Source organism: Ooceraea biroi, chromosome 9 (genome assembly GCF_003672135.1).
Source record: "Ooceraea biroi isolate clonal line C1 chromosome 9, Obir_v5.4, whole genome shotgun sequence".
NCBI classification, from domain to species: domain Eukaryota; kingdom Metazoa; phylum Arthropoda; class Insecta; order Hymenoptera; family Formicidae; genus Ooceraea; species Ooceraea biroi.
The window spans coordinates 3,608,753-3,752,931 of NC_039514.1; the positions used below are offsets into that span (position 1 = coordinate 3,608,753).

A 144,179-nucleotide genomic window follows, 5' to 3' on the forward strand; every position below is an offset into this window, starting at 1 on the left:
TTCCTCTTTCCAACACAATTTTTGTTTTTTCAATAACTGCATACGTTTAAAAATGATAGCTGATTAGTTTCAGCAACTTCCCATGGGACACCCTGTATATGCACTCGCTCTCTCGCCCTCTCGCTCTCTCTCTCTCGCGCCCTCTCTCTCTCGCCCTCTCTCTCTCTCTCGCCCTCTCACTCACTCGCCCTCTCACTCTCTCACTCACTCACTCACTCGTTCTCTCGCAAATATATCTTTTCTCACTCCAACTTCTTGCACTACATCGCGTCGTACACTTGTCGTACACCGACCGGCGGAGATGCTGTTCGTATATCCGTGTGACTTACACATGACGGTCGGGTCGATAAGTTAGAGTTTTCTAATGTAGAGCCTCTACATATGATCGTTATGTGTGAGTCACACGGATATACCAACAGCATCTCCGCCGGTCGGTATAAACGGAGCTGCTGCCATCTCGACGAAAAAGAACGAACTGTACAAACGACGACGACGACGTTTCTTAAATGTAATTTTCCAATTTCAGACTTTGCATCGCCATATCTCCGCTCGTAGGGCACGTACAAGAAAAATAAAAATACTGTTAGTATATAATTCGACCCCAAGCTATCCATTGAGCCTACTTAGAAGTTGATCCGTTCAGCGGTTATTGAGATCTAATAATCTGAGTGTCTGCGAACGCGTCGCTTCGCGTAAAGAGTCACGGTGCGGTCTCGCTGCGCGTATACTTGGCGCGAGACACTACCGTGTCTCTTGATACAATTTGCAGGCGGTGATTGCGAGCAGAGCAGCGCTCTTGCTGTGCCACTGCCAGGTGGACATTCTGCAGATATCTGCGAGGTAAGTACCACCATTTTATGTCATTTTATTGGACGACGGCTTTTTGCGAAGGGGACGGCCCCAGTACGCTTGAATAGGAAGCTCCGCCCCCCGAAAAGAGAAACTCGCTCGGGGAGTACCGTTCCCCTACTCCCTCACGCCCGTAACGTAGCATGAACGCACGAATGTTCTGAAATGTTGCAAATGTCAATACAATTAAAATCGACTTGTTTGATAATATCCTTGTTTGTCCAGTCGAGATTGACGTGTAGATAAGACAAAATGTGCAATCGTTGCCTCTAATTAACTCCTTTTAATTGTCACTAGTACGAGTGGTACGCTAATTTTGTAGATAGACGCGAAACTTTGCAAATCTTATTTCCATGTCTCTGCATTACAAATACGTATGTGTTACGTGTATTTACATGTTCCTTACGTAATGTTACGTACGAAATGCCAATAACAGCACGATTGGACGTGCCCAGTAAGAATAGCGTGAAATAAACGAAATGTGCACTTTTGATATTCTTTATTGTGGCAGAGCAATGCCTCCGTAAGTGATATCTCTCATTTAATTGCATAAATCAGTCGAGAATTACATGTACTCGAAGTGGATTACGCTACAATTGTCGCTACATGCTCCTTTTAATTTGTCACTGGTAAGGGTGCTACGCTACTTTCGTAGACAGACGTTAAAGCTTGAAAATGTCATTTAAATCAGTCTGCATTAATATTACGTATGTGTTACGTGTATTTACATGTTCCTTACGTAATGTTACGTACGAAATCACGTACGAAATCACATTAACATATTTTTTTAATATTTATGTACATGTTCAAAAATTTTTTAAACTCCAATTTGCTCACTTTAAGTCGTTATATCTTTTATATTTTTGATTTTTGACGTTTTTGCCTAAGGAAACTTTTAATCAGCGTCACCTAAACTACAACATATTTCAATTTCAGCCAATGTGACTGGGCCCGATTTTTTCCTATAAAATGTGTGGGGTCTTTTCACTTAAGAAACGTTATCATTATTATTATCGTCGTCATCGTCGTTTGTACAGTTCGTTCTTTTCAACGAGATGGCAGCAGCTAATATCGGTTTTCTCGCGTGCGCCAGATAGCATGTACACTAAGGTGCATTAATTCGCGTGGTAGCGAATATATATATTTATTAATATTAATATATACAGGGTGTCCCAGACTTACCGAATCACCGGTTCAGGGTAGATTCTTGAGGTGATACGTATCTCGCATCTCTAGCGCACGCGAGAAAACCGATATTAGCTGCTGCCATCTCGTTGAAAAGAACGAACTGTACAAACAACGATGATGATAATGACGACGTTTCTTAAGTGAAATTTGCCAATTTCAGACTTTCCATCGCCATATCTCCGCTCGTAGGACACGTAGAAGAAAAATAAAAACACTTTTATTACATAATTCAACCCCAAGCTATCCATTGAGCCTACTCTGAACTTGATCCGTTCAGCGGTTATTGAGATCTAATAATCTGAGTGTCTACGAAAGCGTCGCTTCGCGTAACAGTATACGGTCGGTCTTGCTGCGCATATACTTGGCGCGAGACACTAACGTGTCTCTTGATAGTTCCTTGTGTATCGCGATTTCGGGCAATATGGTAAGCGATCGGTCCGTCTTGTCTCGTTGATTGTACTGCCGATATCGCAGAAAGTCAAACGGTAACGCGCGAAAATCCCGGCGTACACATACGCGGAAGTGCGTTTAATGAGACATACGCGGATAAATGGATCGAACGCGGAGAAGCGTGTGATTTGGTTAGTGAAGTGTTCGGATGTGATCCTGAACAGTGAACAGTGCTTACAGGAACAGGATACATGCTTGTAGGACATTGTGCAGTGAATGGAACAATGAATAAAAACACGCAGTGAACAGTCGCGAAAAATTAAGATCGAATTGATCAGTGCGCGATACGTGGGGCCCCTTCGACCCGCCGTCACTGAACGCGGGAAAATCCAGTACGTGGATTGGAAATCTTTAACCCTTCGTAGCGCCGAAATTACGCCACCCTCGACATTTTGCAAGAGGAACTTTCGTCTTAAAATCACCTCAAGAATCTACCCTGAACCGTTGATTCGGTAAGTCTGGGACACTCTGTATATTAATATTATATATATATATATATATATACAGGGTGTCCCATTTTAAAAGTTGCACTCAAATTTCTCAGAAACACTGCGTTAAATCGAAAAATGTTTCAGACAAAAGTTGTTTGGTTCGAAGGGGGACATAAGACGGCGTCATTGGTTTGACCTTGAGTGAACGTGTCAAGGACATGTGAAGGTCAACTTTGTTCTTTTAAATTGAAACCACAACATTTTATTGCAGATTCTGATTCTCCATCGAAAAGTAAGTAACTTTTGTTTGAAACATTTTTATAAACGCCCTCCTTATCCCGAAAACTCAGGTTCAACCTGCTGGTATTTACAGATACACAAAGCGGAAATTCAAAGTTGCAGCGCTGTGTATCTGCCGAGCTGACAAGGAGATGGCAACAATTGTAAAATGCGATTCGGAATGAGCCATATACCAGTCGAAAGAGGAGGTTATATGTAACAAAAGTGTAGAAGGGTTTGAGTGCATGGGCCTTTGTTTCCGAGATATTTGCAAGTGAATAGGATTGTCCCGATTGCGCACATTAATCATCGGACACGAAGAAATTTTTCGATCGGACACATTTTCGATCGGACACAGTTTCGATCGGACACATTTTCAATCGGACACAGTTTCGATCGGACGCAGTTTTCATCGGACACAGTTCCGATCGGACACATACAGTTTCCATCGGACACAGTTCCGATCGGACACAGTTTTCATCGGACACAGTTCCGATCGGACACATACAGTTTCCATTGGACACAGTTCCGATCGGACACATACAGTTTCCATCGGACACAGATTTTTAGGTACTTTGCCTACGTTTGACTTTATTGTTAATTCCGGTTGCAGTGGTTTAATGAAATGTCCGATGGTTGTTTTCTATATAACAAATATATTTCCAACAATTCTCACTAACAAAAGTATTATCAATTTTCTTTGTACTCGAGGCGTATATATAATCCCAATGACTAGGAACTACTGTGTTGGCCAACGGGGATGGACCCTGGAATGCCTGGTGGCGCCGATGATTCATCCGTCGGTCGTTCGGGTTAGAGGCGCCACAGATTCTGTCGGACACATACAGTTTCCATCGGACACAGTTCCGATCGGACACAAATTCTATCGGACACATACAATTTCTATCGGACACATTTCCGATCGGACACAGTTTCCATCGAACACATTCTCTATCAGACATAGTTTCGATCGGACACATTTATTACCAAAATATGTTTAATGATTAGTAAATGATTCCGCATGTCTTCGACGGGGTCCGTGTCTTGGACATTCCACGCCAATCGGGGTCACCTCGGGCGGGGTAGCCCGCTGAAGTTTATTTATATTTTTTTCGGCGGGGGTGCAGGTGGAGGGTGCTTCACCAAAGGCGAAGCCCCTCCACCTGCATTACCCGCCTCACGCGAACACTGTCGAATCATCGGTATGATTCCACATGGGTTCAAGGAGGTCTATGTTTTTGATTTTTCACGTCGTTGAACCAATACAGAATCGTACCAATTACTCGACAGTGTTAGCGTGGGGCGGGTAATGCAACTGGTAAGTGTGTCCAATAGAATCTGTGTCCGATAGAAACTACATGTGTTCGATAGAATCTGTGTCCGATCGGAACTGTGTCCGATGGAAACTGTATGTGTCCGATAGAAACTGTATGTATCCGATCGGAACTGTGTCCGATTGGAACTGTGTCCGATCAGAACTGTGTCCGATGGAAACTGTATGTGTCCGATCGGAACTGTGTCCGATGAAAACTGTGTCCGATCGAAACTGTGTCCGATCGGAAATGTGTCCGATCGAAAATGTGTCCGATCGAAACTGTGTCCGATCGAAAAATTTCTTCGTGTCCGATGATTAATGTGCGCAATCGGGACTCACTCCAAGTGAATATAGGAACATTCGCAGCGCTAAGGTAAGTTCAATAACCTAGCTCCCAGTCGGTGTGAAGCGCGGTGGCTGAGCAGCTAAGGCGCGAACGTTACGTTTTGTCTTGGCGTCCGAGGAGCGTTCGAGTCCACGTAGTATCACGTTTTTTAAATACTTTTTAATAATTTTACAATTGTTTAGAGTGTTTTATAATGTTTGTATAATAGAAAACCATCATATATTGCAATATAAATCATGTTTATTATTCTTTATATGAAAAAACAAGAAATCGTTTCTATATAATTAAAAATGACACTTTATAATTGTTTAATTAATTATTATAAAAGTCAGTCATTACCGTGCAATGCTATGGATGCAAATTACGATAAAAACATTGGAAATGAGCAATACAATTTTATGTAAAATGAGAGTATTTCTCTTTATGTATTATCTCGAATTTTGTAACATGAGGCAATGCTCTCCGTTAAATCTTCTTTTGATATATCAGATATTGCCAATAGCTGGATATGTTGCATTAATGATGGATCTATACTTGTTTCTTCCATTTTTATAATTATGCACGTTATATGTTGCAAATCACTTTATAAAAGTATTGTAAGTAAATTATACTTTTCACTTTATATGTCAGAAAGAGAATAGAGACTTCCTTACTGCTCACTGGTCGAAAGAATAGTGGTCTAGAAGAACGATCTTTGTGTACCTGAAACCTAAATCACAATAGCCCTACCGGTTTTTGAAGTTGTGCGCATGCGCACCAGGGTTGCGAAAAAATAATTACTTTTCCAATTAATTACTATACGTAATTAACCATTGATTTGAGCAAAAATAATTAAAGCATCTTCAATTAAAAATTGATTTAAGCGAATTTAATCGAAAATATTTTAATTGACAATTGATTCAATTAAAGATCGTTTAATTGACGATTGAATTTAGCAAATTCAATTGACGATCATTTAATTGACGATTAATTCGAGCGTATTTAATTAAAGATCGTTTAATTGAAGATTGATCTTAGCAAATTCAATCGAAGGTCATTTAATTGACGATTGATTCGAGCGTATTTAATTAAAGATCTTTTAATTGAAGATTGATCTTAGCAAATTTAATCGAAGGTCTTTTAATTGACGATTGATTCGAGCGAATTTAATTAAAGAACGTTTAATTAACAATTTATTTTCAATTTATTTCCAAATGAGAAGACTAATTATGAAAAATTATGTCAAACATTAATTATGAAATGGTGACAGCTTTTCTACTATAATACATGGGAGTCCACGGCCGAGGGGGCAATACCGGGCATTCCCTCCCCTGGGATCAGGAAACCATTAAGTATTTGTTCTTCTTTGAAATAAAGACAAAACCTAAAAAAATGTTTTCATAAAAAAATTTTACTCAGTAAAGAAACCCTTTCTCGACAAACATCCTTGTTGCGGTGAGAAAACTTTTACTACCAACAGGTGTATAAATTTTCAATCATAAGTATTTTAATTCTAGAAGTAACATTTTGAATCATGCCCCTGCCCCCCTGGAAATAATCCTGCAGATGCCCTTGCTATAATAGCATAAAGAAAAATACTCATTAATATTACGTAAGCGACGGAATAATGATTTCGTGATTCAGATATGAAAAGAAAGAACATATTTATTATAACAAGTAATAGCACGCACACGCACGCACGCACGCACGCATGCACACACACAATCGCATATATATATATATATATATATAGAAATGTTTTTTTCAAATTTTATTTTGAGTTTTCTTATATATTAGAGTTTAGACACTATCATATAATAACAGTTAAATTATATGACAATATAACAGTATTATTAATGTAAGGTTAGTTGCATAATGAAAGAGAAAGTTAATGAAAGTTAAGTTATAAAGTTAATTTGTTTGTTCGATATAGCTTATTGTGAGTTTCATTTTTTCCGGTAAAAGTTTCAGTTTTATAATACATATAACAGTATTACATTAATATGACTGTGCAATGTGATAGTATTGATAATGTATATTTTGATAATAAAAGTTATTTATATAATTATTACGTACGTTTATGTTTATTTCAAAATTGTTAAAATTGTTTAATAAAATAATTGTAAGATGTTTGGTCTCACATACACGCCATACAGTTTTCGATTGATGATGTCAGAAATAAATCACGAGAAGTGCAACGTATGCCTCAGAAACATATGCCCCCAAAAGTATTACGTACTATTTTCACATAAAAAGATAAATAATTCTCTAAAAAAAACATTTCAGATCGATTGACCATATTTGTAAAATATTCTGAAAACTATTCTTCTCTAATTCGACAATCGATAATCATAATAATCGTACATCAAATAATAGTAAAATTAGCATAATATGTAACATTTTTAATCTATTTTTTCTCACATACTGTTTTATCACATAGCGTTTTGTTATTACCTGAATCATTTCCTGCAAAGCTTCTATTATAGCACCAAACACTTCTGGCACAATCCTTGAGATAAGTTGTTTTGATACTTTGAAGATATACATTAAACTTGTATACGAATCTCCCGTTGCAAGAAAACGGAGCGTAATGGCTAATTTTTCTTGGATAGGAATTGATGGTCGAAATGTTGTATCTTGCTTACAAATTTTAGGTCCAATTTTACCTAATAATAATTCAAAATCATTTGGAGATATTTTGCAAAAATTTTGGAACTGCCCTATACATCCTTTCTTCAGATCAGTTAACAAATCGTGTCCTCTATATCGCGTACGACTATGGTACAGTGGTGTCATCCAACATCGTCTTTGATTTCTTTTTTTCTTTTTCATTAATCCTGCTATTACAATATAACTTGCACTTGCAATTAGTAAAACCTCATTGTTCTCGCCCGACATTTTTTATCGTATGTGACGAACACCGAATCTAGCCAAATGCGAATGTTTGTTACGAATTCCGAAAGAAACGAATTATTACAAACGCGAATGCAAACGTCCGAACATTCGCGTTCGATGTTCGTTCGTTGTTCGTTCGCTCAGTGTATACCCACCTTAAGATGTATGCTGCGAGCATAATCTTAGCGTCTTTTCGTTCAATTATTATCATTAAAATTTTTTTACTAATTTTTACTTTTAATAAGTAAATACTAAATTTTCAATTATTAACTTATTATTAATGTGTAATGTAAATTTATTACTGTGTATGTGTATAATACATTAATAATTGAAAATTTAATACTTCACTTCTCATTGTGAAAGTAAAACCTATTTAGCTAGAAAAATTGTAATGACTGGACGAAAGGGCGCTGGGATAATGCTGTTAGCGTATATCTCATATAGTGGCGCCCCTGAGACACAGCGTTCGGCGGCTCGGCCGTCGCGCGTCGAGCGGTAGTGGGGGAATGATAGGCGTCGCTTCTGAAATCGGCCCGAAAAGGGCAACTAATTCCGAGCACTGAGTTAGGGAGTAAATTTATATACAAATAAAATCGCTATTAATAAAATAAATAAACAACTATAGTATAAAATATATGTGCATAGCATTTTCTAAATGTGTTACTGCAAAAAACTTTGTTTCAACTGCAACTGACTTTTTACAGGACTATAATAATGAAAAATATTCTTTCTTTTGAAAATTATCTTGATAAAACACTAAGAATTGGAAAGTAAGTATTTGCTTAATCATCTTCTATCAATCTTTACATGTTAGTGTTGAAACATCCTTTACAATTATATATTCACTTATAATAGGCTGATCCTTTGACGAAAGTATTTTTCTCTATTGATTATTAATATAAGCAGGCTGACTTAATTTCTGTCAGATAGTCTTGTATTGTTTGTTTCTGCATTATCTATATCTACCTTTTTCCTGTATAATTTTCATTTATGCAGAACACATTTCCAATAAGAATAATACAAAAAGTAAAACATAAATAACAATTTATAGAAACAATTTTTTGGAATAAAGTTTGCCAAAAAATTCATTTTGTTTAATAATTTTCAAATATTTTCCAAAAATACACAACTTACATGGACTGGATGGTGAGGTATAGTCTGACTGTTGGGAATGACTTCCTAAAAACGTAAACAAAAAAACAGATTAATGCAACAATTAATACTTTCTTATACTGATGTAAAGTTTAGAAAATTATTAACCTGAAAAAAGTTGTTTTTTCACTTTATTTACATCGTCATTTTGCTGATGAAAAGGCAAGGCACAGATATTGGAACATGACACAGAGGATATTGGTTCTGTTGTTGTTGCACACGAAACAATATCTGTCAACTTGTAGTTTTCTTGACAAAGTATATGACTTTCTGTGGTATTATTTAAGCCAACAAAACAGTTCTTGTTTGAATCAATTAATTGTTTTAATTACATTCTTAGATGTAACCATAAAAACCTTCTTGTCTTGAGAAACTTGTAATTTTCTATTATGTGTTTTGGATAGTAATGCTGCAACTGCTGTCTTAAATTCTTTTTCTTGCATTTCTTCATTTTCACTGTCGCTAGACAGTAATTGATTCGATTTTCTGCTTTCTTTAACATTGTAATGAAGATTACATTCATCTTCAGATGATGATTCTGTAATATATTTCGGATTTCTCTTTCTTTTTCTGCGTTGGTCTATATCACTAATTTATGTCCCTACTGTCCGATTTTCATCATTTTGAAGATTAGCTGCCTTCCGTACTTTGTTGTACGTGTCTAAAATAAAACGAAAAGTTTTACATTATAAATGATAATAATTACAAGTCTTAAAAAAGATACATGAATGTAATGTGACCATTTACCATAGCTGTGACAAAATTTAACATCGTATATAGACTACATTTTGTCCGGTTCAGCCAGACTTATTATTAATTTTGATCGTTTATCTGTATTTCCACTTTTATAAAAATTGGGCCAGTAAGCCTTTGTATTGTTAGCAAATAACCAACAAATGGGACAACGTCACTTGTTGGTTCAATACCCTCATCATTTGGAAGAAATGTAACAACTGCATACTGAAAGAAACACAAATTTTAAACAGTCAAAATAAGGTGATGGATGAGTTGTTAAATAATAGAAAAGAACACACACTAACCATATTTAAACAAAATAAATAATTTTTCTTCTACGTGCCCTACGAACAGAGATATTGCGATGCAAAGTCTGAAATTGACAAATTTTCGATTAAGAAACGTCATCATTATCAATGTCGTTTGTACAGTTCGATCTTTTCAACGAGATGGCAGCAGCTCGGTTTTCTCGCGTGCGCCAGAGAATCTCAAGCGAGAACCGCGTACGTGTGCGCTCAGCACTTCGCTGATTGGTTCATCGCTTGTGTGTGTCATCCCCTCCTCTACGGTGAGACGTGAGCCGTGGCCGCGATCTGGCTTCAGACCAGGCTCAATAAACTCATATGGAAAACTTTGTTATAGTATTTCAACGCCATCTAATAGTTTACCCTCAAGAAATCGGAACTAGGTAGCCAAATTCAATATGGCGCATCAATCTGCAAGAAGGGAGAACACGTGAGATTTTCGAGTGCGTAGTTCGACGCAAAAATATCACGTAATATCATATTATCGCGCATAAGTTGGTTCACATTCGGAATATCGCCTTCGCTTCTTTGTATCTATCTCAGTACAGTGCAACAGTTCGTAATTGTTATTGTTCTAATTAATGCTTCTTACTGCGTCGAACAGTGTAACGCGGTTGGAATCACATCGACTTCCATCGACTTTTATTTGCTTCCTTGCTTGCTTCCGAAGGAAGGGAGAACACTTCAGATCTACTTTCGACGCAAAATCGCAAGTAATTACATGTTATATATATAAACTTTGTATTACAGACACATGTGCACATTGTAATGTATAATTATCACTCTTGCGGGCTTGCGCATAAGTTGGTTCACATTCAGAATGTCGTCTTCGATTCTTTGTATCTCAGTACAGTACAATACAGTTCTTTATTTTTTATTGTTCTAATTTCAGCTTCTTACTGCATCGAGCAGTGTAACGCTGTTGGAACATTGGCTTCCATCTACCTGTGTCGCTGTTGGAACATTAGCTTCCATCTACCTGTGTCGCTATTGGAACATTGGATTTGAGTGTGTTTGCCAATTTGAAGAATATCGCCACAATTGCAACAGCTCGTACAAATCAATCCATTAGAGAGAAATGCATGTATATGCATCACTAGATCATTGTATTACGTTAACGCAGGTATTCATTCAAAGTTAGTAAGAATTGCTGTTTTGGCTCTAGCGTCTTAAATATTCCATTTATTTATCAACTTTTTTGTCATTTTATTGATAAACGTGTATCTAATGAAATGTTTCACTTTCTATCGAGATATCTAATTTAGAAATGTAAGAGATGATGTCGCGATTTCCATCATTAATTACTTTGCACAGCATGTTGTATGTATTAAGTTACATCATATATTTACATACAGGGCATTTTATAACTAATGTAACTTATATAATTATCTATGAATAGCTATATGTTGGATATGCATACTTTTCTAATGTTTTAAATGTAGAAGAGCAGTATCAAGCGACGCGGTAGCGCGTCGCGACGCCAAGTACGTAAAGAACAAGGTTCCGAGCGTTGAGAGCCACTGCATAGACGTCGCGCGCTACCGTATAGCTTATCCGGAATTTCGCGTCACACAAACTTTCGATTAAAATATCTCAGGATCTAAAGCCGTAATCAAAAATCAAACGGCACTTTTATAACATACTGTGAATGTAAGCTTTCGATTGCGACCACTTAGAATAAGATTGGTGCAGTCTATCCTGAGATATCGTAATCGTATGCTAGAATTGTGACGTTCCGTTTTTCTTAAGATTCTTCAGACTCACGTACGTATGCTCTCACGCACACAAGCAAAGCGAGTTTGTCCGTCAACGTGCGTTTACATAAGCACGTTATGGAGAATTCACACTGCGTCTGATACGTTGAGTATTGAGATATCACGAATCTGCTTGCGCTGACCTTTTGACAATCGTTTGTAGTTTCGTTTTGTGTGTAGTTGAACTGTTCAAAAGGTATTAATTAACATTTGTTTAAATAAAAAATAGCTAACTTTACAATTTGTTAAGATATCGCGAATCCGCTTGCGCTGTCTTTTTCAGAATCGTTTCTAGTTGTTTCGTTTGTAGTTGAACTTTAAAAAGTTATTAACATTAATTTAAATAAAAAATAGCTAACTTTGCCATTTGTTAAGATATCGCGAATCCGCCTGCGCTGTCTTTTTCAGACTCGTTTCTAGTTGTTTCGTTTGTAGTTGAACTTTCAAAAGTTATTAACATTTGTTTAAATAAAAAATAGCTACCTTTGCAATTTGTTAAGATATCGCGAATCCGCTTGCGCTATCATTTTTAGAATCGTTTCTACTTGTTTCGTTTGTAGTTGAACTTTTAAAAGTTATTAATAAAATTTATTGTTCAAAGCGTTCACGTTCGGTATCGTGTGATAAGTCTCAAAATCCATTAGACCGAGCTCGTAATCACCGTCGCTCAAATCTATGGATGGAAAGTAGTTTACCGCGAGAATACTACTTCCGGTCAGCGTGAGTGTCAGCGACATGATGGAGAAACCGCCCAACGAATACTGAATATTCATAGCACCTCGTTAGGCTTTAAATTCATACTGATCGTCGACCGTTTGGAGAAACCTTAGACACAATTGTCCGCAGATGCTCTGATCATAAGTTTGATAGGACGTTCGATTGTACTGAATCTTCACCGCATGTCCGAAATATTGCACCAGTTCCCTCGGCGGTCGGAGATCACCAAAACTGTCAAAATATATCACGTGGCCTCCCCTCTTTGCGTATGCTACCCAATGAGTACTGGGACCCGTTGCATCGTCCAGATTCACGATACCGCTCTCGTTTCGATGTACACCGCTCATCGGTAACGAGTTACGCATGAAAACACCTCTAAAGTATGGTACGCGTATACGTCTTGCCAGTTGATCCAATTCTACATTGGTGGTTACACCCGTAAGCATCTTTATCGCCTTTTTGACGTTTTTTTTTCTTCGTTACTGCGCCCTGTCCTCGTTTGTACGGGGCGAGATACAGTCCCTGTCCATTCTTGTACGAAGCGAAATACAGTCCGCGACCTTCCATTGCGCGATGGTGACGCTGCATTTCTTGCAGTTGACGCTGCACGGCTTTGCTGTCATTCACCGCTTTCGTGACTCCCGCTGCCCCGGCGGCCAACGATCCGAGCGCACCCAGCATCGATAGAATCGGTAATATACCACCGCGTTTCGCTACCGGAAGGATCCGTTTCTTCGTTGTTCTTTTTTTCGTCGTCTTCTTCTTCTTCGTCTTCAGACCCATACCGAGCTTCGTCTTGGCCTTCATCGCTGCCCAGACAGCCGTGGAGGCGGCTCTCTCTCCCAGAGTCGAATCCCTCGCGAAAATGCGTTCTCGTGCTCTCTTGGCGAGTATCCTGTTTGCCGCGTGTCTCTCGGTGAGATCCTTACTCCGAGAATACGCTATGTCGTGCTCGCGGCACGCTGCGTCCAACGGATTTATACCCGGATCACCTCTGGCTAATCGTTTCTCGAGTCGCGCACCCGGACCACAAAACTGATAGTCGGGAATGTGCAGCTCGAAAGGAAGCGCGTTTATCGCGCGATTCAGCAAACTTCCGCCTCTCACTGATTCGTTCGTCACGAGCGCTGACATTCACGGCAATCCCTGATCAACGGTGCCGGACCGTCGATGTACATTTGTTGCCACGGTTGATTGTAATGTTCGCGACAACGGCGGTAAGTCTGCACATCCGAATCCGCCTTTATATGTTCCGGGAGCCTGTTCCACACGTGTTCGATATAGTTCCCGCACACTTGCAACAGAACTACCTTTGGTACAAATTGTAACTGCTCAGCGGTTAAATTGAGTATATCGGAAGGACTCGTCAGCGTGACAAACATTTTGATACTGCGCGATTCGCGGTTTCACGCGCCTATAAATAGGCGACTCCACTCCTTCACCGAGAAGTGACAAAATGAGATTCGTGCGGCAACCATTGACGATACAGGTTACGAACTGCGACGACAGATTACGACTGATGGGGAACAATGAGGAGAAACGCAAACACGGCCCGGTGCTGCCGACCACTATACGCGCGATCATCTGTGGCCCCTCGAACTGCGGTAAAACCAACGTTCTAATAAGCCTGCTGGAGAGTCCGCACGGTGTACGTTTCGAGAACGTGTACGTGTACTCGAAGTCGTTGTAGCAGCCGAAATATCAGTACTTGGAAACTCTGTTATCGTCGATAGATGAAATCGGTTACTTTACGTTCTCCAATAACAGTGACGTCATTCCACCGAACGAGGCGAGTCCAAACTCGATCTTCGTCTTTGATGACGTGGCGTGCGATAAGCAGGATACGGTGAGAGAATACTTTGCGATGGGGCGACACTCGAACGTTGACTGTTTCTATCTCTGTCAGACGTACGCGAGAATACCGAAACATCTTATACGCGACAACGCGAACCTGCTAATCCTGTTGAAACAGGATGGTACCAACCTCAAACACGTGTACAACGATCACGTGAATACCGATATGACGTACGATAATTTCTGTGCGTTGTGTCGCAGTTGTTGGCAACGCAAGTATGGTTTCGTAGTGATAGACAAGGACAGCCCGCTCGCTAACGGTCGATACAGAAACGGATTTAACGTGTTTGCGATACCGCGGAGCGGTTAGTCGTTGATCGACAACATGGCTGGGAGCAATTATATTCGTGAGCGTGAAAAGATCGCGAGGGCGATTGAGAAAACGAGCGAATCAATCCGCAAGAAACATCGTGCTCTGAAGACCGATATGATCGATGACGATATCGCGGTGAGGAGACATTTTGGGCCAATCATTGAACCGCTGCAAAAGATCGTTGACAATTCGAGCACATGCGCGGTGAAGGACGAATCGGACGTAGGGATTGAAGTACCCCCGAAGCGCGAGCCGTACGTAGAGCTCGCAGTACCACGCGCCCCGAAGTGTGAGAAGAAGAATGTAATAAGGAGTAGGGTAAAGAGGAAACGAACGGACGGCTCGCCGGATCGCGAATCATACACATTGAAACGGCGTCGAATCGGAGCCGTACAACCGTCTCTTCCAACCGAGAACGTTTTCGAAACCATGGATGATTCGTTGCGGACTCAATTGGGCCCGTTGGGTCAACGGTACGTCGGGGCTGTTATAAGCCGTGACGATGAGATAGATCGTGTGTTCGGCGTTTATATCGATCAGGATGGGCTGATGTTCGATAATAAACGATTCGCGATAGACCACGAAGATAACATACTTATCGACGATGTGCGACACAAAGGTACACCTGGTCTTTACGAGCTGATTTTCAAGAAACATTCCGACGAGGGCGTGTACACGGCAAATGATATGCAAACGTACAAGAGCATGCTGTTGGTGACGAACGCGTATAGACGCGATCACAGCGCGCGAGGTCGGGTAAAGAGTAACAGGGGATACAAGTACAAATACATAATCGCACCGTTACTACCGGTTGAACCTAAAAAGAAATTCGGAAGAGGATTACCTCGTGTCATGACACTGAACGACAATGCGATCGATTACGTGCACTGGGACGATCCCAACGAGCTGGTGGATCGCCTACGATTGCTCGACGCTTCGCGTCAAGCCGGACACAACTCTCACGACAACGAGATGCTGTCGATCATCGAGGAACTTCGAGAAGCTGGTCTCATTATAAATTGACTCGTGTATCGTCAAAACGAACTAGTCGATCAACGTCACTCGCATCGAACGAATGCCTCTCAACAAGTTTGGACTATTCGAACGGGGAAACGACGTAGTCGGCAACAATTCCCGTCATTGGGACGAATTAGTGAGAAGTTACGTGCGCCGTAACGCTCTGTGTCGCATCGGTACGGACTTTGACACAAAGTCGTGCAAGATTCACCGCGTAGCGGAGCCCGAAGCTGATACTGACGCCGTCAATAAACTGTACGTGGAGCGATACGTTGAAGTGTTGAGGAATCAACAGAAAGAATTTAACGAAAAGCTGATTGCGTTCGAGAGGGACATGAAGAGGTGCCAGGCCGCGTACGACGATCTTCGACGTTTAAAGTTGGAAAGCGAGGGTTACAAACAACTAACCAACAACTATGACGAAGACAACAAACGACTCAAGAACGGCTTTCGAACATTGGTGAACGACTCAGGAACGTTAGCGAACGCCTACTGAAGGGTAACAAATCGGATGATCGCGAACCGCTAATAAAGGATAAATAAACGGCTCAGAAACAGCTAACGCACGTTTTAAGAACGTGTTTGAACGTGTATCGAACGTGGAACGAACGTGTTTGAACGTGGAACGAACGTGAACACACGTTTTAAGAACGTAGAACGAACGAGGCTGGTATCATTATAAATTGATACGCGTATCGTCAAAACGAATCAATCGTTCAACGTCATTCGCATCGAACGAATATCTCTCACCAAATTTGAACATGAAGGATTACCGAGGTGCGCTTAACGATCTTCGAAAGGGGCTCACAGATTTCCAAAGAGTGGTCAACGAATACAACAACCCTCCTCCACTCCCCCCGCGGGGCACGCTAGACGGTTTTCAACAGGCGCTCACGGATCTCCAAAGATTGAACATCAACAACTCCAGCGCTCCCCCACTTCTCCCGCGGAGCTCCAGCTTCAGCGCTCCCCCACTTCCCCCGCGGAGCTCCAGCCTCAGCGCTCCCCCACTTCCCCCGCGGGGCTCCAGCTTCAGCGCTCCCCCACTTCCCCCGCGGAGCTCCAGCCTCAGCGAATCATCCTGGAATAACTACAGAAGGGGTACAAACAAGTAACGGACGACCGCGAACAGGTACGAACGGCTCAGGAACAGTTTTGAGACATAATGTAACTATCTTCACACATATCGTGCCGACCAGTCGATGATTTGCACCCATCAAAACATGAGCTCCGAAGGACGTAAGAAAGGCGCCGTCAGTTCCGAGAAGCGGCGACTCGTCGAGGAACTGCATGCCCCGGCGAGACGAAATTTTCCACAAAGACGAGTCATAGTTCGGGGATACGATGACCTGTGGCAGGCAGACTTAGTCGAGATGCGCCCGTACTCACGTTTCAACAGAGGCTACCACTACATACTCACCGTCATCGATGTGTTGAGCAAGTACGCATGGGCCGTGCCGCTCAAAAGCAAAGGCGGAAGCGAGACGGCTGCGGCTATCGCTCAGATAATTCGAGAGAGTAAGAGATGTCCGAAAAACTTGCAAACCGATATGGGGAAGGAATTTTACAACACCGACGTGCAACGACTTATGAGAAAACACAACATCAATCATTATTCCACGTATTCGGTATTGAAGGCATCGGTCGTCGAGCGATTCAATCGTAAGCTGAAGAACGCCATGTGGCAGATGTTTATCCTCAATGGGACTTACAAGTGGGTCGACGCGCTATCCCAACTCGTCAAGGAGTATAACACCCGAAAGCATCGAACAATCGGCATGCGACCCATTGACGTAACCCCCGCTGTTGCTGAGAGACTCTTGACTACTGTATACAGCGCGATAAAGATAGCAGCTCCAGCAAGATTCAAAGTAGGCGATTCGGTACGCGTTAGCAAATACAAGACGATCTTCGAGAAGGGTTACGTGCCAAACTGGACCACCGAGGTTTTTCGCATAGCTAAAGTGCAGCGTACCAACCCCGTGACCTATCTACTCGATGACTATCGCGACAAACCAGTCGCCGGAGCGTTCTACGAGCACGAGTTGCATCGCGCGAGGTATCCGGACGTATATCTCGTGGAGAAAGTACTGCGCAGGAGAGGTGACGAGGTCTACGTGAAGTGGCTGGGATTCGATGGATCGCACAATTCATGGATACACAAAGACAATGTCGTTTAATACTTTTATTTTTCACAAACATATATAAATGTATAACTATATGACAATATATGAAAATACAATGATATATATGAAATACAACTCTTTATTATTATCCTTATCCTAAATATTTTACAATGGTATCCGCAAATGTCCCCACGGTAGCGTGTTCGTGGAATTGGGTACGACGTAGCGCTTATCGTCGTACGGACTCAGAGCGATTTTCGTCTCGCGAACGGTGTACACTTTGTGTAGCTGCGATGTTATACGGGACTGATCTCGACTCATTTTAATCTTTTCCCTCAAACACTGCACGTAATCATCAAAAGTTATTTTTCATGCGACTACGTTACTCTTAACACCTTTCGCCTTTTTGGTATCCTTTTTACCGTCTACTTTCAAAGCGTACATTTTCGCTCTGAGCCCCACGAATTCCGTCATTATCGCACCGTTGTTCTCATCTTTCATAAGACCTGGTATCTTTTTATTCATGAGCGGTATTCCATAAATATTGTCGGATGCGTAATCGCTGGTGTCAAATCGCACAATGTCGCGTTTCATTTGTTCGTACACGTTCTCGCACTCAATATGATAAATTAAACTATCGGTATCCATGTACATGATCTTGCATTTGTCGTGATATAACGGTAACATGTACTCGTGGTGAAACTCGTGCAAACAGACCTTGGATATGTCGAGGATGCACATACCTACGTAGATCGGTTTGTTGAATTTCACCTCGAGCTTAAGCATCTCGATCGCGACCAGGTTTGATGAAAAGACGCTACGACTATGAAAATTGGGTTTTGCGATCATTGCCTCCGCGCCGAATCGTCCGTTCCATTTCGTTAAAAGTTTAACATCTACGTGATTACGCACGTTCTCCATGGTTTTTCCAAATACCGCGTTGTTCATTAATTTGTATAAATTTTTCTCGAAATCGTTGGTAGCGGCCGTTCTAAATCGTGTATTTAGTTCAATATAATCGCGGAGCCATGGAGATTGCACGAATTCTAATACGCGATGGATTTTTGTGACGCGAAGACCGTGACGCGTACACTGTTGCAAGTTGCGATAATGGATGACGTACCACTTCTTGTCGTATAAAGTTGCGAGCAACTTATCCTGTCGTTTGCCTGGCGGCTTATCGCGCGTTGGACAGAACGGCAGGTCAGCGTGCGTGTCATGGAGATGCCGCGGATACTCGAGATCGACTTCGAGTACGTACCCTTTTGGCGAATCCGGAACGATCACGTTTACGTTGAAATTGGAAATGTCGTTGACCCATCGAAAATCGGCATAGGGCAGTGGTTGACACATTGCCCAGCCGTACAAGTTATTAACATCAAAGTACATTAGGTAAGATGAAGGTTTCGATGGATCATACGACTGCATGTACTTATTGTTGGCTTGCGCGTACCTGTGCGAACACTGACTTAGGCCGCCGAGTATACCGCGTTCTATGAACATGACCATGTCGATATCAGTTAACAATTCAAAATTGATACGCGTATGCTTGAGCATCGCGTCCCAGGTAAAACCAGGCAAAGTGTAATAGTATGCGGGATCAAGACCGTAACTCTTTATGCAGCTATCGCGGAAATTTTCAAACACGTCGGCCAACAACAAGACATCCGTTTTTAGATATAGGTCGCTGTACTCGCCTAACGTTCGAATGGCGAACCGTTGCCACACGTTGACAGCGTGCGCGTAATCGCTCTCGGATACCGTGACACCCGTTAAGGAACTAAAAACCGATTCGCGCGGCGGTAGGCGAGTATCCTCTAATTTATCGGCGCAGTCCACGTACTCGTAAGGGAACACGCCCTTTCGTGTCAATAACTCAAAGTCGTCGGTAGAGAGGTGCGCAAATTCGGATCGTAACGTTTTAAGTTTATCTTTACTGAGAAATGATGATAATTTATCCAGGCTACTGCTTAAAAATTTAAAGGAATCAATAAATCGTAATTTTATATTTCTATCTTTCCAGTTTGCTATTTTTTCACCTATTTCCCCAACATTTTTTGTAAAGGAAATATATTTTTCTTTAGTTATGGGCAATACATCGACATTGCCCACGAACGCGGTGGCTATTTCCGTAATGATAAAATGCGCGTCGTAGCCGGATAAATTATGGAACACTATTGGAATGGTATGCGAATCCTTGTAATTTAAGTTACAATTAGAATGCGCGGGACCTCTGTACTGACCGGTGAGATGGCAATGATCGCGAACCCGCGTGTCATCTGACGTGAACGGTTTCTCGCAGATATGACACTGCGTTGCGTTGTTAAATTTTTCGCGCTCATCTCGCGTTAATTCTATCATGGGGAAATTTCTCGACAAAATCGCTTTCACGCGATACGCTAACTCTTTTAGTTGTTCAACGAACCATGACACGCACTCCTTATCGCGACGGGATCGGTACCCGGATAACGCTTCGTCGTAGGAGCATCACACGTAATACGCTATACTGAATACCTGATGACGCTGGTACAGTTTCGGGTCGTCTTCCTCCGTCTTCTGCAATACACATTCAAAGTCTGCATATACTACAAACGGCATCCGCTCCTTCCTGTTGTAATTGCTGAAACTCAACCACTTATCCTCTTCGTTTGGTAGAACGATTGCGCAGTTGTTCAGCTGTTGGCAATCCACGGTGTGGGCCTCTAACTTCTCCTTAGTGTAGAAGTAGTGCAGGCATCTGCAAGAATAAAAGAAAGAACCTGTTATTTTCTAGTAATGCTAATTTCTAGCGATAAGTATTTATTATAACGCTACTTACCGATCACAAATGTATTTTTGCCCGTTCTGCTTATTTATCTGGGAGCTCACCAAGCGGGATAGATTCTTGATCCATGTGAAATGTCCCACGTTGTTGTTCTGCGCATCTTGCACGTACAGCAGATTCGCGTGCTTAGCCTTCTTCTCATCGGTGAGTCGTAGCGGCAACACATTTATCTTCTTATTCTGTTCCTCGGTACCGAACACGTTTATGGAAATGTCGTTCAGACGTTCAAACTTCGCAATGTTTTTCATTGACATTGGAAACTCTATGCCTTGGAGATTCAGCACCGTTGTGTAGTACGGGTACGAAGATTCGCGTTCCGCGTTTCTTTCTACCGGATAAAGTGCAGCGACCACCGACCACGCGAAACATGCATTGTTCATTGATTGCACGTTAACCACTGCTCTCTTCGTCTTGATCTCCTCCGGTAATGTGATGTAACACCCCGCGTGCAAGGGATTGTGCTTGTTGATGTTGATAACCAAGTTCAATATACGCGACAATGCCCACCCGCTATCGCGCTCCTGGAACTCTTCGAGAGACGCCAGGGTGGGCTCGATCACGTATTGCTCGTACCATTCTTGCAGATCAGACGTAGAGAAGAGGCCACGATTTTTCGTGTTTATACTCTTATTAGCGGTCTTCTCACCCGCCACGAACTCTCCGTTGAACACTGTGTTCACTTTTACGCTGTTGTATCTGTCAATAGCGTTCCGCACATGCTCCAGCACTACATCACGGGCAGCTTCCAGGAATTGTCGCGGGTCGACGTAGTCTTCATTAATCACCGCGCCGGTTAGTACACGGTTTTCAAACGCAGTCTCAATCTCTCGCCAAGAGAGTTTCGCGCTGGAAGGCTGTTCGGCGTAATCACCACCGAAATGTATAAAGCGCCTTTCCAAACGCTTCTTCACTCCTTCGAGCCGCGCGATTCGAGCCACTAACGATTGTCTATTGCCGATAGATAGCCGCGGACGCTTAGCACGACTTTATCCTTCCGATTGTTCAATATACTCGTCACACCGTTGCTCCCACGCGAAATATTCGCCCAAGGTGGTGACATTGTTGGCTTCCTCCAACAGGTCGCGTTCACTTTGCTCCATGTTGTTGCACAGAACTTTTCACACTGAAGATTTTCAGGAAACTCTTTTCTACAGCACTCGCACTCAATTGTAATACTAAACGTTTTTCCGTTTGATTATATGATATCGGTACCATATCTCCGTCTCTTTCCACCCTGCAGCCGAATATCAGCCCTTGAGAAATAAACTTCTCTAATACAAGTGACCGCTTATTTCCAAACGTGACGCCTCTCTTTCCGACCGTATCACCCTTGAGAACTAAACTTCTCTAAACAGTCCCATTCCTAGATCTGTATATCGCCTCTTCTCAATTGCTCATTGACAGCAGCCGGGTATCGGCGCTGGAAAATAAATTTTTATTTATAAAACAATCCCACGGTTCCTAGAAATATGTTTACATAAACATCTCATTGACAGCAGCCGGGTATCGGCGCTAGAAAATATAATAAGATATAAACATACAGCATACCATGGTTCGTTCCTAGATATATGTTTACATAAACACCCTCGACCGCGGAGGACACTTGAAAGGACCCATACCCCCCCCCCCGTAACGCTATACCACGCACTCCGGTGACCCCCCCCGCGTGACGCTATACCCTTGTGCCTCGGAAATACCCCCGCCCCTCACCCCCCCTCGGAGCTCCCGAGTTAGAACCCGCATATTCTTCCTACTACAATGAGAATTGGCTCAATAATTCGATTAAATTGCCCACGTGGAAAACAATTAAAGCGGGTCGACCAGTGAAAGGTTTTGAGAAATCAAACGACCGAAGCAAACGTCGTAAAACTCAAGATCTAAGAAAGGAGATTCCTGTCGAACAGTTGACGTACGCAGTTTGTATGAGTCAAAGAGCAGCAGGCAATAACGATGTGTCTCAGATTATCAAAGATATAACTATCAGTCCTACAAGAGCAAAAAAATTTCGTGCATCTGTCACAAATGCAGAGACTAAAACTGTCAAAAAGCTTACACCATCACAAGCTCTAAGTAGTTTTGTCGATGCGGATCTTTCACAAAAACAATATGAAATTATTCAAGGAGCTAATAAGAATATCTATCCTTGTTATTCTTTATTAAAAAAAGCTAAATCTCAGTGTTATCCAAAAGAGGAATCGATTAGTATCACGGAAACGAGTGCCGAAATCAAATTGCAGGATTTGCTTGACCATACTGTTTCAAGGTTGTGCACATATTTAGAAGAAGTGTTAAAAAATATTACTAAAGAAGAAAGAAGAAATTTAGAACTAATTACTAAGTGGGGTTGTGATGGTTCTCAACAAACCGAATACAAACAAAAATTTCAAAATGATACGGATAACGATGCCTACATTTTTCAAAGTTCACTAGTTCCAATCCGTCTAATAAGTAATACCAATGGGCATAAAAAAATCATTTGGCAAAATCCTCTATCGTCATCTTCTAGATATTGCAGACCGATTAGAATACGATTCGTTCACGAGACGAAAGATATTATAAACGAAGAAGTGGAATATATAGAAAACCAAACACGAAACTTAATAAAACTGAAGTTTCTCAACCCGATGGAGTTTCTCTATATATTAAACATATTTTGCTACCAACAATGGTAGATGGAAAGGTTTGTAATGCTGCCACTAATACTTCTTTTACGATGAGGTGCTACATATGTGGAGAAACTTCGAAAAATTTTAATAATTTAGCGAAGAAGAAAGAAGAAAATCCTGAAAGATTCAAATTCGGATTGTCGATCCTTCATATGCGAATCAGAGTTTTCGAGTTTCTACTGCACTTATCATATAAATTACCTATTAAAAAATGGCAGGCCAGAAATGACAAGGATAAAAAGGCTATATCCGAGAAAAAACGAAGCATTCAAAAATCTTTCAAAGAAGAAATGGGTCTACTAGTGGATATACCAAAAGCAGGATTTGGAAACACAAATGATGGTAATATGTCACAAAGATTTGTTGCAGAACCGGAAGTATCCGCTCGAATAACTGGGTTAGATGTTAATCTAATTCGCAAATTCAAAGTTATGTTGGAAGCAATATCAAGTGGTTTTACGATAGATGTAAAAAAATTTTCATCATACTTGACCGAAACAGCTCATCTTTACGTAAATTTATATGACTGGCATCCAATGTCACCTACAATTCATAAAATTTTAATCCACGGAGCTACGGTTATTTTTCACGCACTAGTACCCATTGGGCAACTATCGGAGGAAGCTGCTGAGGCACGAAACAAACACTTTCGTCAATATCGACAAAATTTTTCGAGAAAATTCTCGAGAAAAGCTTGTAACAGGGACATATTAAATAGACTTTTAATGAATTCGGACCCATTTATAACGAGCTCGCAATCACGATTTAAGAAGAAAAGCAAACCATTCAGTAGCGAAACGTTAGTTCTTTTTTGTCCCGAAGAGTTGGCATGAGTCACTGAAGATGATGCGATGGACGACAAAGAAGAAGAAAACGAATCTGAATTAGAAGATTTCGATTAAATTATTAATATCATATAGTAAATATGTAAATATAGTAAATATGTATTTAAATTAGAATAAATATTAAATACATTGTTATTGAGCATCATTTACTTAGTAAAAGTTTATTTTATGTCGATAAAATTATTAAAATAATTTTGGCCAACTTTTATTATGAAATACTCCACTGTGCGACGTCGACAACTGTACCACGTGTCTCGAAGGAAAGATGGTTAGGAATCCATTCCCTATGAAGTCTGATCGAACTTCGAACATAATAGATCTGGTACACACTGATTTGTGTGGCCCTATGCGAATTGCTTCAATCGGTGTTACGTACGCGAGGTATCACGGGACGGATAGCACAGCCACAAACACACAAAAGAAGAAAGCGTCTGTGTAACGGCACAAAGTTATATATAATTGAAATAAATTATGTACACTATATATAAGTTCAACTCGCCGTTTTAATTCCGCGAGCGACGGAAAGTATCAACGTGGTGATTCCGCAAGCGACGGAATTATCACCGTGACGATTCCGCGAGCGACGGAATTGCACGCACTGAAAGAGACGGACTTTGCGTTTAGTTGATTGCCAGAAACTTTTGATACTTTGCAGACTGACTGTGAAGTGAGTCCGCGGATCGCTTGGAGCTCTATTTGTAGAACCCGTGAATTTTGGCTAGGCCCAATCGATTTCAAAGTTTTGGGGGTGACCCCCGCGTGCCGCACGCGATTGGCACATGGTTGGGCCTCACGCAGCCCGGTGATAAGGAACATGCGCGGAGCGAGCCGCAGGCCGAGCGATTGGCCGTCGCCGTCTGACGTCATCTCCTCGCGCATGTCTCCTGAGAAAAGTCGCGAGTGAACGGTTAAATTGCGGTTGATGTTTGTCTCAATTTTGCGGGACAAACAGCGTGGGAAGAAAATATTTGTCCCAAATTTCCTTCTCGATTTCAATTCTCGAAACTTCTCGAATGACTTTATGAGACAAACATCACCCGCACAGCTATTGAATGATCAATTTCTCAATCGATTCGGTTTCCGAAAATTCCTTTAATGCAATTCCGAACATTCCGCCCGCCTCGTCAAGGTGTGACGATGGATTGCAATGTAAACGCGGATTGGTATTAGAAGTCGCGGTCGTTGACTCGAGCGCTCAGCTGTGAGTGTTGTGACTGGCGCCCCGATCTAGACACGCTACAGCAAAAGGTGTGTATGCCTACCGCGAGTTTCTGTGAAGTGTGTGTTGTCATCACAAGAATACGAGCTCGAAACTGGGTCACGGTCGCGTTTCAATCAGCTGAGCGAATGAAATCAACAAGGCGAATGCTCGGTAAGTGTGTAATTCTTAGTTACACAATATTCGCGATTACAAAGCCGCACGATGCTTGTATAATATTACTACTGCAACGTAATGATCAGTGTGAAAAGAGAATAACAAATAACAAAAAATAAAAAATTAATACAGATTGCGATTTAGTATGTGGCGTGGTTATGCGTGCCGGTCATCTCCTCAGCCATTAGCCTCCTTGGTGACACTCTCTGGCAGCAGGACGAGCTTGCTCACTGGCCTTTTAAAGCAAGACGTGGCAGTGCGCACATCGACTACGCGGACCTGCCCGTCCTCTCCTGGATACAGCCTCTCAATCCGCGCTAGTGGCCATCTATTCGGCGGTGTGGTCTCGCTACGCAGCAGGCACAGACGACCAATGCGGATTTCCTCGCAGGCCTTGGTCCATTTAGGGCGGTGCGCCAACGTATGCAGATATTCCGCTGACCACCGTTCCCAGAATCGATCACGCATCCGCTGCAACAACTGCCACCGAGACCAGCGTGTCATAGGCACCTCTGAGAAAGATGGCTCGGGTACGGCATCTAGTGAAGACCCAATCAGGAAATGCCCTGGAGTGAGCGCCTCAAAATCCTCTGGATCGTCCGAGATGGCCTGGATCGGGCGCGAGTTAAGACACGCCTCAATCTGAGCGAGGAGAGTTGTCATCTCCTCGAAGGTCAGCTTCGCTTCGCCTAATACCCGCCTCAAGTGATGCTTCGCAGACTTCACGACCGCTTCCCAGATCCCACCAAAATTTGGGGCTGCTGGGGGATTGAATCGCCAGCGGATCCTCTCCTCGGCCACTCGTGCAGCGATGCGCTGTCCGTCTTTGCTGCTTGCGGTGAACATGGCCCGTAGCTGGGAGTCAGCACCAACGAAGGTTGTGCCACAGTCGCTGTAGATCGTGTGGCACAACCCACGGCGTGCCACAAAGCGACGCAGCGCAGCCAGAAAGGCGTCGGCGGAATAGTCCGAGACCACATCCAGATGAATGGCTCTAGAACAGAGGCACACAAAGACAACAAAAAAAGCCTTTGATGCATGTTGACCCCGGCCCTTGGACGTCCTCAGCCAGATGGGCCCTGCATAATCAACTCCGACGTTCCAAAATGGTCGAGAGGGAGTCACTCGAGCAGCGGGAAGGTTTCCCATTGGAGGCTGCGCCGATGCCGCCCGCCATCGCACACAAGTGAGGCAGCGGTGAATATGCCCCTTGACCACAGCTCAACCCCGTGGGATCCAGTACTCCCTGCGTAGAGCTCCGAGAGTCATCTGCACTCCTCCATGAAGCGTTCGTCGGTGACCCGCCTCGACCACCAGGGTTGTGAAATGAGATTCACTGGGCAGAATCCTGGGATGCTTCTCGTCGCTGGACAGATTGGCGTGTCTCAGACGTCCGCCTACTCGGAGCACCCCGTGGTCGTCCAGGAAGGGACTCAACCTTTGCAGTCTGCTCCCCGCAGGCAGCGGTTGTCCCTTCATCAAAGCGGCTATCTCTTTCTGAAATGCTGCTGATTGCACAGCCTTGATCCAGCACCTGCACGCCTCCTCGAGCTCGTCCGGTTGCAGCACCAGCGGAGTCTCACGGTCGGCCTTTACACTGCCTCGCTTCTCTGCGCTCCATGATGACCGAAGCCAGCATCGACACCAGGCAGTGATCCGGAGCAGGTGATACAAGTCTGAGTATCGCACCAGCAGCTCGAATTCCTCGCCCTTCGCCTCGGGCACTCCAGCAATATGTGCCCTCATCCGCTGCTCCGGAAGCTCCTCTTGATGACGTCCCTCTCCGAAGACAGGCCATGATCCACTCTCGCCTTGTAACCAGGGTGGTCCACACCACCAGAGAGCATGGTCAACCAGATCCCCTGGAGATATGCCCCTCGATGCGCAGTCAGCCGGATTGTCACGTCCTGGAATGTGGTGCCACAAAGCGTCAGGCAAGGACGTCTGTATCTCGCTCACTCGATTGGCCACGTATGTTTTCCATGAGCTGGGATGACCTCGTATCCAACCCAGCGTCACTGTTGAGTCCGTCCAAAGATGGAGCGGGATGTCCTCCATCTTATGAACTTGCCGACAGTGTGAGACAAGTCGGACAAGTAATGCTGCCGCACACAGCTCCAGTCGAGGTAGCGTAACCTGTTTTATTGGAGCTACCTTCGTCTTGGCCGTCAGCAGTCGAACCTCAACGGAAGTGTCAGGCCTCTCGACGCGCAGGTACACCGCTGCAGCATACGCTCTCTCAGAAGCGTCAGAAAATCCGTGAAGCTCCAGCCTGCACTCAACATCCCCGACGGACAGCCACCGCGGGACGCGGATATTTGATAACCGGGGAAGATCCTCTTGGAAGCCGAGCCAGCGTCGAGCGTCCTCCTCAGGCAGTGGAGCATCCCAGTCTATCCGCAGCAGCCATGCAGACTGAATCATAATTTTCGCCCGCACCGTGGCGGGAGCCAGCCAGCCTAACGGGTCGAATAGTTTGGCGGTTAGAGATAAGGTCGATCTTTTGGTGATCGTACCTGCCCACATCTGTGGTTCTGAAAACGAGAAGCAGTCCTCGTGCGGATGCCACTTCAGTCCGAGCGTAGCATGACTCTCGCCCGGCTGCCACCACAAACGCTCCTGCTGCAGGCGATCCTCACAAGGCAGATCCTTGATGAGATCGGCGTGGTTCGCCGACCACTTTCTCAGCGGGAAGCCGCCCGCCCTGCAGGCCTGCACCAGCTGATTGCGCATCTCAAGAGCTGCCGAGAGCGACTTTGCGCCAGTGACGACGTCGTCCACGTAGACGTCCTCCTCAAGAACGGGAGCAGCCAAAGGAAAACTGGTCCTTTCGTCGACAGCCAGCTGTCGGACAGTCCGGATTGCCAAGCGTGGAGCACAAGTCGTCCCGTAAGTGACCGTGTTCAGACGGTACTCCCTGACCTCCTGGCTGGAATTCTCGCGCCACAGTATGGTTTGCAATCCTCGATCCTCTGGATGCACGATGATCTGGCGATACATTTTCTCAATGTCTGCTACCAGGACAAATTGATGTAGTCGCCACCGCATCACAATGTTGACCAGAACAGGCAACAGATTCGGTCCGACCATGAGATGCTGGTTCAATGTCTCTCCGGTGAGCAGTGGAGAAGACCCGTTAAACACCACGCGTAGCTTCGTGGTGGAACTCGACAGTTTCACGACTCCGTGGTGTGGAAGGTAGGCGACCGGCGAACTCACAGGATCGTTCGTGAGCGATACGGCCGTCATGTGTCCCAGAGCCTCGTACTGCCGCATGAAGTCCACGTAGAGGTCCCGGAATTCAGCTTCTCGACCAAACTTCGCCTCCATGCTTCTCAAGACCCTCTCGGCAGCTCCACGAGTCCCCGTAAGATCCGGCAGCGGTTGACGGAGAGGAAGACGCACCATGTACCGACCGTTAGCGAACCGTGAATAAGTGCGCACAAAATGTTCCTCGCACTCCTGATCCTCTCTTGACAACGTGGTTGCGCAAGGTGGCTCCTCCTGCTCCCAGAATTGGCGCACCAGTTGGTTCAGCTCATCCTCAACCCGACACTGGTAAGTACAAGCATGGCTCGGCGTGGCTGTATCACCGACGGCTCCCGACAGAATCCAGCCTAACGTTGTGTGCTGTGCCACAGGTTCCCGGACACCGCCCGTACGCAGCCCTGGACGGAGGATCATGGCATAGACGTCGGCTCCAAGGAGGACATCCACCGGATCCGCCATGCCGAAGTCCGGGTCTGCAAGCTCCAGATCCTGAATATGCTGCCATGCCGCCGTTCCAGTCTTAACTCCGCCTGCGTAAATAGAGAGTCTCGAGAAAACAAGCGCTGTCACGGACATCGCGGGTCCCCCCGATCGAGGTGCCAGGGACAAACCGACACGACCCTTGGCGACACCGACCTTGACTCCTCCGACTCCGAACACAGTGACGGCGGCAGGTGAGCGAGGCAACTTTAGTAATTGAGCGAGACGTTCCGAGATCATGGATGACTCCGATCCTTGGTCGATTAGCGCGCGCGCGGAGTGCCAGACACCGTAACGGTCGGCTACGCGAATGCGAGCTGTAGCGAGCAACACGGCAATCGGCCTCTCAGGCGGTTTCTGCGCGATATGCGATGATTTAGCGATCTCGACCTCTCGACACGCGTCGTGGAGTGACGAGTGATGGCGCTCGTCGCAAGCTGAGCACGCCTTTTTGGACGCGCAGTCACTCACCGTATGCCGACCAAGACAATTTAGGCACAAGTTGTTGGCGAGGACGTGCTGCTTACGTTCTGCAGCTGTCTTCTTCTTGTACTCCGCGCACAGCATGATAAAGTGATCTCCTTGGCAGAGAGAGCACCGACTGCGCTTAGCGTCTGCTTTGTCCTCCTGCTTGCGGGCCAGATGACTCCGAGTACTCTTGCTCGTTCCGTTTCCGGCCTTGTTGGAGTGTCCGTCGCTCTTGACGGGCAGCATTGACTCCAACGTGTGCAGTCGACGATCCAGGAACTTTTCGAGCTCTTGATACGAAGGCGGTTCCGTTGTTTCGCTAATCGCGTTCTCCCACTCGCGGCGCGACCGGAGATCTAACAGCTCGACGGCTAGGTATACCAGGAGATCCTCGCTGCTGTTGATCGGGCGACCGATGCTCTCCAAAGAATTGACCGTTGCCCTTAGTCCGTGATAGATTTTCCGGAGTTCAACGGCGGATTCGTTGCCCATTTTGCGCAATGAGACGAAGTTCGACAGATACGCGCGGACGAGCAATCTTTTGTTTTCATAATACGCGACCAGAGCATCCCACGCGCGCGTGTAATTCTCGCCTGTAGTAGCTATATTTCTGAGCAGTAACTCCGCCTCACCTTTAAGACAGGTTTTCAGGTAATGAAGCTTTTCTACCTGCGTGGCGGAGACGTCTTTCCCGATAATGGATGAGAAGAGGTCCCGAAACGCCGGCCAATCCTCATACTTTCCGGAGAAACTTGGCAACTGGATCCGTGGCAGGGTGGTCCGAGGCGCAGACGTCGACTCCGACTTCACCGAGGCTGTTGACGCTGGAGGTTCCTTGGCCTTGTGGGCTCGAATCAACTCCACGAACACACACTTCTGCTGGAAGAAAGCTTCTTCGGTCAGCGTGGACATACTTTGCTTTATGTAGTCAGTCTCGTTCACCCCTTCTGGAGGTAATGCGAGTAACCTCTCGTGATTAGACTCGAACCTGGCCCAGTTCGACTCCAGAGCTTGGAGACGAGCCTCCGCCATGCTGAGCGTCATTTTCGCGGCACCAAGTTTTTTAAAGTTCTCTACGGCGCGCGCAATGCGACCATGCAGATCTGTTTGCGAGCGAATGATTCCCTCTGCTTGACTCATGTTTGTTGTAGATGGTCACTCTCCGGAGCACAGAGGAAGCACACCTACGACTTCACAATCGCGCACTGTAGTCACCGACCAGTATCCGGCTCGAAGGACCAAAAATGTTACGTACGCGAGGTATCACGGGACGGATAGCACAGCCACGAACACACAAAAGAAGAAAGCGTCTGTTGTAACGGCATAAAGTTATATATAATTGAAATAAATTATGTACACTATATATAAGTTCAACTCGCCGTTTTAATTCCGCGAGCGACAGAAAGTATCAACGTGGTGATTCCGCAAGCGACGGAATTATCACCGTGACGATTCCGCGAGCGACGGAATTGCACGCACTGAAAGAGACGGACTTTGCGTTTAGTTGATTGCCAGAAACTTTTGATACTTTGCAGACTGACTGTGAAGTGAGTCCGCGGATCGCTTGGAGCTCTATTTGTAGAACCCGTGAATTTTGGCTAGGCCCAATCGATTTCAAAGTTTTGGGGGTGACCCCCGCGTGCCGCACGCGATTGGCACATGGTTGGGCCTCACGCAGCCCGGTGATAAGGAACATGCGCGGAGCGAGCCGCAGGCCGAGCGATTGGCCGTCGCCGTCTGACGTCATCTCCTCGCGCATGTCTCCTGAGAAAAGTCGCGAGTGAACGGTTAAATTGCGGTTGATGTTTGTCTCAATTTTGCGGGACAAACAGCGTGGGAAGAAAATATTTGTCCCAAATTTCCTTCTCGATTTCAATTCTCAAAACTTCTCAAATGACTTTATGAGACAAACATCACCCGCACAGCTATTGAATGATCAATTTCTCAATCGATTCGGTTTCCGAAAATTCCTTTAATGCAATTCCGAACAATCGGCGAGTCCAGATATTTCATACAATTCATAGATGATTGTTCCAGACGGAGTGAGGTTCGTTTTCTGAAGAATAAAAGTAACGTGCTTCAGGTAACCAGAGACTTCGTCAACTTGATGGAAAATCAAACTGGAAAGACAGTTAAATGTATCCAATCTGACAACGGGAAGAAGTATGTGAATGCTTCCTTCGATGAATTTTTGAAGAAGCACGGAATCACTCGCAGGCTTACCGTCCCTGCAACCCGCAACAAAATGGGGTCGCCGAAAGACGCAATCGAACACTAGTGGAGATGGTAAGGTGTTTATTACTCCAATCAGGATTACCGTCACGATTTTGGGCCGAGGCGATCAATACCGCAAATTACATTCGCAATCGGTCGCCGTCGAAGACGTTGAATGGCAAAACCCCTTTCGAAGTCTTTACCGGGAACGTTCCAAATGTGGCACATCTCAGGGAGTTTGGCAATCTGGTTTTCATTTTAAAGAATATTCCAAACGTCAACAAATTCGATTCACACAGCATCCCCTGGATCTTCGTCGGATATTCCGATTCTTCGAAGGGATACAGGATCTGGCTACCAGATGAAAAGAAAGTTGTGATCTCGAGGGACGTAAAATTTGTCAAGTTCGACAAGAAATCACAAAGGACGTACGACGATTTTTACCCCGCAACTCCAAGCGATTCAGCTGAAGATGACCGACATTTCATATCGATACATCCCATCGAGTCAGATCTCGCTCATCCGCTGAACGACAGTGACGATGAGACATTCTCCGATGATGAGAGCGTTGAAGACGTCATCGAACAACCGCCAGAATCAGAAAACGCCGTGGATGAACACGTCGAGGAAACGCCGAATATTTCTACTCCCAGCAGAGGTCCTAAGCAGACCTAAGATCATCCGAACGGGACAGAGAGGAAGACCTAGAAAGGAATACCACGTTCGGCACGAAAGTACAGCATACCTGAGAAATGAGGAAACTTTCTTATGCGAGATGCTTATAAAAGCAGCTCTATCGATCCCGGAAGCGCACGAATGGAAAAGTGCGATGGCCAACGAGATTCGATCTTTAGTTGCGAACGATACGTGGGACTTGGCGGACCGTCCAGATAATTCAACCGTGGTAGGATGTCGCATGGTCTTGCGGAACAAAATAAATCCGGACGGAAGCATTCAGCGGCGAAAGGCTCGCCTAGTGGCTCAAGGATTCAGCCAACAACCTGGCGTACATTTCCACGAGATATTCACTCCCGTAGCACGACTCGAATCCATCCGCTTAATGATGAGCCTGGCTGCTCGTTATGGAATGAGGATCCACCAATTGGACGTCACTGCAGCCTACCTCAACGGTTTCCTCGAAGAAGACGTGTACATGGAGGCACCGAAGGATCTGGCTGAATTTTTAGAGATCGTTATTCGAACGGATCGGGACGAGATCGTCAAGAAAAAGGCTATTAACATGCTAAAACATTTGCGTACTGGAAACAAAGGCTGTTACTTGAAGAAAGCTATCTACGGTCTACATCAGGCCGGAAAAAGTTGGCATCGTAGACTTGATCACGTTCTAAGAAGATGTCATACCCTACCATCATCCGCGGATCTCTGTTTATATCATATTGGCAAGGGGGAGGATATTGTGCTAATAGGCTAATGTGCTACGTAGACGACGTGATTATCGCGTCCAAACATCATGCGACGTCGAAAACCAGTGACGTACGCGACCGCGTGAACTAGCCCACGTTCCGCCGTAACCGTGGGGAGTCACGGGTAATTAATATGTACGATGATCGGATTGTTACTGGGAACAATCCGCGGTAATGATTGGGACTGAAGCACGTTATAAACGACAACAAGAGTATTGGGCGCCAGGTGCGATTATCGCACCACTCAAAATTACACACGAACGAAATTCCGTACCGCAGCCTGACTATTCCGCGACATCAGGGCGAGGATCTGATACTATGAGAGTTCTGGAGCAGAGTCGAGTCACATAGAGAGGAATAGATATCAGACGCAGGTTAACAATAACAATAAGCGTATATTCAATAGATTAACCATTACAATCCCGGAGTATACAGATCGTTTCCGTTATCGCTACCGTATCGGCGGTTAGCAATCAAATCTTCTTTCTCGAAATTTCTCCTTGAACGCCAACAAATCATGGGACCTCACGACGCAATACGCAAAGACGAATCGTTACTGCAACGCTACTACCCAAAACGCAAAGTTATCACCGTCACCGTATACGCAAGGACTCATTACCGCAAAAACACCACGACGCAAAGACGAACTCGTGACCGGACACGTAAAAACGCAAAGACGAACGTTACCGTACACGCAAAGACGCAAAACCGTTACCGTACCCGCAGAGACGCAAAGACGAACGTTACCGGACACGCAAAGACGCCAACTCGCAGCCTCTCGCTCGAACCGACAATTCGATAGCTGATTGTTAGGGGGGGGGCGGGATCCTCGTGACGCAGACGAGATCGCGGCCGGACATATCCCCGGAAACCACGTATTTTCACGCCGTCTTTCTCTATCGCCAGAGACCGATTCACGAAACACGAAATACACGAAAAACCGTAAGCCGTAAATGTAAGCCGCGTAGACGAGATGCTCTGTACATCTGAACGGGAAGTCAGTACTTTCCTAACCGTAGGCTTGGTGATTCTCACGCGCACGATTTGGTTTAAGGAGAAACGATCGCTTAGGCGTCGAAATCTCACGGACCGGTCGCGACGCGGAATCCCGAATTTCCCTTTTAACTAGATTGCCGTATAGGGTGGAGTATTCCTGCAGCGGAGTCGAATCATTCGCCAAACACGTAATACCTCAATCTCGACCATCACGATTTATATTCGACATTACGTAACCGTTACCATTACATTCGATCTTAACTTAGAAATGATTATACAAGTGACTGGAGCCGGCCGAACCCCGAGCAGGACGATCACGGTACTTCGGTAACCGGGGCGGACAGACCGCAGATTAACGCTTCTGGTAGCTTTTATTAAGGAACGATACCAATCATCATGCTTGCCACGATAATCAGCTACCCGAGCTCCGAGGTGCAATCCTATCCGGTACGAACTCTACGGGAGTCGCCGAGTGAAGGTCTTACAAATTTTCCCTCGTCCATGGTCGCTCCCTGGTCGCCGGGGCCTCTTTGTCGGGGTCGCTCCTTCTCCATGTACAGCCGGACTCGCAGTCACGATCCGCGGAACGCGCTGAGAGGGCCTCACCAATTCGCGCATTGATCTGCGCACTCGATCCACGGCGGCAATAGATTGCCGCTCGACTGCTTGATGTATCGAATCCCTCTGGTGCCTTTCTTCGGAAATCCTTCCGGTACCGACTCCGTATGGTGCTGTATGCCGATAACCCCGCTAAGCTGGCCAGGCCCAGACAGGGGTGCCTCCGGCGGCGAGGCGGAAGTTCCTCCACTCGCTCTGGCCAGCGGGCCCGCCTCGGTATAGTTTGCTGATGTCGGTACGATGTGCTGCTTGGCATCCAGAGTGTCCAGTACGCTAGTGCCGCTGCTTCAGCGGCGGTATACGATAGTAACTGCTGTGGTTCGGCTCCTCTCAGGCTCCCGGACTCGCAAGTTCAGTCGAGACGTCTTCCTCTCTCCTGTACCCTCCACTGCCATCACGACCTCATTTTCAGTGCTGACCTCTCACTCGACTAGGCTCCCTCACAAACTGTAACTCGGAGTACGCAAAGCATCGAAAACCGTAAACCGTAAGGATCTCGTCCCGAGAGGGACGAGAACACACGCAAATCGCCGCAGCGGATGGATCGCATCCCTCCTCGGGTTGGAGGTAGAGGTGTGCTTAACGATTATCGATATTTATCGAAAAGTATCGTTAAATAACGATATTATCGATTATCGAAAAATATCGATATTATCGATAATTTTAATAAGTAATGTGTTATTATGATTATCATGTAATATAAAAATGACATCAACATAATCAGTAGATGGCCATACATGTAAAGAAAGAATTAATACCTAATTTGAACAGAAAAGAAATAATTTATTTATTCATTGAAATCACAGTCAACATGTTCACATATTTTGGTTGAAGACGTGATCGTCGCTGTGATAATATTTCCCCTGCTTTGGAAAATATTCGTTCACTCGGAACACTCGTGGCTGGCATAGATAAATATTTTTTGGCAAGTTTCTGAAGTTGCGGAAATACAGTTCCTTCAGACATCCACCAAACAAACGGATCACAACTTCGATTTATGACGCTTAAACGTAAATATCTATAATAAATAGAACCATAATAAATCGAAATATTCGGAATTATTTAAATGAAGTTAACTGGAATGAAAACTAATAAGATTCCTGATGGGAACATGGTCAAGGTAATATGCCCACTTAGCTGCAAAGGACATTGTTCGGAGAAATTAGATGTATTATTCTCATACGCTTTACAGCCTTCCCGCACGCTTCGCTCTTCGCCTCGCTTATAGCGACTCATGTTTTGCACGTGGCTATCGAGTGATTTCGATTCTTATATCGAGACAGGGTCGGTCGCCAAACCGCGATCCAGTTAGTAGTTCGACAGTCCCCTCACGAGTAGGGTCGCGTATTATTGTATTACGCTCCAACAATAAAGTTAAGTTCAATTTGCAACTGTTAGTTACCTCATTTTAACCCGCCAGTCCACCTTACCTAACAAGAACATTTTCTGAGAACATTTGGTCCTTCGAGCCGGATCGCGGGTTATGATCGAACTCGACATTAATCATCTCGTTCATATCGTTCACTGACGAGCCTCTGTTTCGCGATCGCGTGTGATCTTGTCTCAGTTGACAGTGATCTTAATCGGGAGATCAGTTCTCTATCTCTACCACAGTGTGCCTCTCGCCGTTCAGCATGACGACTCTTACTGGAGCCTACGAGAAGCAACGGGATCTCTTCACCCGGATTGCTCGCACGATGGAGAACTGCAAGAAGTCCGGCAAGGACAACATCAATCGGCATGCTGTCGCATCGCGTCTCCAAATGGTAGAGTCTTACTGGTTAAAATTCGCTGCGAATCACGAGAAGATGCTCACTTTTGGCAGCGAAGAGAAGGCAAGCTGTTCATACTTCTCCGCGGATTTGTATGATAAATGTGAGGAGGCCTATTTCTCAGCTAAAACCGAACTTCTCACTCTCAAGGACAATTACCCTGACCCTGCGGAACTCGCTGTCAACACCTCGCTCAACGCCTCGACAACGAACAACACAAGAGCTCTGCCGAAAATCACCCTTCCAAAATTTTCCGGCGAATATCAAGAGTGGAGAACGTTTCATGACCTTTTCACCTCCATGGTCGTCGACAATCCTCATCTCGCTGCAGTCGAGAAACTGCACTATTTGAAGAGTCACATCACCGGGGAAGCAGCTTGACTCCTTTCCAACTTCGCCGTTACGGCCGATAACTTTGTACGCGCCTGGGATGCCCTTGTCGCCCGATACCAAAATAAACGAGTCCTTCTCACGGCGTATTTTGATCGGCTCACGGAGCTCGAGCCGCTTACCTCGAAATCAGCTGACGAATTGAAGCGTTTGCTTGCGGCGGCCTGTGAGGCCATCGGCGGACTCTAGGCGCTCGGCATGTCACCTGAAGATACCTGGAGTTATTTCCTCATGCACTTCATTTCTCGGCGGCTGGATCGTGAAACTCTTGAAGCGTGGGAGATCCACCTTAGAAATGCAACTGATCCCGCATCCTTCGATCAACTTGAGAAGTTTCTCGACGGACGCATTCGTGCACTGGAACTCAGCGGACCTCAACCTGCCACTCGCTCGAAGCAGGCGCAATCGGCGAAATCTTCATCATCGACTTCGAAATCAAAACCAGCGCGTTCTCACGTCGCGTCCGTGAAGGCGACGACCTGTTCGTGCTGCAGTGCTTCGCATTTCATCGCCTCGTGCCCGGACTTCGCTCGCAAATCTCTTTCTGAGCGCCGCGACTTCGTTCGCTCCAAACGGTTGTGTTTCAATTGTCTCGGCGAACATCTTCTAACCGATTGTCGCACAGCGAAGCGCTGCCGCACTTGTAACGAGCGACATCACACGCTTATTCATCCGGACCGCTCGCTATCGTCATCATCAGAGCTGCCTCCTTCTGCGGCACCTCCGCCATCCAACTCAACGCAGTCTAACGCTTCGCTCACTCGCTTCAGTACTCAGAGGCCTCCATCAGCGTTCTCTTCAGCAGCGACTGCACTCTTGCATTGCGCAACCTCGGCCAACGAAGCCAGCAGGCCGATAACTCTTCTCGCCACCGCACTCGTGAATCTCGAAGCTGCCTCCGGTCAGGTCGTCAAGGCTCGGGCTCTCCTTGATCAAGGATCCGAGCTCTCTTTTATCGGCGAATCTCTTGCGCAATCGCTTCGCCTTCCGCGCCGAAACGCTACCGTTTCTGTACTCGGAATCGGGTCGCAACGCGCCGGATCAACTCGCGGTGCCGTGGTTTTCACCTTATATTCGCGCACGGATCCGTCCTTCAAGTGCCCTGTGACCGCGTACATTTTACCGAGATTAACCAGGCTCATACCCGTCTCGCCAGTGAACACAACCTCGTGGTCGCATCTCCACGGCATCGATCTCGCTGATCCGGATTACGCAACGCCCGGTCGTGTGGACATTATTCTCGGTGCTGACACCTACGGGATATTCGTCCGCGATTCGGTGCGTCGAGGATCACCGGACGTTCCCGTGGCTCAATCAACCTCGCTTGGCTGGATCGTATCCGGACCAGCTCCAGACTCTCGCGCAATCATTTCGAGCTCGTTTAGCTCCGTTACTGCTGCCGTGGATCATGAACTTCACGAGTTGCTAGCACGATTTTGGCATCAAGAAGAAATCAAACCATCCATCGAATCTCGTCGCACGCCTGCAGAAGAAGAGTGCGAAGCTCATTTCGCATCAACGCATTCGCGAACCCCGTGCGGTCGGTACGTGGTCCGACTGCCTTTCCATTCATCGCCGAATACACTCGGTGACTCTCGTGCTGCCGCCGTCAGAATGCTGCAAAAGGTTCAACGCCGTATCGCCTCCGACGCGACCTTCGGCAAGCTCTATGCCGACTTCCTCAGGGAGTACGAGTCGCTAGGACACATGGTTCGCGCGCCTCCAGCTACAAAATCTGCGGCTTATCTGCCGCACCACGGCGTTCTCCGCGAAAGCAGCACCACGACGAAACTCCGCGTCGTCTTCAACGGCTCGCTGCCGACAACGACAGGCAAGTCGCTCAACGATTGTCTACACATCGGGCCGAAATTGCAGCGCGATCTCTCTGATGTGCTCATGCGGTGGCGTCGCCACGCATACGTCTTCCTCGCCGATGTTGAGAAGATGTTTCGGCAAATTCTCGTGCACCCGGACGACCGGGATCATCAGCGCATCTTGTGGAGCGAAAGTGGAGATCCTAGTGAATTTCTTTTGTGCACCGTCGCTTTCGGCCTTGCGTGCTCCCCATTCATAGCGCTCAAGGTGTTCCTCCAGCTCGCTTCTGACGAGGGAGATCGCTTCCCACTGGCTGCCGACGTCGTGAGATCTGATATGTACGTCGACGACGTACTCTCCGGCGGAGATACGATCCCGCTAGCAAAGGCCAAAGCTCGCGAGTTAACTCAGCTCTGCATGGCGGGCGGATTCCCGCTGCAAAAATGGATGGCGAACGATAGTGCCATCTTATCAGAGGTTCCAGCATCAAAACTCGGCTTCACTCAGTCTCGTACTTTCGAGGAAGACAATCTCGCTTGCGCCCTCGGACTCGCCTGGAATCCGTCGTCAGACGCCTTCGAGTTCCAGATCCAGCTCTCACAGCTACCGCACCCGTTATCAAAGAGGACAGTTCTCTCTCTAATTGCAAGGATGTTCGATCCCCTCGGCTGGATCACGCCGATTACTATCACCGGGAAAATTATTCTCCAGCAGCTCTGGAAATGCAAGCTTGACTGGGACGATCCGCTTCCACCGGCGCTCACCCGTATCTGCTCCAACTTTCAACAGTCTCTCTCCTCCGTCGCTCGCTTGTCAGTGCCGAGATGGATTGGTCTTTCGGCCAGTGCGCTCGCTGTGGAAGTCCACGGATTCTCGGACGCTTCTCAGGATGCGCTCGGTGCAGTGGTCTACATCCGCGTATTCAGCGAGTTAGATGACGTGCGCGTGACATTGCTCATGGCAAAAAGCAAGGTTGCACCTCTCGCGAAGCAGACTATTCCGCGGCTTGAACTCACAGCGGCCGTTCTTCTTACCCGGTTAGTGGTGCGCGCTCGCTCGACTCTCAACATCGACGATGCACCGGTGCATCTTTGGACGGATTCAAGCGTGGTGCTCGCTTGGATCCGTGGGCATCCGTCTCAATGGAAGGAGTACGTCGCAAACCGCGTCGCTCTCATCCAGGAATTGCTGCCGCACGCCCGTTGGCATCATGTTCCCGGAACGGAGAACCCAGCTGATTGCGCATCGCGAGGACTTCCGCCGCAGCTCCTAGCCACTCACGATACGTGGTGGCACGGCCCTGCTTGGCTCGCCCGGCCATCCACGTCGTGGCCCACGAAGTCACCACCAGTCGAGCAGACCATCGACCTCGAGATCCGACCAGCCCGAGCACACGCATCAACCGCATCGGTTGAGCCGACATGGGAGCTCCTCGCCAAATACTCGTCGCTTCGCCGCCTCGTTCGGATCACCACGTGGATACGGCTCTCGGTCGAGAGATTTCGACAACAGCGCCTCCACTGTGCCGCACCCACGCCTCTCGATCTCTCCTCCGCCGAGACTTTTTGGATTAAAGTCACTCAACAAGCTCACTTTCACTCGGAGCTCGAAGCTCTATCTCGCAATGCTGAGCTTCCTCGATCGCATCCTTTCCTGCGCCTTGCTCCGTTCCTTGACAACTGCGGCATCCTTCGAGTCGGCGGACGCCTCCGGAACTCGCTTCTCGAACCCGAAGCGAAGCATCCAGTACTGCTTCCTCGCAACAGCAGACTCTCGACGCTCATCTTGGATGACATCCATCAACGCACTCTCCACGGCGGGGTTCAAGTTATGCTCGCCACCCTCAGGCAGCGATTTTGGATTCTCGGAGGACGTACTCCCGTCGCTGCCTTCGCCCGACGCTGTGCCCGATGTGCTCGCTATCGAGCCTCAACCGTTCGGCAACTCATGGGGCAACTACCGGCTTGTCGTGTCACACAGGCACGACCCTTTCTCCACACCGGCGTCGACTACGCCGGTCCGTTCACTGTTAAAACGTGGCGCGGTCGCGCCGCCCGATCGTATAAAGGATTTCTCGTCGTTTTCGTTTGTCTCTCCGCTTCCGCCGTCCACTTGGAGCTCGCGACTGATTATTCCACGCAAGGATTCCTCGCTGCCTACCGCCGCTTCACCAGTCGCCGTGGAATCTGCGCCGTTTTGAGGAGCGATCGCGGCACGAATCTAGTCGGGGCCGACGCTGAGCTAAGACGACTCTTCAACTCAGCGTCCAACGAAGCTATGGATCTCGCGCATACTCTCGCCTCCAGCGACACCGAATGGCGCTTCAATCCGCCCGGCGCACCGCATTTCGGCGGTAAATAGGAAGCTGCCGTAAAATCGGTTAAGCATCACCTTCGACGTCTCATCGGCGATACGCTCCTCACTTATGAGGAATACTGCACTCTTCTAGCTCAAATCGAGGCCGTCTTAAATTCTAGACCTCTCTCCCCGCTCTCCGACGATCCGTCGGATATCGAAGCGCTCACACCGGCGCACTTTCTTATCGGTGAGCCACTCTCGTCACTCCCGGAACCGTCGACGGACGATATTCCGCAAGCTCGTCTCTCCCGCTGGCAACTGCTGCAAAAGGTGCGAGACCAATTCTGGCGCCGCTGGTCATCGGAGTATCTCCAACGCCTTCAGGACCTCTCAAAGTGGCAACGCCCGGTTAAATCACTCGGGGTTGGTTCGCTGGTGTTACTCGCTGACGAGCGATATCCACCCTCGCGATGGCCCCTTGCGCGAGTGACGGAAGTGCATCCGGGTCAAGATGGTCTAGTGCGCGTCGCGACAGTGAAAACACAGTCCTCGACGTTGAAACGGCCAATCGTCAAGCTGTGCCCGCTGCCGATAGACACTGATGACTCGAATTAAACGGAGACCAGATGGTTCAATTCGGCGCCGAAATCTCGACACCGAGGCGGGCGGAATGTTCGGAGAAATTAGATGTATTATTCTCATACGCTTTACAGCCTTCCCGCACGCTTCGCTCTTCGCCTCGCTTATAGCGACTCATGTTTTGCACGTGGCTATCGAGTGATTTCGACTCTTATACCAAGACAGGGTCGGTCGCCAAACCGCGATCCAGTTAGTAGTTCGACAGTCCCCTCACGAGTAGGGTCGCGTATTATTGTATTACGCTCCAACAATAAAGTTAAGTTCAATTTGCAACTGTTAGTTACCTCATTTTAACCCGCCAGTCCACCTACCTAACAAGAACATTTTGTGAGAACAGACATAGTTCGCACGGAAAAAATTAGATAGTGCTAGTATGTTTTCTTTTACATGTTTTTAGATTTTTCCAAATCTTAGCATGGCCATCCTACCATCAGAAACCTACATAAAGCATATAATTACTTTTTCAATTCATATTCACATGACATTGATGTTGGATTGGATATTTTATTCATTTTCTTCATTTTGTTTTCAAAATGTTTCCATAATTCATTGTCATGTTTTACAAGTTGATTAATTGTTTCCATTTCCGTATTTGAAGTTCTGCTTTCATTACGATCTTTACATTCGGCCACAATCTTTTCTTTAGTACTTTTAATTGATTGAGAAGACTGAAATGGTACTTTTTTGAATCGTGGATCTAACATTGTAGCAATGGCGTAAATAACATTTTCTTCCATCTCTCCGAAGCGAAAGAGAGGTACTAATTACTATATGGAAGGCCTTTTGCTAGCATCTCATTGATGATTTTATTTCCTTTTTTACAAAATCTTATCGATAATATCGATAATTTGTCTTATCGATAAATTCCTTGTTTATCGATAATTATCGATAATGTTATCGTTAAGCACACCTCTAGTTGGAGGGAACGATCCCGACAAACCTCCCGTTTGGTCGGGCATACGCCCTTGTGACGGACGCCCCTGGCGTCACGTCACAATCAAAAGAAAATTGATGACCTTATTAAGCATTTCTCTCAACACTTCGACACAAGAGACCTGGGAGAAATTAATTTTTGCCTCGGAATTCAGTTCGCTCGCGAAGGAAATACCGTGACGATGCGACAAAGCAGCTACATCGACGAAGTTTTGAAGAGATTCAATATGGAAGAGTGCAATCCAGTCAGCACTCCCATGGACTTAGGCTCAAAATTGGATCGAGAAGAACAATCTTATGAAGAGAAAGATTTACCCTACCGAGAATTGGTGGGATGTCTCACATATATTGCAACGGCAACGAGGCCCGATATTGCTTTCGTAGCCAGTTATCTCGGACAATTCAACTCCTGTTACAGAGAGGTTCATTGGAAAGCCGCCAAAAGAGTCCTACGATATCTCAAGGGAACCAGAGATATAGGCTTGGTTTTCCGGACGGATTCAGAACCCCTGCGAAGATACATGGACTCGGATTGAGGTAATTCCCACATAGATCGTCGATCTTTTTCCGGATTCTTATTCATGCTGAGCGGGTGCGCCGTAACCTGGGACTCGAGAAAACAGAAGACTGTGGCGTTATCAACCTGCGAAGCGGAGTATATGGCGCTTGTCGAAGGTACTAAGGAAGTCATCTTTCTGGATAAACAATCAAGATGCTTGGAAATGGCCGGCTTGAGTTCAACCGCCCTTGTGAGCAAGCAAGACACGATTCGAGGGGGAGTGTCGGAGAATCTTTTATTTGAAGACCGATAGAGTGCGACTCGTGCGTGCTTCTATGTGAGGGCGCTACTGTCCGTACCATTGTATCTTTCTTTATTTTATGTATTCACAGTTCTTCTTCAATGTTCACAACGTTTGTATACATGACATTTGAGTAAAAGTATTTATTCTCGTACAATTGCGTAGTGCGTGTTATTACCATAAGATCCCGTGGCCTCTAACAGATTAGATGAAATATGAATTTTTTCATTGATTTTATTAGAATGTAATCACAAATTATCAATTAATAATAAACAAATATCTTACTTTAATATGACAAATAAAAGCATCTACTGACTCTGCTATAGTAGGTCGCCATATCCTGTTTCCTCCTGATATTCCTAATCGCACATTAGATGGACATAATACAGGTATTAAAGAAAGCAATGCAGCATCTCTACATTCTGTACAATATAGTCAAATAACAATCTTTATATCCATTAAAGTTAATTTTTTATGTTTAATACAAAATAATATTTTATTACCATCTCCTTTCTCGTATAGCTGAATTTCTTCCAGTTGCTTAGCAAAAGTTTTATCTTTTACAATTCGATTTTCTAGTAATGTTTCTAATTTCTTAGACAGTTCGAGCCACAGTAGGTTAGAGGGGCTGATTCTAACCCAGGGATCTGAGGGAGGGCTGAGTCAGCGGGGGGAGGGGGGTACGACGTCACACGGCGAGGGGGTCGCGGGGAGGGAGGGGCTGACCTAACCCACACGCGACAGTATTTGCTGGCCCAACCCGCGGGAAGGGGTTTTCGCGGACCCAACCCGCAGGGATCGTGGCAGTGTTTTGCTGACCTAACCCACGGGAGGGGGTAAGCGGGGAGAATGCACGGCACGTGCGCGATGTGAGAGAAACCTACACAACATGTTTCGCGGGTGACGTGATGTCGCGGACCTAACTCGCGGGAGGGGAGGGAGGGCCGCAAGGACTGCGACATTTTCGCGGACTATTCGCGAACCCAACCCCATTGTACACAACATGTGTCGGGGTGGTGTGATGGAATGTGCATGATAGCATTCGTTACTAAGGAACCAATATCCAGCATTTCGGCACTTCCGCTGACCCGGCCCGCGGGCGGGGAGGGGCATCCACGTGCGCGACGTAACCGATACCCTCTTCGCTGTACACGTCGCGACGTGTTCGCGGTGATAAGACGCGAGCGCCGACGTCCGGCTGCTATAAAATCAGATGAGTGGATGTTAAAGTACATCGCGTCCACGTGCGTGATGTACCCAATGCACCCTTCGACGGGGTGGCGTGATGGAATGTGCATGATAGCATTCGTTACTAAGGAACCAATATCCAGCATCTCGGCACTTCCGCTGACCCGGCCCGCGGGCGGGGAGGGGCATCCACGTGCGCGACGTAACCGATACCCTCTTCGCTGTATACGTCGCGACGTGTTTCGCGGTGATAAAGTAACGTACACAATGGTGGCAACCCTGCATGTTGCTACCATATTTCCTCTTCCCCTAATGGCTCCTCATTAAACAAGCGCCGTAAATGAAAAATATCTTGGCCCCGCGATGTTACGTCCAATAAACGGTATAAACTAAATTTAGTGTAAAACAAGAACCTGTGTGTGGTTCAAGTGATTGAGCGAGTAATCATATGGCAGGCCCGACCCAGGTTCGATCCCAGGCATAGGTAAATCATTTTTTTATATTATATCATATTAATATCTTATATTATAATATGAATTTTTTAAAATAAAAATTTAAATAATTAATTATCACATTTGATAAAACATAATGTTCTCACACATGTGAAAAACAATTTCGAAATACATTTTCGTTATAATCAGAAAGGTAAAAATTAATTTATTAATTTTTCTCTTGTGACAGGTTCTGAGAGGAAAAATAAGATTAAGGTATCCATCGGATACGTTATCCGCACGCCAGTGGCAAAACAACTCAAGTAGTGCCTCCACGTCCTAGGCCGCTGGTCGCGAGACATCGTTATACAAGACCTGCACTGACTACACCAGAACCTCGACGAATTCAAACTGTACTGAATGAAACTAACATTAAGTGGACGCGATGGAGGCCCATAAAGGGACTTGGATAGGGTTATCAGCATGATGAAAATCATAGTCAGCAAAGATAAAGCACGTTCCCCGCGATTAAATTGATATTCTCATATATCAATATCCGCAACGAAAACCGTGACGTGTGCGATGATGGCATGGAGAGTTCCGTAAGAAGGGGAAAACAGAATAGAATAAAAACGCAGACACAAGTTGTAATAATGAATGCAGTTTATTTCAGGCGGTTCGACCACCAATTGTAGAGTTTGAATACATTTTGTAAGGCGCAATGTTTCACATGGTAACCACATCGAAATGTATTTACTATATCTAATTTATATAAAGGAGCGATATCTTCGTAGTCCACATCCAAAGTCTCGATGAATACGTCATCTCGCGCATCGTCTTGAAGCAAATCGTGCAGCCATTCACGCTTCTCGTATCCCTTGACGTACACGAGGGGTACTATTTCATCATCCTCTTGTTTCGCCGCGCCCACCACCGCCTTCGTGATCAGACGCCTAGCCCATCGGTACGGAATCGTTCCAACGTCCCATGATAGTCCGTGATGGTTCGCCGTTAACCAGGAAACTTGCGATCTCTCAGATTTTAAGAGATCGTACCACGATTCGTAGGGTCCAAAGATATAGTGCGAGAGAACACATCCCTCTCTGAGAGCGGCAAACTCCTTCACGACGAAGTGTCTGCCGACGATGAAGCCCTGCAGGTCCACGAACGTCAGTACGGACATGACGAGTTTCCCTGGACTAATCACTCACATTCGCTACGGTCCGTAGTTATAAAGAGAGATATCTGCTGACGATGCAATTTTACATGTCGTAAAGGATGGCGTATTTGTTTTTCTCAAAATCCAAATTCTTTTCACGCGTTGGAACAGCGGGGTCAACGGTCACGCGTCGACGTCTGCGTGCCCTTGTCACACGTCGCTCCGCGCGACGCTCGCGCCTCGATCGCTTGACACGTGGGACATTCTATGATCCGCGGCGGCGGTCCGTCTATGTGCGTACGCTGCCCGGGCTGGTGTAGTGCGCGTAGCACTTGCGGTACCGTCGCACCTCGGGATCGAGTCTCAGGTATTCAGGTAACCTGTTCCACAACCCTTCCACGTAGTCGCCGTATCGTTCTAGAAGAATGATCTTCGGAACGTACTGCAACTGCTCGCTCGTCAAACCGAAAATCCCTCTATGCTCCGGCAACAACAGGAACATCGTCGCATTTGCCCGATCGGTCGCGCTCCCCATCTTATATACGCATCACTCGGGTAGCACACTCGCAACGGTTCGTAGTTATAAAGAGATATCTGCTGACGATGCAATTTTACACAATTCTGTGCACAACGTTGGTCAATGGACCGTATTCGACCACGCGATCGTGCATTATGAGGCAGTAGACGGTAGTATTCGCAGGTATATTCTCTTTGCAGTCAAACTCCAATCGTACATCTACGGTAGCGCTCTTGATCGACTCGTTCTGTCGCGAACAATCGATAACCACGAAAGGACCGCGAAGAAGAAAGTTGGTAGTGGTCAAATATGCCTCGGCGCAGTCGCATCCATAATACGCCCTACGAAAACGTGAATACATGTCGTAAAGGATGGCGTATTTGTTCCTCTCAAAATCCAAATTCAGGTCGTCGTATGGATAACATTCCGAGTTTAGATACAATTTCACGTTGGTTAATTTGCAGTCGTCGAATATAGCAACATCCTGGGACATTACATTTTTTCGCCCAGTCTGCAATGCAAAGATCACGTATCGCGGTTTCTCCAGCTGACTCGCGGCCTTGACAGTCCACGAGTACTTGGTGGTGCTCTGTAGTAAAGGAAACTCGTACAGATCCCACGATCGGAATGTCATGCTCAGATATCGTCCGCTCTCCAAGGCTCGTAGCATCGATAGCTTATTGACTTCATTCAGTAACACATGCGGCATTCGCCACTGTATCTCGAGCAGCTCAATCTTTGGCTCCAGCGCGGGATCGTCCAGTAGACTATTGTTGTCGTTGCGCGATCGTATTAGAATCAGCTCATGACGAGCGTTGATCACCACGCGTTTGTAATCCTCGCAAAATCCCAGTAATATAGAGAGCGGTACACAAAAATTAAAATTTCCGTTCACATTGTCAATATATGTATCCCAACCGGCATTACCCAAGGTCACGCCTCTGTCGAGTGTTAACAATGTATAGTTTTTGAATGTCGAAGTCATTCCAACATTTTTGTTGCGATCAATTTCCACTCCGTCAAGTTCGTAGCGTATCTCATCGAACATGAACGCCACGCAATTATTCCCCAATACCACATTAGAGTCCTCAATGGCTCTGTTTGTCGTTAGTTTGCCCTCGACGTACAGAAAGCTCTGACACGGTAAGATATACAAATCTTGCTGCTGTATGGGTATTCGTATCTCATCGCTGTGTCCAAACAGCGTGTTGGCGTACGGATTATACGTATGAGTCTCAATCTTGACGATGCGATCGTCGAAGACTGGCTCACCTCCAATATTCAAAATGTCAATCATTTTTTCCCCGCGATTAGGTACTTTGTACTCTGAAGCCCAAAGATTTCAAACATTCAACGTTTGATGCACTGAGCTTCTTCGTATTAGATTTGAAAACGTCAATGTTCGGCAGCTTTTGTTTATCGAATGTCACCGCAGTTCTTACAACAGTATCACGCACGTGCTCCGTTTCGTTCAGAACGAGCATCTCATCTTACACTACACACACTATCGTTGTCGTCGTCGTACGTGTAATCTGACGGTAATCTCCTCACCGCGAAAATCAAGTAATCGCCCGTCTTGATCCACAACACGTAACGTCAGATCCGTAATGCACCGTGCGATGATCGGCAGGTAAATGATCTGCGCAGGTGTTTCCGATATCTTATATCCTGGTGGCACGCGCAGCGAAAATTCATGTATCGTGTGCACATGCGTACTGTTGCTATACGCACCGGCGGTCACATTACATTCTATGCGAATAATGTTCACGTTCATAATATTGACTAGTACGTCCGATTCGTGCCATTTTCGCGGTTGCAATATCCGATTCGACGAGAATCCCAGCAGCAATCCAATGTTGTTCGGTTTCTTAAAATTTATTCGATAGACACACTTGATTTCGCTCCGCATCGTATTGTGATTAGCACGAAGCACTATTGGATACTCCTAATCATCGACGTTTTTGGCATTATCGCCTGAACCAGCTACGTGTCGTTCAATCGCACGCTTCAGATACTCATCTATGGCGTGTAGTTCGTACGATCCCTCGGGTATAGTAATTTCCTTGTCGTCTTTACCAAAGTAAAATTTATTATTCGAGGAATTCACGTTCGGTATCGTGTAATACGTTTCAAAATCCATAAGTCCAAGCTCGTACCCATCATCGCTCAAATCAATCGCGGGAAAGTAGTTTACCGCGAGGGTGCTACTCTTCCCAGTTAGCGTAAGCGTCAGCGACATGTTCGAGCGAATACTGAACGCCGATCGCGGAATGTTATGGTTTAAAATGATTTGCCAACCGTCTGGAGAAATATCAGGCACAATTGTCCGCAAATGCTCTGATCGTACGTTTGATACGCGGTACGATTGTACTCAATTTTCACCGCGTTATGTCCGAGATAGCGCACCAAGTCCCTCGGTGGTCGAAGATTCCCAAAACTGTCAAAATATATAACGCGATCTCCTCGCTTCGCATACGCTACCCAATGCGTCCCTGGGCCTTCCGCGTCATCCAAATTCACAATACCGCTCTCGTTTCGACCAACTCCGTTCATCGGTAAGGCATTACGCATAAATACACCTCTGAAGAACGGTATGCGCATACGATTAGCCAAGTGTTCCAATTGTATATTGGTGGTTATACCCGTAGGCATTTTTATCGTCTTTTTGACGTTTTTTTTCCACCATTCTTCTTTTTCGAGATACCCTTTCCATGCTTGTACGGAGCGAGATAAAGTCCCTGACCTTCTATAGCGCGATTGTGACGGCGCATTTCATCGAGCTGACGCGGTGCGGCCTTGTTGTCATTCACCGCTTTCGCGACTCCCGCTGCCCCCGCAGCCAACGATTCGATTACTCCCAGCAACATCAGCAGTGGCAGGACACCGCCGCGTCTCGCTATTGGAAGCACTCGTTTCTTCGGTACTCTTCTGATAGTCATCTTTTTCTTCGTCTTCATACCCATGCCCAATTTGGTCTTGGCTTTCATAGCTGCCCAAACTGTTGTAGCGGCAGCTCTCTCTCTCTCAGAGTCGAATCCCTCGCGAAAATGCGTTCTCGCGCCCTTTCAGCGAGTATCTTATCCGCCGCGTGTCTGTTGTCAAGATCGTTGCTACGTAGGTACGCTATATCGTGCTCGTGACACGCCGCGTCCAAGGGATTGATACCTCGATCACCTCTAGCTAGACGTTCTTCCACACGAGTTCCAGGACCACAAAACTGATAGCCCGGAATATGCAATTCGAAGGGAAGCGCGTTTATCGCACGATTCAGCAAACCTCCACCTTTCACTACCGTTTTTGGCATACGTAACAATCCCTGATCAACGGTGCCGGACCGTCGATGTGCGTTTGCTGCCACGGTTGATTGTAATGTTCGTAACAGCGGCGATAAGTCTGCACCTCCGAATCCGCCTTTATATGGTCCGGAAGCTTGTTCTACACGCAGTCGATATAGTTCCCACACGCTCGCAACAGAACGATCTTCGGCACAAATTGTAACTGTTCAGCGGTTAAGTCGCGAATATCGGAAGGACATGACAGTGTGAAAAACATTGTGGTACTGATGGCTTTTGCGATTTCGCCAACCTATAAATAGTCGTTCGACTCCCCTCTTCCTAGCAAGTGCAAATATGCGATTCGTGCGACAACCGTTGACGATACGCGTCACAAATTTGGACGACAGAACGCGGGTGCTATCGGAGAAGGAGGTACGCAGAAATGGAAAACTGTTCCCACACACGATACGCGCGATTGTTTGTGGGCCCTCGAATTGTGGCAAGACCAACGTGCTGATAAGTCTGTTGGAAAGTCCGCACGGTGTACGTTTCGAGAACGTGTACGTGTACTCGAAATCGTTGCAACAGCCCAAATATCGGTACTTGAAAAATGTATTGTCGCCGATTGAAGAAATTGGCTATTTCACGTTTTCTAATAACAGTGACGTCATTCCACCGAGCGAGGCGCGTCCAAACTCGATCTTCGTCTTTGATGACGTGGCGTGCGATAAGCAGGATACGGTGAGAGAATACTTTGCGATGGGGCGACACTCGAACGTCGACTGTTTCTATCTCTGTCAGACGTATGCAAAGATACCCAAGCATCTTATACGCGACAACGCGAACCTGCTGATCTTGTTTAAACAGGATGGTACCAACTTGAAACACGTGTACAACGATCACGTGAATACCGACATGTCGTACGATGATTTTTGCGCATTGTGCCGCAGTTGTTGGCAACGCAAATACGGTTTCGTAGTGATAGACAAGGACAGCGCAATCACTAATGGGCGGTATAGAAACGGATTTAATGAGTTTGCGATACCATAAAGTGGTTAATCACCGTTAATACGTGTTCGGTGAACCGTCCGAACCCCGTTACGACATGGCGACGTTCACTGCCGATACAGATATTCAAGCGCGCGAGAGGATGGTGAAGGAAATTGCAAAAACCAGTGATTCGATCCGCAAGAAGCATCTCGCTCTAAAGACTGGCAAGAGGGTGGGAAGATGCCGCGTTGGAGAGACACTTTAGACCGATCATCGAACCTCTGCAGAAGCTTGTCGATAATACCACGGACGATACATCCAGCCCGCTCATACAGAAAGACGAACCGATGAGCAATACCGAAGACACAGAGAGTGAAACATTATTCCCGCAGAGTGAGATTAATGTGGTACATAATAATAAGAGGAAACTCTCGTTGGACGCATCACCGAGAACGTCACCGCCCAAGCGAAAATGAGTTCCATTCAACATGACAACCTTTACCCCGATGAAAGTAGCGCCGCAACCGTTTGAACGGTCCGCGATCGAAATCTCTTCCGATGAAGATTTCGAAACCACGAACGAATCGCTACGAACTTCCGTTCATCACACGCTGCAAACACCGGAGGGTCGAGAGATGCTGCACAGGCAGCTAGGTCCGCTAGGACAACAATACGTAAGCCCTGTCCTGAGCAGTAATCGAGAGAACGGCATAGATAACGTGTACGGCGTTTATCTCGGTCAGGATGGAATGATGTTCGGTAATAAACATTTCGACGTGGACACCCGTGATAACATATTTGTCGACGGCATGCGATACATCGGTACACCCGGTCTTTACGAACTGATTTTCATGAAATGTCCTAACAAAGTCGTGTACACAGTTAATGATTTGCATGCATACAAGAGCATGCTGCTGACGACGAATACGCATAGACGCAAACACATCGCGCATGATCAAGTAAAGAGCAACAAGGGTTACAAGTACAACGCGTAATCGCACCGTTACTGCCAATCGTACCTAAGAAGCGATCTGGAAGAAGATTAACTCGCGCTGTGACATTAAACGACAATGTGACACTGAACGACAATGTGATCGATTACGTGCACTGGAACGATCCCAACGAACTGGTGGATCGTCTGCAATTGCTCGAAGCTTCGCGCCAAGCGGGAAATAACCACGATAATGAGATTCTGTCGATTATCGAAGAACTTCGTGAGGCAGGCCTCATTATAAATTAAATGGTACATCAATGAAACGAATCAGTCGATCCTGTGCACCAACATGCCAATCAACAAGTTTGGTGTATTATTTGAACGAAGGGAGGCACCGATGAACAATCCGTATTATCAGTTCAGTGGAGTAGTGAGAAACTATGTACGTGCAAACGTATTGTGTCGCCACGCTGCTGATTTTGACGCACAGTCGCGCAAAATTCGTCGTGTAGCGCAGCCCGAGGCTGATACCGACGCTGTCAACAAACTATACGTGGAACAGTACGTTAAAATGTCGTGGAATCAACATGCAGAATTTGAGAGGAAGCTGAGTATTGCGTTCGAGAAGGACACGCAAGCGTTATGGGCTGCGATAAAGGAGCTTCGACTACTGCTATCGACTATTGCTGCATCAGAAACGACTAATAGAACGGCAACGAAGGCCAACGAACAGTGTCGAACGGCTCACGAACAACTTAAGAACGGGTCTAGAACGGCGACGAACGGGACTGGAACAGCGACGAACGTGGCAAGAACGACTTAAGAACGGGTCTAGAACGGCGACGAACGTGGCAGGAACGGCTCAAGAAAGGATCTGAAACAGCGACGAACGGGGCAAGAACGGCTCTGGAAAGGCGTCGAACGTTTACAAACAGTTTGAGACATATAACTACACGCCTAACAGTCGTTGATTGTATCGCCAAAACATGCGATCGCGAAAATCCAATGGACGTAAAAAGATTGTCAGTTCCGAGAAACGGCGACTCGTCGAGGAACTGCATGCTCCGGCGAGAAGAACTTTTCCACGAAGACGCGTCATAGTCCGCGGATACGATGACCTGTGGCAAGCTGACATAGTGGAGATGCGCCCGTACTCACGTTTCAACAAAGGCTACAATTATATACTCACAATTATAGACGTGTTGAGCAAGTATGCATGGGCCGTACCGCTTAAGAGTAAATGCGGGAGCGAGACAGCCGATGCGTTTGCAAAGCTATTTCGAAAGGATGGAAGGTGTCCAAACAATTTGCATACTGACAGAGGAAAGGAATTCTACAATGCTGACGTGCAGCAGCTCCTGATGAAACATGATATCAATCACTATTCTACGTATTCACCCATGAAAGCCTCGGTCGTGGAACGGTTCAATCGTACGCTAAAGAACGACATGTGGAAAATGTTTACGCTCAATGGAAACTATAGATGGATCGATGAACTACAGCAGCTCGTCGCAAAGTACAACGCGCGAAAACATCGGACGATCGGTATGCGACCCATCGATGTAACGGCCAAGATCGCGGATAAACTCTTGGCCACGGTGTACAGCAACGTAAAGATTGCAGCCCCGGCGCGATTCACAGTAGATAACCCGGTACGCGTCAGCAAGTACAAGACGGTCTTCGACAAGGGCTACACGCCAAACTGGACGACCGAGGTATTCAGAATCATCAAGGTGCAGACGACTAATCCCGTGACCTATCTTATCGAGGATTCGCGCGGCGAGCCAATCGCCGGAGGATTCTACGAACACGAATTGCATCGCGTTGCTAATCCGGACATATATTTCGTGGAAAAGGTGTTACGCAGGAAAGGTGCCGAGGTTTACGTGAAATGGCTGGGATTCGATGATTCGCACAATTCATGGATACACAAGGATAATGTAGTTTAGAAATATATTTCGTATTGTAGTGGAATATCTACGACAAAAAATATATACAATATCATATGAACATTACAAAACCTGTATTTCCTATTTACAATGGTATCCGATAATGTCCCCATGGTAACGTGTCGTTAGAACCGGCTATACCATAACGCTTATCGTCGTACGGACTTGGAGCGATTTTTGGCTCTGACACAGTGTACACCTCATGCAATTTTGATCTTATGCATGATTGGCGTCGCGTCACTTCCGTATGATCTTTCAGACACCGCGTGTAGTCTTCAAATGTTATCGCTTTCGATACGACATTACTCTTGACACTTTTCACTTTTTTGGTGTCTTTCCTACCGGCCACTCTCACAGCGTACATCTTCGCTCTAAGCCCGACGAACTCTGTCATTATCGCGCCGTTGTTTTCGTCCTTCATCAAACTGGGTACCTTTTTATTTGCGAGTGGCATTCCATACGCATTATCGACCTCGTAATCGCTCGTATCGAATCTCGCAACATCATGTTTCATTTGCTTGTACACGTCGTCGCACTCGATATGGTAAATTAAACTATCCGTATCCGTGTACATGATCTTGCATTTTTCGCGATAAAGAGGCACCATATACTCGTGATGAAATTCGTACAAACACGTCTTGGATATGTCGAGTATGCACATACCCACGTAGATTGGTTTGTTGAATTTCACCTGGAGTTTGCGCAGTTCAATCGCGACCAGGTTTTCCGAAAAGACGCTCTGGCTATGGAAATTTGGTTTAGCGATCAGTGCCTCCGCACCGTACCTTCCGTTCCATTTCGTTACAAGCTTTACATCCATATGATTGCGTACATTTTCCATAGTTTTTCCAAATACCGCGTTGTTCATCAATTTGTACAAATTTTTTTCGAAATCGTTGGTCGCGCGCATTCGAAATTGTGTATTGAGTTCAATGTACCTACGAAGCCATGCGGATTGCGCGATTGTAATACGCGATGAATTTTTATTATCCACAGACCGTGACGCGTACACTGCTGCAGGTTGCGATAGTGTATCACGTAACGTTCCTTATCATATAACGTTGCGAGCAACTTGTTTTGGCGCCTGCCCGGTGGCTTATCGCGCGTCGGACAGAATGGTAGGTCAGTGTGCGCATCGTGCAGATGCTGTGGATATTCGAGATCGACCTCGAGAATGTAACCGGTGGACGAATCAGGAGCGATAGCGTTCACGTCGAAGTCCGAGACGTCGTTGACCCATTGAAAATCTGCATAGGGCAGAGGTTGAGACATTGCCCAACCGTATAAATTATTAACGTCAAAGTACGTCAAGTACGACGATGGTTTCGATGGATCGTACGACTCCATGTATTTATTGTTGGCACGGGCGTACCTGTTTGAACACTGACTTAGGCCGCCGCGTATGCCGCGTTCTATGAACATAACCATATCGATATCGGTGAGCAGTTCGAAATTTATACGCGTATGCTTGAGCATCGCGTCCCACGTGAAGCCCGGTAGCGTACAGTAATATGCCGCATCGAGACCATAACTCGTGATACAACTGTCGCGAAAATTTTCAAAAATGTCAGCCAATAATAACACGTCGGTTTTCAAATACAAGTCGCTGTATTCGCCTAACGTTTGAATGGCGAACCGCTGCCAGATGTTCTCGGCGTGCGCATAATCGCTCTCGGATATCGTGTCACCCGTTAAGGAACTGTAGAATGATTCTCGCGGTGGTAAGCGGGTATATTGCAACTTTTCGGCGCAATCCACGTACTCGTACGGGAAGACGCCTTTTCGTGTCAATAGGTCGAAATCCTCGATTGATAAATTAGAGCAGTGTTCGGAATTAGTTGCCTTTTTCGGGCCGATTTCAGAAGCGACGCCTATCATTCCCCCACTACCGCTCGACGCGCGACGGCCGAGCCGCCGAACGCTGTGTCTCAGGGGCGCCACTATATGAGATATACGCTGACAGCATTATCCCAGCGCCCTTTCGTCCAGTCATTAAAATTTTTCTAGCTAAATAGGTTTTACTTTCACAATGAAAAGTGAAGTACTAAATTTTCAATTATTAATGTATTATACACACACACAGTAATAATTGTACATTACACATTAATAATAAGTTACTAATTGAAAATTTAGTATTTACTTACTTATTAAAAGTAAAAAGTAATTAGTAAGAAAAATTTTAATGATAATAATTGAACGAAAAGACGCTAAGATTATGCTCGCAGCATACATCTTATACATATATTACAAATATATTATACACATATGCATATATTATATAATATATGATTATTATATATAGTTACGAATATATTATATATGTGCGTGTGTGTATGCATATGTGTATAATATTGTTGCGTCTCGGTGTTGTTCACACGCACTCAAGCACTCTCGCGGAACACGCACACACGGAAATGAAATCACAGAGTTACAAAATGGGAACTTTATTATAAACGGAACAATTATCAGAGCTTTCGGGGTACACGTCTGATCTTATCAACGTCAAGATCTAATCTGTCTTCTTCCTCGCTATTTATTATTTTCCTAGCAACCCGTCGCTAAGGCTCGCGCTTCTCTCTAAACGGCCGACCCGACGGCGCTCAGCTGACAGCAGCCGGCACGTATACCGGGTACTCGGACACAACAATATATTTGTAATACATGTATAAGATGTATGCTGCGAGCATAATCTTAGCGTCTTTTCGTTCAATTATTATCATTAAAATTTTTCTTACTAATTACTTTTTACTTTTAATAAGTAAGTAAATACTAAATTTTCAATTATTAACTTATTATTAATGTGTAATGTAAATTTATTACTGTGTGTGTGTGTATAATACATTAATAATTGAAAATTTAGTACTTCACTTTTCATTGTGAAAGTAAAACCTATTTAGCTAGAAAAATTTTAATGACTGGACGAAAGGGCGCTGGGATAATGCTGTCAGCGTATATCTCATATAGTGGCGCCCCTAAGACAGCGTTCGGCGGCTCGGCCGTCGCGCGTCGAGCGGTAGTGGGGGAATGATAGGCGTCGCTTCTGAAATCGGCCCGAAAAGGGCAACTAATTCTGAGCACTGAATTAGAGAATTCTGATCGTAAAATTTTGAGTTTGTCTTTGCTGAGAAACAATGCCAATTTATCCAGACTACTACTCAGAAATCGTAACGAATCAATAAAGCGCAATTTTACGTGGTTCCGAAACACTGCATCTGCCTCGTTAACATTTTTGGTAAACGAAATGTACTTTTCTTTTGTAATCGGTAGTAGCGCAATTGTGCCCTTGAAATTACTAGCCAATTCTTTGATTATAAAATGTGAATCGTAGCCGGATAAATTGTAAAATACTATCGGAATAGTATAGGACTCTTTATAATTTAGATTACAATTTGAATGCTCAGGACCTCTGTACCGACCGGTCAGATGGCAATGATCGCGTACTCGTGTCTCGTCTTGCGCGAATGGCTCTTCGCAAATATGACAGTGCGTCGCGCTATGGTATGCTACTTCCTGTTCTCTCGTTAGATTTTCCATGGGCACATTAGCGGTTAGAATTGCTTTTACGCGAAATGCTAAAGCTTTCATTTCTTCGACAAACCACGAAATGCAGTCGATGCCGCGACGATATCGATACGCGAATAATGAGTTGTCGTATGAACACCGCACGTAGTACGCAGCACTATATGCCTTGTGATGGTGATATGGGTATGTGCCGGATTTTTCCGCTCCTCTCTTCTCCAATGCACACTCCAAGTCGGCGTGTACGACGAACGGCATCCGCTCTTTCCTGCTGTGGTTGCCGAAACGCAGCCACTTGTCGTCCTCGTTCGGTAAAACAATGGCACAATCGTTTAGTTTTGTGCAATCTACGGAGTGGGCCTTCAATCTCCCGTTGTAGGAGAAGTAGTGCAGACACCTGCATGAATGAAGAGATCTATTACTTCTGGTCAAAGACAGCGTATTTTATTATAATACAACGTACTTACCGATCGCAAATATATTTTTTTCGTTTATTGCTGCTAAGTTGGATGCCAACTAGCCAAGACAGGTTCTTGATCCACGTGAAGTGACCCAAGCCATTATCTTGTGGCACGTACAGTAGATTGATGTGCCGGGCCTTCTTATCATCGGTGAGACGCAGTGGAACGATACTTAATGATCCTTCTTTTTCATTTTTTTGTTTCCGACATTCATTCATATAGTATATGTTGATTGAGACATTGTTGAGCTCTTCAAACTTGTTGACTTGCTTCAATGTCATGAGAAATTCTATGCCTTGGAGATTGAGTACTGTGGTATAATAGGGGTACGATGATTGCCGCTCTACGTGTCTTTTTGCCGGGTACAGAGCGGCAACTACTGACCATGCAAAACATGCGACATCGTTACTTTGCACGTTTACCACTGCTTTCTTCGCCATAATTTTCTTCGGCAATTTGACGTGACATCCCGCGTGCATAGGATTATATTTGTTAACGTTAACCGTTAAGTCCAGTATACGCGACAACGCCCATCCACTGTCGCGTTCCTGGAATTCTTCAAGAGACGCCAAGGTGGGCTAGATAACGTATCGTACAAACCACTCTTTCAGATTAGACGTATGAAAGAGTGCTCGGTTTCGCATATTGATACTTTTATTGGCGGTCTTCTCACCCGCCACAAACTCGCCATTGAACACGGTATTCAATTTCACACTGTCATGTTCATTTATTACCTTTTGCACATGATCGAGCACTATTATGCTAGCGTCTTCCAGAAATCGCCGTGGTTCGATATAGCCGGAATTTATCACAGCACCGGTTAAAATGCGGCTCTCGAACGCGGTCTCTATCTCTCGCCAAGAGAGTGTCTTCGACACCGTTATTCCACCCTGCATATTCGCCACCAATATGGATAAAGCATCTTTCTAATCGCTTCTTCAGTCCCTCGAGCCGCGCGATAACTGCTACTAAGGACTGTTTGTTTCCGATAGAGAGTCGCGGCTGCTTGGCGTCGCGACTGCGTTCTTCCAATTGCTCGATAAGGTCATCACACTGTTTTGTCCATGCGAAATATTCACCTAAGTTTGATACATGCGATGATTGTGCCACAATGTTCTATTCAGGTTGAGTGAGGTTCTCCATTTTTTTCGCCTTTCCACTCCTTCAACGTGACCGATGTAACATGCGGCACTTCTGACACGTATACTGATATGCTATTGCATATCGTTCCCTATCATATGATCTACCACCCTATATCTTTTGTCTCACTCTAATGCACACGTGTTGAAAAATTTGCCTTACCGCATCTAAAATATCTTGCGAGGCTATATCAAATGTGCTCGCATATTTTGCAGCTTAAGTTGCACGTGTCTCAATGTGATGATATACCTACTATTTCGTGAGGCTTCACAAAAATGTGATCGCGTCATTTGATACCTTCTATGATACTTATCTAACCTATGCGAATAACTGAGGACTGTAGAAAAGTGCACTACAACGTTTAGGAGTAAATGTTTTTTTATTGCATATATTTGTTACATATTAACAACGTATTTCAAAAGGCTAATGCCAATAACTCACAATCGATAAGTTCCTTGTCATCGAAATATTCGCTGTTTTGTGTGGCAACGGTTATGTCATTAGGATTATCTACGCAACGTGCGATCTTACAGAACTGTTCGTACTTGTCATCTACATGGTCGGTGCAGCTCACTAACCAATTGTACATGTAATCGATACATTTATCGAGATTAAACAGAGTTGTTAGTGTCGATGCCATCATTATTGATCGCACGTTTGTTGCTTCGAACCGAACACACTTCGTATCGTTAAGCGTAATAAATTCTACAGTTAGCGGCCCGATATATGGGATCTACGGGTCGTTTATCAGTTTTGGAAAAATACTCCTGGATTAAATGCTGATGTTCCACGAGGCCTTTCCAGGTTTCCATTCCGAGGATCAATTCATTCCCACGTTTGTCTCCCACAGCAATCTCCATGTGACTCGGACCATACCCCACGTTTATGCCAACTTCCAAATACTTGTGTTCCGTCGTTGTCAGCGCGTACCTTCTTCCTAGGATACGAACGCATCGTCGTCGGCGTTGTGATTGCGATGCTGCAGTATCACGCACTTCGAAAGTGACGGCCGGTGTGGAATTAGCACTGCGGAGAAATATTATAGGTATATTAGACATCACACCGTTGCTTATTATATCAATTGCTAAATATACTTACTAGCTTCGCTTCCTCCGTGCTGTATCGCAATTCTGCTCCATGTGTCTCTTGCTCCACATTGTTCCTTCTAGCTTCTTCTCTTCAGATCTAATCGTGCTCGTTCCACTGAACAACTAATGTTTGTAACATTCGCTCTTCTCTTTAAATATACGTTTAACCCCCACCCCTCCCTTCCCTCCTCTTCGCACACACTTACGAGCCTAACCCATAGCAGTCCACTTGGACCTGAGACGTCGAATTGCGCAATCAGCGCATTTTTTGTAGCAGCCGGACGTCGGCGCTCGCGTTGTGAAATATTCTCCGCATGCATTTTTTTCGCCGCGAACGTGTCATCTTTAATCATACTTTAACATCCACTCATCCGATTTCATAGCAGCCGGATGTCGGCGCTCGCGTCTTATCACCGCGAAACACGTGTACAGCAAAGAGGGTATCGGTTACGTCGCGCATGTGCGAACCGCGACATCGGTTCGTTGACAAAATGCTAACTGTTACATCGCACGTTGCGCACAATGGGGGTTTCTCTTACATTGCGCACGTGCCGTGCATCCTCCCCCTCGCTCCTCCCGCGGGTTGGGTCAGCAAAAAACTGTCACGATCCCTGCGGGTTGGGTCCGCGAAAACTCCCTTGGTTAGGTTAGATGGTTACGATCCTCCCTCCCTCCCCCGCGGGTTAGGTCCGCGAAAACCCCCTCTGTCGCGTGTGCGTTACGTCAGCAGTCTTCCTCCCTCCCCGCGACCCCCTCGCCCTGTGACGTCGTACCCCTCTCCCCCCGCTGACTCAGCCCCCCTCAGATCCCTGGGTTAGAATCAGCCTTCCTAACCTACTGGCCACTCATTGTAAATGTTTGATTTTTCATTGATTAGAACATCGTAATCAAAATCCAACTGAAATAAAAAACAATATAATACAAATTTAAAAATAATTTTTTAAAAAAGAAAAAATATTTACGCCAAATACATAAAACGTACCGAACTTTCTAAAAACAGTGTAATTAGAAAAAAACAACATTTCTAAAAAAGTGTATTATGAAAATGTATTTCTTCAAAAATATACATGAAATCAATGCAATTAGCCAAGTATATCATTATTTATTGAAAAGTGAATTGTTCACAAATGGATAGGAAATCAATGCACTTTATCTAGTATTTGTTTAAAAATGGATGTTGTCAGTGCAATATCCAAAAATTATATACAAGATGCATTCACAATTAATCCAAAAATTATATGAAACAAGTTGTATTAAAAAATCTTATAAAGGTGAAAAAAGTACGCCAAGTACATAAAAAATCTCACCTTGTACGCAACAAAAAGTTTAAAATGCTATTTATAAAAATTACAACTAAATATGAAATCAATAGTTAACTAGCCAAGTACCTCGAAGTAATTCAGTTTGAGTATTTTATCCAAATGTTTTCCATGCATACTCTCTTATTACATGACGACATTGAAGTACTTGGCGTGCCCGTGTCGCACTGGTCACGTCTTCTAAATATCTTTTAAAATTCTTATCAAGAAACACGGTAGTGTCTCGCGCCAAGTATACGCGCAGCGAGACCGCACCGTGACTTTTACGCGAAGCGACGCTTTCGCAGACACTCAGATTATTAGATCTCAATAACGGCTGATCCGATCAACTTCTAAGTAGGCGCAATGGATAGCTTGGGTTCGAATTGCATAAGAAAAGTGTTTTTATTTTTCTCCTACGTGTCCTATGAGCGGAGATATTGCGATGAAACGTTCGAAATGTCACGATTTTACGATTAAGATACTCCGTTTTCTCCTTGTCTGTCAAGTGATGGCAAGAGGGGCTCGCGGAGAGACGAATGAAAAATTGTGAAGTTCGCTAATTTCGACGCTAGATGGCTCGAAATAACACGTAAATGTAAAGTCGATAATGCTAGATGCAGTATCAATCAATATCGTCGCATTTCGAATTTTGCATAACTTTTTAAATATTTCTTTAATTTTAATCATCTCTTGATACATTTTATATGGCACGGTAGTTAAGAGTTGATTAAAATCAAAGAAACGTTTATGAAGTTATGGAAAATTCGAAATATGACGATTTTGAGACACACACACACATATGCGCCATACACACACACACGCACGCACACGCACGCACGCATGCACGTCTAGCCACACTGCTACAAAGTCGGGTAGCTGCGCGCCCATAAAGACGGGTTGCTGTGCGCCCACAAAGATGGGTCGTTGTGCGCCTACAAATTCACTACAAAATGTGTGAAATCACAATAAAATTACCCTTTTAAAAAAAGGTACAAAAAAGCGCCAAGCATACGCGCCCGAAGAACGCGTTCAAAGATGACCTCTATAAAACTAATGATATCAACAAATTTCGCCAATTATAAAAATGAGTATTTATGCAAACCAAAAACTCTATTACATTTATTCTATTTATTACATCTATTATATTTTTGGTAATTATGCATAATAGGGGAGCCAGCCCCGATGACCTTGACCTTGACTTATGTTATAGAGATCACCCTCCTGAGTGACCTTCAGAAAGTTTTAGCCGGCGGTCATTGTTTATTAAAAAATTAATAACCAAAGAAGTTTAATAATTTTGCACAAATTTTCAGCTATCTACGCTCTTTCACAGGCCGCTTTGCGGGAGGGCGGGGAGCAGGGGCTTCGCCCCTCCCCCCCGCCGCAGCCAGTGTAACAGATTTCACCGTACAGTTCAAATTAGTTTATATATTTGTGTATTTGATACCTGATATACAGTATACGTGTTTGTATTACTATATTGTGCGCTGATATTATGTTGTGTTTACCTTTTCTACATTCCTCCGAATTCAGCTAATAGAATGAGCCAGTATAGGACAGGTTGTCGTACGATTAACATTTAATACGTGAAAGATGAATTTCTAGCTTATGAATAAACTTAAATTAAATAAAAATTTATATATCTTTGTTCTTGAGGTTTCTTGACAAAAACCTAACCTAACCTGGCTTCGCCCCTGCCCCACCGAGATCCGTGCCGTGTACCACGTGATCAAAATCTGTACCGTGAAATCTATTACACTGGCTCCGGCGGGGGGGGAGGGAGCGAAGCCCCTGCCGCCAGCCCTCCCGCGAAGCGGGCTGAAAACGAGCGTATGTGCCCGAGACTCCACTTTCGGAAAATGTAACCTAACCAAGGTTGGGTTGGGTTAGGTTAGGGTAGGTTAGGTTCTCTCCCGTGTGCGCCACCTTGACGTGGTGGGAGGGCTCCCTGTCTCGATGACCCTTGGCGGCGGTACCGATTGGTCCTCGGACCATCGGGAGGCCCTGAGACGAGGAATAGGATCTAAGTGCGTACAGCCTCCGGAAGGGGCATGGAGCCCGGCGACTCCGATAGGGACCTTTTTCCGTCCCAATCGTCGGTAGGGGATGCGGCGACCCTGACTTCAAACGCCCGGTGGCACGGCACCGCAGGGGAGGATTTCCATCCTCCCTCCGTGCATTGTGGGGATGTGGGGGGTTGTCTTTCCGTCCTGGTCGGGCAGGGATGCCATCTCGGCCGGATGGGAAGACACCCGCACCCGCCGTTGCACGCCGGTGCTCCGGCTTACGGCGGGAGCGGAATTGTCCACGCGGCTCACGACCGTACGTGGTACCGAGACGGGGCCGTGTAGATCCCCCTTACTCAGTTGCTGCACCCTCGGACGTGGTCCGAGGAGACGGAATGGGGGGAGCCTGGCGGACGCGTGAGGAGCGGGGCCGCTCGGACTTATTCCAAGGCTGGGCCCGAGGGGGGAGGGGTCGGGAGTGCGGGACTACAACCCTCCTCCTTATGAGGAAAACCGTACTCTCGACCCAATACAACACGGTATGCTGGCGTCCACGGCGGGAAAGGTCGCGCCGAGTTGTAGCGACGCTGACCCGTATTTTCCGTGGGGCCCCCCGCATGGCGGCGCCTTGCACGGTGCCCGGGTTGTCGGAGGCCCGGGACCCCCGAAAACCCTGGGCTGGGAATTTTCCTGGCCCAGTGGTGAGTAAGGTGCTGGAGTCCAGTGCCAAGTTAATAACTCCCCGGCCCGTGACATCCGCCCACTCCCCGGGGGAATTGGGGCCCCCTGCTTGCAGGGGTGAGGGTATATCCTGGTGGGCAGGAGCCGTGCAAGGTGGCGGGATCAAACAAAAAATAACGGATCAATTTAAAAACACCCAGGAGGGCACGAGCAAGGAGGGGGAGAGAGAGGAGAGAGAGGAAGCGAAGTCGCTACAGCGTCAGCCGTCGTTACGGCTCGCGCGCTGCGACATACGCAGTCCGCTCCCGCAGCGAAAGAGGGCAACAACGCCCTTCGGGGTCACTGAGGACCTCGAGAGCCTCGTCACCCGCGCCGTCTATCGGCTCACTGGACGCGATGGGTTCCTTCGCAGACCCGGTAAGCGATGCGGAATCTGTGGCCTCGAGCGTTTCGTTCGTCTCACGTGGCGGAACAAAGAGGAAAGGCCGGCCAACAACGTCCGGAGATTATTCTGGCTTAGCCCAAAAGAAGAAGGCTCTAGCCGTGGAGCAGGAGCGGCTCGTCGGGACTCGCCTAATGGCGAGGGCACTCGACATCAGCAACGCTTCCCCCTCTAGTCGGTCGAGCGAGAATCTCCCTAGCGTGGAAGATCTGCGCCGAGATCTGCGTGACATACCCACGGCAGCCGTCGGAGCCACTGCCGTGGAGCAATTAGGTATGGTGGAAAAGGTGGCCTTGGGGTCCAAGAACCTCAAAGGCACCTGGGTCCGAATGTTGCGCATGGCAGCTAGATCGGTGGAAGCCGCCGTCTCAGAGCTGACGGTTAGGAAAGCTTCTGGAACAGCGGCGGAGATGGAAGAAACAAACAACCGTCTCAGGAAGGAGATCCAAGATCTCAGGGCGGAAGTCGCGCAAATGAGGGTGGAAATAGGGGTGCCACGGGGGAGAGTTTCCACTCACCCGGGACCCCCTTCCCCCTCACCGCGCAGAACGCGAACTCCCACCTCTCGGGAGACGATGGAGGTGGAGTTGGCGGTGGCGGCCCCCGGACCCCGCCCACCGGCCGCTGGGGACAGCGGGCCTCGGCCCCCCCTCACCCACTCCACGAAGAGTCTTGAGGACTCTATTATGGAGAGGGTGGGGCAGAGGATAGCGGAAGAAATGGCCGCCCTTCGGCGACTCATTTTTCCGCCCGAGCAGCGGACGCCCCCACCAAGGGAAGGAGCTCAGAAAGCCCTCCCACCGGAAAGGACGCCCCTCAGAAGGCAGGAGGAGGCGGGGCAAAAGGGAGGAGGAGAAAAAAAGGGGGCCAGACCCCCTCCATTCCACCTCCTCCTTCTTTTCAACCCTCAGCCTCAACGTTCCGGGGGCCGAGACCCACTCCTCCTTCCCCCTCCTCCTCCCTATCCCCTGCAGACAACCTCGGCGGCGGCCGAAAGATGGGTCGACGTGGTGGGGCGCAGGGAGAGACGGGCGACCAAGAAAGCCGTCCGTCCCCCCAGCGCCCCTAAAACGCCGGCCACCAAGGCAGCGCCTAAAAAGGGGCAGACGAAGGGAGATCCGGTCAAGGCCAAGCTCCCTAAGCTCCCCCGAACAGCGGCGGTAACGTTAACCGCCCTTTCGGGCAAACAAGAGGACCTGGCCGAGGCGATAACCCTTGCCAAACAGCAGATTTTGCTGGAGGCATTGGGCATCACCGAGGACAAATCCAAGAGGGCGGTCACCGGGGGTCTGATCATGCAGATCCCCGGCCAGGATGCAGCCGCCAAAGCCGACGCCTTTGCGTCGAAGCTGGAGGAGCTCCTAAAGGAGAAAGGGGTGCGAGTCGCCCGCCCCTCTAAGCGTACCGAAATACGCATTTCGGGGCTGGACGACTCCATCACCCCCGAGGAGGTGGCGGATGCTGTCGCGAAGGCGGGAGGATGTCCACTGGGGGACATAAAAACCGGCGCAATCCGGAGTTCCCCCTTTGGACTCGGAGCCCTTTGGGTTCAATGCCCCTTGGCGGCCGCCCGAAAAGTGGTCGCCGAGGGCAAACTACGAGTCGGGTGGGTGGCGGCGCGTGTGGAGGCGCTTCCCCCCGCCCCCTGCAGTGCTACCGCTGCCTGGAAATGGGGCATACGCGGCAGCGGTGCACAAACGAGGCAGATAGGGGGGCTCGCTGCTACAGGTGCGGCGACCCCGCCCATAAGGCAGGGGAATGCACGGCCGAACCCAAGTGCCCGCTTTGCACGGACTTAGGGCGGCCAGCGGGGCACCGATTGGGAGCCAGGCGTGCGCGCCGCCCCCATCGGCCCGAAAAAGAAAGAGGGCTCTAAGAGGCCCCCACCAGCGGCCCAAACAAGCGGGGCCCGAGAGAAGGAGGCGGAAACAGTCCCGCCCACGGAGCCAGTAGCGGCTGCACATGAGGTCGACCTGGAGGAGGTCATCTTGGCCGAGTAATGGCTACCACAATCCTCCAGGCTAACCTCAACCACACGCGCGGGGCACAGGACCTGATGCTCCAAACCCTGTGCGAGTGGAAGGCCGGGCTCGCGATCGCCGCGGAGCCATACAACGTTCCCAGCCCACCCTGATTGGATGGAGGACACCGTCGGCTCCGTGGCGATTGCAAGAAGAGGCGTCTAACGTCCCCACCGTGTTCCCTTTTGGGACGCGGAGAGGGATTTGTGGCAGCAGAGTGGGGGAAGCTCGTGGTGGTGGGGTGCTACGCCCCGCCCAGATGGGGTCTCGCTCACTTTGAGCGGTTTTTGGACGGGGTAGGAGCATGCATTACGCAATACCTGCCCCGTCAGGTACTGTGTCTGGGGGACTTCAACGCCAAATCCGCGGCGTGGGGTTCCCCCAGAACAGATGCGAGGGGCGAGACCCTGGGTGCTTAGGCGGCGGGTCACGACCTCCGATTAATCAATCGAGGGTCAGTGAATACGTGCGCTCGCGCGCACGGGGGTCCATTGTAGACCTTACATGGGCAACCCCTGCTGCCGCGCGCCGTATCACGGGCTAGAGGGTAGTGGAGGAGGTGGAAACCTTATCGGACCACCTCCATATCAAGATTGATATGTCCGCCACCCAGCCACAGAGGGAAACCCGTCACCGTAGAGGCCCCTCACCGCCACGGTGGGCGCTAAAACGCCTCAACCAGGACGCACTGATGGCGGCCGTTCTTGTCACCGCCTGGCGCGAACAGCAGGCCGGGCAGTACGACAGCGCGGAAGGGGCGGTTCGGTTCGGGGACGAGATGACGCACATTTGCGACTTCTCGATGCCCCGAGCCAGAAACCCCCCACAAAGAAGGGCGACGTACTGGTGGTCCCGCGAGATAGAAGAGGTCCGAAGACATTGCATTCTCGCGCGCCGCCAGTACACTCGCGCACGCCGTCGGCGTAATGGTGACGCCGCAAGAACGGCTGAGCCGTACAGGGCCTACAGTGAGGCCCATAGGACCCTGCAGCTCGCCATCAGGAGAGCCAAGGCCCAATCTTGGCAGGAACTCCTCGGCACTCTGGAGCGTGACCCATGGGGGCGCCCATACAGGATGGTGCTTAATCAGCTCCGTCCTTGGGTTCTCCCGGTAACGTCCACCCTAGAACCCCAAGTGCGGGAGGGGGTGATGGACGCCCTTTTTCCACGCCGGAGAGAGGGAGTCGTCCCCCCTCAGCCACCGGCGGAACCAATAGAATGGTCCGCCGAGATGGGGGTCAGTGCCGAGGAAATGGCTGCGGCAGTCAAACGGCTCCGAGCCAAGAACAAGGCTCCGGGGCCCGACGGCGTACCCGGCCGCGTATTGGCCTTGGCCCTAAGCGTCCTGGGTCCCAGACTTGGGCAGTTATTCGACAGCTGCCTGAGGTCTGGAACGTTTCTCCCACTCTGGAAGGAGGCGAAGCTGGTCCTTCTCCGGACACCGGGCAGACCCGCGGAGTCTCCCTCCGCGTACCGGCCCATCTGTCTGTTGGATGAGGCGGGCAAGTTGCTCAAGCGAGTAATTGCTGCCCGCCTCTCTAAACACATGTCTGAGGTAGGCCCCGATTTGGCTGACAGCCAATTAGGTTTTAGAGGGGGACGCTCGACCGTCGACGCTATTCGGCGGGTGAGGTCCCTCTCTGAGGAGGTAACCTCACGGGGCGGGGTGGTGTTAGCTGTAAGCTTAGATATAGTAAACGCGTTCAACACCCTGCCCTGAGAGAGTATAATGGAGGCACTCGAACGCAATCGAGTGCCTCTATAGTTGAGGAGGATAATCGGGGACTATCTCAGAGACAGATGGGTAACATACCCAGGTCGGGACGGTGCGCAGATAAGGAGAGAGACGCATTGCAGCATCCCGCAAGGCTCAATTATGGGGCCCCTGCTGTGGGACGTCGCATACGACTCGGTGCTGCGGGCTGCCCTCCCCGCCGGCGTGCATGTCGTCGGATATGCCGACGACACGTTCATGCTCGCCTGCGGGGATGAATGGAGAGGGACCCTTCGGCTGGCGGAACTTGGAGTGGCATGTGTCGTCGCCACAATTCGGAGTTTGGGACTGGAGGTGGCTCCCCAGAAAACGGAGGCCATGTGGCTCTTTAAAAAGGGGCCACAAGGGCCCGGGAAGCCTCCCCAGTCCTGGTTAAGGGTAGGAGATGCTACGTCGGGGTGGGAAATAGTATAACCTATTTAGGACTCACCCTGGACAGCCACTGGCGCTTCGAAGCTCATTTCGACCGCTTGGTCCCCCGGGTGGAGGCTGTGGCGGCCGCATTGGGTCGCCTACTCCCGAACCTCGGTGGACCAGAAGATCGGGTCTGCCGCCTTTATGCAGAGGTGGTGCGGTCAATAAGCCTTTACGGCTCACCGGTCTGGGAGGGCGGCCTGATGAACGGTCGACGCAGTAAAGGCCAAATGGCCAGTATTCAGCGCCGAGCTGCCATCAGAGTCGTCCACGGTTACCGCACCATCTCGCATGAGGCGGCGGGCGTGTTGGCGGGTCTCCGCCGGGAGGGGGCGGCCCTGACCGACAGAGCGGTCGAGACTTTGAGGCGTCAGGCCCGACGGCGAACAACTATAAAGTGGCGGCGCCGGCTAACAGAGCCCAGCGCGGCCACACAACGAGCCGTCGGGGTTGTCCTCCCAGTGTTGGAAGACTGGGTGGACAGAGGCTGGGGTAGTCTCTCCTACCATACGACACAGGTGCTCACTGGACACGGATGTTTCGGTGAGTACCTGTATCGGATTGGGAAAGAGGCGACGACACATTGCCACCACTGTGGAGGGGACCGGGACACGGCGCAACACACTTTGGAGGAATGCCCTTCATGGGCGGAGGAGCGCCGTGTCCTAGTCACCGAAATTGGGGAGGATCTCTCGCTGCCGGCCGTGATTAAGAACATGGTTGGCAGTGAGAGAGCGTGGAATAGTATGGCCTCCTGCTCGCAAGTAATGCGGCAGAAGGAGGCCGCGGAACGGGAGCGGGAACGCGTGTTCGCCCCAGGCCGCATTAGATGAGGAGGAGATAGGGGGGGAGGCGTCAGGCCCTCCCCCCACAGCCGCGAAGAAACGCGAGATGATGATAGGGGGGAGGACGCATATTAGCCTCCTCCCTCTTCCTCCAAAGGCGAGCCCTTAACTAAGGACGGAGCTGATGGGCGCTGGGGTGAATGCAAAGACACCCCAGCGCCCAAAAGATGAGAGATGGACGGCGGTTCGCGGGGACATAGGGCACGTGCGCGGAGGGAAATTCCGACGAGTGACAGGGTGCCTTTATCAAAGCACCCTGGGGGTGATTCTGCGAAATGCAGAAAAACCCCACTTCGCACGAGCGGGGCATTTGCCCGGGCGTGAAGTTCACTCGTCGGAATTAGCACGACAGTTCGCATACTGTCGTGCATGTGGCGAGTCCTGAAAGGGGGCTGGGTGCCGGCGAGGTATTTGCCCGGGCACTCGGGTGTATGGCCGGCGGGGCATTTGCTCGGGCCATCACCGTTGCAGAGTCCTTAGGACCTGCGACCCCCTTTCGGGACGTTAGGGATGGGTGGACGGGAGTTGATTTGGGATAGTCAACCTCCGTCCAAAAAAACCCCCTCTTGACGAGGGGTCCCCGTGGAGCGGTGGTCTGCCACGCTCCATGGGTGGGGACCGGGCCAACTTCGGCGGGCATGTACGCCGCCACGGCGCGCAGGACCGGATACTTGGCAGGGAGAGGACTGAGAGGAATCCTTAGGGGCTCCCAGACCTCTCCTAGCCAGGGCTGGCAGATGGAGGTAGGTTCAGTAAGTAAGAGTCTCACACGCCCCTCGCACCCCGCCCAAGGGGAGCGAGGGGGCCAATGACGGGTTCCTCCTCCAAAAAAGGTTAGGTTAGGTTCGGTTAAAGCAGAGAATAATTTGTACTTATATTAAAAGAAACTATTCTATATATTAACGATTCACTGCTTTAAATGACTTCAAAATAACTACTACATTTTCGAAACTCCTTTTGTTAATAACTTTTTAATAAACAATGACCGCTGGCTAAAACCTTCTGAAGGTCACTCAGGAGGGTGACTTCTATAACATATGTCAAGGTCAAGGTCATCGGGGCTGGCTCCCCTATTATGCATAATTACCATATTTGTATACAACTAAATATTTTAATACATATAAATATTTCAATACAAATAAGTGTGTTTTCAACATACTTGGCGCTGCTAAACCGATTCAATAATTGTCTTAGTATTTAAATAATCTAAAGATTACAATAATTTCTTTACACTCTAAATTACATAACAACTCGCTGAAATACATATATGTACAAATGTAGTTAAACTTAATCTATGCTAATTCTAATGTCACACACATACACACACATGCACGCATTCACAAGAGAGAAAGAAAGAAAATGAGGCAATTAACATAATGATTCAGTTTAGCAGCGCCAAGTATGTTGAAAACACACTTATTTGTATTGAAATATTTATATGTATTAAAATATTTAGTTGTATAAAAATATAATAGATGTAATAAATAGAATAAATGTAATAGAGTTTTTGGTTTGCATAAATACTCATTTTTATAATTGGCGAAATTTGTTGATATCATTAGTTTTATAGAGGTCATCTTTGAACGCGTTCTTCGGGCGCGTATGCTTGGCGCTTTTTTGTACCTTTTTTTAAAAGGGTAATTTTATTGTGATTTCACACATTTTGTAGTGCCTTTGTAGGTGCACAACGACCCATCTTTGTGGGCGCACAGCAACCCGTCTTTATGGGCGCGCAGCTACCCGACTTTGTAGCAGTGTGGCTAGACGTGCATGCGTGCGTGCGTGTGCGTGCGTGTGTGTGTGTATGGCGCATATGTGTGTGTGTGTCTCAAAATCGTCATATTTCGAATTTTCCATAACTTCATAAACGTTTCTTTGATTTTAATCAACTCTTAACTACCGTGCCATATAAAATGTATCAAGAGATGATTAAAATTAAAGAAATATTTAAAAAGTTATGCAAAATTCGAAATGCGACGATATTGATTGATACTGCATCTAGCATTATCGACTTTACATTTACGTGTTATTTCGAGCCATCTAGCGTCGAAATTAGCGAACTTCACAATTTTTCATTCGTCTCTCCGCGAGCCCCTCTTGCCATCACTTGACAGACAAGGAGAAAACGGAGTATCTTAATCGTAAAATCGTGACATTTCGAACGTTTCATCGCAATATCTCCGCTCATAGGACACGTAGGAGAAAAATAAAAACACTTTTCTTATGCAATTCGAACCCAAGCTATCCATTGCGCCTACTTAGAAGTTGATCGGATCAGCCGTTATTGAGATCTAATAATCTGAGTGTCTGCGAAAGCGTCGCTTCGCGTAAAAATCACGGTGCGGTCTCGCTGCGCGTATACTTGGCGCGAGACACTACCGTGTTTCTTGATTCCTAACAAAGTGCCAGCAACTTCAAGAGCTCCACATTCCCTGCGATTCAACATGTGCACTCCAATATTCCAAAGACAACTACTCAAGGATTTTGTTGAATTTATCTTTTGAAATGTTTTCTTCTGCATTATTACTCTTTTCTGCTTTGGAAACATATTTTGTAGTGTACCAAGTTAATAACGAAGATTTTTCACCTACAAATTGAATATCCATGTTTCCTTCCCAAGCAACAAGAATAGCTGGATTATAATCATTAATATTGATTTCTTCTTTAGATCGTGGCAGATCATACAATCTGCTTTTTGTTTTCAACTGTCTTCTATCCGCTATTGAAACGGCAACGTCTCTAATTTTCAAAGTATTTGTTACGGATCTTGGAAACCCAAATCTACACACTTTAAAAAAACCTACTTTAGTTTTTTTAGTACGCAAGCAGTAATCATTATGTTTATGTCGTTGATGTATATTTACACGTCGATGTAATTCAGGTGACAACTCTTTATTTGGCATTCTACAAGTGACATATTTTGAGATAAAAGATGCAATTTCTTCATTAGAAGATGTACCAATTACCGGAGCATCTTTTATCCAAATTAACAAATGAAAATGCTGCATACCTCTGCCTTGATATTCACGACGCCAAAAGTAATGAGTGACCTCTCCGATTGGATTATCAGGTGAACAAATAAAATCAAGCATAGCTTTAAATTTATTATCTATGAATCTCGAAGTCGATACAGGATCGAATGCAATAAGTTCGTTTGCAGATTTTCCATTGGCAATTGGTTCATTTATTTCTCGAAGATATTCTATCAAATCGGTCCATAACTATTCGCATGGACTGAGAGTAAGAAACCAAGTAGCGGGTCCGTAATTATTTATCATACAACGCAAATTGCCTCTAGGTATTCTCCAATATTGTTCTGTATTTCGTAACTTAGAAAATATAGTATTTAAGTTAGATTCAAGCCGCTGGTTAGATAATTGCTCCAAATAAGTAGCAGCTGTATACTTTTCACGAGGATCAGTAACATTTAGTTTATGAAATATACCAACATTTAATTGTCGCATATTGTTATCACGTAATAAATAGAAAAGAAATTGTGGATTTGTCCGAAATTCTGAGCGTTCCGACATAAGTCTTAATTTAATATATTCGAAATCAGTTATCCGGACACATCTATCTTCATGCTGTCCATTTACACCATATGGATATAAATCAGGAAAACATTTTGTATCCAAATCTTTATTACGATTATCCAATGGAATATCTTGAATTTTCTTCATTTGATAAAGTTTAGTTGCAGGTTCATTTATTCTTTTTTCATGCATAGGATATATTGTACATTGTTCATAATATTCATCTGTTTGCGGCATTTGAGTCAATAATGCCTTGTCTGTTTTTTTTAATGTTATTTTCTTCATTATCATAACATTGAGAATCATGTTCTTGAAACTCAACGTTTTGTAATTCGGAATGTAACAAACTTTCAGGAGATGTTGGTAGTGTAATGTCTGAATATATAGGATTATTTTGTTTTAACTATATTAAGGCTGTCCATACTTTTTTACATCGACTAATTGTTCCCAGATTATATTTGCTTTAGTTGGAATACCACGAACTAATATACAGGGTATCCGGTAACTTACGACTCAACGCTCGTGAGTGGATAAAGCGGACTGAACTGAGTGGAAAAGTCCTATATCATTTTGCAATTTTCACAATAGTTAACAAGTTATTAATTATTAAAAATCCTGCTATTAGTCCAGCCTACCGCCGAATGCAAGTGCGCGACGAGATGCGACCGCCTAGCGATCGAAGTTGCTAGGCACGGGAAGTTGTTTATTACAAATGGCATGCCTAGCCATTGCCACTGCGATCGCTAGGCACTCGATCGCTAGGCGGTCGCATCTCGCCGCGCGTTTGCATTCAGCGGTCGTGAGTTACCGGACACCCTGCATATGGTAATTATTTAGTTTAACGGAGCAACCTCGGATGACCTTGACCTTGACATATATTATAGAGGTCACCTTCCTGAATGACCTTCAAAAGATTTTAGCCGTCGCTTATTGTTTATTAAAAAGTTAATAACAAAAGAAGTTTGATGATTTTGCACGAATTTTCAACTGTCCACGCAAAGCAAGGACTTGAGTTTGACATATATTACAAAAGTCACCTTCCCGAATAACCTGCACTAGGTTTCACCCGTCGCTCGTTGTTTGTTAAAAAGTTATTAACACAAAAGTTTAATGAATAGAGCATAATTTTACGATATCATATACGTTTACGAAAGAGTATATTTGATGGAATTTTACCTTTAAATCAGAAATAGGTTTGGGTTAGGTTATATTTTCCGAAACTAGAGCCCCGGACACATACGCTCGTTTTCAGCCCGCTTCGCGGGAGGGCGGTGTTACAGATTTCACCGTACAGAGTTTAATCACCTGGTACACAGCACGGATTCTAGCGGGGGGGAGGGGCGAAGACCCTGCCCCCCGCCCTCCCGCGAAGCGGGCTGAAAAACGAGCGTTTATGTAGAGGTGTGCTTAACGATTATCGATATTTATCGAAAAGTATCGTTAAATAACGATATTATCGATTATCGAAAAATATCGATATTATCGATAATTTTAATAAGTAATGTGTTATTATGATTATCATGTAATATAAAAATGACATCAACATAATCAGTAGATGGCCATACATGTAAAGAAAGAGTTAATACCTAATTTGAACAGAAAAGAAATTATTTATTCATTGAAATCACAGTCAACATGTTCACATATTTTGGTTGAAGACGTGATCGTCGCTGTGATAATATTTCCCCTGCTTTGGAAAATATTCGTTCACTCGGAACACTCGTGGCTGGTATAGATAAATATTTTTTGGCAAGTTTCTGAAGTTGCGGAAATACAGTTCCTTCAGACATCCACCAAACAAACGGATCACAACTTCGATTTATGACGCTTAAACGTAAATATCTATAATAAATAGAACCATAATAAATCGAAATATTCGGAATTATTTAAATGAAGTTAACTGGAATGAAAACTAATAAGATCCCTGATGGGAACATGGTCAAGGTAATATGCCCACTTAGCTGCAAAGGACATAGTTCGCACGGAAAAAATTAGATAGTGCTACTATGTTTTCTTTTACATGTTTTTAGATTTTTCCAAATCTTAGCATGGCCATCCTACCATCAGGAACCTACATAAAGCATATAATTACTTTTTCAATTCATATTCACATGACATTGATGTTGGATTGGATATTTTATTCATTTTCTTCATTTTGTTTTCAAAATGTTTCCATAATTCATTGTCATGTTTTACAAGTTGATTAATTGTTTCCATTTCCGTATTTGAAGTTCTGCTTTCATTACGATCTTTACATTCGGCCACAATCTTTTCTTTAGTACTTTTAATTGATTGAGAAGACTGAAATGGTACTTTTTTGAATCGTGGATCTAACATTGTAGCAATGGCGTAAATAACATTTTCTTCCATCTCTCCGAAGCGAAAGAGAGGTACTAATTACTATATGGAAGGCCTTTTGCTAGCATCTCATTGATGATTTTATTTCCTTTTTTACAAAATCTTATCGATAAATTCCTTGTTTATCGATAATTATCGATAGTGTTATCGTTAAGCACACCTTTACGTTTATGTGTCCGGGGCTCCAGTTTCGGGAAATATAACCTAACCTAACCTAACCAGGTTATATTAGATTAGGTTAGGTTAAATCACTTTCCTTCCTTCGTTCATATTCGTCGTTTATGTCTTTCAATATTCAAAATAACTACTATATTTTCGAAACTTCTTTTGTTAATAACTTTTTAATAAACAATGAGCGACGGCTAAAACCTTTTGAAGGTCACTCAGGAGGGTGATCGTGACAACATATGTCAAGGTCAAGGTCATTCGAGGTTGCTCCGTTAATCTAAATATTTACCATATACACTACTCACAAAAATTAGAGCAACACCAAACTTTTCTTAAAAATAGGCAAACTTCAAGCAGCTGTAACTTTGTTAAAAATGAACGAAATTTAAATTAAAAAAAAGGATTTTAAAGCTTGAACTTCTACTTTCGAACGGTTGCCATGAGTTTAAATTTCTGTGACGTTTGGTAATTTTTACATACACAAAACTGCGAACTGGACAAAATAAGAAATTTTCTTTTCACTTTGAAGGTCTGTCACGTATCAAAAACAATTCTGCGAAAATTCTCGACTTTTTATTGTAAAAGATTGAAGTTTTCCCTACAAAACGCTTTTTTTAAATTTTCTACGAGTTTTTGTTACTGAGTTATCGCCGATTAAATAAAAATTGGCATTATTTTGATTGCTCATAACTCCGGTAAAAATCATCGCACAGCAATTTAAAAAACGGATTCTTAAAGCTGAAACTTTGCTCTATTAAACGGTATACTTGCCCAAATTTTTTCGAAAACATGTAACCATGCTGAAAATGGATGAATATAACGTAAAAATGAATGATTTTTCACTTTGTCATTTTAACCTTAAAAACAATCGTACAGAATGACAAACAAAATTTGTTCTTTACATTTTTTTATACTTTTCAATACCATGAATTTGACAAAAATTTGCCAAATAGCTATAAGATTTTTTTTATGGTGGCCACTGTGGTTTTATGGGACAAAACTAAGAAATTGCTAAATTTCAGTAAGATAAAATGGAAAATAATGTTAATTAATGTTAAAAAATTGATTTCTAGCGCACTATATTAATCTTTATTAAGTCAGTAATAACAAAGTACACACTTTTCTACCAAAAGTTGAAAAAATTTGTGAACCGCCGGCGTTAGTTTTATCCAAAGCGTACCACGTGGAGGTCGCACGGTCGGATTTACGCTTCGTTTTGTGTGTGCGTGCGTGTGTGTGCGTGTATGTGAGCGCTCACGGATTGCACGCAACTAGTGGAACGTCTTGCCGCTAGGCGGCGACAAGACGTAAGACGTTTCTCGTAAGTGAAAGAGTTCAGCTACATTCCTTAAGATCGCGCATTCGTACTCACATATGCTTATACTTACATACGTATACGTATACTGAGCTGTTCGGAGTTATTCTATTGGCGATTTTTGATACTGTCTGATATATCACTAGTTAAGGTTTTTACTTATTCCTTTACTTATTTTTATATTTCTTCTTTTCTTTTATTTATTCTGTTTTCTCCTACTTCCGTTTTCTGCTCGTTGTTCTTTTACGATGCTTATGCGTCATTTATCTGAGACAGATTGTGCTCGTATTGTGACTCTCCTACAGGAGAATCACAGTTAACGGTACGTTACCAACCAATTTGGAGTAAGTCCGTCCGTCATTAATCGGATTTATTCCCGATTTCGAGAGACTGGCTCATACCACAGACGGCCGGGTCAGGGCCGTTCTCGTGAAACAAGCGCTCGGGAAGATCGAATGATCGTCCGGCAAGTTACACAGAATCGCTTTGTATGCGCACGTAGAATTGCCGGCGATATTAATTATGGTCGACAGCATCCGATCTCGGCTTCAACGATAAGAAAACATTTGAGAGAAGCGGGATTGCACGCTCGTCGACCAGTGCAAGTTCGATACCTTACCCATTGTCATCGTCGCCTACGATTACATTATGCTCATTCTTTAGTCAGTAGGCGACCTAGGCAATGGCATTCTGTACTGTTTAAGGATGAGTCTAGATTTTGCCTTTTTGGCAATGACAGACGAGTCCTAGTTTGGCAACGTCAAGGAGAACGCTATTCCGAAAACTGCAACAGAACGGTTCGAGCTTTTCATGGTGGTTCTGTAATGGTATGAGCAGGAATATTTCGATTTTCACGAACACCTCTTGTAATTATCCCTTCACCAGGATTAACTTCTAGACGATATGTTCATGAAATACTAGAGCCATATGTTCTACCAATTAGAAATCGAATTGGTCACCGGTTTCGCCTAGTGAATGACAACGCACGACCGCACAATGCTCGTTACACCCAACAGTTTCTGAGAAACCATCAAATCGATACATTATTGCATCCGCCAATGAGTCCCGATTTGAATCTAATCGAGCATGTTTGGGATATGTTAGAGCGCCAAGTACGCGAAAACTATCCCAACATCGTCGATTTGGCTTCGCTTGTCACAGTTCTTTGCTGAACTTGGCAGCGAATCCCTCAAAAAGAGCAATACGTCGTTACATCAATATGCGAAATCGATTGCGAGCAGTCATTTTGAATAGAGGCGGAAATACACGTTATTAAATTCTTTTTAGCGTTAATTACTCCATATTGCATTAATCACTGATACACTCCACATAATACATACGCACACACACGCACGCACACACAAAACGAAGCGTAAATCCGACCGTGCGACCTCCACGTGGTACGCTTTGGATAAAACTAACGCCGGCGGTTCACAAATTTTTTCAACTTTTGGTAGAAAAGTGTGTACTTTGTTATTACTGACTTAATAAAGATTAATATAGTGCGCTAGAAATCAATTTTTTAACATTAATTAACATTATTTTCCATTTTATCTTACTGAAATTTAGCAATTTCTTAGTTTTGTCCCATAAAACCACAGTGGCCACCATAAAAAAAATCTTATAGCTATTTGGCAAATTTTTGTCAAATTCATGGTATTGAAAAGTATAAAAAAATGTAAAGAACAAATTTTGTTTGTCATTCTGTACGATTGTTTTTAAGGTTAAAATGACAAAGTGAAAAATCATTCATTTTTACGTTATATTCATCCATTTTCAGCATGGTTACATGTTTTCGAAAAAATTTGGGCAAGTATACCGTTTAATAGAGCAAAGTTTCAGCTTTAAGAATCCGTTTTTTAAATTGCTGTGCGATGATTTTTACCGGAGTTATGAGCAATCAAAATAAACAATGCCAATTTTTATTTAATCGGCGATAACTCAGTAACAAAAACTCGTAGAAAATTTAAAAAAAGCGTTTTGTAGGGAAAACTTCAATCTTTTACAATAAAAAGTCGAGAATTTTCGCAGAATTGTTTTTGATACGTGACAGACCTTCAAAGTGAAAAGAAAATTTCTTATTTTGTCCAGTTCGCAGTTTTGTGTATGTAAAAATTACCAAACGTCACAGAAATTTAAACTCATGGCAACCGTTCGAAAGTAGAAGTTCAAGCTTTAAAATCCTTTTTTTTAATTTAAATTTCGTTCATTTTTAACAAAGTTACAGCTGCTTGAAGTTTGCCTATTTTTAAGAAAAGTTTGGTGTTGCTCTAATTTTTGTGAGTAGTGTATATGGTAAATATTTAGATTAACGGAGCAACCTCGAATGACCTTGACCTTGACATATGTTGTCACGATCACCCTCCTGAGTGACCTTCAAAAGGTTTTAGCCGTCGCTCATTGTTTATTAAAAAGTTATTAACAAAAGAAGTTTCGAAAATATAGTAGTTATTTTGAATATTGAAAGACATAAACGACGAATATGAACGAAGGAAGGAAAGTGATTTAACCTAACCTAATCTAATATAACCTGGTTAGGTTAGGTTAGGTTATATTTCCCGAAACTGGAGCCCCGGACACATAAACGTAAAGGTGTGCTTAACGATAACACTATCGATAATTATCGATAAACAAGGAATTTATCGATAAGATTTTGTAAAAAAGGAAATAAAATCATCAATGAGATGCTAGCAAAAGGCCTTCCATATAGTAATTAGTACCTCTCTTTCGCTTCGGAGAGATGGAAGAAAATGTTATTTACGCCATTGCTACAATGTTAGATCCACGATTCAAAAAAGTACCATTTCAGTCTTCTCAATCAATTAAAAGTACTAAAGAAAAGATTGTGGCCGAATGTAAAGATCGTAATGAAAGCAGAACTTCAAATACGGAAATGGAAACAATTAATCAACTTGTAAAACATGACAATGAATTATGGAAACATTTTGAAAACAAAATGAAGAAAATGAATAAAATATCCAATCCAACATCAATGTCATGTGAATATGAATTGAAAAAGTAATTATATGCTTTATGTAGGTTCCTGATGGTAGGATGGCCATGCTAAGATTTGGAAAAATCTAAAAACATGTAAAAGAAAACATAGTAGCACTATCTAATTTTTTCCGTGCGAACTATGTCCTTTGCAGCTAAGTGGGCATATTACCTTGACCATGTTCCCATCAGGGATCTTATTAGTTTTCATTCCAGTTAACTTCATTTAAATAATTCCGAATATTTCGATTTATTATGGTTCTATTTATTATAGATATTTACGTTTAAGCGTCATAAATCGAAGTTGTGATCCGTTTGTTTGGTGGATGTCTGAAGGAACTGTATTTCCGCAACTTCAGAAACTTGCCAAAAAATATTTATCTATACCAGCCACGAGTGTTCCGAGTGAACGAATATTTTCCAAAGCAGGGGAAATATTATCACAGCGACGATCACGTCTTCAACCAAAATATGTGAACATGTTGACTGTGATTTCAATGAATAAATAATTTCTTTTCTGTTCAAATTAGGTATTAACTCTTTCTTTACATGTATGGCCATCTACTGATTATGTTGATGTCATTTTTATATTACATGATAATCATAATAACACATTACTTATTAAAATTATCGATAATATCGATATTTTTCGATAATCGATAATATCGTTATTTAACGATACTTTTCGATAAATATCGATAATCGTTAAGCACACCTCTACATAAACGCTCGTTTTTCAGCCCGCTTCGCGGGAGGGCGGGGGGCAGGGTCTTCGCCCCTCCCCCCCGCTAGAATCCGTGCTGTGTACCAGGTGATTAAACTCTGTACGGTGAAATCTGTAACACCGCCCTCCCGCGAAGCGGGCTGAAAACGAGCGTATGTGTCCGGGGCTCTAGTTTCGGAAAATATAACCTAACCCAAACCTATTTCTGATTTAAAGGTAAAATTCCATCAAATATACTCTTTCGTAAACGTATATGATATCGTAAAATTATGCTCTATTCATTAAACTTTTGTGTTAATAACTTTTTAACAAACAACGAGCGACGGGTGAAACCTAGTGCAGGTTATTCGGGAAGGTGACTTTTGTAATATATGTCAAACTCAAGTCCTTGCTTTGCGTGGACAGTTGAAAATTCGTGCAAAATCATCAAACTTCTTTTGTTATTAACTTTTTAATAAACAATAAGCGACGGCTAAAATCTTTTGAAGGTCACTCAGGAAGGTGACCTCTATAATATATGTCAAGGTCAAGGTCATCCGAGGTTGCTCCGTTAAACTAAATAATTACCATATGCAGGGTGTCCGGTAACTCACGACCGCTGAATGCAAACGCGCGGCGAGATGCGACCGCCTAGCGATCGAGTGCCTAGCGATCGCAGTGGCAATGGCTAGGCATGCCATTTGTAATAAACAACTTCCCGTGCCTAGCAACTTCGATCGCTAGGCGGTCGCATCTCGCCGCGCACTTGCATTCGGCGGTAGGCTGGACTAATAGCAGGATTTTTAATAATTAATAACTTGTTAACTATTGTGAAAATTGCAAAATGATATAGGACTTTTCCACTCAGTTCAGTCCGCTTTATCCACTCACGAGCGTTGAGTCGTAAGTTACCGGATACCCTGTATATTAGTTCGTGGTATTCCAACTAAAGCAAATATAATCTGGGAACAATTAGTCGATGTAAAAAAGTATGGACAGCCTTAATATAGTTAAAACAAAATAATCCTATATATTCAGACATTACACTACCAACATCTCCTGAAAGTTTGTTACATTCCGAATTACAAAACGTTGAGTTTCAAGAACATGATTCTCAATGTTATGATAATGAAGAAAATAACATTAAAAAAAACAGACAAGGCATTATTGACTCAAATGCCGCAAACAGATGAATATTATGAACAATGTACAATATATCCTATGCATGAAAAAAGAATAAATGAACCTGCAACTAAACTTTATCAAATGAAGAAAATTCAAGATATTCCATTGGATAATCGTAATAAAGATTTGGATACAAAATGTTTTCCTGATTTATATCCATATGGTGTAAATGGACAGCATGAAGATAGATGTGTCCGGATAACTGATTTCGAATATATTAAATTAAGACTTATGTCGGAACGCTCAGAATTTCGGACAAATCCACAATTTCTTTTCTATTTATTACGTGATAACAATATGCGACAATTAAATGTTGGTATATTTCATAAACTAAATGTTACTGATCCTCGTGAAAAGTATACAGCTGCTACTTATTTGGAGCAATTATCTAACCAGCGGCTTGAATCTAACTTAAATACTATATTTTCTAAGTTACGAAATACAGAACAATATTGGAGAATACCTAGAGGCAATTTGCGTTGTATGATAAATAATTACGGACCCGCTACTTGGTTTCTTACTCTCAGTCCATGCGAATAGTTATGGACCGATTTGATAGAATATCTTCGAGAAATAAATGAACCAATTGCCAATGGAAAATCTGCAAACGAACTTATTGCATTCGATCCTGTATCGACTTCGAGATTCATAGATAATAAATTTAAAGCTATGCTTGATTTTATTTGTTCACCTGATAATCCAATCGGAGAGGTCACTCATTACTTTTGGCGTCGTGAATATCAAGGCAGAGGTATGCAGCATTTTCATTTGTTAATTTGGATAAAAGATGCTCCGGTAATTGGTACATCTTCTAATGAAGAAATTGCATCTTTTATCTCAAAATATGTCACTTGTAGAATGCCAAATAAAGAGTTGTCACCTGAATTACATCGACGTGTAAATATACATCAACGACATAAACATAATGATTACTGCTTGCGTACTAAAAAAACTAAAGTAGGTTTTTTTAAAGTGTGTAGATTTGGGTTTCCAAGATCCGTAACAAATACTTTGAAAATTAGAGACGTTGCCGTTTCAATAGCGGATAGAAGACAGTTGAAAACAAAAAGCAGATTGTATGATCTGCCACGATCTAAAGAAGAAATCAATATTAATGATTATAATCCAGCTATTCTTGTTGCTTGGGAAGGAAACATGGATATTCAATTTGTAGGTGAAAAATCTTCGTTATTAACTTGGTACACTACAAAATATGTTTCCAAAGCAGAAAAGAGTAATAATGTAGAAGATACATTGACCGTATTATAAGAGTCGCCAAAAATCCTTTTAAAGACTTTCTTTTTAATCTGAGAGGAAGCTTTTTACAAAGTTTCATTAAAATCGGAGCCGTACCCTTTTCGGAACTCCACCCCTTTTCACTAATTGGAAAAACTATTTATATTATAAATGTAAAAACTTAAAAAGTATAAACAATAAAAATAACTTTATTTATTAAAATGTTTATACAATAAGTACAAACTAATAATGGAAAATTTATTCTAACCTAAAAAACACGTGACACATACCTTTTTCTTTTTTGTGCATTCATTAAGTGCAAATAAATGCTTTATTTTAAGATGGGCTAACATATTAGACGTTGTCCCAGAAGTTTTTATTTCTTTGAGACATAATTTACATCGAGCAATATTTTTCTGTTCTGATTTTCTAAAATAATTCCATACAAGGCTCATGTTAGGTATATTAGAATATATAATAAATAAAGATCACACATACATAAAATTCCGTAAGGATCATATAAGTTACAAAACTTTAACTTCATTTAAAACGCAAAACAAAAGTCCATGAACACTCAATAGCAAATGTAGGAAGCAGTTCCAAGGCTGGCCAATCCAAGGGGGTCGATGCCCCCTCCGCGCCCCCGCGGACGAATCGCGGACACCCGCGAGTCGCGTGTCGCGGGTGTCCGCGATTCGTCAGCGGGGCGCGGAAGGGGCATCGACCCCCCGCGAGGATCGTATAAATGGGATGAAGCGATCGATACTGCAATCAATAATCCCTCGATTATTAGAAGCACAGGAGACATGGCAGCATACACGAACAAAGAGTACTACGACATGCTGATGGCACTCGGAGAGTGCCACGGCGTAGTTGCCGTTGCTGCTAGAAGATATGCTGAGTTGTATCCCAACCGAGCAAGACATCCATCGGCCTCCGTAATACTTGCGGCAGCTCAAAGGCTGTAAGAAACTGACAGTGTCTTACCGAAGAAAAAAGACACTGGTAGAAATCGTAATGCCAGAAATTTACGAAATGTCGAGACAATTCTTCGTGCTGTTGAGGAAGAACCCGAAACAAGTATTCGGGTAATGGCACGAGAACACGATTTGTCTTATTCTACTGTAAGGAGAATCCTCAAAGACGAAAAATTGCACGCCTATCACTACACCCGCGTACAAGATTTACGAGAGGAAGACTACCAGAAAAGAAAACGATTTTGCGAATATTTCTTGACGACAGCAAATGAGGATCCCGAATTTCCTTACCGTGTAATATTCAGCGATGAATCGCTATTTACACGGGAAGGCGTTTATAATTCCCACAATATGCATCCGTGGAACGACGAGAATCCTTCAGCTACACGCGTCAGAAATTTTCAAACACGATAGAAACTAAATGTCTGGACTGGGATAATGGGCACAAAAATCCTAGGTCCCATTATTCTTCCAGATACTTTAACCGGCGCATCGTATTTAGAAATGTTGGCAGACAATCTGCCAGAATTTCTAGAAGACATACCATTGGCGGAGAGACAGAAGATCATATTTCAACAGGACGGTGCTGGTCCACACAATGCAAGAATAGTCACCGATTATTTGAATCAGCGATTTCCTGGGCGTTGGATGGGCCGATATGGCCCGATACGTTGGCCCGCGAGATCTCCGGATTTGAATCCGTTAGATTTTTTCTTGTGGGGATACTGCAAAGAAATTATCTACAAAAAGCTTTCCGACAACGTAGAAAAATTAAACGACAAACTCCACAATGCCATTTGGAATATCGAAGATACAATTATGGAGCAGATTCCAATAAATCTACTGAGACGTATGAGAGCTTGCGTTGCTATGGACGGTGGCCATTTCGAACATTTATTATAAATCTTCCAAAACTAGCAACATCTACCCTTTTCAGGGCAACCAAATATTTTCTTACGTGGAACATTTCTTAGGTTTGCAACATTTATTACAGTGATACTAATAAATATGCAGAGAAGAAGCAAGAATTTCGCGCGTAAAATTAGCTGCGGCAACGCGTGCGTCAACCACTTAGAAGCCTGCCGCAAGTTGCCTGATATACCGGTGCATGTCTTGTGTTGCACCGTGATTCCGTTTGTTTACAAATAAAGTTTCACGTGCGTTTCAAGTGCGTGAGTGTTAAATAAAGTAAAATAAAAGTAAAGTGAAGCGAAGTAAAGTGAAGTGTGAATAAAAAGGAGAATGATGTGAATAAGTGTGAAAGAGAAAGATTGGCAAAACATGCTTCGCATGTGTGTGCGCGTACCATTGTGTAGCTGTTTTCCACAATTATTGCCAGTTTGTGTTCTGTAGCATAAACTACATTTTCACTACTGACAATGATTATTGGAATACAGCTTGCGTAGTGCAGCGACTAGCCGATTGCATTCCAAGTCAGCGCCCGCGTCGTTGGTGAGTGGCTCCGTCCTTGCCTGCCTCCTGTACCCGACCTGTGGTACGCTCATTATTTTCATTTATATCTTGAAAAGTAAGCTTCCGATAAAGTTTTGCAAGAGGAAAAAGTGATTCACAATTCACTCAAGATTATGTGGCTTTAATGATAAAAGGTTGTTCTGACTCACCCTGTATAATAAAAGTGTTCTCATTTTTCGTATACGTGCCCTACGAGCAGAGATATTACGATGCAAAGTCCAAATCTTGAAATTTACATATAATAGTGAATTCGGTCGGTTTGCACTCGTGTTGCACTAAACTATATGAGTGCAGCACTAGGCCGAGTCCACATTGCACTGAATTGTACGAGTGCAATACTAGATCCAGTCCATATTGCATTAAATTGTACGAGTGCAACAGAATTCTAGCCGACACTACTAACCTTTTTGTGCAACATCAAATTCATAACACTATTCAACATTTAGCCATTACGAATGAACGAAGGAATAAGGCAATTAACATATTGATTCGGTTTAGCAGCGCCAAGTATTTTGAAAAAACACTTATTTGTATTAATAACTATATTTATATGTATTAAAATATTTATTCGTATAAAAATATCTGCTTAATATTATTATGTCCTTTATTTTTTAATATCAAAGGCCAGTAGTCATAGTCCGTTCTTATTCTTATTTCCAGACGATCTGAAGTAATGTCTTAAGATGCTAATACGACAGTGTGATTGGTGTCAAATATCTTATGATTGTACTTAAGATGGTCTTAAATAAGAATCAACAATGAATATCGGCCAAAGAGTAATAATAAAAAGTAATAGAGTTTCTGGTTTGCATAAATACCTATTGTATTTGGCGCAATTTGTTGATATCATTAGTTTTATAGAGTTCCTTTTTGAAAGAACTTCGGGCGCTTAGAGTACTTTTTTGAAAGAACTTCGGGCGTGTAGAGTTCTTTTTTGAAAGACCTTCGAGCGCGTAGAGTTCTTTTTTGAAAGAACTTCGGGCGCGCTATACTTGGCGCTTTTTTTGTACCTTTTTTTAAAAAGGTAATTGTGTTGTGATACAAAATATCTAAGAGTAAAGAACCAGAGGAGGGAACATTTCGTCCCGGCATAGCTGACGGAAGTACTATATAAAAAGTGAACGCTCAAGATGGCCGCTTACGTCAGGATCTAGAATGTCAATGCTGTACATAACATTGTAAGAATAAAAACAATCATACCATGGTGCTCGTTTGTTATAATAAATAATTTTCGATTGCTTCGCTCGTTATAACGCTCGGTATATGTTGCTTGATACGCAAAGTCTGACGTAATCATAAAAGCTGCTGATTTGATGCGCTGATAAACGTCAAAAAAAGTGGACGCTCAAGATGGCTTCCGTCAGCCAAAAAGCCTACCCCCACTACCGATATGCTCCCTCCTGTAGTTCTTTACTCTTAGCAAAATACAGTACAAATCAAGATATTGTTACTTCAAGGTTATAAGAATTTTGTAAGACATGTCCAATGCGACCTGGGCACGCCAAGTTTTTTGCTTCATTATGATTCCGTTGATCATTTGAGTCAGGTTAAGTCCGTTTTATGCGACTTAGAATTTGCGTGAAGAGACAATGGATGCGTTAAGCTTGTGTTGCATATACTTTTGAATGTATACAACTTGTTTCATATAATTGTTTGATTAATTTTGAATGCATCTTGTATATAATTTTTGGATATTGCACTGACAACATCCATTTTTAAACAAATACTAGATAAATTGCATTGATTTCATATCCATTTGTGAACAGTTCACTTTTCAATAAATAATGATATACTTGGCTAATTGCATTGATTTGATGTATATTTTTGAAGAAATAAATTTTCATAATACACTTTTTTAGAAAGGTTGTTTTTTTATAATTACACTATTTTTAAAAAGTTCGATACGTTTTATGTACTTAGCGTAAATATTTTTTCTTTTTTTAAAAAGGTTTTTGTAGGTTTGAGTTACGGTAATTAAAAAAGAAGCACCAAGTCTGGAGAAAGAGAAATGAAACGTAGAAGAAACCGTTTATTACGCCAACGGTTAAATTTGGCGGAGGATTATTGATGATGTGTGGGTGCCTTTCGTGAAATGGGGTTGGTACTTTAGTAAAAATTGATGGTATTATAAATGCAGATAAATATATTGATATACTAAATGAAAATTTAGTAGAGGCACTATTAAAACTGGGTCTCGACGAAGGATTTGTTTTCCAACAGAACAATGACCTCAAACACACTGCCAAGAAAACTAAGAAAGTTTTTGAGGATTCAAATATTCAATTGCTTGAATGGCCGGCACAGAGCCCCGACTTGAATCTTATAGAAAACTTATGGAGTTTATTGGACGCAAAAGTCCCATTACACAAACGAAATAACAAGACTGAATTTGTCAAAAAACCGTTGTATTCGTCTCATTATCAGCTACAACTTTCACTTAGAGAGAAAAATCAACTTCCATTTAAAAAAATGGCCGCCATGATGAAATATGGCGCGTCGATACGAACGAACCATATATGAATGATACACCGATACGATAGAATAATAAATCCGAGCTTAATCCATAAAAGGATATATTTAAACCACAAAATGTACATTCACAGTTTTAAATTTAATGCATACAAGACGCGTGTTAACAGTATGGCGGTTGGAAGACAAAAGGCGAAGATCTTGTAAAAATATGAAACTCGTAAAATAAAACTTCTTTTGAAACAATTCACAAATGTGTTAAATCAATAAAAAACTGAGCGACTTATAAAAATCAATAAATGTCATTTCGTTGACTGATGTGAAGCTTCGTTGTTTGAAGTTGGCGCGAGTGCGTACGAGGCGCGTGCGGGTGACGTCACGAGACGCCACAGAAATCTCTAAAGTGGCGCCATCTACAATTAAATTAATAATGCTATCATCTTGCCCCCTTCGAACCAAACGACTTTTGTCTAAAACATTTTTCGATACAAGATTTGGTTTTCGAGAAAAATCAATGCGTTACTTAAAATGGCTCACCCTGTATATTATTTCTGATATAACTTGTTTATTATAAAAACATCTACTTTTAAATTTAATAACGGAAATTTCTTATTTTGATGTAATTTACATTATTATGTTATAACTTAAAATGTATTTTGTGCTAATATTAATTTCTTTCTTTTTCTCAAATTATAGGAAACATATTGAAGCGGAAGATTAGTCCCAGCGTTAAGGAAAAGTCACACATTTTTATTTGTATTTTTATTTTTATTTTGAAACGGAAAACTAGTCCCAGCATTAAGGAAAAGTCACATATTTTTATTTTGTTCAGTGAAACACGCTTATTTTAACGCCAGTATAATAATTTATAATAATTATATATTTTATTATATATATTTTATTACAAGTTGTACTATTATACTAATATAGTAATAATAAAATATGTATTAATGTGTATTAACAATGTTTATTTCATAAAGTACTCACATGTAGATATTATAATATATAAAAGAGACAAATATAAAATGTGAATATAATTACAGAGAGAATTATATATGAAAATTTCTGCGTTTTTATTATTTTTTCTGAAATAAAATAATCGTGTTTATTCATATCGTATTTTATGATATTAGAAAATGTGAACAAAAATGAAAATCTCGAAATTCCGATCGTGATCTATTTCACAATGTAAAATGTAGGAAAATGTTTGTTTCTCTTTGGTTATAAAAAGGCAAAATCTTTTTTTTCTTTCCTAAAAACTAATCGTTATTAAAATTATATATACATCGAGGGAGCGGACATGAATAGAATCAAGCTTTATAAATCACGACGGTTGCTATCTACTATTTTAACATCAAGATTGGTTTCTACTCTCAAGAACGTTACACCGGTATAGAGAAGTTTGATTTTACGCTTTATTGTGCTGAAACTACTGTAATTTAGCTCAACATTTTTATGAGAATGCAACTTTCTCGAATAACTTTTTCACTTACATCAGGAGATTTGTGCCAACGAGACAAAGTCATGGGATCCGTTTCGCTCGATCCTCAATCTATGCAAAACAACCACGAGCGAATTCTGCTAGATGGAGGTTATATATAATAACTTTACGTACGCGTGTGCGCGAGTCGGGAGAATTACAGATTTTATAGATTTCACACATGAAACAGGAGGTACAGGACAGAATGTCGGCGAACGATAATACCATTATATATAATAAAAATATAATAAAATCTTACCGAGGTAAAATTAGACACAGAAGAGATCGCGGTAACAGTCGTGACTTCAGTATGCGTTGTAAAAAGACGTTGTCTATACGAAACTTGTAAGATTTTTTTTATTTTTTCAATGAAATAATTATACAAAAAAAACGTATTTATAACGTGTTTTTGCGTCCGCACGCTGTGCACCTAATGTTACTAATACAGTTTGTTAATTCTTAACCTCGGTAAGATTTTATTATATTTTTATTATATATAATGGTATTATAAAAATATAACTATTTAACTATTTAACTAATTATTGCGTAGATTCGCCTCTCCTTTCAAGTCCTCTTTCAGTTTCCATACGCTAAACGCGTAAAACAATTGTTTATCCGCGGGAGTCGATGCCATTTGCCTCACAGCCAAGATTGCGTTCCTCGCACTCCTTGCTGCAGAACACAGAAACAGATTCTTTTTTTATCAGCGCTTTCTTATCATTTGATATAGAGGATAAGTACGGGATAGACCAACGTAGTAAGGGAGAGATGACCAATCACTCTACTCTAATTTCGCTCCTACCCACACAGCTGTATTATCATTCTGTGGTGTGATTTAATTGTGTTTGCTCCAGGACGTTTAATGTTCTGCAGAAAAACAACATAATTGTAATCTTTATTATCTGAAAATTGTTTTCTATATTATTATTTCCGTATAAGAATCAGAAATACCTGGCTGAAAGTGACAGAAACCAAGATTTTAGGTTTATTTCGAGCTTCCCGCGTGTAAACGATGTCGTACAATTTCCACTCATACCCGCCGTGTTTTATGAACTGCTACAGTCTCTCTCTCGGATAATCGGAAGAGATGATCATAGCAGCTCCGAAACTATTGGGTACTCGTGGAATTATTATTATCATCATATTTTTCTATAAAATATTTTCCCCTTTTTCAAATACCAAAGAAATACATATCCAAAGCGGGTAGTACCCGTGACAGAAGAAAGAAAAGAACACTATTAACGTCTTAAAATCTTTTTTTTAACATAACAAATATGTTTTGGCCTAATTTTAATCTAGAATCATTTTTTCCTTCTCTTTTGTTTATTTTTACGTCAATTTTAAAGCTGTCCAACTAATTTTGTTCTATGGTCATCTCTCCCGAACATACAAGAAAGTCGGCCAAGATTCTTACATTTCTAAAAAAAATTTATACGTGCGAAATTATATATCTAATTATATATACAGGGTGTTTGGTGACTACGCGATCACCGGTTAATGGCGTATAGTTTGGACTTAGCTGAGTCAAAAAGTCCTGCACCATCTAGCTAAGTCCACTACATCACTAAACGATAAATCGTTCAAAATAAAATAATACCGCAATGCATTTCGATATATCAAGTTAGTTAAAATCTCAAAGGAGAAAGAGTCGATAAATGAGATTAATATCTATTATAATTTTACACAAAATTAAAAAAAACTAATGCTTATTTTACTTGATTTTACACTCATGAATTTCTTTTTTGAAACTCGAATTTTTACATTATCCTCTTATGAAAAAGAATGTAAAAGCAAAGATTGAGAAAAGCTAACGAAAGAAGTTGCAGAAAAGAGAAAGTCGAGGAAGAGTTATACGATAATTCTGTCCGTAAAATGGCGAAGTCAAAAATAAAAGGGAAGCGGTGGCAATACGGTATCATACGAGATGCTAGAAGGAAGCGGAGCCGAATAAAAGAAGCGAACGAGTGTATATATATTTCCGTTTCACGATCTCGCCACGAAAACCGAGAGCAACGGATCGTATTTTTAACACACGAATAAATCACCCCAGTTATTACGATTAATATATTTATTAATAATATTTATTAACAATATTTGCTATCAAATATTGTTAATTAAATTTCCTTGTTATCGAAAAAGTACTTGATAACTTATTGGTCATAGCAATTCTCTTCGAAAATCTTTATCAAATGTTATCAAGCGAAAACGATACGCGCGGATAGTTAAGATTCCGAATATCTACAAATGCAGCATTAAGAGCACCGCAAAACCGTTTTATTTCAGTTTATCAGTTCATAGATAAAAAAAACTAAAACTCACATGGCCGCATGGAGAATTTCTTTTCTCATTGATTTACAAATATCACAGAAATAACCGATGCACAAGCTGTAATAACGCGCGATGCGTAGAGCGAGCTTCTTCAAAAACACTTATACGATGACGTGAGTGCTCCTGTAGACTCGTAGGTCCATATTCTCAGCTCACTTTTATGATAAATGCGTGCATTTAGTGTGTAGTTCACGTTACATATATTATAGAATATCAGAAATAAATGCGCGCATTTATTGATAAAAGTGAGCTGAGAATATGGATCGTAGTGTCCAGGCTCATAGCATGTAAATTACAGGATTCCGCCGACGCACAGTGGGGTATTTGTCCGATTTAGCTGGCCAAAAGTCTTTTGTTTTTCAACAAATTCCAATTTCTCATTAATACTTGATTTTTCGCACTGTTGTATGATGTTAAATATTTTTGTTCGAGTTAATATTTTGACCCCGGATGGTCCTGCAATTTAATTGGAAAATGTCATCTGTAGTGTTTTATTCTACAATATATAAAACACAATCAATTATAATATCGTATAATGATCTTATGTTTATAACAATAAAAAGAATAACCGCGAGATTCCGCGACTATTCTTTCTATTATTATAAACATAAGACCTTTCTCTTTATATTAATATAAATATAAATGACGGGACGTACCCTGAAGTATAATAAATTCCTTCTAGTTATATTAAAATTGACTTTATAATTAACCTAAACATGATATTTTTCAATCTGCTTTAAAATTATCCATAATTAATCACTTTCAACTGTAAAGATACAACTTTTGAAAATCGGTTATCTCAAGAACGCCGAAGAAACATACGTTTTACTGTTACAGATGCTCCAATTCTGATTGATAGAATCGTTGCACAGCAACGTTGCAAGAAGCAAAAATGGCATATTATTAACTCTCTAACTATTTATCTTTACCAGATAGCAATTTGTTTATGTCTAGAACAGATTTAACGAAAATGACTTTTGGCCAGCTAAGTCAGACAAATACCCCACTGTGCGACGGAGGATCTGTTTAATTACGTTGCACCATAAAACAAACCGAAGCCATCCGAGTCGTGTAGACACGTGCCGGCCCCACGGAAGAAGGTGCCGACGGAAATGATCTTCGAGCGTCGCTCCAAGCAATATACATTCGGTATAAGTTTCCAGCATCCTTCCAGTATCGCCACGAGTCGGTCATCTAAATCATAAAGGATTGCCCAACACGACAAAATAACAAGACTATTCCTGCACTTATAATGTTATTTAAAATCCACACAAGAAGTATGAAAATCTAGATAAGTTAATATCTACATAGTATGTGTGAGAAGTAATGAGATTGGCACTACATCAATTGAAACTCTGATCGTACGGGTAAAAATCTGTTATTTAAAGCATATTGCTTCAGCATTACTCATTAAATCTTGATCCCTATAGACTTTATCCTATCGGTTCGTCCTCCTCTCTTTTCTCTCTCCCTTCTTTGAGATATCGATATGCATTTGTATAGATTACTCTGCGCAGATCCGCGTTACAAGACTCAAAAACTTTAGAAAAACATTATAAAAACTCAAAAAACTTACTAATCTCTTCGTCGCTGTCACCGCCGTCTACATTCGTCTTCAGCAAATGATAGAGAAAGTCGATATACCTGACAGCTAGCTTCAGCGTCTGGATCTTGCTGAGTTTGTCGCTTGGCAGGGTGGGTATGATCTTCCTCAGGGCGGAGAATGCTTCATTGAGGCTCTGCATCCGCTGTCGTTCCCGCACGGTCGCCATCGTTCTAGGTCTCTGGATGTCCGCATCAGTCGCACTATTGTTCCTTCATGGTCTCTCCTTCGTCGCACTCGCCTCACTGTCGACATTGTCGTCATCGTCGTTCGTGTTGTTTTTATTGTTATTGTTATTATTGTTGCTACTGCTACTGTCGTTTAATTTCCGTCTTTTTGTGACGGACTTGATGTCGTTCGCGACACTGTAACCTCTCGTTGATGTTGACGATGAAGATGATGAGAGTGATTCCGTTTGGACACTCTGGTCAAACGATTTCACCTGCATCTGCTCGTTGTATCTTCGAAGAGGATGATGATCAACCACTTGTTGTTGCTGATCGGTCTTGTACTCCACCACATTCCTGTCCGTAGGGTGATAGGAAGCCTGGCCGTGGATCGACTGAACAGAGCCGAGCGCGTTAATCTCGTCTCCGTTGCAACCTTCGGGCGAAAACATGAAATGCGGTGACGTTACGCACATGTTCTTGCCGTATTCCGGCAGGAACTCCGACGAATTCTCGGTCGACTGCCGCCGCTGCTCATTGTCAGCGGAACTCAGCGAGAAATTCCTTACGATTTTACCTGTAAGCATCGGATCCAGAAGAGGCGAAAGATTAGGATTAAAATTGATTTCAGGCCCATTATTGAATACCAATTGATGGTTGTAATCGGCTTGATGTGAATAATGAGGATGTGAATAAGCCGACATCGCACGATGCTGCTGCGGCGGACTGCTAAGGTCTGTCAATTGCGACATGAAGTACTGGTCGTACTGGCTCGGTACCGACGAGTCGCTGTTGGAATTACCGTCACTCAGCCTAGGATTAAGGGGGCCAGAGTGGGCCCCGGCCCACAGCGGCAAACTTTGAGGGGCGGAAAAATGTGTTAAGGTGCTATTTCATGCTAACGCTCGACGCTCATTTTTAGCGTCAAAACTGGTCAAAACATATCACGTGACTGGCTCCATTAGTGGAAGGAGAAATAGCGTCAAATGCGAGCGTCAACGTTTGTTTGAGTATCAATTTGGTATCAAGTCAGCGTTTTATTTACTTGATATTTAATAAGCGCATCTTTAATAGTACAACACAAATATTGTTTTTTGGTAATTAAAGAGTGCTTTTTATTGAGTAATTGTGAGTACAGTGATTGAAACGAGCGTCGAGCATCAAAGCTAAATATAGTTGAGCTTTTGCCATTTGACGCTGGAAAAACCACGTGACCTACTCTCAACAAAACGTCGGATTTTGCGAAAAAAATTTATTTTTATTCGAGAGATGAAAATTTTTTAAAATAATTTCGCAGTTCTGTTGAGAGTTCTGGTAGCCCCCCGAAGAGTTCTAACGATTATCCTTAATACTCGATGCTCTCAAGTCGAAAACTAAAAAGTTCTGGCGACTTAAAGTTTCAAAGTTCGAAAAGGACCCCGCACATTTTATAGGAAAAAATCGGGCCCGGTCAAATTAGCTGAAATTGAAATATGTTGTAGTTTAGGTGATACTGATTAAAAGTTTCCTTAGGCAAAAACGTCAAAAATCAAAAATATAAAAGATACGACGACTTAAAGTGAGCAAAATTGGAGTTTAAAAAATTTTTGAACATGTACATAAATATGTAAACAATATATTAATATGCAGGTATATAAGTGTGTGTGTGTGTTTGTATGTGTTGTATTTACACGCACACACGTATACATATATATCCAAACATTATTAACTTAATATATAAGTGGTGTGAATGGTTTGTGTGCCGTCGGTATTAGTCTTAACCATATAGCGTAGCGCATGTAGCGTGCGGTATATAAGCGCGGCGCATTCCGCGCATTACGCGTGAACTTTTGCATGCAGAAGAAAACACAATCATATAGTTTAAAAATTACAACGGTTAGAGAAAATTACAAAATTAGTGATATTGATATAGATCACGGGAAAACGACCGAACGACTCGATCAGAGAACAGCGAATGAATATTAAAAGACAAACGGAAAAATTGAAGTCTGAGAAAACAAACAGATTTCGCGAGTCAGATCTTATCCCAAAATAACTTTGCCTAGAATCCGAGAATCGATAAAGCACGCACGCGCGCGCGCGCGCGCACACACACACACACACACACACTTATATACCTGCATATTAATCACGTTTTGCGTCCGTTTAAATGGACCTGACCTTGAACAAATGCCGTTTAAATGGGAAAAGGGATTTTTGCTTAAATGTCCCTGGCCTTGGAAAAACTCGTTTTAAATGGACAAAACTATTTTTTTATGCAATAACGTTATACAAAACCATAAAATCTAATAAGAAGTGATTACTTGCAATACAATGCAATGAAATGAAATAACAAGTAACAACATGTCAACAAACGTAATAAAATGCAATGAAAAGCAATAAAATGTACTAAACGCAATAAAATACATTAAAATGCAATAAAATGCGATAAAATGCAATACCATGCAGTAAAATCTAATACAATGCAATAAGATACATTAAGATGCAATAAAATGTAATAAACTGCATTAATACATTAAAATGCAATACAATACACTCAAATGCAATAATATACAATGAAATGCAATAAAATGTGATAAAATGTAATAAACATATTTATTACATTTTAGAAATAGAATGGGCTCTTCCAACGCCCATTCCCGTGAGACGCAACCAATATTTTGTTTCGCCTCTCCGATTGCCATAAACTTAACCCGAAGTTGCATAACCACCTATGGGAAAACAAGGTAGGAAGGTAAATAATTTAACAGGCTACATATTTATTTATTTTTATAGGTGTTATTATTATAATTTTCGTACATGCATGATTGTAAAATGAATATAAAAGGAAAGGAACAAACATTCCATGGTTTTTTTTCGCTGCAGTCACCTATCTGTAAAATAAAAAAACAACACGTAACGGAATGTTATGTAACATGTACTTAGGAAACAACTTGTAGTACTTACGACGCCGGTCCTCCTTGTGCTCCCTCCTGCGCCTCTCGTTCGCGCTACTGGCTGTTTTGGGGAGGGGGAGGCTGGCACCGGCCCTCGCTGTGCGTGGCCTCCCACGCCTCCCACGCCTCCCACTCCCCATCAGACCCGCATGTACTGCATGGCGGGCTTGTGCCCTGGTGGGAGTGGGTGTCTGAAAACAAACAGAAACCGAAAAAATATAAAAACATCGAATTACCCATTACCGATTTAACGACGCATGCAACGGACCCTCGTGGCGTCGATTCACTACCGTGCTCGCTCCTTGCATCTGCCTCCTCCTCTTCCTCGTCCAATAGCCAGTAGGCAAGTATCTTTTGGCGTGGTACACCGTCGAGATTGATAATTTTCTGAAACCAATACAATAATTAAGCGTAACACGTAAACGGTTGGAAATACGAGATAAACACACACTCAACTAATCTATCCTAACCAACTTACGTCTTTTGGCGCTGCTGCTGCTGCTGCTACAAGTGATGATATCTGAAACAGAAAGAGTAGAAATGTATATATATAAGAGTGACTTAAAAAAAAGAAATTGGAAAATTTGGAGAACGCGACGCGATGGGTAAATTTTGGCGCCGGATTCGTGTAGAGCGCCCAAAAAAACCTAAGAAACGACTACCCACTCGCCCATGTAGCCAAAATCGCCACCCGACCCTCTACTTACCTCTGAAGTGGTTCCAGCTAAAACCAAGAATGACCGGAACGGGACGCTCTTCTTACCCATGTCGACTTGGAACGGTACGTCCAACGGGATCGTCGTTTGAGGGGCTGGTTCGTCTCTTCGAGACGCGTCGAACGCGCTTTTGAACGACCCCCTAGCCCGCCCCGTTCCCGAGATATCGGCCATTTTGTAAAAATCGTTTTTCGCGAATAACTTCGGAAGGGTGCGTGTGATGGAAAGTTTAATAAGGACGTTGAAAAGGGCTCGAAAATCCCCGTCGAATGCCGTTTGGTAGAACTCTCTAACCCCCTCCGTTCAAAATACCTAAAATAAAATACATTAAAATGTGATACAATTCAATAAAATGCAATGAAATATATTAAAATGCAATAAAATGCAATAAACTGCAATACCATGCAGTAAAATCTAATAAAATGCGATAAAATGCAATAAAATGCGATGAAATGCAATAGCGTACAATAAAATGCAATGAAATGTAATAAACGGCAATGAAATACATTAGAATGCTATAAAATACAATAACATTTAATGCAATGCAATAAAATGCAATGGAATGCTAGGAAAGTTAATAAAATGTAATACAATACAATGAACTGCAATGAAAAGTAATGAAATGCAATGAAATGCAATAAAATAAGAAAAAGCAATAAAATGTAATAAAATGCAATAACAAGCAATGTAATGCAATAAAATGGAAAAGAATGCCCTAAATGGCAATAACATTTAATAAAATGCAATGAAATCAGAGAAACTGCAGTAATATCGAAGACAATGCAATAGAATCAAAGACAATGCAAGACAACCGAAGAAAATGATTAAAATCAAATAAAATGGAATGAAATGTGAGAAAATGCAATAACATCAGAGAAAATGCATTAAAATCAAAGAAATCACCACCCCTGGGACTTTGACAACTTTCAGAAACAAAACCAAACCAGTGGAATAGAGGATTGTAGGAGCGGTTAAGCCAGAGCCCCGTTGGCCGTCGCGCGATCCAGAGGACCGCTCGACGTTGTCCGACTCTCACCGCGTGAAGGTGGGGTTGGCACGTGAGCCTTGCTGGCTCTTCTGAGAATCAGGGTAGGGAGTAAGGGTTGGATTGGGTGCTTCAGCGCAGGAAAAGAAAAAGGACTGAAAGACGTAGGGTTTGTAATGTAAATAACAAACACAAGTGAAAATATACAGGGTGTTCCGTAAAGACCGAATCAACGCTTAAGGGTAAATTCCTGAGATGATTTTAAGACGAAAATTCTAATACTAAAATGTCGAGGCTATAATAGTTTTTAAATTATAAGCACTTATAGTTAGCGAATTAGATCGCCTAAACTTGGCGCGCTCAGGCGTGATACAACGCACAGTGCTAAAGGCGAGAACTGACTATCGCCCCTCTTGTTAATATCGATACAAAGATTACTTATGCGAAGATATAATTGCTTTTATTAATAATTCTACAAACGCGCATTGTGCAATGTAACATTTTCTTTTTCTTAATATTCAAAGTGAACATTTTTTATTTGTATACATTATTATACATAATAACGCAATACATTGTGATACATAAAACGCAAGCTGTCAGATGGCATTTCTTTCAGAAATCTGTTCTCAATTTCATATCCTACAAACAAAATTATAGTTATCAAACAGTAGATGTGTATATGTGTAATAATTCGAAGGAGCAAGGAACAAATAATAAATAATTAATTGTACAATTAATTAACATGCACATTACAATAAGTGTTCAAATTGAGCACCATTCGTATCAATACAAAAATTTCTTGCTCCTTCGAATTATTTTAATAAAACGTTTAATGTGTATTTGAATGAGTTTTATTGGATATTAGCAATAGTAGCTGCTTATTTTGTTAAATAATTGTAAAATAAGTACATATCATTTGCTAACTACATATCTACTGTTTGATAACTATAATTTTGTTTGTAGGATATGAAATTGAGAACAGATTTCTGAAAGAAATGCCATCTGACAGCTTGCGTTTTATGTATCACAATGTATTGCGTTTTATGTATAAAAATGTATAAAAATAAAAAATGTTCACTTTGAATATTAAGAAAAAGAAAAAGTTACATTGCACAATGCGCGTTTGTAGAATTATTAATAAAAGCAATTATATCTTCGCATAAGTAATCTTTGTATCGATATTAACAAGAGGGGCGATAGTCAGTTCTCGCATTTAGCACTGTGCGTTGTACCACGCCTGAGCGCGCCAAGTTTAGGCGATCTAATTCGCTAACTATAAGTGCTTATATTTTAAAAACTATTATAGCCTCGACATTTTAGTATTAGAATTTTCGTCTTAAAATCATCTCAGGAATTTACCTTTAAGCGTTGATCCGGTCTTTACGGAACACCCTGTATATACGTATATTTATAAGTAATTTGAGATATCAAAGATATAAAAAAGTAACCGCCCCTTGCGCGTGTGTGTTTTTGCAACAAACAAATTAAAGCAAGGAACAAGCGTCAAGATGTTTTGTAACTGTTGCTTGGACTTACCTTTCGCCCGCGTGCTCCGCCTCATAAGGAGGCGGACGAATCGGATGCGAAGAGCTCATCCGAGGACGATTCATTGCGCTCACGGCGCGCCTCCCACGCCGCTCACTCCTCCTCATCCGAGGTACTTAGAGGAGGCGTGGAGCCTGTCGACACGTCCATTGCGTGTGAAAAAGAAAAAACCAAAAAGACAAATTAAAGAAACACAATTGAAGTAAAATACTTTAACCAAGCATGCAGAAAACTCGTATTGTCGATGCACTTACCGTAATCATGATAGCACCGCACCACTTCTTCCATCAAGTCCGCCTCCTCCGACGAGTTGTCCGACTCCTCCCTCTCCATCACCTCCTCCACAACCTCGTCCTCTAAATCCTCGACCTCCTGCACTTCCTCCTCGGCCTCGTTCTCCACATCACTCCCCGGTGGATTCGGCAACGCTCGGAATGCACATTGTTTCTGTAAACAGACGAATAGACGATTACAACGCATGAATTACATGTTAGCGCATGCTCCTACTTACCTTGTTCAGTCTTTACTTGTCGCTGCTGTTGCTGCTGTAGCTGGTGTCTGAGATCTGAAACAGAAAAAAAAGCATAAATGTACATACCATGAGGTATATGAGGTATACATGTACGGACGTACATACGTGCGTACATACATGTATATATATGTCAATCGGCTATTTTGACGACAATTTTTGGTGAGAATTGGCTAGTTTGACTACTTTTGTCTAGTTTGACGACAGTCGTTAGTTTTCACAGATTAATCGTATATTTCGACGACGTCGTCAAACTAACAATATCTGTGAATTGGCTACGTTCACTACACTTGTATACTTTGACGACATTTGTTGGTGAATTGGCGATTTTAACGACGAAATAAAAATAAATAGAAAAAATAAAATATCATACCAAGGAAACATAAAAATACAAAATATAAAAAGTAATAATTTTAATAATTATTAAGAACATAGTTAGTTTTGTAATCATTATATTTCCTTTAAAAAAATGTATTATTGTGCATTTTCATGCTTACCATACTATTATTATACATGGTTGGATTTGACATTTGATGGTTTTAATTTTTTTACCAAATTGTTTGAAACGACCTGTTTATTTTCCCGAGGTGCTTATGCACAGATAACTCGCCGGATCGGGGTTCGTGTGGTCAGGCCGCAGGCAGTGAAGAGACGTATGGTTACCAACTTAACGTAACAATTTATTCACTCGATATGTATATGTACAGAGTAGGGCACCGTGTTGACGGGCGGTGCGTGACGCTGTGTCATAGTCGCGTGAGATGTTTGCGCGACGGGCGTGGTACCGAGTTTCGCGGGTCGTGTCGGTTCGAGTCGCGCTGGGAGAACACCTGCCCCCCTCTAGTTCTTATGTCCCGCGTCGTACGCTTCCCTAATTAAATGGGCGGTGGGTTCCACGGAGAATCGCGGCCCGACTTAATGGCGGATGGATCTACGCACTGACCGGGCCAAGAACACTTGGCGGAGGCGAAGAACACTTCACCCCGCGCTCGGTGCAGTGACGGAAAGACGGATGGTAGTCTGACCGAAGCTTGTGGTCGAGAACTCTCGACGGAGGTGCAGCACGCTTCACCCCCGGGCACAAATCCGGTAACTCGATGGCTGCTTATGGATACCTCGGACGGGCCGTCGCCAAGAACGCTCGGCGAAGGCCAAGAACACTTGACCCCACGGGCGGTGCTGGTTCGAGAGAATCGGTAGCAGGGATCGGATCGGTCGTCTCGCCAAGAACTCTTAGCAGAAGCTGAGAACGCTCAACCCCCGTGTTCGGACCTGAGATAGCTTGGAGCCTAGGAGCTGGAATCGGTATCGGATAACGGCGATGATCGGAGCTTCGGAGCGAAGATCAAATCAGAGCGTCGGATCGGAACGGAATGCTTCCCTCCGCGATTCGCAACCCTTTTATACTGCTCGTCTTAGGAGCGAGGGGACGACGGCGTCGGGGTAACGGTTGGAGTACGGAAAAATACCCCGACATGACGTCACCTCCCCGGCGCGGAAAACACGCAAATATTATTCGGCGCTTAGCGCCTTATCTTCGCCCGCCGGGTGTTCGGGCGGGCGGCATCGGCGGATGTTCGGCCGGAAATACACGATGCAGGGGGGTGCATCGTTACATGTTTTACAAAATAACAGGTAAGGGTAAGGGTAAACTGTAAATATAAATCGTAAATTTGACATTTTCGAAAACTGTGAATACTTCATTGTAGGAAGTATAAAATACCATAAACATTTTTTGTCAGTTTTTTGTCACATATTACATACATATGTATAATAATAATAAAGTTTTTTATGATAAAATGATAATTCATTTATGCGAAATGCATAATTTACGTATATTTAAGAACTTTTGTAATTTTTTAAATATATTAATTTTTGCTTAGAAACAAATTACTTATGCACTAACAATTGTAGTTGCGATTTAAATAAGTATGCGTTCGTCTGGCTAACCTGATGTACAATCAGATGCATAAAGTTATTTTGCTACAGCCTATGCAGAATATTGTGCGCTTTAAATGACATCGATATTTCTCCTGGTTGCCAAGATTTCACCAAACAATGCACTGGAGTATAAAATAGGCGGGAAAGAGATAGCGTCACGACTTCGACGCGCTCTCGCGCTTTAGTAAACGAAGATATAGTGTTCCTAAAATTCTAATGAGGCTATCTTTTTACTACAGACTATGGAGAATACTGTGCTTTTTCAATGAACTTGATATCTCTCCTGATTGCCAAGATTAAAGCAAAAAATGCATTCCAGTATAAAAAAGCGATAGCGTCACAACTTCGACGCGCTCCCTCGCTTTAATAAACAAACATACATTACTTGTAAACTTCTAATGCGGTTATCATAGGAACACAGAGTATACAGAATATTTTGCTTTTTGATTGAACTCGATACCTCTCCTGGTTGCCGAGATTAAAGCAAAAAACGCATTCGAGTATAAAAAAGCGATAGCGTTACGACTCCGACGTTCTCTCTCGCTTTAATAACCACACATACAGTAATTGTATAGTTCTAGTACGATTATCATAGTAACACAGAGTATGCAGAATATTTTGCTTTTTGATTGAACTCGATACCTCTCCTGGTTGCAGAGATTAAAGCATAAAATACCTTCGAGGTTTAAAAAAGAAAACGATAACGTCACGACTCCGACGCGCTCCCTCGCTTTAATAAACAAACATAAATTACTTGTAAACGTCTAATGCAGCTATCACATCAGCAAAGAGTATGCAGAATATATTGCTTTTTAAATTATGTCGATATCTGTAGTGGTTTCCGAGATTAAAGCCAAAGATGCATTAGAATATTAAAAAGGAAAGTGATAGCGTCACGACTCCGATGCTCTCTCTCGCTTTAATAAACAAACGTACAGTCATTATATAATTCTAAAGCGATTATCATAGTAGCACAGAGTATGCAGAATATATTGCTTTTTAAATGATGTCGATATTTCTAGTGGTTTCCGAGATTAAGGGGATCCTGGAGTCGTCTGTATTACCGGCGGAATTGGTCGATCTTACTGTACTAATTACTCTTTAATGATTGTATAGAATGATTAAAGTATACAAAGAAATATACCGAGCGAAACTCGACTTTATGTTAAAAGCGACAAAAAAAACAATTTACAGTTTTATTATCGGCTTCGTGACGTCACCTCGTACAATAATGTTCTTAATATAAATGTTTTGCAGTTTGTATGGCCAAAATTCGATAATCGCAAGGACGGAACAAGATGAAAGAATATTGGGAAGCTTTTCGAAATGAGTTTAGAAGCCTAGTGTAAAAGTAATTAGTACAGAAAGATTCGTGATCATTTCGTGCTTACGTATGCCTGTGAAATCATGGCGCGGGGTAAAGCAGAGTCCAAAATTAGTTCATCGGTGTCGCGATAGATGGCACTGCAATTGGTCCATATGTAGGGATTTGGTGACATTATATTTACACTTTTGGTACTGCACCGTATTACACTTTTAGTTGAGTTGTCTATCTAGACTTTATATACTTCTAGTTACTTTTAACTTCCTTGGCACGAAGTTTCGCCTTAGTTATTCAGTTACTGTTACACAGACAGTTCTTCGGAAACCTCCGAACCACAAACAAGCTTATACGAGTGTACGCGAATGATACCAATAAAACTATCATTAACCATTACGTTGAGTCTTTATTAAATCTCCAACGCTACACATAATGCGGCCAAGGTGGCCACGGGGCCCAGCAGTACCGAAGTAGTGGGGATGACACACACAAGCAAGAACGTACGTACGTGTGCGCTCAGCGCTTCGACTGCGGGCTGCTTTCGAGTAGTAGACGAAAGGCAACATTTGCTGTCTCCGTCTTAATCCTACCGAACCGTGTGACGTCACAAGACTCGCGAGTGATAAAGTCGCGAGCGATACAGCCGAAATCGCGGTTATATGTAATCAATATGTATAGATTATATATAATCAGCCGAATATGATTATAAAAATAAGATCATATCACGCCAAACGGTGGATATTATTATGTATAATCCTATAAAATTACATATGTCATTAGATCTTTTCGGATCTAATTATGTATATACTTACGTCTGACTAAATTATGTTCATGTTTTCTCGGATATATATATATATAGTTATTTATCCGATTATATATACTTGCAGTCACTGATGTAAGTATATATAATAAACTGTTCTTGAATATTATTAAATATTAATTAAATATTATGAAATATTATATAACAAACTATTACAAATATCGCAAATTGCACAGATAAAACTAAAACATTGGGTACTACAGTACTACAAACACGCTTACATGCTTTGTAGTACTGTAGTACCCAATGTTTTAGTTTTATCTGTGTAATTTGTGATATTTGTAATAGTTTGTTATATAATATTTCATAATATTTAATTAATATTTAATAATATTCAATAACAGTTTATTATATATACTTACATCAGTGACTGCAAGTATATATAATCGGATAAATAACTGTATATATATATATATATATTGCTTTCTTTATTTTAACCTCTCCTATTACATGTATTTTATTTGTTCTCTTGCGTTTACATTAATAATGATTCCGCAATTAATTTAACTTAACCTTTTTCTATAATGAGCAATTGACATAACGTTCTCATTTCACCTTCAGATAAATACCACATTTGAATAACGCGGTATTAACATGGCGCATGTCACATGACAGCCGACCAATCAGAGGAAGGAAACCGTCACGATCTGCATCACGGCATGGGACATTTTGCACAATTGTTGATCGTCATCTCTCTATCTTTTTGTAGACATCTTGCCGGCATCTTGCACATTTCCTGTTCACTGGGAATGGACGTAAGATTCAGATCCGTATTATTAAAATAATTATGAACTCCATCTGATGTACCGCAAATCGTGTCTCGGCCAGCATACACAGATTCAAAATAATCCGCAAAGAGGTTAGCTATAGATAAGTTTTCATCAATGTAATCTCCGTTATGGTAGATATAAGACGGTGAAGATTTTGTATTAGAGTGATTGTTAATGAATCTCCAAAACACATTGACATCCTCAGAAATAGACGTTTCGGTTCTTCTCAAGTAATTTCTCCAATCCATTCTCGATCGAGCCTTACATTGCGATCTAAGATTAGAAAACTCAAGGTAATCTGAAAATAAATTAGATCTTTTAAAGTTAAGATGATCTCTTTTCTTACGCTTGATCATGGATGTCAAATCTCTGGAGAACCATCCAGGGAATGCGGATGACCGAACCGTGTATACTGGCACAAAGTTAGCGATTACAAAGTCGAGATATGAATAAAAATATTGAACAGCGTCGTCAACGGATAAAACATTCAGTACATCGTCCCAATGAATGCCTCCGAGGTACTCATTAATCGCCGCATAATTTGCACGCTTAAAGTTTCTTACTTGCGCTGGAGGACCATTCACTAATGAGGCAGTCGCAGTCGGCAAAGTCAAACAAAGAGGCGGATGGTAATTATCACAACCAATCAAAGAGTCATAGACTGGGTATACGACTAACGCGGGGAGACTAGAAAAAATCAAGTCCAATGTATTACCGTCATTATTGCGAATCATATTATGCTGACAAAGATGAAGCACATTGAAATAGTTTAAGAGAGCATTTAGTTGTGCTTTCAATATACGAGGGCGAGCCGAGTTGTGGTCAAATGTTAAAACTCCGTCAGGATCAGCATAAATGGACACATTTGGGATATTATAATCTCCAGCAATTATAATCTCATCATTCAATGCTCCGTCGCGCAGGCCCTCAACAACAGTACAATGAGTCTCATAAACAGCTATGTCGGAACCCGGAGGGAGGTAAACAGAGCCAATAATGAAGTGTTTCCGGTCGAATCTGACGTTCACAAACAAGTGCTCCACAGCAGTTACTTTTAATGTTATGATTCAATAAATAGTATTACCCATTCATATATTGTGTGTTAAAATTTTGTTCTATATAAGGAAACGAGAAATAACGCAGCGTGTGTTTATATTATCGCAATTTTTTATTGTACTGATGATAAATATTTTTTTTGTTACAACACATTGTCCCGACTGATCCAAGAATTATGCGACGCGTCCATTCCGAGCCACTTGACGTACTCCTGGTTTCCTCTCCGCCACAGCACCTTTTCCACGAGCTAGACGTCCGGATAACGGGCTCTGAGTAACTCGTGCTCGTAGAATCCGCCGGAGATCGGTTTATTGCTATAGTCTTGCAACAGGTACGTCACGGGATTTGTCCGTTGCACCTTCGCCACCGTGAACACCTCCGTGCTCCAATTCTGTGTATAGCCCTTCGCGAAGACTGTCTTATACTTGCTCACGCGCACCTTATCACCCGCGCGAAATTTCCCTGGAGCGGCGATTTTCACGCGTTTGTAAACGGTGGATAGCAGCTGCGTAGCCTTGGCCGGCGTGACGTCGACCGGATGCATCGCGATAGCGCGGTGACGCCGTGCGTTGTACTCGCTAACGAGGCGCGATAGCGCGTCCACCCATTTGTACGATCCATTGAGCGTAAACACTTTCCACATTTCATTCTTCAGCGTACGATTGAAGCGTTTCACTATCGAGGCTTTCATTACCGAGTGCGTGGAATAGTGATTTATACCGTGCTTACGCGTCAGTTCTCGCACGTGCGAGTTGTAGAACTCCTTGCCCTCGTCGGTGTGCAGGTTCCGCGGACGCCTGCCGGCGTCGCGAAATATCTTAGCGAACGACCCGGCCACCTCGCTTCTGGACTTGCGCTTGAGAGGTACCGCCCACGCGTACTTCCTCAGCGCGTCGATAATCGTCAGTACGTAGCGGTAGCCTCTGTTCTGCCGCGCATACGATTGCACGTCGACCACATCCGCCTGCCACAGGTCATCGTACCCGCGCACGATCACGCGATGACGAGGAAAGTTCCTTCTCGCTGGCGCGTGTAACTCGCGCGTCAGCTGTAACCTCTCCGAGCTGAAGTTATCGCTTGGTCCTCATCGCGACGTTCAAGGATCCGTTCGGGTTGCGTCGCGGCTATTATATGGGCACTTTATACAGGTTGCCCGCGGACTCGTCGGATCGTGCGAGGGAGTCGACGGTGCTCGAGAGCCCGCTCAGCTCGTCCCTCACCTTCGACACCGTCGCCTCGAGATTCGTGGCCCGTTCCTCGCACGACCGCGCGGTACTCGTAACCTTGTCCAATCGGATCGTGTTGGCTCTAGCGTCCGTTCGCGCCTTCGACACGTTTTCCGCGAGGTACTTCAGCTTCTCGTCGTGCGACTCCAATCACGTCCTCAGGGAGGCCGTATCGGACTGCAGCCGCGACAACGACGCAGCGAATCTCTCCCCCTGAGCGACGATCCGCCGCCTCGTATCCTCGACGGCTCCCATCAACTCAGTAATACGACCGTTCATCGCGTCTCGGTGCGCGTCCGTCGTGGCGCTGCGCGTCTCCAACGCCCCGATTCTGTCCCCCATCGCGTCCATCCTCGCCGCGAGCGACGCGGACGCGCCCTCGACGTCCGCTCGTAGCGCGCTGACCGCCTCGCGGAGGTCGCGGTAGTCCCTCCGCTGGGCCTCGGACAACGAGTCGAACCGCTGGTCCACGTGGTACCGGTTCACCGCGTCGTGCTCCTCCCGCGACACAGCGACGTTCCGTATTCGCCGCCTCTTAGCGTCGTATTCGTCGCCGTCCGGGACGAGGCAGAGGGCGTTGTCGCGCACGTAACCGCGAGCGTCGCGGGCTCGAAACCCCGCGGCGTCGTCGCCGCTCCGCTCGAGGGTGGCGCCGAACTTGTTCACGGGCATCAACGTGTCGCGACCGGCGCGTCAGAGCGCAAAGACGTCCGCCTCTCGGAGCTCCTCTATTATAGACAGGAACTCGGCGTCGTACGAGTCGTTGCCCGCGTCGCACGACGCCTCGATCAGCCTGAGGCGATCCACCAGCTCGTTAGGATCGTCCCAGTGCACGTAGTCGATCGCGTTATCGGTCACCCTCATGGTCGGGGGCCGCCGTGCCCCGCGGTCGGGCGAACGCCCATCAACGGGGCGATGATCGTCCTGTACTTGTGGCCCTTGTTACCCTTGATCTGCCCATGCGCCTGATGCTGCTGCTTGTGCGCATTTGTAGCCAACAGAATCCTACGGTACAGCATCGTGTCGTGCACGTTGTACACGCTCTCGTCGGGGGTTCGCATAAAGATCAGCTCGTACAGACCGGGGGTACCCTCGTATCGCGTACCGCCCACGAATATGGAGTCGTCCGCGCCGACGTCGAAGCACTTGTCGCCGAGCATCGTGCCGGTCTCGCCGATGAACACCCCGTACACGTTATCGATGGCGCTCGTCCTGCTGGCGGGGCCGCCGCTGTCCGTGAACAGCACGCCCACGTACCTCCGACCCAGTGGGCCCAGCGTATCTAGCAGTGCGTCCCTGCTCGCGTCCGTTCGCATGACCTCGGCGACGGATCGCTCCAGCGGGCTCATCGGCACCAGTGTCTCAGGCGCCGCGTCGAGCGCGGGCGTCGAGCTTATCAGCAGCGATGACATGGCGATCAGTCTCTGCCGGCCTATCTTCAGCTTCTGCGGCGTAACCATCGCGGACGACGAGGCGTTGGCGTCCTCGGGCTCGAGCTTTCTCTTCGCGCGGGACGCGTTCGCGACGTCGGGCTCGTCGACGGCGCTCTCGACCAACCGTTTCAACGGCTCGACGATCGGCTTGAAGTGGCTCTCCAGAGCCCGCTCGTCCTCCATTCTGCCGGTTTTGAGACTCCGGTGCTTCCTGCGGATCGAGTCGCGCGCGCACGCGATCTCCTCGGCGATTGTCTCGCGCTCCTGCAACGCGGCCGCGGCCGCCCCGTTCAGCATGTCGGCGACGACTACCCCCTCCCCCCCCGCTCGCCCGCCGTCTACGGCACGGCGTAGACACGGTGAATCCGCGCCTGTATCTACCGTTGCGAAGCGCGCTGTCCTTGTCTATACGAGAAAGCCGTACCGTCGGCGCCAACAGTCGCGGCACAGCGCGACGAACTCCTCGACGGTCATGTCGGTGTTCACGTGATCGTTGTACACGTGCCTCAGATTCGTGCCGTCCTGTCGAAAGAGGATCAGCAGGTTAGTGTTGTCGCGCAGCAGGTGTTTCGGTATCCGGGCGTACGTCTGACACAGGTAGAAGCAGTCGACGAGCGAGTGCCTGCCCATCGAGAAGTGCTCCCTCATGGCGTCCTGCCTGTCGCACGCGACGTCGTCGAACACGAATATCGAGAGCGGCGGGGCCTCGTGCGGTACGACGTCGCAGCTGTCAGGGAACGCGCGGTACCCGATCTCCTCCATCGATCCCAGTAGACGCTCCAGGTAGCGGTACTTCGGCTGTTGCAGCGACTTCGAGTACATGTACACGTTCTCGAAGCGCGCGCCGTGCGGGCTCTCGAGCAGGCCGATTACTACGTTCGTCTTGCCGCATCCCGACGGCCCGCAGACCAGGGCGCGTATGGTATTCGGTAGCAGGGAACCGTGTCTGCTCGCTCCCCTCTCCCCACCCACGATCCTGTCGCACAGGTTCGACACCCGTATCCGCGCGGGCTGCTTGACGTAGCGCATGTCGCGCGGGATCGCTCGCGCGCGCGGAGGCGCCCGGCTATTTATAGGCTGATCCACGCCACCGGTTCGATCAGTCGCGCACGCGAGGCTACCTCCGCGCACGCCTACGACCGCTTCGGCGCGCGACGAATGCGTCTGGCCGCTCGCGGCGCGGGTCTGCTCAATCACACCATAGAAGCTCTACCGATCGAGCTGCACGTTCCCAGCTACCAGTTCTGCGGACCCGGCACGAGACTCGCGCGGGGCGATCGCAGCGTCAATCCGTTGGACGCTGCCTGCCGCGAGCACGACATCGCCTACTCGCGCAGCCAAAGGACTGACGATTGGCGCGCGGCCGACCTGGTGCTCGCGGACAGAGCGCGCGATCGCGTCTGGGCGGGCGACTCGAGCCTCGGCGAGAGAGCCATCGCGGCGGCCGTATGGGCGGCCATGAAGTCCAAGACGAAACTCGGAATGAGCGCGAAAAGGAGGCGAACGGCTGGCGGAACGAGGACGAGGAGGAAGAGGGGTACGACGACCCCGATTAAGAGAGCAGCGAGGAGGCTTCAGATAGCGAAACGCAGCGGCTTCTTGCCGCTCCTGCCGGTCCTGAGCGCGCTTGGGTCGCTGATCGGCGGCGCGGCCACCGTTGCGAAGGCGGTGAACGACAACAAGGCCAAGCGCCGTCAGCTGGAGGAACTGCGGTGACACAATCGCGCAATGGAAGGGCGCGGTCTGTATCTCGCGCCGTAAGCGCGTGGGCGCGGTGCGTCCGGCAGTGGCGGACGTATTAAGAAAAAAAAACGTCCCCGTCGACGCTAGGACTGCCGCTGGGCGCGACGACGGACGCGCGACTCGCGGCGGAGGCCGCACGCCTTCGCGTGCCATTCTTCAGGGGCGTGTTCATGCGCGACGCCTTACCCGCGCGCGCATCCGAACGAGTGCGGCATAGTGAACCTCGACGACTCCGCGGGTCCGGGGACCCATTGGGTGGCGTACGCCAAAAGGGGAGGCAAGGCCGTCTACTTCGACGGTTTCGGTAACCTGCGGCTGCCGCGAGCGCTCGAGCGCTATCTGGGCGACGACGCGTCAATCGCGTACAATCGTCACCGCTATCAGACGTACGACGAGTGGATCTGCGGGCAGTTGTGCCTGCGTTTTCTCCGGAACATCGAGTGGTAGCGGTTCGCCATGTCGCTGACGCTCACGCTGACCGGTAGAAGCAGCGTCCTCACGGTAAGCTACTTCCCACCCATCGATCTGAGCGACGGTCGCTACGAGCTCGGTCTCGCGGACTTCGAGACCTACAACTCGATACCGAACGTCGACGCGACCAACAACAGATTCTACTATGGTGAGAAGGACGCGTTGATAACGATTCCCGAGGGATCCTACGAGCTCAGCGCCATAAGCCGGTTCCTGACGAACGCCTTGCACCGCCGACGCGGAGCGGCGGAGGCGGTGGCGCGCGACGGCGGCGACGACGGCGACGACGTCGGCGCGTACGACATGTACGACGGCGAGGAGAGCGCGGGGGAGGGCGCGCTCGCTCTGCGCGCCAACGACAACACCATGCGAAGCGAGATAAAATGCGCCTACAGGGTGAACTTCGCGAGACCCGGCACCATCGGCCCGCTGTTGGGTTTCTCGCCCCGCGTTCTTCGGCCCAACAGGTGGTACGCCTCCGACGAACCCGTGAACATCATGAGTGTGAGTGTCATTCACGTGGAGTGCAGCGTCACCGCGGGCGCGTACAGCAACAACAGCCCGGCGCACACGATACACGAGTTCTCCCCCAACGTGCCGCCGGGATATAAACTGTCGGAGAGACCCGCTCAAATTATTTACCTCCCGGTCGTCGCGCGGAGCGTCACGGACATCGCGGTGCGCGTCGTCGATCAGAACGGCCGTCCGCTCGACTTCCGCGGCGAGGAGATAACGGTGCGTCTGTACGTGCGACGGCTGCGCGCTGCGTAGAGACGAGTGGGATTCTCGTTCTGCGGGGCGGTGGTGAAGACAGAAGAGGTACCACGGGGAGCGCGACCGCCCCGAGGAGGACGCGCGCGCGAGCAGTAACGGCGCGCTGAGCGCGGAGAACGCGACCTTCCTCTGCTCGTTGGAATACGCCGTCGACGATGGCCGACGTACTCGACATCGCCGGTGAACCGGTCTTCGACGAGCGCATCGTCGGCCTCGAGACCCACACGTACAACCCGTACGCCAACACCTCGTTTGGGCACAGCGACGAGATACGGATTCCCATACAACAGCAGGATCTGTACACGTTGCCCTGCGAGAGCTACTTCTACATCGAGGGTACGTTCTCGATCGTCGGGACGGCGGCTAGAGAGGGAGATGGTGGAGCGGCGCACACGGACCAGGCGCGACTGGTGAACAACTGCGCGGTGTTCCTGTTCGACGAGATTCGTTACGAGGTCAACGGCGCACAGTGGGGTATTTGTATCAAAAAGTTGATAAAAATTATTTTTTGATGAATATGGGTTTAAAATATGCTAATAATGATATATATGCTGATTATAAGGATTTATAATGTTATATTATAATATTATATTATAATAGTTATAAGTTATAGTGTTAACCCTTTGAAGCACGCATTTTTCAGAAAATCCGAATCACATGAAAATTTATATACGGGGGTTTATTTATATGAAATATTTCATGAAAATGTGAGAATAAATAGATGGTACGTATACATACCACTATGCCTCAAAGGGTTAACACAATCTGCGGTTTTTTGCGGCTAATTGTTTTTGATATTATATCCGGTTAGATTACTCTTTCATTTCATTCAAAAAACATTACAGGGACGGACCCTGAAGTACAACTAAATCCTTTGAGTTTGACATTGAGAGCGCAAAGAATTACATTACTGAATACTACTTTCAAAATTATATACCTACATAAGAATATCGGTTTTCAGTTTCGTAGGTATTTAACTGTCTCCGACAGTCATTCATATAGACCAAGACCCATACAGCACACAAACGTTAAATCAACATCTCAGAAACGTTGCATAGCAATATTGCAATGGTCTATCAATATCGCAAAATGTAGATTCGACGTAGAAAAGATATTGCATAAATGTCTAATGTCCGTTGAATTGCAATGTCTTGTAGATATTGCATTCAACATCTACAAGACGTTGCAATTCATTAGAAACCTTTGTTAGATCTTAGGATTTTTCTTTTTCGTTGCACTTCTGAACTAGTGCAATAAGTTGGAGCGAAACAAATATACTTTCTTTCATTCTAACTTATTGCACTAGTTCAGAAGTACAGCAAAAAAGAACAAACCTATTGATTTAACATTATTAATTAATTATTACTAAATATAATAGAATTATTTGTTACATATAAGAAGAATGACAACTTTGAATTGACCATTAATTAATAAAATCTATTTGTTACATGTTGTTTCAATGTTGTAGCAACATACAGAATCAATGTAGAAGAATCAACATAGATTCAACGTTGAAAAAAATATTTATATTTTACTATTCAACATTGTAACATCTTCGCTACGTTATTTCAACTTTTTGTGCTGTATGGGAGAATAATTTTGAAGAAATTGACTTTTGATCAACTTTTTCATACAAATACTCCACTGTGCGGCGTGGAGATAGACAGGAGCCGAAACGTCGGCGTGACGAGCACGCTCAAGAACTACGCGTCCCTGACTTACGTGCACGCTAACATCCTGCAGAACGCACGAGCACGCTCAAGAACTACGCGTCCCTGACTTACGCGCACGCTAACATCCTGCAGAACGCGGGATGGAGTTTGGCGAACAACACGTCGGGACCGGGCGATTTCAATTTCTGCGTCCCTCTCGGGACGCTGCTGGGCTTCTGCAAGACTACAGACGCGTGGTGATCAACGCGCGACACGAGCTCGTTCTGATTCGTGCGCGCAACGACAACTGCGTCATGCTGTCGAGCGACCGACACGAGCCGAAGATAGACCTGCACAAGGTGCAGTGGCGCATGCCGCACGTGTACCTGAACGAGATCAACAAACTATGGCTACTGCGCACCCTCGAGAGCGGGCGATTTCTCAGCATGGCGTTTCACTCGTGAGACCTGTACGAGTTCCCCCTTCTGCATAGCACGACCGCGCACACCTGGGCCGTGAAAGCGGCTACGCAGCTGGAAAAGCCGCGCTACGTCATCTTCGCGCTGCAGACCGGTCGAAGGAACGTCGCGACGAAGGACGCCTCTCTGTTCGATGAGTGCGACCTCTCCAACGTGAAGCTGTTTCTCAATTCGGAGTTCTATCCCTACGACGACAATCATCTGGACTTTACGAAAAATCGGTACGCGGTGCTGTACGACATGTACGCCAGATTCCGCAGAGCGTATTACGCGCTCGATCGGGACGACGACGGTGCGATGCTGACGATGAGTAAGTTCCTACACTGCGGTCCGCTCGTGGTGATAGACTGCTCGAGACAGAACGAGTCGGTGAAGAGCGCCACCGTTGACGTACGCATAGAGTTCGACTGTAGGCGTAACGTCCCGCCCGAGACCACGGCTTCCTGCCTCATACTTCACGATCGCGTAGTCGAGTACAACCCGCTGACGAGCGTGGTACGACGCGTCGTATAAACGCTGTACCCATGTGCAATGACCCGATATTCGCCGACCTGCAGGGCTTCATCATCCAGGGCGGCTTCGCAGTGAAGGATGTGGCCGTGCTGCGCACGACGGAACGGGCGCTGGTACATTACGTGTTCTACGCGCCGGTGCCGTGGACGCGCCTGACGAAGGACGAGAGGTCTCAGGCCCACTGGCTTACGACAAACCACCACGGGCTACGCTGGACGGACGGTACCGTGAGCTACGGACGCGCCAGCGCTCTCATCCGTAGAGCGGTATTTGGCACGGGGGGAGACGCGCTCGTCTACGTGAAAGGCGCGGAGAAGAAACGGTGGCTGGAGGGTATCCTCGGCGATCCCATCGGCGACCGTCGCGCGACCGTCAGATCCATCGACGAGGACTACGCGGATGTCGGACGTCTCAGCGAGTTGGAGAGCTCCGATCCCGGAACGTATTGCTGCTGCGAGCACAGCGGGACCTGCGCGCTGGAGAACGCGCTGAGGCTGCACGCGTGGTGGTGCCAGATGGATCGTCACGCGCGCGATGCGTAATATATTGTTAGGCTTATACTCATATACAATACATATATTATTACAATTATAAAAATATTATATCATATTATTACAACTTTATATAAAAGAAATGACGTATAATATAAACAAGCGTGTGGTCCTCTTCTTATTGCGCTCACGGTTGCCTGAAATGATAGTACGGACAAGTGAGCATTATTCTAACGAAGCGCACATCTTTGGACAAGTGCGAACGGTTACGCTTACTCCGGTAGTGGTGGTGTATTGGCGAGGATGTATTCAGACCCGATGTTCTCGTTAACGTCCCGATCTATTGCCGCGAGGAACAGCATCTACTGGCGCATTACCTCCTCCATCCCCAGCAGATAGGCACGTATTGTTCCTCTAGAACGCGCATACACAATTACACCCGCATACACAATAATATACGCGAGAATTAGAAGAACGGTTGTTCGGTTTGGTACGTACATATCCTACAACAGGTACGTCACGGTTCGCGCGTCGAACTCGGCGTTGATGCGGGCCATGTTTCGCGCGATTTGGTTGAAACGCTTAGCCAACGTTTCGGCCTTATCGGTGAACATCACCGATGCGGCGTGCACTCCACCAACGGCGTCCACGATGTTCTCCATTATTAATCGTTTGCACGCTTCGTCGCGAACGAAAACGATACTGCTGCATAATGCGCTGAATCGCGTAACGCAAGGAGCGTGTTGCAGGAAACGGTTTCCCAGTTTCTGATGCATCGCGTTTCCGCGGATTTCATCTCCGCGCGGATACGCTTATCGCTCTTTTTATAGAACATTATATTTAGAGAGCGACGATGGAAAACCGCTGTCACCTCCGACAACGCTGTGACTTTCCTACCCATGGGTACGCGAGGTAACCACATTCGGTGCGCTCGCGCGCAGGTGTACTCGGAGCGTGCTCGGTAAGGTACAGCGTCCTCGTGAGCGACGGATCGCCGTGTCGCGACCGCCCCCTCCCCCAAAACTGCGCGCGGCGTCAGTCGCACCGTCGCGCTCGCGCGACGCGTACGCGCGGAACCTTATCGCCGCGATGTCGCCGTCCGCCATCGTCGCGTTCCTCCTTATCGCGTTTCTTCTCGCTTCTGCGTACGACGCGTACCGGAGCAGGGACGGAGCCGTCAATTTTCTTCGACATTACGGCTATCTCGACAGCACCGCCAATCGATCCCTGATCACGAACGACGAGCTGCGTCACGCGGTTTCGCTGTTTCAAGAGTACTACCGCCTTCCGGTCGACGGTACGCTGAACAACGTGACGCTTCGTTACATGGCCAAACCGCGCTGCGGGGTGACCGACGCGCCGAGTCGCCGGCTCGGCGTCGCGCCGTTGCGGTGGCCGAGGCTGAATCTTACGTGGAACTTCCAACTTGCGGACCGGACCACCTTGCGAACGACAGAGACCGCCTTCGCTATCTGGGCCGCGAACTCGTCGCTGACGTTCTCGCGCGACACGAACGAGCCGGACATCATCATAGCGTTCCGCGAGGGTAGGCACACGATGCTGGACCGTAGGTACGGCGGCACCGTTTGCCCCGACGACCTCGATGGGCCTAGCAAGGTGCTCGCTCACGCGACGTTACCCACGGGCGCCCAGGACGACGTGTCGGAGGTGCACGTCGACCACCGCGAGGTGTGGCACATCGCGCTGACCCCCAATCCGCAGAACTCGCATTACCTGCTGCGAATGCTCGTTCACGAGATCGGCCACTCGTTGGGTCTGTCGCACACCACGGACGAGAACTCGCTCATGTACGCGTACTCGCCCGCCGTGGAATGGCCGGTGGCGCTCGGTATGGAGGACGTTCTCGCCGTGCAGAATCTCTACGGCGCCGCGGAGGGCGAGCCGTCGACCGCGGCGCCCGCCGAGCCTACGGTCGTACCAAGGACTACGACGCCCGCGAGTACGACTACGACGACGACATCGCCGGAACCGCCCGATCCGTGCGCCTGGCGCCATATTGACACCCTGCTCGTGCTGGGAAAGTGCTTGTTCGTCACGCGCGGGCGGTACGCGTGGTCGATCGGTCTGGGTGGGAAGATCGTCGACAGACCGTTCGTCCTGGAGGATTACGCGAGGTTCCTGCCAAAGGCAGTCACGCGCCTGTCGGCGGCGTATCAGACGGTTAAGGGGGACCTGGTGCTGTTCGCCAATGGATGGGTGCACATGGTGTCTTATCCCGCTCTCGAGTTACGCGTGTCGTGGCCGCAACGCGTCGCGGATCTCGGGCTTCCGCCAAACGCGGTGATCAACGCTGTGCTGAACTCGCACACGGATCGCACCTACGTCATATACAACGATTACGCGGTACTGGAAATGGACGAATGCAATATGACGGCTCACGGGTACCACACGCTGCAGACGGTTTTCCTGGGTATACCGTCGTTGGTACGCACGGCCTACCGCTACACCGATGGACACCTCTACTTCGTTCATCGGGATAGCTTCTTCGCGTACAAGTTCACTGAGACCGTGACGAGGTCCGGGGAGTTCGATGTCGACGTGATCGGCGTGACGTGTCCGAGGGAGGATATCCTACGGAAACTGTGGGATCTGCTCGCTCGACTCGCTCCTTCCAGCGTCGCGTTTGATTAGTCGCGCGTATTCCCATCTACGTCACGCGCCTTTACATAGGAGGAGAAGGGTATATAAACGGCGTCTCGCTGGGGATACGCCAGTAAAGCGTCCTTAATTTGGGATGAGTAGACGCACGTCCTGTCCGCGATGTATCACATCAAGGCACCGCTAGAGCAGATGGAGAAGGAGAACGTCGCCCCGCAGTCAGAAGAGGCTGGGGGCGCGATGAAGAAACGACGTCGCGAGTGAGTCGCGCGATGCGACGATAGCGCATAGTTGTATCGATCGTTTTATCATAATTCACCAGAATCTCGTATCTTACCGACAGGTGGGGGGACCTCGCCGCGACGCCCAACGTCGACGCGCGACGCGCGCGGCTGCTCGGTCGTAGATACAACCTGACCAGAACCGGCTACAAGTATCTGGAGATCGACATGAGCGTCCCTCCGACCGCAGACGCGGTGGCCGTGCAAATCGCGATGGGGGACACTACCGGCAAGGAGATACTGCTGACCACCAAGATGTGAAAAGGACTGGTGGGCAGTAGAGCCATCGTCTGCGACTACCTCGAGCGGGCTAACGGTGCCGGCGAGCACATCGCGCCTCCACCCGTGCGAATGGGCGACCTGACGATACGCTTCGCCAGCATCAACGGCCAGCCGACCATACGCCTGGATACTCCGACCGGCCATTTGACCCTGCCCGCGCCGACGGTACGCTACCTTTACGAATTACGGCACTGCGCCGAGCGCGTCATCGCCACGATGGCCAGCGTCGTCGGTCGAGTCGAGGCTAAACTGCGCGCCTTCAAGCACGCCGCCGCGGGCGTTGAGGATCCTTCCGACGCTCCGAGGGCGATACGGGACAGCAAGGACTTCGACCCCAATGATCTGCTCGATTGCGAGCTGCTCGTTGCGGCCTTCGGTAACATTTAAGTTACACGCTGCATACCGAGAGTTCCCATGTGCGTGCACGTATAATATACAGGGTGTCCCATGGGAAGTTGCTGAAAGTAAACGATTGGTTCTCCCCTCCATGACTTCAGAAAGGGTCTTACAGTTAACGGTCGTTCATCTGAGTATCCGCAGTTTTATTCTGGTTGTGGTAGATGCAAGTCCGTGCGCGTCAAAATGAGTAATCTAACGACGGAAGAAAAGATTTATCTTGTCAAGTGCTTCTTTTCCAGAGGAAATGTTTATAGCAATGCTTACAGGGAGTTTCGTACTAGATACGGAACATATAAAGTTAAGAGCGAAAACACTCTGAAAAGGTTAGAATTTATTATTTCTTTAAACGTATGCGTTACGTCACTCCATTTTTTGGCAATAAATCTGCATTAAAATAATGTTTTGGTTATTGGTATCAGAATTATCGATAATTTTATGCAGTATGGAACTATCCAAGACCGTAGACATGATCTGCCAGGTCCTTCTGTGTCTGTAGCTGCAGAAGAAAACATTGAAGATATTAAGAAGTATTTTGAAGAGAATCCAAATTCTTCCATTCGGAAAGCTGCCCAAGCTCTTGAAATATCCAAAACAACGTTACACAGGATTTTAAAACATTTCCTGAAAATGCATCCCTATAAAATAACATCGCATCAATTGCTAACCAAACGCGCTATGACGAAACGTGTGGAATTCTGCAAGACGATAAATGGAATGTTTGAAGATGGAAAACTTGATGCAAAATTGATAATTTACACGGACGAAGCACATTTCTGGCGAAATGGTTATGTTAATAAACAAAATTATAGATTTTGGGGGTCGGAAAATCCCAACGTTTCCCTGGCTAAACCTTTACATCAACAAAAAATAACAGCATGGGCTGCGATCTCGGTAAAAGGAATTTATCTGCAGTTCTTCGAATCAACAGTCACTGGTGAAAGTTACAAACAGCTTCTCGAAACACAATTCTTCCCTCATCCAAAAAAAAGAGGCCTGGTCAGAGGATTTCATTTCATACAGGATGGAGCGACACCACATCGAACCCAGGAGGTCTTCGAAACAATCCATAAAATTTATGGCAATCGAGTCATCGGTCTGGGATACCCCAAATTTGCCCAGGGGGGGCTAGAATGGCCACCGTACTCGCCGGATTTAAATCCATGTGACTTCTTTCTTTGGGGATATATTAAGGACCATTGTTATGCCGGAAATCCAGAAACAGTGTCAAATTTAGTAGTAGCTATTAGAAAGGTCGTCAGCAACATTAAAGACGACATGTTAGAAAAAGTTTTCACAAGTTTTCGTAAAAGAATTGATTTTTGTACAAATTCAGATGGTGCACACTTCGAAAATATTTATCATTAGCTTACTTGATTATTAGCATATTTTTCATTAATAAAATAAACTGATATACAAACATTTTGCTAAATTTTATTTATACCCATTAAAAACTGCAGACTTTCCTCTTTCCAACGCAATTTTTGTTTTTTCAATAACTGCATACGTTTAAAAATGACAGCTGATTAGTTTCAGCAACTTCCCATGGGACACCCTGTATTATTACTATGTATACGTATTGAGCAGTGTTGCTAAATCCAAAGTGAGGGATTCCGCCGCGAGAGGGTAGTAAATCCGTCCAATTCCGCCCCTCTCTCATCACATTCCGCGTGTTCATAGTTTGTGCACAAAGGACGCAATATAAAGGCAATGGCACATATAAAAACTTAAGCGATAATAATCAATCTTTTGCTCTTATAAAAAAAGTTGTAAATTGATTGATCTGCATCGTCTCTTAAGGGCTCCACACACAAAATTCCGTAAGACGTAACGTAAGGATTCGACCAATCGCGTTGCTCGATTCGGTTACGGACGGCCTACATCTCGACGGGTACATTTCAAATATAAAAACTCGAAAATAAGTATGTGTCATACCGTGAGATAAAAGAGTAGTCTGAGAACGGTTTTTACAAAAAGGTAAAGCATTTTCGGCCTGTTTGTGTTTTTTAGCTTTGGTATGGTCCACTAAGTCTGTTCGATGGGGCCTTAGGGCAGTGCGGCATAATTTGCAATAAGCCTCAGGCTTATTATATTTTTTGTATACTTCGCATATTTTCCCATTTTGCAGGAGATAGCATTCGATTATCACCTCTCAGTTCCACACGTAATAGCCAGTTATGTACGTACCAGTGGCGTGACTGCGCAGTCGAACTAAACAATCGACAATCAGAAATGCCTAGAAATATTAGAATCCAATGATATCTGCAGATTCTAACATTCTTTGGCATTTTTAATTGGCTTTTATTTTCAACTGTGCAGTCACGCGACTGGTACATATACATAACTTGTGCACCTTTATTTTTACATCATGGTGTCACATGCTTTCACGAAATGCCGTTGCCGCTATTGTCATCGCCAAAGTAAATTTCACCAGGGATCTGTTCTCGCTGCACTGTTGAACTAGAAATACACTTTCTTTCACTCTAAGCTAATTGCACTAGCAGTGCAGCGAAAACGAACAGGGGCCTGATTCTTGAAAAGTTGCGCATACGATATTTTATGAATTTCACTAGAAAATCATATGTAATATTCTAGTGAAATTTATAAAATATCGTATGCGCAACTTTTCAAGAATCAGGCCCCAAACATACAAGCTAGCCAATCGCACGACCGCAAAATCGGCTGCAATTGGTGAGATTTTCGACAAGTAACTATTTCAGCCCAAACTGCGGATTTTTCTTTCTCATTTCGGCCCATTTGGCGGATTTCCGCCAATCAGAAATTTAACCCGCCAACTAAGCTCGAATTCCCGCCCAAACGGCGAAATTCCGCCCAATCTGGCAGCACTGGTATTGAGCATAATAAATACTATATTTCTCCATGTTACTCAAAATATATTACACACAGCCATGCTATATTTTTACGTATCTTATTAAATAATATGTATATCCGTAGTTTTTATATATTATATGTATTAATGGCAGAATACAAATAAATTCTTTTTTTTTTCCCTATCAAACCGTGTCTCTTTATCGCGTTGAACTCTACCCTTCCACGCGTCTTGTACGTAGCGATAGCGGTCGAGCGTACTAACGATAAGTTACAGAACGAGGGAAGATTCAAAAATAACCGTCGCGCCTCGTCCGGGGAAAAATTTAAGGATAACTGCGACCGCGCCCGAACGGGTTCGAACGCGTCCGACGCGACCGTCGCCGATGTTGCGTCATTTCGAAGGACGACCGTTGAACCGCATCCGGTGACATTTCAAGGACGGCTGCCGATCCGCGCGGACGTCTAAAAATAGAACGTTATCGGCCGGAAGACCGCGTCCGGTTCAAAATCGTCTTCGACCGGGACGCCACTCGCTTCCGGTGATAAAGGGTCCTAACCGAAAAAACACGTCCGCTAACCAAAATCATCGTCGCCCAGGACGACGCCTGCTTCCGGTGATAAAAAACATCTAACGCAAAATCCAGTGGAGGGGGGAAAACCCCGCCCGCTTCCGGTGATAAAAGGCCCCATCGTCGCCTAGAACTCCGCCCGCTTACGGTGATAAAAAACATCTAACGGAAAATCCAGTGGAGGGGGAAAAACTCCGCCCGCTTCCGGTGATAAAAGGCCCCCATCGTCGCCCAGGACTCCCGCTCGCTTTCGGTGATAAAAGGTCCTAACCGAAAAACACGTCCGATAACAAAAATCATCGCCACCCAGGATGACGCCCACTTCCGGTGATAAAGGGCCCTAACCGAAAAAACACGCCCGATAACCAAAATCATCGCCACCCAGGACGACGCCCACTTCCGGTGATAAAGGGTCCTAACCGAAAAAACACGCTCGATAACCAAAATCATCGCCACCCAGGACGACGCCCACTTCCGGTGATAAAAAAATCTAACTGAAAATACAGTGGAGGGGGAAAACTCCTCCCCCTCTCCACCCAAATCCCCCCTCCCCTTCCCCACCCAAATTGCCAAATTTTTGTAAAAAGCATTTTAACTGTAATTTTTGTGCAAATTGCAACAGTGTTACCATATACACTGTACTACCACAGTATAATGATATACAGTAGGGACAAAAAGCGTCGGCACCTTTGATATTTTTCAGCCGATCCGCCATGTCTTCGGGCGGCAAGTAGCGTATCAATAATATTAGAAACCACCGCTATCAGCAAATATTTTTAATGTGTTTTCTTGAAAAAAATTACATATTTTATAAATACATAAGTAATGCATACCTTTCTTTCTCTTTTGGAAAGCGCGAAAAAATGATATATTATCACTGTGAATCATTGTGAAAACAATTTTGCACTGCACACACTCGATGTATTCTCTTAGACATTGTTTTTAACAAAAGCACAAAACAAACAATACAATACAATATGCGAATTTTTATGTTTGGTTATGTTTCTCTATCTATATGTGATCACAGTTACGGAGATAATGTGCGTTCTTTACTTTGAACGGGATTGGAAGCCGCCCAAGAACATGGCCGCTTGGGATGCGCAAGCAAATCTGCGCGGCTGACTCGAAAACGGGTGCTTGTCCCTACTGTATATCCTTATACTGTGGTACTACTGTTACTATATACACTGTTACCATGATATAATGAAGCTTTTCGAAGTGACTTTAGAAGCGTAATAAAAAAGAAAGGTGTATTCTCCTTTACAGAATACAGAAGACATATAAACTTTCTTACTTTAATATTATTAATTTTCACTAGTCACTCCAGGATCACCTTAATTATAAACATTATTGCTTCCCAAACTGTGAAAGTGCCTTCCTAAACTTGCCCAAACGATTCCCAAATTATTGAAATGGAAAACAATGAGAAATATCAAAGATTATAAACGTTTTTCTATTATATAGCCTATAGTCAAAAAGTCCCTAGATTATACTGCACATCTGGGTGATGACTTTCAACTCGATTTTGAGGGGAAATCATTATTTCCCAAACTCTGAAAACATTATAGGCGTATTTCCCAAATGTTTTGGCGTTGAAAGAAGCGAAAAAAAAATTATTGGGAATGATGTCTGCTAACTATACACTCAACTAATTTTCATTAATTATTAAAAAACTATTATTTCCCAAACTCTAAAAGTTGTTTTCTAAACTTTCCCAAATGATTTCCAAACGATTGCAATAAAAAAAAAAGATTTATCATATTTGTCTGCTAACTATATTAAGGTACATTTTTGTCATTACTTACCTATGATGACTACCATCCGCAATAGTTCTCTGCTCTATCTTACAGATAAGGCGTATCCCGTTTGCACATGGAACGATTACACACTGCACGATTGCACACGCAATATTGCACACGTTGTATTGCACACTGTTCTATTGGACACAGCACGATTGTACACCGCACGATTGGTCACTAGTGCGCGCGCGCGCACACACACACACACACACACACACCACAAGGAGGGTTTGGAGTCTTAAATTACTGTGGAACTGGCGAACCACGGGGTCCTCATCCTTGTGATACACATACACACACACCTACATACACCTACACCCACACACGCACACACCACATAAGAAGGATTTGGAGTATAAAGAATAATGAACGCAGCAGTTGGAATTATAAAAGAACTAAACGAACCGCAGGGTTTTCTAATTCCTTAGGCCTTGCTGAATCGACGATATTGCAAATTCGAAATTGAATATCTCGGTACCTAACTATCCTAGCACAAAATTTCAAAAACGGTTTTAAAGCTTTGAAACCCTACTTTTCGCAATTTAAATCGAAATTCTGCACGACGAGTTTTTTAAAATGGCGGAAAGGGAGAGCATGCGAAATTGATAAATGAAGATTCGAGTTTGCGATGGCACATGGTGTAAAGTAGGTATTGCAGCCCAATGGGACTAAATGCATATAAAAGTATAGAGTTTTATCTTTAAAACGCTTTTTTACAAAGCTCGATGCGATCATTTTTTGTTGAGATACTCCAAATTTACTTCACAGAGTGTTTTCTTTTTTAAAGTTGCACAACTCAGCGAAAAATGATCGCATCGAGCTCGGTAAAAAGCATTTTAAAGATAACACTATATTTTCATTTGCATTTGGTCCCATTAGGCTGCGATATCTAATTCACGCCATGCACCGTCACAAACTCGGACTTTCGGTTATCACTTTTGCATCCTCTCATTTTGTCATCCGCTATTTTGAATCAAATGGCCGACCATAATTGCCATTCAAATATTCTTAAAGTGGATACTTGAAGCTTCATTTTGCATTTTTGAACATATTTTTATTTTCATTATTTACCAAGTTATGATCATTTGAAGGTTGGTAAATTTTTCCCTAAATTTTAGTGTACCGCTTTTTTTGGGAGTAAGTGTATAATGATGCATAGAAAACCGTACATCTACAAAAATCCAGCTGAAAATATTCAATCACTACATATTACTTTATTTGAACTTTTTATGCCTTTATCCTTTTTGTCGGTAAAAAGCCATTTAAGGGTATTCATTTTGAGTCATTTCAAGCATTTTCAGCAAAGAATATGTAAATCGGGTGTGGGAGTTTTTCGGAAGTTTATCCGTGTAGTGTCCAATCGTGCGGTGTCCAATCGTGCAATGTGCGTGCGCAATCGTGCGGTGGCCAATCGTGCGGTGTACAATCGTGCTGTGTCCAATAGAACAGTGTACAATACAACGTGTGCAATAATATTGTGTGTGCAATCGTGCGGTGTGCAATCGTTCCGTGTGCAAATGGAGGCGACCCGTCCATAACCGTCATTTTTTAATAGTAAATGGAACATTAAGGTGATCCTGGAGTTGCTAGTGAACTTTTTCGCGATGGTGCTGTCATTTGCACAAAAAATGCTTTTTATAAAAATTTCGCAATTTGTACGCACAAAATCGCTGTTGAGCGGTGTTTGGACACAATTAAGGAATATGAGGATGCTTTTCGAAGTGACTTTAAAAGCGTCATAAAAGAAAATTCTGTGTTTTCCTTTACAGAATACAGGAGAACACAGAATTCTCTTTTATGACGCTTCTAAAGTCACTTCAAAAAGCATCCTCATATTCTTTAATTGTGTCCCCATGTCGCTGACTTGCGATTTTGTGCGTACAAATTGCCAAATTTTTGTAAAAAGCATTTTCTGTAATTTTCACCCAAGTAATAGCAGAGAGTAACCTGAGAGCGGCCATGCCCCTGTATTTTGTGTAAGGGCTCACGCCCACAAGACGCGGTAACGCGGCAATGCGGTAATGCGGCAACGCGGTGGCCAATCACCGTCTTGTATTTCTGGTAATACCGAAGTTATATATTTAGCATTACCAGAAATGCTGGTGCATTGCCGCGTTACCGCGTCCTGTGGGCATGAGTCCTAACGCTGTTCGGCCGCTGATTCGAGCGCCATCGCATCCACTTTTTGTGGACGTAGAGAACTACGAAGCCACATCCACTTTCACGCGGTGTACATCCACTTTACTGTCGATATAAGTAGTTACTCGAATCAGTGCGAATGTGCCAACACATTAACAAACAGTTGAAAAGCGACGAAAATTACATATGTTAATAACAATATGCGCATAAACCCAGATAGCCAATTCTGTTAGAACAGATTTTCGTCAAATACCCGCTACAAATTTTGAATGCAGAAAGACTGCAGACTGCATACAGGAACTGATATAACAAATGATGTTGAAATAATGATTTCCCCTCAAAATCGAATTGAAAGTCATCACCCAGACGTGCAGTATAATCTAGGGAATAATCTACGGACTTTTTGACTATAGGCTATATAATGGAAAAACGTTTATAATCTTTGATATTTCTCATTGTTTTCCATTTCAATAATTTGGGAATCGTTTGGGAAAGTTTAGGAAACCACTTTTAGAGTTTGGGAAATAATAGTTTTTTAATAATTAATGAAAATTAGTTGAGCGTATAGTTATCATTCCAAATAATGTTCTTTTTCGCTTCGGTAAAACTGAAGGAGACGGGCTTCCTCACCGATTTCCTTCTAACTTTGCAATATCGTTTATTTTGATGAGAAAATACGATTGCGAGAAGGAAAATCGTCGCTCTCAATTAGAAAGAAAGTTATCACCTACTGAAAAATGACAGTTTCGGGGTTAGGAAGTCTGTCATACCGGCGGTCTACCGACGTAGAGCACACTGACCGAGCATGCGCGGTGACGTCAAAGTGCGCGAAATTAAACGCGTGTGTACTTGCAATGCAAATTAGTACGATTCCAAATAGGTTTTCAATTCATGTGAAGCGAGGTTCCACGCAAAGTAAGGTTCTATATTGTAACTTCCACGCAGTACTTTTGGTCACCTAAAAGTTTTTTTTTATGTGGAAGTGTACTAGGTGACGGGCGAAGCCCGTCTCCTCGTGCTCTTCCACACAAGCATATACTTTCCCAGTATAAAAATTAATAATATTAAAGTAAGAAAGTTTATATGTCTTCTGTATTCTGTAAAGGAGAATAGTAGGTATACTAGGCCGTTTCTGGACCACTTTTCCAGGGAGGTAGAAAATGGGCGTGGCCTGGGAGAGGGAGAGGGGGTTTGGGTGAGGAGGGGTTTTCCCCCTCCACTGTATTTTCGGTTAGATTTTTTTATCACCGGAAGTGGGCGTCGTCCTGGGTGGCGATGATTTTGGTTATCGGGCGTGTTTTTTTGGTTAGGGCCCTTTATCACCGGAAGTGGGCGTCGCCCTGGGTGGCGATGATTTTGGTTATCGGACGTGTTTTTCGGTTAGGACCTTTTATCACCGGAAGCGGGCGGAGTCCTGGGCGATAATGGGGGCCTTTTATCACCGGAAGCGGGCGGGGGTTTTTCCCCCTCTTTTGGTTATCGGACGTGTTTTTTCGGTTAGGACCTTGTTCTTGGTTCTTCAATCGTTGCCGACGAATTGCACTTTCGGCTACTCGATCCACCTTGGTGCAACACGGCGAGAAGCGAAGGAAGACCGTAAAGCTGAATAAGTGAAAGAGCGGAAGATGTGAAATGAACTTTGAATGTATGATTAACAAAGGCTTTATTGTAACACGTCGAAAGCGCGTTTTAACAGCAAAGAAACTTCGTAAGAGATACACTGTGGCTTTAAGTCCGATCGACTCGACTCGCGATGCTCTAATGACAATGATCAGCTGATTCGGAAGCTAGCCGGTGTCGGATTCGGTAGCGAGGAAAGACGAACGCGTGTTTGTCTTCGATTCGCTTCATAACAAGTTCTTATTTTGAGGCTTAGAATCGATGAAAGGAATATGTACATGCAGAAATTAAGATGATAAAGAAAATCGCAGTTGTAATTATTGATAAAAGTCTGAACATTACCGCCCGCTTCAGGGGCGATGACGCCGCTGATAATGGACGAAGAACTAATGATATAATCAGCGAGGATAATGAACGCACGCGTGAATTACGATTACGACGAGACTATTTGCAAGTGTGACCGAACACGACAAACCCAAAGAACAGCGAAATAATAGAGAGTAATTTTATGACACGTAAAGCGGACAAAGTTTGGTGATGGGGCGTTTGTATGTCGACGTCGACGTGCGCACCGAAACCACCCGGACAAGGCCATCCGCGCCGGGATGAACGGCGATGACTCTTGCCAGAGGCCACTTGCTTGGCGGTGTGCGCTCGTCGACGACGAGAACAAGATCCCCCGTTTTGACATTGCGTTCGGGCTGGTGCCATTTGTTACGAGTTTGGAGATGGTGAAGATACTCTGCCGACCATCTCTTCCAGAATCGGTCAATGAACTGGCGCAGCAATTGCCAGCGTGAGAGTCGAGAGACGGGAACGTCGATTAAAATTGGCTCAGGAACTACTGCCAGCGGTGCCCCAATGAGAAAGTGCGCAGGTGTCAGCACGTCCAGGTCGTCAGGATCTTCCGATAATGCACAGAGAGGCCTGGAATTGAGTACTGCCTCAATTTGTGTTAGCAGCGTGTTGAACTCCTCGTATGTCAGAACGGCGTCTCCAATGATACGACGAAGATGGAACTTGGTCGACTTCACCGCGGCCTCCCACTTGCCGCCGAAATGAGGCGCTCCAGGCGGATTAAATTTCCAAGCCGTGCCATCAGCAGCGAGAACGTGTGCAAGATCAGCTAGCTCCTTGGAGGCTGCGGAGAACATTCGTCGCAATTCGGCATTGGCTCCAACAAGATTGGTTCCGCAATCGCTCGTTATCGTTTGACACAAGCCTCGGCGTCCGGTGAAGCGTTTGTACGCAGCGAGAAAGCCTTGAGTGGTGTAGTCTGTGGCAAGCTCTAGGTGTATTGCTGAAGATGAAAAGCAGACAAATACAACGAGATAACCTTTATACTGACGAGCGGAGCGTCCACGCCATGTGCGCAACGTGAACGGCCCAGCATAGTCGACACCCGAATTGAGGAACGGTCGTGCCGGTGTAACCCGAGAAGAAGGAAGCTGGCCCATAAGTTCTCGTGCTGCGACTGCACGGTAGCGAGAGCAGCGAACGCATCGTCGAACGAACGAGCTGATAGGAGAGCGACCACCCAGAATCCAATATTGCCGGCGGAGCGTGGCTAGCATAAGTTGCACCCCGCCATGAAGAGTTCGATGATGCACGTCTGAGATGACGAGGCGAGAGAATGAGCACTCTCGAGGTAGAATGGCAGGATGCTTAGCATCTGGATCTAGCAGTGAATGGTTGAGTCGTCCACCAACTCGGAGAATACCATCTTGACCTAAAATAGGAGTCAGTTTTGATAACGGATTCGAGCGAGGGAGTGGGGTACCCTTTGAGACGGCGTACAACTCATTGGCGAAGTAGCGGCTTTGAGTTTCTTTGATCCAGAAAAGTAGCGACTCGTGAATTTCCTCAGGCGTAAGTGCATGCGGATTTGATGGATGTGGATTGCTTCTGAACCGAGAAACACAGCGCTTAAGCCAGGCAGTGATACGCAGCAGCCGATTGAGCTGCGAATACCGATCGATTAGGTCCCAGGTTGACTTGAGTGCGATGTTGATCATCGTGCAGCGAGAGCGTCGATGCTCTAGATCGACCGTAACGTCGAGAGCGGGCACGGTTGTCGGCTACATCACAGACGGTTGTTTTAGCCAGGCAGGTCCGTGCCACCAGAGCTCATGATTGAGAAGTTGAAGTGGCAGAAGTCCCCTGGATGCGCAGTCGGCTGGATTATCGGTTCCAGCGACGTGGTGCCATTTTGCATCTGGAACAAGCTCCTGAATTACAGCGACCCGATTTGCGACAAATTCTGCCCATTGTGATGGCTGACCTCTAATCCACGCGAGACTAACGCTAGAGTCAAGCCAAAGATGCACTGGAACAGATTGATACTTGAGGAGTATTTTGCGGATGCGAGAGATCAGACGAGCCAGCAGCATCGCAGCGGATAACTCAAGTCGAGGAATCGTCTGTTTTTTGAGTGGAGCTACTTTGCTTTTTGCCACGAGTAAAGTGATATTAACATCTGAAAACTCAGAGAATGAGCGAAGGTAGACGACAGCCCCGAGAGCGTCGTGTGACGCGTCGGAGAAGCCATGGATTTCAATGGCCTGCGAGTCTGAGTGCGTATGAAGCCACCTCGGAATGGAGTACGACTCCACGGTCGTGAGATTGTCGGCGAAGCTCACCCATTTCTGCGAAATTGCGGCTGGAACGGGGTCATCCCATTCGATCTGGTCCTTCCAGAGCTGCTGAATGAGCATTTTCCCAACGAGAGTGATGGGCGAGAGCCAACCAAGAGGATCAAAGAGCTGAGAGATACGAGACAGAATTGTGCGTTTCGTGATAGAAGAAGAAGAGACAACAGCACTGACCTTGAATCGGAACGTGTCTGAGTTTGGATTCCATATGAGTCCGAGAGTTCTAGCCTCTGCGTTGAATTCTCGGTTCGAAAAATCAAGCTGCGAAGATTCGTGAATATTGGCCAGTATGGTGAGATCGTTGGTGGACCACTTCTGCAACGGAAAGCCGCCCGCTATGAGTAACTGTGCTAACTGCTTGGCTTTGTCAGCCGCGCGTTCTGGGGTGTCAGCACCTGAAAGCACATCGTCAACGTACATATCATCACGTAAGATCTGAGCTGCTTGTGGAAAGCGATGTTCCTCATCGTCAGCAAGTTGTAAAATAACACGTATTGCCAAGAATGGCGAACATGCTAAACCGAAGGCGACCGTGCAAAGAAGATATTCGAGCGGAGGCCCCGCTTCACTCCAAATGATCTTTTGAGCTGGTTGATCGTCAGGGTGAACGAGAATCTGCCGATACATTTTTTCGATATCAGCTGCGAACACGTATGGATGGACACGCCAACGGAGCAGAACGGCGTCGAGATCCTGTTGAAGCTTTGGACCAGTGTGAAGGCAGTCGTTGAGTGAGTATCCAGACTTTGTGCGGTATGATCCGTTAAAAACAACTCGCAGTTTGGTTGTAGTGCTTTGTTGACGAAGAACTCCGTGATGTGGCAGATATACAGAGGCGGATTGTACGTCGGTGGGGACGGTGCAGCGTTGCATGTGCCGTAAACTAGCGTACTCCGCCATGAAGTTCTTGTATAGTTGACCAAAGGTGTTGTTGATGACGATCTGTCGCTGTACTCGTCACATGGATTGCTCCGCAGCCTGGCGAGTATCCCCCAGGCATCCGATATCAGACCGGAACGGCAGCCTGACAATATAGCGTCCAGTTGGATCACGAGAGTGAGTTGTGCGAAAGTGCTCTTCGCACGCTTGTTCATCTGCGTGGAGCCTCGCGTGAGTCGATGACGGAATGTCCTCCTGAGTCCAGAACCTTTGCAAGGAGTCATTGAGACTAAGTTCTTCGTCGGAGGAAAGCGATACGGTCGTCACTTGGTGGATTTGGCTGTATTTTTGCGAGGTTGATCCAGAGACGATCCAACCAAGTGTAGTGTGCTGAGCGACAGGAGCATTGGATGGTCCCTTGCGGAGCTCATCACGAAGAAGATGTCCATAGATGTCAGCTCCGAGGATGATATCTATCTGAGCTGGCGTCGCAAAGTCTGGATCGGCGAATGGTAGTCCCTCAAGATGGTCCCATGAAGAAGTGTTGATTGGCTCCGATGGTATTTTACCTGTCAACTGAGGTAGGATATAAGCAGTTGCCGTAAAGAATGATGATGGGTCGACACACGAATGAAGTTGCACGGAAACCACTCCCCGGACAGATCCGACTTTGTGAGCACCGACTCCAGCGATGTTCAGCGACGATCGACTGCGCGAAAGACGCATTAATTGAACGATAGATTCACTAATCAATGAGATTTCTGAACCCTGATCCAAGAGTGCGCGAAGTACGAGACTTCGTGATTCATCAACCAAGAGACGAACCTGAGCTGTGGCGAGCAGAGTTTGTCGCTCGGAATGATCGACTCCAGATGAAACGAAGTGAGCTACGGCGGTTGGTTTCTCGACACTTACTACTGAAGAGGAAGGCGAACTCGATGATGAAAGAAATGGAACTGATGGTGTGAATGTTGTCTCCCGATGAAGCAGAGTATGATGTTGAGCCTTGCACAGGCGACATCGTTTGAGACAGCGACAATCTGCAAAACGATGATTTCCGAGGCAGTTGAAGCACAGATTTTTTGTCTCAACGAATTTCCGACGATCGTCAAGAGATTTGGACGCAAACTCTGAGCATGAGGCGATATAGTGCGAAGCTGAGCAACAGGAGCATCCCGATTTGGTTATTGCAGCTGAGTGAATACGAACAGGCTTAGATTTTGAGCCTGCTTTCGGAGCAGTTAACTTGGAGGCGGAATTGCGAGAACTGATAGCCTCGAGAGCGCGAATGCGCCCTTCGAGAAAGACCTCCAGTTGAGAGAATGTAGCTAGCTCCGTGGACTCACCGAGGTGAATTTCCCATGCTTCGAGAATGGTGGGGTCCAATCTTCGAGTGACGAAGTGGACGAGAATCGAGTCCCAGCTTTCAACGGGAACGTGGAGAGCAGCTAGAGACCCGAGAGATTCCTTGATCGTAGAAAGAAGGTGCTTGAGATCGCTACTTGTAGCTTGCGTGAGCGGTTTCAAGTCGAAGATTCGATCAAGGTTCGAAGAAACAATAGCGCGCTTATTTTCGTATCGCGAAGTGAGCGATTCCCATGCGCGAGGAAAGTTATCAGACGTAATCGATATATTTGCAATGAGTCGCGACGCTTCACTCGAAACCTGGCTTCGTAGATAATGCAATTTTTCCACGGGAGAGAGATCTTGATTGGACACGACCATCGATGAGAAGAGATCTCGGAACGCTGGCCAGTCATAATAGTTGCCCGTGAATTTCGGTAAGCTGATTTTTGGCAAAGCGCGACTAGATCCGGAACAGCAGGTGATTGATAGTGTTGAGTGCGTCTGGTTTCGGCTCAGCGAATGAGTCTTGCAATTGAAGAAGATTCGATTTAGAGTCGAAGTAAGATTCCTCACAAGTTGCATATAAATCTTTTGAGAAATAGTCAAGTGAGCGTTGTTCGTCCGTAATAGATTCGACTAATTTATCGTGGTTCGATTGAAATTTATTCCAGTCTGAGTCGAGCTGGTGGATTCGCGCGGTTAATGTAAACTTGTTTAGTTTCTCTTGTCCAAGTTTTTTTGTATTTGTGTAAGCCCGAGCTATTCGACCGAAGAAATCTTGTTGTTTCTCGACAACAGAAGTGACGGTTGGCATGGTGAAAAACTTCGAAAGGTCGAGTGAGTAATGAGCTGACACCGATAATGATAATTACTTGGAATGGCAAAGAATAACGATTGACAGAATGTGGCTTACAGATTTCGACGCTGAACCCCTTCTTACAACGGACGACCAGGCGGACCCTCGTGGAGTTCAATCTCAGCAACCAGGAGGTCGAAACATAGATAGCACTAGAATGGACACTGTGAGAAAGAAGCGACAAAGAAGATCCGGCTCGAAGGACCAAAATGTTCTTGGTTCTTCAATCGTTGCCGACGAATTGCACTTTCGGCTACTCGATCCACCTTGGTGCAACACGGCGAGAAGCGAAGGAAGACCGTAAAGCTGAATAAGTGAAAGAGCGGAAGATGTGAAATGAACTTTGAATGTATGATTAACAAAGGCTTTATTGTAACACGTCGAAAGCGCGTTTTAACAGCAAAGAAACTTCGTAAGAGATACACTGTGGCTTTAAGTCCGATCGACTCGACTCGCGATGCTCTAATGACAATGATCAGCTGATTCGGAAGCTAGCCGGTGTCGGATTCGGTAGCGAGGCAAGACGAACGCGTGTTTGTCTTCGATTCGCTTCATAACAAGTTCTTATTTTGAGGCTTAGAATCGATGAAAGGAATATGTACATGCAGAAATTAAGATGATAAAGAAAATCGCAGTTGTAATTATTGATAAAAGTCTGAACAACCTTTTATCACCGGAAGTGGGCGGGGTTTTTCTCCTCCACTGGATTTTCCGTTAGATGTTTTTTTATCACCGGAAGCGGGCGGAGTCCCGGTCGACGACGTTATTTTTGGTCATGCGCTGATAACGATTTTCCCTGATATCACCGAAAGCGAGCGGTGTTCTGGTCGACGTTTTTTTTCGGTTAGGATCCTTTATCGCCGGAAGCGGGTGGCGTCCTTGTCAAAGACGTTATACTTTTGGTCATCCGCTGATAACGGTTTTTCTATATGAAGCGTATATAACGAGCGGAGCGCGTCCGATCGAGCAAACGCGTCGGAGTCGGTGTTCCTTGAACAACTCGTTGCGATTAACCTTTGGTCGCATGGAGCCCGGAAAGTCCGGTTTAAAGAAGCCTGGATCGAGGGACGCGTCGAACGTTGATAACGAGTTGGAGCAGTTCATGGATGAGGCGGAATTGGATATCGTTTTTAGACAGTTCGATACGATTCTCTATAACACCTTCGATTTCGTGTATCGGGTCTGGAATCCAATACGATCGGTGGTGCAAAATCTACGAGTAATAATCGCCTTTCTGTCGAAGTATTTGTGGAATCAGAGGAGGCGGAAGAGCGACGTCGATGCGCCCGCGCGCCGCATGAGCGAGGGTTGGCACATGAAAGTAACGTTGATGGAGACGTGCGCGCTGTGGATGAAGCGAGATCCGATGAATCCAACCTGTTCAACGGAAGTCTTTCATAACTATATATTGAGCCACCTTCCGGATCGATTGTACACGCAGTACAGGACAGGTCTGATGACCGAGGAAACGATGCGGGAATGGGTGCGCGAGTACATCGAGTACCTGCACGATTTGCCATTTGGTGCGCTTAAATCGTCCGAAGCGCGCGTTTCAAAGACCGTCCGTAAATCCGAATGAGCATCGACGACGATCGTTCGCGTCGTACCGATCCAGTAGGTGCGCGTTCGCGGTGCAACGGTTATTCTCAAAATTGCGAGGTTATCGCGACGATGTTCCTGTTGCTGCCGGACGATAGAGAGATCCTCGGTCTGACGAGCGAGCAGTTGCGGTACGTTCCGAAGATCGTTCTCCTGGAACGATACGGCGACTACGTGGAAGGGTTGTGGGACAGGTTACCGGAACACCTGAGACGCGATCCCGAGGTGCGACGGTACCGCAGGTGCGACCCTCGCGCACTACAACCAGCCTGGGCAGCGTGATCACATAGACGGTCTGGCGCCGCGGATCATCGATTGTACCGCGTGTCGAGCGATCGAGGCGCGAGGGTCGCGCGACGAGGCCACGGGGACGTAGGCGCGCGATCGTCGACCCCGCTAAACCGACGCGCGAGGATGCGGGATTGAGTCTTCAACGAACGCATGAGCCCTCTCGAGGAGGACGTCGCCGAGGTTCTCGAGGACGTGCACGACGTTCCCGGGGACGATGCTCCGGAAGGGACCGGTTCCGGGAGCGTTCGACGACTCTCGCTAGCGCGTTTTCTGCGCGACCGCGAGATCGGCGCGCGTCGAACCGGCGAACGTTCCACGGGACAGGGAGTCGTGATTCAAAAGAGGAGCGTAGTAGACTGGCCGTATCACGCGCGAAGGGCACTGTACGCGCGGATGCTGAGAGAGTGCAAGAACGCGGAAACAGGGACGCGAAGAAGATCGTGGAACTGGCAGTACTACACGGAGGACATCGCCTATAAGGTCGAGGACAGAGACGTAGCGCTGTGCGTCACGATTCCCACCGGTCTTGGGCGGTCGTGCGAACCGACGGTGATGGACGGTATATATCGAACGACCTATATCTACATAATCGACGGAAAGCGACTAGCGAATCACGAAAGGTCGATAGAGAAAAGGCAATATTATAACGAACGGTCAAAACCGGACGAGGAACGGACAAATTAAAAAAATGAACTGACGAAGTACGAGGGCTTCCCGTTCTACGCAGAGCGGTTCAAGGTGATGAACGAGGACGTTAACGACGTGGAACGTCATTGCTCGACGCACGAGCGACGAACGTGCGAGTGCGTCGAGGCGTAGGAACGCTCTGCGCGAGGACGATGGACGAGCGCGGGCTCACCGAGCTCGCCGGGCGCGTCGGGACGCTCGGCACGTACCTCGACTGGGAACTCAGGTGCGACGAATACCTGCGAGGATCGCGGGAAGAGTGCGCGCGCGGGGGAGGGAGCTCGCGATCGGTGACCGGGCGGAGGCTCGCCGCGGTCGCGAGGATCGCGCGACTGGAGGGCGTGAGGAACCGTCTGAGACGACGATTCTTGTACGTGGGCGCGGGACTCAGCGAGCGGACCGGACTCTCCTGGACGGAGGTAGAGACGGCGTTCAAGAGTCGCGTGCTCACCGGTGCGGTGATCAACGACGACCGCGTCGAGCCGCGCCGATTCCTCGAGGATGCCCGGGACGTGGTGATCGAGCGCGTGCGCGGTAGCCTCACTACGTTGAACAGTGTCAAGGTGAACACCGCGTTCAACGCGGAGTTCGTAACGGGCGAGAAGACGGCGGTAAAGATGATCGCCACGAGGAACCACGGGCTACTACCCACGTCCGAACTCCGCGAGTGGTACGACGAGCGCGTGATGGAGGCCACTCTGGCGGCGCTCGACGAGTTTCAAGAGCGGGACAGCGAGTGGGCGTTGTCCAAGATACTGAACTTAACGGTCAACGTGAACAAGTACAACCCCATGCACGCTGGGTGCGTCGTCGATATACCGCGCGCGATACGGTTGAAACACGCGGTGGTGAACGTGCGAGCAAAGGACAACGCGTGCTTCGCGTTGGCGGTGGTCGCCGCTCTACATCCAAGCGTTGAACACGCGGATAAGGTGACGCAATACCCCGACTACAGAACCGTGTTAGACGTCAGGGGTATAGACTTTCCGATGACGCTCGACCAGATCGGTAAGTTCGAGCGCAAGAACGGGATATCGATAAACGTTTTTACCGAGGATGACGAGTGCAAGCGAGGGGCTATCGCTCCGCTGCGGCTGACCGATTACAAGCGAGACAGACACGTCAACCTGCTGTACGTGCTCGACGACCGCGCGAGACAACCGGGGCACTTCGCGTGGATCAGGAACCTGTCGCGCCTGGTTAGCGCGCAACTTAGTACGAAGCATCACCAGAAGTACATCTGCGATCGGTAAGTTTTCGTAGAAACACCATCCCTATCTGTTTTTCGCCTGTCATATCACAAAAAGTATTTATAACAATTGTGACGTGACGTTTTGGCGTCCGTCACAAGGGCGTTGCTCAACCGAGGGGGGGAATTTATTGGAGTCGCTCCAGCCCCCGAGGGGGAGCGATCCGTCGCGTTCTTGTCGATTTACTTTTACAAAAAGATTGCGAGAGGATTGCAGAATAGCCGAATGAGGATACAGGCAACGGAGAGGCTGCCGGACATGGAGGAGCGAAGGACGGGGCGAAGAGAAGTCCTGCAAGATGACCGGAAGCGAGCATCAGGAGCCCGGGAGGAGCCGAGTCCTAGCGGACTCTCAGCGATACCGGGGCACAACTCCAAATTACCGCCCCCTCGGCCTACCGAGCAGAGGATCTGCTCGCCAGCGTTATCACGGCCTGCAAGTTGCTATTCCCGAGTACCGAGGCGGGCCCGCTGGCCAGAGCGGGTGGAGGATCTTTCCGCCTCGTCCCTGTCAGAGTTTGGCCGCTCTGGCAGGGAACTACTGGTAGTAGCGACGGGAATAGGCAGCGCAAGAAGAATTACAAGAAGTGTCACCCGAGGGGCTGCGGATGAGTCGACGTAGCGGCCGAAGCATGGATCTATCGTCGCCAAATCGATGAGTTGCGCAAATCGATGTGCGGACTAATAAGGCCCTCCCGGCGCGCTCCGCGATCCTCACTGCGAGCCCGGCTAGCAAATCGTAAGGAGCGACTCTGAGGCCCTTAGACAAATATCACACCTGCAGATCAGGACGACGTGGGACGAGCGCCAACCTATAAGAACCTCACTCGGCGACTTATTAGATTCCGTTCCCGGCCAAGACGGCACCTCGAGCCTCAGTAGTAATTAAAAGATCGAGATAACTTGCCGGAGGCGTGTTATCGAGGCCCGTCGGCTCCGGAAAGCGTATCGCGAAAATAGTCTAATCCCGTACACTCCCGAATGTACCGAGCCACCGCAAGGTGTTGAGTACCGGAGTGATTATATCCTCCCTCTCGGGATTCGCCGGCTCCAGTCATTTGTATCGTATCATATTGTATCGCATATGTTGTATGGCGTATCGTCGTATCGCGTATTTTCCGTATCATATCGTTTCGTTTATTTGATTGCGAGATCGTCTCGTCGTTGACGGTAATTGGATTACGGTAATTATCGTTTGCGTGGAGTAACGCTCCAGTATCGTTTTCGTATCGCTCGCGTGGAATAACGCTCTTGTCTCGTTGCGTGAAGTAACGCTCGCGTATCGGCAAGATTATCGTTTTCCGTCTCGTAGCGTGGAGTCCGCTCCCGCATAGAGTATCGCGTACCTATCGTCTTGCGTTTCAGGTGTTTTTTCCGGGTGTTGTTCATCCCGTCGATATCGTTCGGAATTTAGCGTCACGACCGATCCGCGAGATCTCGACGCCGACGCGCTCGTGTCTCCAAAATCGGCGTCGTGTACGTAATAATTACCGCGATATAAACGACCTCCCGCGTGGCTACATCCCGTACGATTATTTTGTCTCTTTTGCGGTTATTCAATTGTACTTATCGTGCCCGTTTTGCGTTGATCGGATTGTTTTGTGTTGATCGGATTGTTTTGCGTCGTTCGTATTTATTTGGATCCCTACCTACTTGTTACTTGCAATGCCAAATATATCATTTGTTAATTTTATATGACTCGTTACTGACTCTCTCCTCTCCAGGCTCTCATTATATCCGACCCTTGCCCATATCGTCTCGCGATATCGTTTGTGTCGATTTTCCGAGTGGTGCGTTCACGCACCTGGCGCCCAATACTTCAGTCCCGCAATTTACCGTGGATTGGTCCTCGCTGACCATCTAACTCGACCTCTAATCACCCGTGACTCCCCACGTTCACGGCGGAACGTGGGCTAGTCACGCGGTCGCGAACGTCGTTCATTTACGGCGTCGCACAATACACAGGTGTCTACACTACTTCCCGACCGTTGAGAGACTGTCCGCTCACGCCATCGACTGTGGGCGTATCAACGACTGCGCGATAATTCTTCCCAACGAGGACGATAAGCTGCTGGCCTTCCGGAACTTCAAGAGGAAGGAGCGCGCACCGTTCGTCGTCTACGCCGACCTAGAGTGTACGCTGGAGAAGAACGAGGAGGATACTGCGAAGACCGGCGCGTATCAACGGCACAGGGCGTTCAGCGTGGGATACTACGTCAGTTGCGCCTACGACGAGTCGTTGTCCGCGTACAGATCGCGTCGCGGGGAGGACTGCGTGCCGCGGTTCGTTGGCGAGCTCGGCGAACTGGCGCAGCGCGTCAAGGCGATCCTCGCGTCAAACGCGCCCATGAGGGACCTCACCCCGGAGCAGCGCGAGGAACTGCGAGACGCCGCCGCGCTGTGCCACGTGTGCGGTAAGCCGTTCGCGGCGACCGACGCCCAAGTGCGCGATCACTGCCACCTTACCGGTCGCTACAAAGGCCCGGCGCACTCGACGTGCAATCTGAATTACAAGGACTCGCACGTTATCCCGGTGATATTTCACAATCTCTCAGGGTACGACGCGCACTTCATCATCGAGGACGTGGCGAACGCCTTCGAGAGTAGCGTGGAGTTACTGCCGCTGACGAAGGAGCGGTACATCGCGTTCACGAAGAACGTCGCGAACGCGGAGGACAGGAACGGGTGCGGAACGTGCGTGAAATTGCGGTTCATAGACTCGTACAAGTTTCTCGGCGCCAGTCTCGACAAACTAGCGTCCTATCTCGACCGGAGCCACATGAGAATCCTACGGTCGGAGTTTCGACATCTCTCCGAAGAGGATTTCGAGCTCCTCACGCGGAAAGGCGTATTTCCGTACAAGTACGTCGATAGCGCCGATAAACTGCTCGAGACTCGTTTACCGCCGCGCGAGTCGTTCCACAGTTCGTTGACCGGTGATACGGTATCCGGTGACGATTACGCGCACGCGATAACCGTGTGGAATAGGTTTTCTATCGAGACTCTCGGACAGTACAGCGACCTGTACCTGAAGACGGACGTTCTCCTCCTGGCGGATGTGTTCCAAAATTTCCGCGACACGTGTATACGGAGTTACGGTCTGGACTCGGCGCACTACTACATGCTACCGGGTACACGTGGGACGCGATGCTGCTGCACACGGGCATCGAGTTCGAGCTGCTGACGGACGTTGATATGGTGCTGTTCGTGGAACGCGGCGTGCGCGGCGGTCTGAGTCAATGCTCGCACCGATACGCGCGAGCAAACAACGGGTACGCGCCGTCCAACGATCCGTGCGAACCGTCGACGTACCTGATGTACTACGACGTGAACAATCTGTACGGATGGGCAGTGTGTCAGCCGCTGCCCAGCTCGGGTTTTCGCTGGGTCGAGGACGTCTCGACGCTCGACGTGAGCGCGATCCCACCAGACTCGCCCACCGAGTACATCCTCGAGGTCGATCTGGAGTATCCGCGGTATCTTCACGACGCGCACTCGGACCTGCCGTTCTGTCCGACGCGCGAGACACCGCCCGATAAGCGGCAGGAAAAGCTCCTCGCGACTCTGTGCGATAAGGAGCGGTACGTCGTACACTATCGCACCTTGCAGCAATGCACGCGCCACGGGCTTCGCGTCACAAAAATCCATCGCGTCTTAGAATTCGCGCAATCTCCGTGGCTCCGCGATTACATCGAGTTGAACACGCAATTTAGAACGGCCGCGAAAAACGATTTCGAAAAAAAATTGTATAAAGTAATGAACAACGCGGTGTTCGGTAAGACGATGGAGAACGTGCGTAATCGCGTGGACATTAAACTCGTGACGCACTGGGACGGGAGACACGGCGCCGAGGCTTTTATCGCGCGTCCGAACTTCCACAGCAGGGCCGTGTTCGGGGAGAATCTCCTCGCCGTGGAGCTGCGCAGACTGAAGGCGACGTTCAACCGGCCGATATACGTCGGCATGTGCATACTGGATATCTCGAAGACGCGTCTGTACGAGTTTCACTACGAGTACATGGCACCGCTGTACGGCGACAAGTGTCGGATCATATACACGGACACGGACAGCCTGATATACGGCATCGAGTGCGAGGACGCGTACGCGGACATGGCGTGCGACATCGCGCGCTTCGACACGAGCGACTACCCCGCCGACAACGCGTACGGTATGCCCCTGCGGAACAAGAAGGTGCCGGGTCTCATGAAGGACGAGAACAACGGCGCCGTCATGACCGAGTTCATCGGGTTGAGGGCGAAGATGTACGCGCTGAGGGTATGCGGAAAGAGGGACACGAAGAGGATCAAGGGCGTGTGCAGGAGCGTCGTAGGCAGAACGATAACGTTCGACGACTACGCGAGCTGTTTGAGGGAATCAACGGAAATGACCTGTCGACAGTCGCGGATACAATCGAAGCTGCATCGCGTCTACACCGTATCGGAGACGAAGCTCGCCCTCAGCCCGCACGACAAACGGTACGTCGTATCCGGCTCCACCAGCACCCTCCCGTGGGGGCACTACGGTATTCCGCGGTGACGCGTGAGGGGAATGCGGCGTGTATTTATAATATCGCGATAAAATTTTTTCATATACCGTATGCAATATTGCGATCGTTTATTGTTATGTGATTAAGGTTTTTTTATATAATAGAATATTTTATACAATATGTAATATTGTACTCTTTTAATAATAATAATAATAATAATAATAATAATATTGTTTATTAACGGGAATAATACCCTCTGATTACAAAAAATACAAATGCATGATCGATATCGGTTGAGGACGCGCGAGGAAGTACAAATAACAAAAACGCAAAAGATAATATAACGAAGGAAACTCTGGATAGGCCTAGTCCAATTTAATCCGCTCCAAAACGCAAGGTAAAATATTTTTTAGCCTGTTTTGAGAAATGTCGAAAAAGTTAACGTGAGACGATACCCGATTCGCCATTATGCAAATCCGATTGAGCGGTTTGAATTTACCGTACGACATTCTGTGTGGCTCAACAAAGAACAGCTCATGGGGTCTCAAAGGTCTTTCAGGCGCATACAAACAGACTCGCTCCAACAAATCGGGGCAATCAATCCTATTGTTTATCAAATTGGACAGGAACATTAGATCCGACATTATTCTTCGCTCTTCCAGCGTTTGTAAGTTCAACTTCTGTAGTACGTAGTCGTAGTTGTGGTCGCAGAAATCCATCGGCTTGCCTAATTTAAAGCTAACGCTACGGAAAAAACGATGTTGGATTTTCTCGATCGAATAACAATGCGTCGCCTGGTAGGGAGCCCACACTATCGAGGCGTACTCCAGCCGGGATCTCACAAGGATGCAAAATAAAAGTTTCAACGTGAATAAGTAATCGAAAAATTTACAAGCACGCAACACAAAGCCAAGCTTCCTAAATGCCGCATTAGTAATGGAGTTAATGTGCAAATCAAATGATAAGTAACTAGAGAAAGTTATTCCTAGATCGCGAACAGATTTAACGTTTGAAAGAGGGGCATCACACAATACGTAGTTATGTGAATAAATCTCTCTCCTCTTACTAAAGTGAATCACCTGACATTTAGCCAGATTAAACTGAGTATTATTAACCTTACACCAGTCGTCAAGGCTTAAAAGATCTTGTTGGAGAAGAAGAGCATCACTTGGCTTCGCGATTCGACGGAAGACTTAGTCATCCGCGTAAAGTAGAAAATATGAATAAAGAAATACACGCTTCAAATTATTAATAAAACAATTAAAAAGCACCGGAGCCATGTGAGAACCCTGGAGCACACCCGATGAGACTGCTATATCCCTGGAAAGAAACTCACCAAATTTTACATTTTGGGTTCTATCCCTCAGGAAACTCGATATCCAATCAAGTAGAGTTCCATTAATCCCAATATCACGCAATTTGGTAATAAGAATACCATGATCGACCCGGTCAAACGCTTTTTTGAAGTTCGGTATAAACAGAATCAACCTGTAATCCCTCTTCCACGGCTGTGACGACGAAATCATAGTAGACAGTTAAATTCGTTGCGGTCGAACGATTCGCAACAAATCCATGCTGCTCACCGATGATCACATTCTTTAATAACGTTGACAATTTTCTGGCAATAATATTATCGAGAATCTTAGGAAATAAATTTTGTTTACAAATAGGTCTATAATTGGAAATGATGGACTTGTCACCTCCCTTAAAGATTGGAGTCACAACACATCTCTTCCATGCACTAGGAAAAATGCCACTACCCAAAGATCTATTAAAAATGAGCCATAATATTCTAGCGAGAATAAAATTGCAGGATTTTAAAAATATAGGAGGAATACCATCACTTCCAGGGTTAGACTTTACATTCACCTTGTTAATATATTCAAAAATCTCACCAATTTCTATATTAACCCAGTGAACAGGAAATGCGCAAGATGCCTGCAAAAAGATAGGGAGATGACGATCAAAAATTGTGCAAAATGTCCCATGTCATGATGCAGATCGTGACGGTGTTCTTTCCTCTGATTGGTCGGCTATCATGTGACATGCGCCATGTTAATACCGCGTTATTCAAATGTGGTATTTATATGAAGGTGAAATGAGAACGTTATGTCAATTGCCCATTATAGAAAAAGGTCAAGTTAAATTAATTGCGGAATCATTATTAATGTAAACGCAAGAGAACAAATAAAATACATGTAATAGGAGAGGTTAAAATAAAGAAAGCAATATATATGTATATACATATACAGTTATTTATCCGATTATATATACTTACAGTCACTGTAAGTATATATATACTTATATATTATATATACTTACAGTCACTGTAAGTATATATAATAAACTGTTATTGAATATTATTAAATATTATGAAATATTATACAACAAACTAAAACATTGGATACTACAGTACTACAAAGCATGTAAGCGTGTTTGTAGTACTGTAGTACCCAATGTTTTAGTTTTATCTGTGCAATTTGTGATATTTGTAATAGTTTGTTGTATAATATTTCATAATATTTAATTAATATTTAATA

At 45.4% G+C, this 144,179-nt stretch overlaps 12 protein-coding genes across 12 annotated transcripts; 5 read left to right on the forward strand and 7 right to left on the reverse strand.

The window, feature by feature from the left end:
- Positions 1-25,592: 25,592 nt before the first annotated feature.
- Positions 25,593-26,564, reverse strand: LOC113562570. The gene has a single exon (XM_026972337.1). It carries the CDS (start codon positions 26,562-26,564, stop codon positions 25,593-25,595), a length of 972 nt encoding a protein of 323 aa, XP_026828138.1.
- A 72-nt stretch (positions 26,565-26,636) lies between these two features.
- On the reverse strand, positions 26,637-30,773 carry LOC113562571. The gene has a single exon (XM_026972338.1). The coding sequence runs from the start codon at positions 30,771-30,773 to the stop codon at positions 26,637-26,639; it is 4,137 nt and encodes a 1,378-aa protein (XP_026828139.1).
- Positions 30,774-37,245: 6,472 nt separating this feature from the next.
- LOC105276782 lies at positions 37,246-41,775 on the forward strand. Its single transcript, XM_011334672.2, has 2 exons — positions 37,246-41,215; positions 41,312-41,775. The coding sequence occupies exons 1-2, from the start codon at positions 37,246-37,248 to the stop codon at positions 41,773-41,775; spliced, it is 4,434 nt and encodes a 1,477-aa protein (XP_011332974.2).
- Positions 41,776-46,921: 5,146 nt separating this feature from the next.
- Positions 46,922-48,736, reverse strand: LOC113562573. The gene is made up of 2 exons (XM_026972343.1): positions 48,379-48,736; positions 46,922-48,153 (listed from the first exon to the last, which is right to left on the reverse strand). Exons 1-2 carry the CDS (start codon positions 48,734-48,736, stop codon positions 46,922-46,924), a joined length of 1,590 nt encoding a protein of 529 aa, XP_026828144.1.
- A 9,871-nt stretch (positions 48,737-58,607) lies between these two features.
- On the reverse strand, positions 58,608-60,360 carry LOC113562562. The gene has a single exon (XM_026972303.1). The coding sequence runs from the start codon at positions 60,151-60,153 to the stop codon at positions 59,785-59,787; it is 369 nt and encodes a 122-aa protein (XP_026828104.1). The 5' UTR covers positions 60,154-60,360; the 3' UTR covers positions 58,608-59,784.
- A 6,872-nt stretch (positions 60,361-67,232) lies between these two features.
- Positions 67,233-68,354, forward strand: LOC105276783 (retrovirus-related Pol polyprotein from type-1 retrotransposable element R1). Its single transcript, XM_011334673.3, has one exon. It carries the CDS (start codon positions 67,233-67,235, stop codon positions 68,352-68,354), a length of 1,122 nt encoding a protein of 373 aa, XP_011332975.3.
- Positions 68,355-68,510: 156 nt separating this feature from the next.
- Positions 68,511-69,655, forward strand: LOC105276784. Its single transcript, XM_011334674.3, has 2 exons — positions 68,511-68,786; positions 68,897-69,655. The coding sequence occupies exons 1-2, from the start codon at positions 68,511-68,513 to the stop codon at positions 69,653-69,655; spliced, it is 1,035 nt and encodes a 344-aa protein (XP_011332976.3).
- Positions 69,656-113,888: 44,233 nt separating this feature from the next.
- On the forward strand, positions 113,889-114,566 carry LOC113562574. The gene is made up of 2 exons (XM_026972347.1): positions 113,889-114,025; positions 114,068-114,566. The coding sequence occupies exons 1-2, from the start codon at positions 113,889-113,891 to the stop codon at positions 114,564-114,566; spliced, it is 636 nt and encodes a 211-aa protein (XP_026828148.1).
- A 1,580-nt stretch (positions 114,567-116,146) lies between these two features.
- Positions 116,147-117,709, forward strand: LOC105282721 (matrix metalloproteinase-17). The gene has a single exon (XM_011344945.2). It carries the CDS (start codon positions 116,147-116,149, stop codon positions 117,707-117,709), a length of 1,563 nt encoding a protein of 520 aa, XP_011343247.2.
- A 10,087-nt stretch (positions 117,710-127,796) lies between these two features.
- Positions 127,797-129,609, reverse strand: LOC105287129. Its single transcript, XM_011352575.2, has one exon. It carries the CDS (start codon positions 129,607-129,609, stop codon positions 128,101-128,103), a length of 1,509 nt encoding a protein of 502 aa, XP_011350877.2. The 3' UTR covers positions 127,797-128,100.
- Positions 129,610-129,672: 63 nt separating this feature from the next.
- On the reverse strand, positions 129,673-131,145 carry LOC113562575. Its single transcript, XM_026972348.1, has one exon. It carries the CDS (start codon positions 131,143-131,145, stop codon positions 129,673-129,675), a length of 1,473 nt encoding a protein of 490 aa, XP_026828149.1.
- Positions 131,146-131,202: 57 nt separating this feature from the next.
- Positions 131,203-133,053, reverse strand: LOC113562576. Its single transcript, XM_026972349.1, has one exon. It carries the CDS (start codon positions 133,051-133,053, stop codon positions 131,203-131,205), a length of 1,851 nt encoding a protein of 616 aa, XP_026828150.1.
- Between the last annotated feature and the right edge of the window lie 11,126 nt (positions 133,054-144,179).

Coding starts and splice junctions, on each gene's coding strand:
- LOC105276782 (XM_011334672.2), top strand. CDS start 37,246: ATGTCACCTGAAGATACCTGGAGTTATTTCCTCATGCACTTCATTTCT. Junction 41,216..41,311: donor CGGCGCACCGCATTTCGGCG/GTAAATAGGAAG, acceptor GCACTCTTCTAG/CTCAAATCGAGGCCGTCTTA.
- LOC113562570 (XM_026972337.1), bottom strand. CDS start 26,564: ATGGGAAACCTTCCCGCTGCTCGAGTGACTCCCTCTCGACCATTTTGG.
- LOC105276784 (XM_011334674.3), top strand. CDS start 68,511: ATGGGGCCCCTGCTGTGGGACGTCGCATACGACTCGGTGCTGCGGGCT. Junction 68,787..68,896: donor CTCCCCAGTCCTGGTTAAGG/GTAGGAGATGCT, acceptor CCCCGGGTGGAG/GCTGTGGCGGCCGCATTGGG.
- LOC105287129 (XM_011352575.2), bottom strand. CDS start 129,609: ATGATCAACATCGCACTCAAGTCAACCTGGGACCTAATCGATCGGTAT.
- LOC113562571 (XM_026972338.1), bottom strand. CDS start 30,773: ATGAGTCAAGCAGAGGGAATCATTCGCTCGCAAACAGATCTGCATGGT.
- LOC113562573 (XM_026972343.1), bottom strand. CDS start 48,736: ATGCGGAGCGAAATCAAGTGTGTCTATCGAATAAATTTTAAGAAACCG. Junction 48,154..48,378: donor GCGATTACTTGATTTTCGCG/GTGAGGAGATTA, acceptor TTTGGGCTTCAG/AGTACAAAGTACCTAATCGC.
- LOC113562576 (XM_026972349.1), bottom strand. CDS start 133,053: ATGCAACTTGTGAGGAATCTTACTTCGACTCTAAATCGAATCTTCTTC.
- LOC105282721 (XM_011344945.2), top strand. CDS start 116,147: ATGTCGCCGTCCGCCATCGTCGCGTTCCTCCTTATCGCGTTTCTTCTC.
- LOC113562562 (XM_026972303.1), bottom strand. CDS start 60,153: ATGTCTAATATACCTATAATATTTCTCCGCAGTGCTAATTCCACACCG.
- LOC113562574 (XM_026972347.1), top strand. CDS start 113,889: ATGCTGTCGAGCGACCGACACGAGCCGAAGATAGACCTGCACAAGGTG. Junction 114,026..114,067: donor GGGCGATTTCTCAGCATGGC/GTTTCACTCGTG, acceptor CCTTCTGCATAG/CACGACCGCGCACACCTGGG.
- LOC113562575 (XM_026972348.1), bottom strand. CDS start 131,145: ATGGCGGAGTACGCTAGTTTACGGCACATGCAACGCTGCACCGTCCCC.
- LOC105276783 (XM_011334673.3), top strand. CDS start 67,233: ATGTCCGCCACCCAGCCACAGAGGGAAACCCGTCACCGTAGAGGCCCC.